General features: G+C 47.8%; 1 protein-coding gene across 1 annotated transcript; it reads left to right on the top strand.

Moving 5' to 3' along the window:
- The first annotated feature begins 60,305 nt into the window (after window positions 1-60,305).
- Window positions 60,306-105,920, top strand: LOC138452786 (waprin-Enh1-like). The gene is made up of 5 exons (XM_069605126.1): window positions 60,306-60,390; window positions 71,938-72,093; window positions 73,710-73,865; window positions 78,879-79,118; window positions 104,611-105,920. Exons 1-5 carry the CDS (start codon window positions 60,306-60,308, stop codon window positions 104,625-104,627), a joined length of 654 nt encoding a protein of 217 aa, XP_069461227.1. The 3' UTR covers window positions 104,628-105,920.
- The last annotated feature ends 38,259 nt before the right edge of the window (window positions 105,921-144,179 follow it).

The raw sequence follows: 144,179 nt of genomic DNA, 5'->3' as shown, positions 1-144,179 counted from the left end.
CACCATGGAAATGATCAGTGCAGAATGCCCAATATTGTACAGACTACAGCCAACGCTCCCTACTACTAAATCTCACAGAACACAACACATCACTGATTTTACTCCAGCACTGCTGTATGCATATATGATGCACGTGCAACAAGATGTCAGTGCACACCATGAATCATCTTTCAAATGCAACCCACACCATTAGTCCATTGCACAGGACACATAGAGGGACCTGAAATGGGGTCAATGCATCCAGGGACATGTGCATGTGGGCACAAATTACCTGCAGCCATGTGAGACTAGTACAGTTGTCCAACATGAATGTGCGAACATTTACCTTCATTCCCCTCTCATGCAGGTGATGGTGGCTATCCCTTGAAGCCGTGGCTCCTCACCCCTGTCCAAAACCCACAGAGCAGGCACGAGGAGGACTACAATCGTTCCCATACCCGTACACGTGTGGTAATTGAGCAGACCTTTGGCCTGTTGAAGGCACGATTTCGCTGCCTCAGCCGGTCGGGTGGGGCACTCCTCTACAGCCATAAGAAGGTGGCCAAGATCACCAAGGCATGTGTAATGCTGCACAATATGTGCATCCGCCGGAACGTGCCACTGCCCCCTGACATGGAACTGCTAGCACCTGATGATGATGAAGGGGAGGAGGAAGATGTGGCAGGACATCATCACGGTGCAGCTGCACAGGAGTGACGTGCTGTGCAGCAGTCAGTGATCGCACAATATTTCTGACACACAAGTCAGCAGAGGGTGACATAATGTTAGGACATAGGGCATTGGGTGTGGGGATACATGTACACTATGCACTGTGCAAGATTAAATGACACATGCGCAATGATGAATGTCCACTCTTTTTTTGTAACACAACCGGTGTATTAAAAGTAATAATATTAATGTGAATAACAAATAGAGATATGTCCTGTCAGCGCAGCGCACGGAGCGACTGGCGGAGCAGGCTGCTCTGTGTAGAGTTGCTTGTGGATGGTGTGTCCTCATGCTGTGGCTGTTGGCCGGAAGAGTGTCCTCCAAAGCATCGGCTATGCGGCCGAGCACCTCGCAGAGACGGTTTTTGTTTTCAGTGATGGACTGGCCCAGTGCCCTCAAATCCGCGCGCCACTCCTCCCTGGCCTGCCGATTGTCCTGCACAAATTCCGATATTAGGGCAGAGAGCTGGTCAGCCCGCTGTGCTCCTGCGGCTGCACAAGTGGCCCTGCCGGGGATCTGGCTGGCATGCCCAGCCTGCTCATCCTTGCCGGGACTGTTTACGGGACTGAAATGTCCCTGGGTCTGTTCTTGCCCAGACTGCTCTAGTGTGTTGGTATCTACAGTGTCACTCATGGATACCTGGGGAGATGCCGATTGTGCTGGGGTGTGTACAACATCCACTGAGTCATCCTCAATGGTGCCCCAGATGTCATCGGGGCTGTCGTCGACTGCGAGGGGGGCCGTGGCTGCCACCTCCCCAGCCACACTGGACTCCTTCGACCGTGGCGTTGGACAGGCGTCTGCAGGCAGTGCAGTGAGGGGTGGGGGTGGTGTGCCCTCCACGGGCCTTGTTGTTGCTAGTGGCATGTGTCCCTGTGTTGGCCTTCTTGCTGTGACCCGGCGCCCCCTGGCTTGGCCCATGGATGTGGAGGGACGGTTGCTGTCCTGTGCAGGGGTGGTGTCCTCCTCACTGTCATGCTCACTGCCTGTGGGGGTGAAAGAGTGGGACGGCATGAGTGATGTTTGATGTTAGATAGGCATCATACATACATTGGTACGATTGCACATCCACACAATTGTGGGTAATAGGCATTTGGGTTGGGAACGGCACGTCATTCCATACATGGGTGGTAAATGCAGCCATATGTGGGTGTCACTCATGTTGGCCAGGTACTGTGCTGTCTGACATGCTCACAATGTAGGTCATGCACGGTGTGTGCCTCATGGGATTTCCTAGTTTGTGTGGTATGTGTCATGTGCGTTACGGCCTTGCACCAGGCATCGGCATGTGTCTCACTTGCTTCGCAATATTTTACAGGGAGTGTGTGTGTGGCCGACATGGCGTCACTCTTAGGACAGACATTGGCATTCACTTTCTTCACATTTGGCTTAGTAGTGTCATGATGCCTACCTCCAAGGAGCCAGGTCCGACCCAGCAACCCCAGAGGCAGGCATCATTCCCCCCAGGGAAGTGCCAGCGGGCCCAAGCTGGGGCCCTTTGGACACAGTCCTGGCGCCTTAGGCGCCAGGCTCATGTTGGAGCCCTGTCCTGGCGCCTTAGGCGCCAGGCTCATAAAGCTGGACATGTGTTCAAGTGTTTTAATGTGCACTTACCTGATGCAGACCATGCTGCTACATCCAGGCCCTCTTGAGGCCTGAATGGAACTACTTTACCTGTGGGACTACTTTCCACCTGGGTGTGGTCGGGGAAGGATACATACCTGATCGGTGGAAGGGTACATGCCTGGAACTTCGTCCAAAGCTATTTAAACCACGCCCGATCAGCAACCCACGCTTTGCGTTGTTCTGCTCCTCGCAGCTGGACGCTCACCGTGTCAGCTCCTGCATCTGGACTTCAGCCATGCCTGTCAGCATCCTGGGTCACCTGCAAAAGGAGATAAGAAGGAATTGGAGAGAAAGAAGACCTTACCTACTAAAGCTGCATCACGGGGACATCACACCGACGATCCTGAAAGGGAAGACATTTTAAAAGCATTTTGTTTCGACCGCTGCAGCGCTGCATTTCACTCACCTTTCCTGGGCGCCTCTATCTTCAGCAGCGATCATCCGGATCCGCACCCACTTCCCAGAGCCTAGAGAGAAAAGACAAGAAAACAAGGTGAGAGAAGGAAAAGGTCAGTTTCCTTCTAAGACTTACCTGTTGGGTCATTCCCATTTCATTTCGGGTCCTGCCGCTTCCAGGCATTCCGGACCCCGGCCCCAATGGGGAAAAAAGACAAAGACATTGAATGAGCGAATGCAAAGACATTACCTGAACGCTCATTCAGAACTTACACTTCGGGTCGGCGCCATATCTCCGGCATTCCGAACCCCGGCCCCTAAGGGGAAAAAGATATAAGCATTAGCGCTTGCTGCAATAAGACAATGAACATTATTATTAAGCTTGAACTTTTGAACTTGCAACAGAACTCTTACAGCGCCTCACCTGAATAGTCAAGCTTATATTGAACTCCCATCAAACCTCAATCCAGTGAAGTAACTGGGTTTCAACGAGCCCCTGCATCAGAAGCAGGATGGAGAGCTCATCCTTCCAAACCCTAAGGTGAGACTTCACGGGGAATCGTGGAAGGGTATCGAGGAGGGTTGGAAGGGAGTGGGAGGCTTGAGCATTATTCCGTCAGTAGGTAATACTCCCTTTTCACGCACAGGGGAATATTCCTGCGAGCCAGAAAAGCCAGAGTAGAGGGGCCCTTCCTGTCCATCATCAGAGTCCTGCGCTTCACCATTGAAGAAGCATCAGAACTCGAAGCCAGACCTGCGCCTCCGTGGGAATCAGGTGAGCGTGACAGAACGCGAAGCCTACCCACAATCTCCCACCCGGGCGCTATGGAGACTTCCAAGACAGATCAGCTGGCCCAGCTTTTGGGGGAATTACGGGCAGAAGTGCACTCAGCCCGCCAGGAGACTAACGCTCTCAAAAGAGAACTGATGACCTGGCCAAAGGGTTATTGCAGACCCAGGCAGGGCACACTCCTTTACCTAATTCCGGAGGTACTTCCACATCAACGGGTTTGAATAACCCGGTACAAATCAATCTACCTGGACACATGCCTTTGGCCCCGCCTGAACGTTTTGCGGGGGATCCCAAGAAATATGCCGTCTTTATGAACCAATGTCGTTTACACTTTCTATGCAGACCCGGGGCGCTTCCCTAACGACCAGACCAACGTAGCCTTTATACTATCTTACCTCAGTGGCAGTGCTGCCGATTGGTCTATTCCATTGGTAAATCAGGATGATCCAATACTCCAGGATTTTCAGGGCTTCCAGGCCAGCATGGAAAGATTGTTTGCTCGACACTCTCAAGGACAGGCCCTTGATAACGAACTGCTATCCTTACGACAAGGTAATCAGGATCTCCTGTCCTACGTTGCCACCTTTAATAGACTGGTTGTGGAAACTGGATGGCCAGAAAACAAAAGGATCACATTGTTTCATCAAGGCCTGCGCGGAGAGCTTAAGGATGTTCAAGCTCAGATAGTAGATCCACCCCAGGTCTGCGCAGACTACATAGACTTGGTGGTTCAACTTGATCACAGACTTCAAAATAGAAAAGCAGATCGGTTCAAGTACGAAACCCGAGTACCGATCAAAACCCACGCTAACTCCAAGAGTACCGACGTATCCGAACCTATGCAAATCGGCGGTGTTAAAGGACCATTAACGCAGAAGGAACGAGAGAGAAGGCGGCAAATGCAACTTTGTCTGTATTGCGGGACTTCTGGTCACTTTCTTCGAAATTGTCCGGTTAAACCACCTAAGAAGGTGGTTGGAGCCACTGATAACGATTTATTGACACCTGATTCGGGAAACGACCTAGCCCGACAAGCGTAGGGGTCCGCTTGCCGAGCTTGAAAACAAACTCTTTGACCTCGCATTTTGTCATGCCAATGGTGCTCGTTGTCCCAAAACAGCCTCAGCAGTTGCATGCTGTAAAAGCATACATCGACAGTGGAGCTATTGGAAACTACATAGACCGTGAATTGGCTTCCAGGATTAAGCTCCCTCTCCGCCCGAAAGTAACCCAAGATGTCATTACTACAGTAGATGGAACCGAAATAGCCTCAGGACCTGTAACGCATTCCACTGTTGAAATGACACTGGTGGGTCAGGATGGACATCGGGAAGCAATCGTGTTTGATGTGATCAAGCCCCACAATTTCAAGTAATTCTTGGAATTCCTTGGTTAGAAACACATAATCCCAGAATCGACTGGCGAGCAAAGAAGATAAGTTTTCCTGATTGTGAACCAACTTGTTATCCAAGAAATCCAGTTATGGGTCTAGCCTCAGCAACTTCCACCCCTGTACAGCTACCGTCAGAATACCAAGAATTCCAAGACGTTTTTCAGAAGGAACAGGCTAACACGTTACCTCCCCATCGGTCTTATGATTGCCAAATCGATCTGGTACCCAATGCTCAACTACCTTGTAGTAGGATTTATGCTCTTACGGAACCTGAGAACCTGCATTTGCGTCAGTATTTAGATCAGTACCTAGCCAATGGTTTTATTCGCCCATCCAAGTCTCCTGTCTTCTCAGCTCTGTTCTTCGTGCCGAAAAAAGAGGGCGACCTTAGAACATGTATAGACTATCGCGCCCTAAATCAAATAACGATTAAGAATCGTTATCCTCTGCCCCTGATCCCTGAGCTTATCGACCAGGTGAAAGACGCTTGTGTGTACACCAAGTTAGATCTCCGAGGAGCTTATCACCTGGTGCGTATAAAAGAAGGCGACGAATGGAAGATTGCATTTCGCACCAAATTTGGGCTCTTCGAATATCAGGTGATGCCCTTCGGTTCGTGCAATGCACCTGCCGCCTTTCAGTACTTTATGAATGATGTTCTTCGGGAACTTATCGATGTCTGTGTCATTGTTTATATTGACGACATCCTGGTGTACTCTTCTTCAGAATCCGATCACAGAAAACATGTTAGGGCAGTTCTTGAGAAATTGCGCCAGCACAGACTATTTGCAAAGCTCGAAAAATGCGTCTTTCATACCACAGAAGTTGAGTTTCTCGGATTCATCCTGACACCTCAAGGAGTCCGAATGGACTCGCGAAAGGTGGACGCCATCCTCAAATGGCCATCTCCTAGCTCGGTGAAGGGAGTTCAGAGCATGCTCGGCTTCGCCAATTTCTATCGAAGATTCATTCCGGAATTTTCCTGAACAGTCCAACCCATCACAGCTCTCCTAAAGAAAAACAAACGCTTTGAATGGACTCTTGAGGCCGAACAAGCCTTTCAGGACCTGAAAACCAAATTCACCTCTGCACCTGTATTGAAGCACCCGCACCCAGATCTCCCTTACATTGTGGAAACCGACGCATCCAGTTCGGCCATGGGAGCTGTCTTGTCGCAAAGAGACCCAGAAACTAACCAACTACACCCTGTGGCCTTTTGGTCCAGGAAATTTTCTCCTCCTGAAATCAACTAGGCAATTACAGACAAGGAGTTACTGGCTATTAAATCTGCTTTCAAGGCTTGGCGTCACTACCTTCTCGGGGCAAGACACACCATCACTGTAATTACGGACCACAGAAATGTACAATATTTAAAGACGGCCAAAGCTCAATCTTCACGACAACTCCGATGGGCTCTATTCTTTGCGGAATTTGATTTCGTAATTACCTATCGCCCTGGCTGCAAGAATGGTAAAGCGGACGCCTTATCCCGGATTGGCATGGAAGAACCCAATTCGAGTTTAGAACCTGTGCCAATCATACCTGAACAAAGAATCTTAGGCCTAACTTCATTGCAAACTATTGAGGACATCCAAACACAAGTAAAATAACTTCTAGACTCTTCAGCCTTACTGGAATGGAGTCAAAAGGGTCCTCATTACACCGTTAAGGATGATTTACCCTACTTCCAGGAGCGGTTGTTTCTGCCAAGTAAAGAATTGCAAGAACTTGTTATTGCCCATCATCATGAATCATTAATGGAAGGACACCCTGGTATCGCTAAAACGGAGGAAAAAATCAAACGCCACTTCTGGTGGCCTTCTTGGAGAAAAGACATAAAGTCTTTTGTATTGTCTTGCGGAATTTGCGCCCAAAACAAGGGTCAAAAGATAAGGCCAGCCGGCCTACTTCAACCCTTGGATATTCCACCGGCACCATGGCACACCTTGTCAATGGACTTTATAACTGACCTGCCTCCTTGTGCTGGTTACGAAACTATCCTTGTAATTGTGGATCTATTCTCCAAAATGGCCCACTTTATCCCTTTAAAAGGTTTGCCTTCAGCTTCCACCTTGGCCAAGGAATTTCTGGAGAATATAGTTCGCATACATGGTTTTCCTTCCATATTAGTCTCGGATCGTGGAAGTCAATTTATCTCCCATTTTTGGAAGAAATGTTGTCAACTAGCACAAATAGATGTGCAGTTATCCACCAGCCACCACCCCCAGAACGACGGACAAACCGAGAGAACCAATCAGACTCTCGAGCAATATCTTCGGTGCATGTTACACCAATCCGAGTTAAATTGGAAAGACATCCTTTGGATCGCAGAATATGCATACAACAATTCAGTGCATTCTGGAACCGGACAAACTCCTTTTTATACTTTGTATGGTCACCATCCTCGGACCTCTGACCTAGATCCACCTCTGACCCTGGAAATGCCCGCAGTAAATCATCTGCATTCCACAATAACCCGAGCCTTCAAAGAAGCTGCAACTCATTTACAGCAAGCCAAGAAAAAGTATAAAGAAAATGCTGTTTTGCACCGAAGTAAGACTCCTCCTTACCAAGTAGGAGACCGGGTATGGCTAGCAACGAAACATTTACCCCTCAAGGGCCCGCGAACCTTCAATCCCAGATTCATAGGACCTTATCCCATCAAGGCTATAATCAATCCCGTGGCCTTTAAACTGGATTTACCGTCTAACATGCGTATTCATCCAGTTTTTCATGCATCACTTTTGAAGCCAGTACAACCAGGAACCCGACTGTCCAAGCCTCCAGACCCAGTTCAAATTGAAGGGGAATTAGAATTCGAAGTTAAAGACATTTTAGACTCCAAGGTGTTAAAGTCAAAAGTCTTCTATCTTGTTGACTGGAAGGGATATGGACCTCAGGAGAGATCGTGGGAGCCTAGTAACCATGTTCACGCACCTCGATTAATACAAAGGTTCCACCGGAGATTTCCGAACAAGCCAAAACCCCCGGAGGGAACAACCTTGGGAGGGGCCTTGAGGGGGGGTACTGTCATGATGCCTACCTCCAAGGAGCCAGGTCCGACCCAGCAACCCCAGAGGCAGGCATGATTCCCCCCAGGGAAGTGCCAGCGGGCCCAAGCTGGGGCCCTTTGGACACAGTCCTGGCGCCTTAGGCGCCAGGCTCATGTTGGGCCCCTGTCCTGGCGTCTTAGGCGCCAGGCTCATAAAGCTAGACATGTGTTCAAGTGTTTTAATGTGCACTTACCTGATGCAGACCATGCTGCTACATCCAGGCCCTCTTGAGGCCTGAATGGAACTACTTTACCTGTGGGACAACTTTCCACCTGGGTGTGGTCGGGGAAGGATACATACCTGATCGGTGGAAGGATACATGCCTGGAACTTCTTCCAAAGCTATTTAAACCACGCCCGATCAGCAACTCACGCTTCGCGTTGTTCTGCTCCTCGCAGCTGGACGCTCACCGTGTCAGCTCCTGCATCTGGACTTCAGCCACGCCTGTCAGCATCCTGGGTCGCCTGCAAAAGGAGATAAGAAGGAATTGGAGAGAAAGAAGACCTTACCTACTAAGGCTGCATCACGGGGACATCACACCGACGATCCTGAAAGGGAAGACATCATTTTAAAAGCATTTTGTTTCGACCGCTGCAGCGCTGCATTTCACTCACCTTTCCTGGGCGCCTCTATCTTCAGCAGCGATCATCCGGATCCGCACCCACTTCCCAGAGCCTAGAGAGAAAAGACAAGAAAACAAGGTGAGAGAAGGAAGGGAAAAAGGAAAAGCTCAGTTTCCTTCTAAGACTTACCTGTTGGGTCATTCCCATTTCATTTCGGGTCCTGCCGCTTCCAGGCATTCCGGACCCCGGCCCCAATGGGGAAAAAAGACAAAGACATTGAATGAGCGAATGCAAAGACATTACCTGAACGCTCATCCAGAACTTACACTTCGGGTCGGCGCCATATCTCCGGCATTCCGAACCCCGGCCCCTAAGGGGAAAAAGATATAAGCATTAGCGCTTGCTGCAATAAGACAATGAACATTATTATTAAGCTTGAACTTTTGAACTTGCAACAGAACTCTTACAGCGCCTCACCTGAATAGTCAAGCTTATATTGAACTCCCATCAAACCTCAATCCAGTGAAGTAACTGGGTTTCAACGCGCCCCTGCATCAGAAGCAGGATGGAGAGCTCATCCTTCCAAACCCTAAGGTGAGACTTCACGGGGAATCGTGGAAGGGTATCGAGGAGGGTTGGAAGGGAGTGGGAGGCTTGAGCATAATTCCGTCAGTAGGTAATACTCCCTTTTCACGCACAGGGGAATATTCCTGCGAGCCAGAAAAGCCAGAGTAGAGGGGCCCTTCCTGTCCATCATCAGAGTCCTGCGCTTCACCATTGAAGAAGCATCAGCACTCGAAGCCAGACCTGCGCCTCCGTGGGAATCAGGTGAGCGTGACAAGTAGTTTTTACTTTGGACACTCACCTCCATCAGCAGAAGTAGTGGCGCCACACTCCATCTCACCAACGCCTTTTATGGATTCTGGGCCTATCATGCTCGCACATGTTTCCTCCCACGGTGTGAGCTTAATTGGAGAACTCGGTCCTCCTCCGGTCTCCAAGGCCTGGGCACGGTTTGCAGAAAGAATGTTCCGCACCCTCAGCTGCAGGTCATCCCACCTTTTGTGGCAATCTTTGACCGCGCGGGGCGTGTTGCCCACTGCACTGACCTTCTGCCCGACTAGTGCCCAAATTTCCTTTTTCGGCAACACTGCCTCCCTCCTCATGTTGCCATTGAACACTATCCCTACGTGCTCATGCAGGGTGTCTACGAGCATTTGTAGTTCATCCGGGCTGAAGCGCTCCTTTTGGAGGCGGGAAGATCCCTTCTTGGGTGTTTTGGGCATTGTTGGCAGGTAGGATGTGCTTTTACGGAAGTTCACCAGAGTCCCAGGGGTCCTGTGTGGTGAGGATGGCAATGGCATGTGTTTTTAAAGATGGCCGCCGTGCTCCTTCCCGTTCCTCTGCGATGACGCTATTTCCGGTTCCGCTATTTAACGGTGACCGAAAATAGCGGTGACCGCTAATTACAGTCACTGCTATTTACGGTCACCGCTAATGCCACTTTGGACTATGGCAGTAGTGTTATCTATGGTGCGCTTCATGCCGGTAAGGGCTTTTTGGGGCCCTTTTGCAGCATGGCGCTAGGTACCTTATCGGCATGTCGCAAAGCTCGTGCCCGCGAAGTCGGAATAGTCCGCTATTAGCGGGCTGCTGCCAGCTCGGACACGCTATTTGCGCCATGCCGGTAAGGGACGGTACTTACCTCCTGGAAGAAAACCGTCTCCTCGGCCTGTGGCAATCTGGCTTCCGCCCACGGCATGGGACCGAAATGGCTCTCCTGGACTTAAAGAACCAAATGGACGATCTAAGGGACGCAGGCACACCGGCTCTACTCTTGGTCTTGGATTTATCCGCTGCCTTTGACTTGGTGGACCACAACACCTTGTGCCACCATCTAACCACCCAAGCTAACTTCTCCCCCAAAGCATGCAAATGGATTACCTCATTTCTCCAAGAGAGGGCCATGAAAGTCTTTTCTGACTCAGCATGTGCCACATCTAGCCACATCACATGTGGTGTTCCACAGGGGTCGTGCATCGCGCACATGCTCTACAACCTCTTCACGAGGCCCCTGTTCAGCATCCTTGACTCCCTGTGCATCTCGTATACCAACTATGCGGATGACACACAGGTACCCATCCCACTCACGGTTGATTACCTAGCAGATACTAAAACACTCACCACCATTTACTCCACCATCCAATCATGGATGGCAGATAACTGGCTCTGCCTCAACAGTGAAAAAACCGAACTCCTACTGATAGGGTCACCCTCCACGCTGGGTAACCTTGGTGAACAGTACGCTTCTTTCACTATTGACAATATTCCCATCATGGTCTCCAACTATGTGAAGACACTCGGAGTCTACCTGGACTCCGATCTGTCCATGGATAGACAGGTCAATGCCATCGCCTCCTCCTCAGCCTACTATTCTAAGGTCCTCAATGCAGCCAGACCCTTCCTATCACGCCAGAATTGCCTCACCATTGCCAGGGCAATAATTGGTTCAAGACTGGACTACTGTAATGCCCTACTCGTCGGGACCTCCAATAAAACCTTGCCAAACTCCAGCTAGTCCAAAACAACGCATCAAGGGCGGCCACAGGTACCGCTAGAAAAGACCACATCTCTGAAGTCAGAAGACAGGCCCACTGGCTCCCGGTTAAAGAGAGAATTGTCTTCAAAACACTCGCCCTCACCCACAAATGTCTCCATGAACTTGCTCCACCCTACCTGACCCAAAGAATCACCAAGTATACTGCCACAAGACCCTTAAGGAAGTGTTACTCCAACATGATTGTCACGCCCAAAATGCGTAAAATGCGCGCCAGTGGCTCCAGTTTTCCCACCCAGGCCGCTAACCACTGGAACGCATTGCCACCACACGTAAGAATGATTGAATCCCACCATGCTTTCCGCAAAGCCATTAAAACCAAGCTTTTTATATGAAATGTACATGATGCTAGTCTGTAACTGTAAAACGCATATCTTCCATCTCTATGCAACTATTCCTGTATCTGTGTAATTAAGAGATCTATAGTCACCTTTCCAACCTTTGAATTAAAATTCCAACACATTCTTGTAACAGCGCCTCGATGCCCCCGGGCTGAAAGTGCGCTATACAAATGCAAATAAATAAATAAACTCGGAATGAGGGCCAATGTATGATGTAACAGAACTTAAGGGACCCCATTGGATAAACTCTGGACCAGCGCAAGTTCTACTTGGCATGGTATTTGTCCTACGGTAAACCCCTATTATTTCAGTCTTTTTTGTTCCAGGGCAATGTTGGCCCTTGTGTGAAAGAAAACCTGTTTTACAATGGGAGGATAGTTCAGGGGCAACGTGCTCGCCTTGGAAGCAAGACGACATAGAGCAACACAGGTTCGATCCCCGGGTCCACGCTTAGAAACCTCTGGGTATTAAGAGCGTTATAAATGACCTATCATATCATATAATGGAACCTAATTCCTGTGTTTTTTCTGCACAGTGTTACTAATACGAACTGCAATTCCTATTTTATGAGTTCGTCCTGGCAATCTGATTTGTGATCCAGGAATTCTTGACCTCAATAAGGAAAATCAAGTACATCAAAACATCAATGTTATTTCCATCCTTGTGTCTGACAAGGTATTTATTTCTTCATGAATATGGCACAATATGTTAAAACATGTTCACAAATATACAAAAGAAATGTGGACAGTCTCACATATACATACATTCAGAATAATATTTATCAACAATTAAGATCATAACAGAGGCTGAGATAAGCTACAGGGACTAATTGTGTTTCAATCTTGTTTTTTAAGATGGCCTACTCATGGTACGTGCCTCTCCATCTAGCTAATTGTCATAAATACACCTAAATAGTTTCTAGATTCCGGGGCTAAGTATGAAATAAAGTACACTTTCCAACATTGGGACTGTGCTGCCACTTTTCCAATGTTTATAATTCAAACACTGAGGCTATACGTTTCGGCGATATGTCAATGTAACTTAGCCTTCCTCAGGACCAACAAAAGGTGGACTTTCTTTAACCGACCCCTGAGGAATAGTAGGAAGATAAGAAAAAACTATGATATGTCCCATTAGAGGTAACAAAGACACAATTCGGCATTAAGGCCTTTTGATAAAAAACATACAAACAATGTAAAAGAGAACCCTGTTACCATAAGGACTCACGAAACTGGACACATTCACCAAGAAAGGCCCACACGGTGCACACAACATAGTATTCAAATCACTGTGGAAAACTTAAAAGGTGTCCTTCACCAGGCGTCACCATGGCAAACACACCCATGCTATGCTTACCCCCACGTGGAGGGAAACTAAACACATTCTGGATCAATTCGCTTGGAGCATCTCTCTCATTTCCTGCAAGTTGGCGATAGTATGTCACATATATGCAGCCTGAATAATACATAAAATGGTTCAAAATTAAATCTAACAAGTCACTCGCTTAATCTATTCATTGTCTGCAATTCTGTATTTCAAAACTATGTTGTGTGCAAGGTGTGGGCCTTTCTTGGTGAATGTATCCAGTTCCGTGAGTCCTTATGGTAACAGGGTTCTCTGTGACATTGTTTTTATGTTTTTATCTATAGGCCTGAATGCTGGATTGTTTCTCTGTTACCTCTAATGGGACATATCTTTGTTTTTTCTTATCTTCCTACTATTCCTCACGGGTCTGTTAAAGAAAGTCCATCTTTTGTTGGTCCTGAGGAAGGCTAAGTTACATTGACATATCGCCGAAACATATAGCCCCCAGTGTGTGAACTATAAGCATTGGAAAAGTGGCAGCACAGTCCCAATGTTGGAAAGTGTGCTTTATTTCTAACGTAGACCCCGGAACCTATATACTATTTAGGTGTATTTACAACAATTAGCTAGATAGAGAGGCGCGTACCATGAGTAGGCCATCTTAAAAAACAAGATTGAAACATAATTACTCCCTGCAGGTTATCTTAGCCTCTGTTATCATCTTTATTGTTGATATATATTATTCTGAATGTTTGTATATATGAGACTGTCCACATTGCATTTGTATATTTGCAAACATGTTTTAACATATTGTGCCATATTCATGAAGAAATAATTACCTTGTCAGACACGAGGATGGAAATAACATTGATGTACTTGATTGACCTCATTGAGGTCAAGAATTCCTGGAACACAAATCAGATTGCCAGGACGAACTCATAAAATAGCAATTGCAGTTCGTATCAGTGACACTGGGCAAACAAACAGAGGAGTTAGGTTGCATTTTAAAAGACGTTTCCTGTCAGGGCACTTTACTAAGCTTTAGGCCTATATTTCCTGGGTCCTGTACAGAGCAGGGGATGGCCTATCAGTGTAATAATTGGCCTTTGTGTGCAGCGGTGTTCCTAGGTCGGGAAAAGACCCGGGGCTAAGCTGATGTCAGAACTGTTGGGACTGGGGGCTAGCTAGCCTTTTGGCTGTAGCTCCTGAGATTCTATCCGGGGCTACAACCAAAAGATCAGGGGCCATAACGCCCTTTAGCCCCCCTAGCAACGCCTCTTCTTGTGTGAATGTCACACCTCGTGATTCACTCCTATGCTAATGGCATGCAGATTGGCAGGTAGATGGTGAGCAGGCGCAAGTTGATCTTGGTCACCTGGCCTAAGTCCCGCCCAGCAGGTGCCTTCCTGGTTGCCGCTCTTTTTCCCCACTTAGCAAGCCCCGCCCACCTGGTGCCTTCCTGGTTGAGGCTCTTTTTGCCTACTTAAGGAGTCTTCCAGCCTCTTTTCCTTTGCAGAGGAGGAGCAGGTGCAAGTGGATCTTGGTCACCTGGCCCGAGCCCCGCCCACCTGGTGCCTTCCCAGTTGCTGCTCTTTTTCCCTACTTAAGGAGCCCTCCGGCCTCTTTTCCTTTGCAGAGGGGGAGCAGGTACAAGTGGATCTTAGTCACCTGGTCTAAGCCACACCCACTTGACGCCTTCCGAGTTGCCGCTCTTTTTTCCCACTTAGCAAGCCCCGCCAACCTGGTGCCTTCCTGGTTGCTGCTCTTTTTCCTACTTAAGTAGCCATCCATCCTCTTTTCCTTTGCAGATGGGGAGCAGGTGCAAGTGGATCTAGGTAACCTGGCTTAAGCACCACCCACATTCTTAGGCGTGCCTCTTCCTTCCTGCTCTTAACTCTTAGATCAAGTACATCTCTTGCCTGGGTGTCCGAAGCGAAGGGCAGACAAAGAAAAGGGCAATTGCTGTTTGGATCTGTTCGGACCAGGAGCCTCAGGGCACAATCCCCTGCTCAGACAGCAGGTAAGCATGCACCCACATGTGTTTACTCCCTCTGACCCTACAGGCCATCCCCACCTCTCTGGTCCCCCGTGATGTTCACTTGTGCCCCCCACCCCTTCTCGCACAAGGTGTTGCCTGTTTTGCTTGATTCTTCTACCCTGCTCCCCCTCCCACCCTCCAGCCTACTTCTGCAGGAGTCTGTTCTGATACATTCTGGTTTCACCATCACCGTCTTCTGGCCAATACTGGATTTGACTTTTATGGATTTCATTGACTCACAGTGCATCACCCTTTCTCATGGTGCCCCAGAATCATGCTGTTCCGATCTTCATCTTGTATCCAGGCTTGTAACATTATGTGTTACTACTGACTTCTGCAATTGTATTCACTCTCCCATCTTGCTTCTCCACTCTTTTTGACTGATTACTCTGTGTTCTCTCCTCTTCTCCCTTTCTCCCTATTCCTATCTCCTCCCCTCTTCCCTTTACTTTCTTCTATGAACTTACTCTATCAGAATTGTCCCTGGACCTAGTATGATAGTAACCTCGTCTGTCTCCTCCTCCCTCCCTTTACTTGTTCACCCCCCACCCCCAACTCCAGCAGCACTATCTGAAATGTCGTCAGGCCTAGTAGGATAGTCGCTTGTTTTGTTCCTCGCCTCCCTTTCTGCACCCCTTCCCCCTCTCCCTCACCTTTTGTTGTCTGTGGCTCTACCAGAAATGTTGTCAGGCCTAGTACGGTAGTCGCCTGTCTGTTTCCATGTCCTTCCCACTCTCCCCACCTCTTCCTTATCTATGTCTTAGCTCTTGCATTATCTGAAATGTCGTCAGGCCAAGTACGATAGTTAATTTCACATCCTTACTGTTTATTTCCTATAAGAATGTCCTTGTATTTTTCCTTGTTCCCTCGCTTGCCTTGAAGCGCTTTGAAACACATTGTGTATAGGCGCTACATAAATAAACTAAAATGTCATATCATATCATTCATGTCACAGTCACTGGCGTAGACGTGTATGGCTCCATAGCTTTCTGCATCCGTCCAAAACTGAAGGCGGAAAAACCAGCAGGGCAATGGCCCTCATTGCGAGTTTGGAGGTGTTTTTGGTGCCAATGGAATTACAGTCAACGATATTGGTAAGTGTGATATTTCCAGCTTTAATCAATTTTAAAACCTGCAAATCCGCAGGCCGCATGACCTGTACACTGAATTTGACACCGAAACTTGTGCCAAGTGACACACACCAAGTAGTCGAGAAGTTGCTAATGGCGGAACCTCTGGCTTTTCACTACTAAGATGGGCATTGGACCCTCTGAACCCTCACATGGCATGGCTGAGAGATTAATATTCCATTGATTAGTAATCAAATATGTCAGCTCTTTTCCCCCACCCCAAAATGTGTGTATTTACAGTCATATCCCTGTGGAGATGGACCAGAGTGGGATGACCCCTGTCCCTCGTACTATTGCTTCTAAGCACTGGAGTAAACTAAGAGTATATAAGAAGTGACCCAACGAACATGGGTGTTCCCTTAAAAAAATCTAAATGCATTTGCCAACCTACACTGATCCCCTGCTATTCATATCTGGCACCCGCTCTTCATTGCCTTCATCACTAGCTGACATATATTCACTATTATCTGGCTGTAAAGTGATCTATAAATAGAGAACACATTCTGATCAATAATTTTAGAAACAAAGGAAGCATTTTAATTGGCGGTCAAGGCTTTCATATAATTAGGTCTTTCTGAGTTGTTTGGAAGTTAAGTTGAACATTTACAATGATGAGATTTTAAGTAAGTAAATAAATAAATAAATACATACATACATAAAGCAGGTGTTTTTCTGACTGGTGGATCCCTAGCTTGTTTGTAATTAAATAGATTTAATTCCATGAAAGTGATAATGATTGTGAACCAAAAGTAGTGTTTGAAATTCCTGTCTTTAGGACGAAACTGTTTGGTTCGGAGGAGGTAGCAGAGAGGATCCCGGGATGAAATTCCAGGATGGCGATGGGAAGCCTTCACCTCCAAAACGATGGCATGCGGAAGCCGCGGGATCGCTTCCTGCTCTCCACTGCAGTCTGCACAGATGCTGCTATCCTGGGATGGGCTTGGACAGAGTTGGAGCAATTTCTATCAATTTTGATAGAAAGTACGTGCTATGAACACAGGACGCACATTGCACAGCTGCGGGTGAATGTGTTAGCAAGGGTCCCATGCCCCGAGGGACCTAAGTACCAATCAAGAAAATAAATACACTGCTCTGTGAAAAGGCAATCAGCACATAACAAAAAATGAGTTTATTCTTTGACACACAACCGACGCGTGTTTCGACCTCCCAGTCTTCCTCTGGGCTCTAGTGATGCACATTGGAAAACAGAGAGAAATTTTTTACCGCAATTCTAACGCACTAATGTGCTTTTTTTAAACTTTTTGCTCGGTTAGCTCCACTCACACCCAGTGGCGTCACCAGGAATCAAATTTAGGATGGGCACCAGGGGGCCAAAGACAAAAGTAGGGGGGGCACAGACAAATGTAGGGGGAGAACATGGTCACTGCTCGTCTTTGGTAGGTGGGCACAAGGGGGGGCTGAGGGTTTTACAGGGGGGCCCCGGCCCCCCTAACCTCCCCTAGCGACGCCACTGCTCACACCAAACCAGTTGGGTTCGTATTATCTTTCTTAATGTATGATTTTATTCTATGTTATTTATAACGCGATCTGAATGACACCTGGCCTAGTATGATCGTTGTCTGTCTTCCCTCTGTGCCCCCTCCCTTGCCTCGTCCCACCTTGAAACACTTGTGTATAGGTGCATTGTAAATGCCTTATCACATCATATCATATAACGCAATGAATACCCAAAGGTTTCTAAGTGCGGACCCAGGGATCGAACATGCGTTGCTCTGTGTCGTATTGCTTCCAAGGGGAGCACGTTGCCCCTGAGCTATCCTCCCGAGCTTGATCCACCTAGAGGAAGACCGTGAGGTCAAAATAAATGTCGGTTGTGTCTCCCAAGATTTTTTTTTAATATATATACTGATTGTATTTTCACAGCGCAGCGAGGTTGTGTACTTATTTTCTCTATTCTGCGATGGGGGTCTTTCCTGGGGGGAAATGTATGGTTCAGGGGCGAGTTGTAATGGGAAATGTATGGTTCAGGGGCGAGTTGTAATGGAGGATCAGGCTGTGCATGTGAGGAGCACTTAGTCGGTGTGTGAGTAGATCGGTGTGATGATTGGATGCAAGTGAAGTGGGAAGAGGGTTAGAATTTCGGAGTTTGGTCCTGTTCTGCCAGTTTATTGGCAGGCCGGAGTTCATCACCCAGGCTACGACTCCCGAGCAGCTTTCAGAAGCACGCACAAGACAGACCGGTGACAGCTACACCTGGCAAGCGACGCCATTGGATGAATGGGAACTCGAGATTGAAGGATGTGGGATTGTGGGCTAGATGGGATAATCCCAAAACATGGAAAGGAAACTGGTGATTTTCCAAAAGGTCGATCCTCCCGCTGAGGTGATCCGTTCAGGGTTCTGAATAACATTCATTCAATGGCTTCATAAATCACTATTCTTAAGGGCACCTTATATGAAGGCGTGCTGACTTTCACCATGGGCTGTCTTTTACGCAAGTGCCTGGGTGTGGTAGAAACTAATTATGTTTCCGTGACCTTGAACTTCGTAAATTGATCTTGCAGTCTAATTCTAGTCTTGATCCATGTTTGATGAAAGTTGCTTCGCCCTATTTAGCCTGTGTGAAATAGATCAGAGGGTAGGGTTCATTTAAAGTATTTCTATCTAAATGATCATGATGGTTGCAGTGTGTCACACTGCAGGGATCATTTAACACTTGAATTTGCATTGCACTCATATCACCGGAACATATGCATGGTTTAATTTCCTATACACTTGGATCTGGCCATCCATATATTTAGTTTGGAGCTACTTTCTCTATACATTAGATAATAAAATCTAGAGAGGACACCGAAGGTTGTGTTGTTATGGAGTAGAGACATGTTTCACACAAATTTGAGTGCTACTGGGGATTGAGTGCGTAGAAGGGATTGAGTGTGCAGAGGGGATTGAATGTGTAGTGGGGGTGAGTGCATTGAGGGGAGTGAGTGCATAAAACAGGTAAATGGATAATACGTGTGAGGGCTTAAAGCGGATGAGTGCCTGGAGTGAATGAATGCCTGGAGCGATCGAGCGCCCAGAGTGAGCTGACGTGTTGAATAGAGCGCATGAGTACATAAAACGAATGAGCACAGACTACATCTACGTATTGATGAGGGCAGACAAAAGTGCATGCATGGAGCAGACAAGAATGCATTCGTGGGGTAGACTGGAGTATGCAGGGCCGACTGGAGTGCGCAGGGCAGGCTGGAATGCATGAGTGCGTGAGCAGACGGGTGTGTATGGAGCAGACTAGGGTTCACGCAGTGGATAGGAGTGCATGGAATGGACTGGAGCGCATAAAATTGCGTGACGTATATAGTATGATCTGGAATGCAGAGAACGTTTGAAAAAGCATATAACCCATCATATCACACCACCAGGCTTACTCTCTCCTTTACATCACCACTCAACTAGAACACAGAGATACTATGACACCATTCGGTATAACTGTTCTCATACCAACATCCGCCGCTTATTCCACATCACTTTAAGTAAACACTGCTGGTTACACCCCCCAGCCAGGCGTTCTCCTCAGGCCTAACGCAGCCAAATCCGGTCTGGATAAATCCTGCCAGAACGAACACATACCCCTGATCTCTCAACCACCACACCTACCGCTAAGAAACAGCTGTCGCACGAATACCGCACGAGCTGCACACATACCCGGTGCTCACACGCACCTTTTGACTCTCTCTACTCTCTCGACTGATCTGAACTTCGGTTCCCAAGGGCGTTCAACCTACCAGCGCCTTCAGACCATACCAATGGTATATAAGGCGCTATATAAATGCAAAATAACATAACATAACATAACAAATCCGACGGGACACCAATGGTCACCGTGCATTGATTTCAAGCACCCTCGAAATACTGGACCCTACAAAGCCCTTGACATGCTCACAAAAGCAGCAAGACTCCAAGTGTTTCACCCCCAAACTCAAACCCATCAAAAAGGAAATCTGCAGAGTCAAAAGATCCCTGGGAGTGAATGACCTTCAAAATTCACCGCTCTGGATCTTTGGAGCAGAAACAGGAAAACCAAAATAGGCTATAATACGGATAGAAGTATTCACAAGTACAAAACCCTGATAGCATGTAACAGATCACCAACCCCTTTCCGAGAGCTTCACGACTCTGTAGCAGAACAGGTTAGCAACACAATGTGGCTAAACCGCGACCACCTACATAGGAAGTGACCATAAGCACCAACCTGTGTGATGAAACCAACACATAGATGATGCATTCTAGCACTGAGAACTTTTTCACCTTCTCAATAGATGATTTTCTAACCACGGTCGAAGGCAGTAACCCAGCAGCTTCCCCGGCTGTCCCCCGACATCTACAAAGCCATAACTCAACAACCTGAACACACATCCTCTTTCCTATGCCTCCCGGGCTTATCGGCTGAACAAGACACATTCCCTCATGCTTTCACAACAGCCTTTATCAATCCTGTCTCCAAACATCCGGCGGCGTGCCACAGTGTTATGGGGCTCTCCCAATCCTCATCAGCGTCCGCGCAGTGCATAAAGACACAGAGCCACCAATCATATCAGCCTTCCCTTTATTCCTCCTACATCGTACTAACTCGCTTCCTCCTTGGGCCTTTCCCTTCCGCCCTCTTCCCGCTTCCCTGTGTGTCCCTGTTCTTAAAGGGACTGTGCCTTTATTAGTCAAGTACAACACCTCCCCCGTGCTTAACACGGAAGTCCAGTTACATCTGTTCGATGAGTCTCACTGGCCTCTTTATTTTTCTGAGAGGTCTCCCTGGGGATTCACTGCTTTCGCCAGCCATTTCTGCTGGGGGCTCTATTTCTTCTTCTTCACTTGGGCTTTCCGCCGTGATCTCCTGTGTCTCTGGCTCTTCAAGATATAGCATCTTAAAAAATTAGGAGTTTCGGGTGATGTCTCCTGGTTCTCCAGTCGCCGTGATCATGGGTCCTTTGATGGCTGTGATGAACCGGGCCTCAGGCTGTAGCGTGTGTCTGTCTTCTTACGTTGAGTTTGTTGGACTAGGACGGTTTGCGCTACTTCTAGTTGGTGTTCCTTCGCTCTCCTCCTCTTGTCGGCCGACTGTTTGGCTCTCCTCTTCTTTTCTGCGTCTCGCTCTCTGATGGTCGCGTCTTCTTCTGGCGTGTAATTTTCCCATCGGGGAATGCATGTTCGGGGTCGGTATCTCACCAGGAGTTCGGCTGGTGGCTTTCCCGTTGCGATATGCTGAGTGTTTCGGTAGCTTCTGAGCATACTGCAGATGGCTTGTGTGTGGGGCGTCTGCTCTGCTGCCGCTTTCTGTCTGGTCAGTTTGATGGTAGCCATGAACCGTTCCACCATCCCGTTGGCTTGGGGCCAGAGTGGTGTGATCTTCTGGTGGTGGAATCCTAGGTGATCCGCAAACTTCGTGAATTCTCGTCCTTGGAATGGGGATCCGTTATCTGTCTTGACGATGTTTGGGATACCCGACTCGCTGAATAGTTCGTCTACGATGGGTGCTGTGTCCGTGAATGACGTTGAGGGTATGTGCTTGACGAATGGGAACCTTGAGTATTCGTCTATTATTACTAGCAGGTACCCCTCCTCTTCCAGGGGTCCATAGAAGTGAAGTCCATCGCAACTTTTTTGCCATGGCCTTGTTGGAAGTGTGGTTAATTGGAGGGGGTTCGGGGTTGGCCCCTTTGCTGCAAGTTGGCAGGGTCTGCAGTGCATCAGCATGTCTTCAACTATCACGTCCATGTAAGGAAACCAGAAGTAGTTTCTGAGAATTTGTTTTGTGTTGTCAATTCCCCTGTGGCCCTCGTGGGCTAGTGTCACCAGGGTCTTCCTTAGGTCCCTCTGGGCTATTAATCTGTTCTCGTGCAGTAGTATTCCTTGATCTGCGGCTATTAGTTCTTCGTGCACCTTGGCTAGCCGATCAAGCTCCTTCTTGTCAGCTTCCTCCCCTCCGCTTCCTCTTTTCTGGCGCTCTCTCCATTTGTTGGAGCGGGTGAGAGAGACGGCGGATCTGATCGTCGGGTCAGCTTTGCTCCTTTCCTCAAATGTCGCAGATGAGATTGTTGGCGGCATGGCGTTTGAGGACAGGTAGGAGATGTAGTCAGCAGCCTCATGAGCCAGGGTATTGTCCTTGTACATCGTGGGGTGCCTGGATAGGTAGTCTGCCGGGTTGGCGTCCCCCCCGGGTTTGTGGATGATGACTTAGTCATACTCTTGTAGTCTTATTCCCCAGCGCTCTATGCGGGGTGTCATCTTGGTTTTTGGGTTTCCAAATATTGAAAGGAGTGCCTGATGGTCTGTTACGAGGGTGAACTTCCGGCCGATGATAAAGTGGTGATATTACTCGCAGGCCCATACTGCAGCTAGGCTTTCCCTCTCCGCTTGAGAATAAGCTCTTTCTGTGTGTGATAGGGCGCGGCTGGCGTACACCACCACTGCATGGTGGGCGTTGTCTGTGGTGTCGGTCTGGGCAAGGATTGCCCCGAGTCCTACTGGACTGGCATCGACCGTAATGGTGGTGTGCCATTCTGGATGAAAGTATGCCAGCTGACGGTTGTTGGTGAGGCTTTCCTTTATGGCTGTGAATGCTGCTTGGCAGGGTACGTCCTAGATAAAAGGTTGGTCCTTCTTCAGGAGCGTGCGGAGTGGGTCAGTGATTGTGGCATAGTTCGGGATATAGGAAGGAGCGCAGTTCCGCCGCTGTCGTGGGGGCTTGGAGGTCAGTAATGGCCTTTATCTTATCTGGATCAGCTGTTATCCCTTTGTTGGAAAATATGTGACCGAAGAATTTGTGGCTGGTCTTGTTGATGTCACATTTGGGTTCATTTAGCGTCAATCCTGCCTCTTGGAGGATTTTACAGACAGCTACTAGGGCATTGTCGTGCTGCTCTTGGTCCTTTCCAAAGATCAGAATGTCATCACTGTAATTTAGCGCATTCATTTCACATGCTATCGTCTGATATGTCTCCTGAACAATCTCTGCAGCAGATGATATGCCAAAATTTAGCCTCTTGTATCTAAATAGTCCATCATGAGTTGCAAAGGTGGTGATAGGTCTTGAGTCCGGGTCCAGGACGAGCTGGTGGTAGCCCTGATTGAGATTTAGTTTCGAGAAGTATCTTGTCTGGTTTAGCCTGATCAGCATGTCTTCCAGGCTCAGGCCTGGGTGCCTTTCCCTCTGGATGGCGGTTTTTGGGATGCACATATCGAGACATGCGTAGGCGCCCGTTGTCTTTGGGTACTATCACTATTGGGGATACCCATGGCGTTGGTCCTTCTGCTTTCTCTATGATGTCATTAAGGAGGAGGAGCTGGATCTCCTTTGACACTTGTTCCTGGAGGTGGAAGCCCACCTTGCAGGGGTGCTGTGGTACCGGCGTAATGTTGTGGTTGATGTGTAATTTGATGGGTGAGTTTTTGAGCATTCCCACGCCCTCAAATAGTTTGGGGAACTGGTCTTTGAGGTCTCCTTTCACAAGGGATGGGCCTGTTATTGTCATGATGGTTTCGCATCTCGACGGGTGTCCCTCTATTATTTCCGATTGGTCGTAGTGTAAGTCAATCAGTGCTAGGGCACTAGCCGTTCGGTAACTGAGGAGGCAGCGACCTATGGCCGGACTCTTTATGACATGTATTGTGGAAGTCACTCTGAGGTCGCGATGCTGTAGGTCACATTGAAATTGCCCTCTGGATGTCATGGGTAGGGCCGCTCCCCATTGGAAGATGTGTGTCCTGGACTCTCGTAGGGGATATGAGAGGGCGATATCGCAGTATAGGTCTTCGTTCATGACGTTTACCGTCGCTCTCGTGTCGATGACAAATTTGTTTCTGGAGTCCCCCATTTCAATTGTTACTCTGGGAGCTGAAGTGTCTTCTAAGTCAACACTAAGGAGGCGGACGTATTCCCTGTAGTAGCCATCTTATAAGTATTGAGTGTGTTCGCTTTCCCCAATTGATATTGTGGTGGGGAGTTGGTGTATGGGTCTATGTCTTGTTCATGTGGAGGTAGGGTTTCCCTCATGTAATTTGATCCTTGTTCCGGTATTTGCATTGGGTCTCGTTGGTGGGTGTCATATAGTTCATGATCCTTTCTATCTGGTTCGATCTGGAGTCCTTCGAGGGCCCTTAGAGTGTTCGGGCGGTGGTAGGCGTTCATGGGGAATGTTGCATTTCTGTCCGCAGGGCGTTGTTGTTCCGTGTGTGGCTCTGTCGTGTGGTTGGCAGACCGTTGGCGTGTTGAATTTCCTTCTGGGAGTTGTTCCTTGCACATCACTTGAAAGTGGTTTTCCATGCCGCATCTCAGGCAACGTTGGCCGATGGCAGGGCACGGACCTCTGTGTGGGTACTCAAACCCACATCGGTAGCATTGGCGGTCACCCTGTGTTCATTGAGGTGGGTACCTTGGGTTTGTTCTGTTTTGTGTGGGTGGGTACCGGGCATAGGGGTTCATGGCTGCGATTATCTCGCTCTTCAGATTTTCGATAGCTGCGACCTGGATATCCACTCTTTCGTAAACTCTGACCAAGTCCAGTACTTCTTTTAGGGACAGGGGCTTTTTTAGTAGGTGTTTCCTGAACATTGAGGATAAGCACCCTTCAATTATGCGTAGCCTGATGGCTTTGTCATCGTTAAAGTTGGCGAAGTCACACTTCATTATCTTTCTTTGAAGGCGGATGACAAATTCTCCTATCGATTCATGGGGAAGTTGACCACATTGATTGAAAGTGTACCTCTCATAGTCATGATTGGGTGAGATGACAATTTTTTCATTTATGGCTTGTAGGAGTTTCGCATTCATGGTGCGGTCCTGTAGGGGAATCGTGCTTATGATGTTTTTAATTTCTCTCCCTGCCACGTTGGCGAAGATGCTGAGTATGTTGGGTGATTCTTGTGTGCCAATGGCACCTACGAAGTCCGCGAATTCTTCTACCCACTCTTTCCATCGCTGACCCTGGTTGTGATGTGGGTTCAGTGTGAACGGTGCGGGTCGTCTCAATAAGCTGGCGTTAGAGGAGGGTGCTCCTGGTATTGGTGGTTGGGCATTGACGGCCGCCGCATCCGGAGCTGACATGATGGTGCTGCTGTGTGTAGTGAAGTTTCTCAGGCGTCACGTGGGTACCGGGCTTGACTGTTTTCTGAGGCACTGTGGTTACTTGTATCGTGTGCCAGTATGTGTCCTTTCCTTCTGGGTACTCTGTACCTGCTGGTTAGGTGGAGTAGAGCCAGCCGTGTGATTTTCATTGGCTTGGGTTTGTGTGCACCTACTGCTGCTGGACCCTTGTGTTCTGTCTGTATTTGACTGACACGCTTTAGTCCTCTTTTTCCTCTTTTCCTCTGTGTGAGAGGCGCGGGGTTACTGCAACTGAGTTATGCGTTTCACGGCCGGTAATTAATTGTCACTCGTGGGGAGACACAGGGTTTCCCTTCAATCATACTTTTTGGGTTTGGAGTTTAAGGTCACTTTGAGGGGAGACGCGGGGTTTCCCATGATCGTGGCTCCTTTCACTCCCAGCCCCCTTCAGAGCTCCTTACTTGAAATGCCGAGATTGCAGCGGTCTGTTGATTTCCATTGTCTTCTGCGGGTGGGCGGGATGGAGCAGCTGGGCAGCCGGGCCTGCAGCGCAGTGACGGGCGTCGCAGACGCGGTCTTCTTCTGTCTTTCCTGGCGGCTCCTCCATTGCTGGTTCTCCCTTCCAGGGGCACACGGGCCGCACGATCGATGTCGGGCACACGGGCCCGCGAGGTGGACCACTTTGGTCGTCGTTCTGTTGCAGGGCACACGGGCCTCTGTTCAATGTCGGGGCACGCGGGCCCACCTGAACTGCTGGGCACACGGGCCCCCCGGCAGGGCACACGGGCCTCTGCTCAATATTAGGGCACTCGGGCCCACCTGAACTGCTGGGCACACAGGCCCTCCGGGTCAATATTTGGGCACACGGGCCCAGCTGAACTGCTGGGCGCATGGGCCCTCTGGCAGGGCACACGGGCCTCTGCTCAACCTCAGGGCACACAGGCCCACTTGAACTGCTGGGCTCATGGTGCATAAAGACACGCAGCCACCAATCATATCAACCTTCCCTTTATTCCTCCTACATCGTACTAACTCGCTTCCTCCTTGTCCCCTCCCCTTCCGCCCTCTTCCCGCTTCCCTGTGTGTCCCTGTTCTTAAAGGGGCTGGGCCTTTATTAGTCACATACAATACATAGCGTGCTAGAAACTAATCTCCAACACACAAAAACACGTGGAAATAATCAAACTCCTTCATGAGTCCCATCAGGGGTTTTGACCAACGAGAGGGGAGAACCTGCCCTCTCCTTTATATGCGACACGCTTTAAAACAACACGGACGCTAACTCATCAAGCACACTCAGGCGAGTGGACGTCTCTGCCACATTCTATACTCCTAGCCAGGAACGTCTCCTAAACGGACTGGTGGATGTAGGATTAACATGGAAGTCCCACACGCTGGACCACGTTCTTCCTCACCAACATGACCCACACATCACTCATGGCCCCTTTCAAGTCGTGTCCCCACGCTCTCACTGAGCCCCTCGCCTCTCTTAGAACGTATTAATAACTTAGGCTGCACATCCTTAAACTGTGCACATTATTCCCAAACCAGCCACAAGCCCCCAACCCCATATGACCAAAGCAAAGTCTTAGCTCATGCCTCACGCATGCCGACACATACATGATCAGCCCAAGCTCAGGGGCATCGTGCTCGCCTTGGAAGCAAGACGATGCAGAGCAACACAGGTTCGATCCCCGGGTCTGCGCTTAGAAACCTCGGGTATTAAGCGCGTTATAAACAACCCATTACAATTACAATTGTAACCAAAGCAGAAATTCGATCAGCATTGACTGTGGGCAAAGACGTGGGAACATGACAGCATACGGTAATGGCCAGAAACCTTACTTCAGGACAGCATGATCACATTGAAAGAAGTTGCCTTTTCCATCTCCAAACAATCCCTAGCAATATGCCTTAGGGTGGGGGAGGGGGCCTGGTAATCAGCCCCTCCACACAGAGGAATAGATAGCTATTAGCTCCCCAGCATGATACGGGGAGCTAATATTTCTCTCTATACATATAAATTGAGAATTGTTCTTCAAGTTAAAAAAAAAACAAAACAAAATGGCTGCCAGGGAGAAGGGAACTACACATTGGGGCTCTTTATGAGTATGACGGTGTAGTAAAGAATGGCAGTAACGGTGCAGTAATTCTGTTACCGCTGCATTATCGCACCGCTGCATTATCGCACCGCTGCATTACAAGTTCAGTGGTCAAGTAGAGGTTTCACCTCAATCAAAAAGCTGGTGATAAATCCACCTCTTTCCCGCTCTAAATCGTCAGAATTACCACAGGCAGAATTACCACCGGTGGTAATTCTGCCAAAATCCCCATGGAGTCCTATGCCCTCCAGTAAATGGGGGACTAACATCGCCTACCAACACTTGTAATCTGGCTGTATATTGGATATAGCAAGTTGTGGTAACTGTAATTCCGTTTGGTGGTATTCCGGTGGATTTACTGCCAGAATACTAATGAGGCTCATAGTTCCTTCCCCCTCTCCATGATGGTCATTGATGCAAAGGGGAAAGGGCCAGACAGTAGGAGCGGCAGAGAGCAGGCAACGGGCGAGGCAGCCGCCGGTAAGCGGGGCATGGGATAATGTGGTGCAGGGATTGGGTGAGGGGAAAGGGGAAATGGCGAGCGGGTGAAGTGGGCTTAAAGTGAGTGAAGACTTTTACCCAAGGGAGGAAAGATATGGGCCTACCGCTTATGCGGAAGGTCAAAAGGTGGGCGATACCATGGGTCAAACCCGCCTTCTGAACAAGCTGATTGACAGGGAGCCGCCATTATGCCACCCCTCCTCCCCCAGGTGCTAATTGACATTTCAGCTCAGAGCCATGACAATAAGTGCTCTAGAACCCCAAGAATAGATCATGCGATCCGTTCATTTCTAGGGCACCCTGCTGCCTCTTGAACAGACTACGACGAGTCCAAAATGAACCCAACCCCCCAGCCCTGACCACGCTCTACTGGCTCCTGATCAAATGGAGCATTTAATTCAAAACCCTATACATCGATCATTGCGCCTTCCCAAGCTGGCGACCAACGTTACAAAGTCTGTTATCTGACCCTGCAGGCACTTCACATAGCTCAGCTGTTTACAATTCAAATACATCATTTAAATCATATCAAGATGCATTCACCCTTTACACAATGTGTAGAGCAAACTTCCCCCCACACCCAGTGGATTAACTTTGCTGAAAATATTGGGGGGACATGGCATCTGAAGAAAAGGTACCCCAGCCAAATGAATGTGGACAAAATAGTGTGCCATGAAAGTTGGGGGGGGGACAAAGACCCCTGTACCCCCTCCTAAAATTACACTCATTCCCACACCTCTATCTTCTCCAATGAATCAGATCCATACTCCCTTTGTGTTAAAATTGCAAGAGTTAGGCTACCCTAGTCATAATAGAGTGGTCGGTGCTGGATTTTTAACCCCTTAAGTGCCAGGTTATTATGCAAGTCTATGCAAAAAGGACGAGCATACTCGCCCTTGGGACAAGGTGCTGGGTTGGTCCCACTAAGGGAGACATTTGGTAAAAAGTTTAGATTGCATGCCGGGGACTATCATAATTAGCACCGATGTGCTGTTGGGTGCTCGCCCAGGACGGAGGGGGAAGGGAAAGCAGCACCTTGGAAAGGCATGGAAATGGGGCAGGCATTAAATAGAGGCATAACAGCATCACACCTCTCTTTTAGGCCTCCATTTCAAGCACTGCCCCTTTGAAAATGACGCCCTAAATGTGGTCCCATATGGGTGTGCCGCTGCCACATTAAAAAATCGAAAGATGGGCTGCTTGGGGGGGGGGACATTTCACATCTCTTGATGGCCATGTCGAGAGCGATCTGATTTATGTAGGAAAATGTGTTAATTGTAGGGTTTTTTCCTACACTAAAAGAGAACGGAGTGTGTTAGTGGTGGTCAACAGAAACTTAATTGGGTTTTAAAATAAGAACCAAACTAATTTAAGTTGCAATCATGAGCACTGATTTCGTCCTCTTTGAAGTGATGGAGTCTGATTTGGATATGCCCAGGTCTGATCTTGTGACCCGCAGGATGTAACAGGGTACGCTAGACCCAGTGAGCTCTCATCCTGGCTTCATATGTTGGGACTCTTGGCACGGATTCCCCGATGTTGCTGAGAGATGTCTTAATACTGCTGGATCTGTCAGCGGCGTTCACCATCCTCGACCACAACATATTGCTTGAGAGTTTATACAATTCTCAAATCCATGGCACTGTGCTCAACTGGATCAAATCCATTTTAGATGATCGCACCCAACAGACACATTTCGGGCCTTTCTTCCCTCAACCTCACCCTTTGAAATGTGGCGTCCCTCAAGGCTCCTCTTTATCACCTCTCCCCTTTAATCTATATCTTTGTCCACTAATGCTAGTCCTACACCATTCTGGTGTTGTGTTATAACTACGCTGATGACATACAGATTTTGGTGGACCTTAAAGAGTGTGATGACAATCTTTCAGGTAAGATCAGAGGCTGCCTTCTCGTTGTCAAGTTCTGGATAGATTCAAACCCTTATAAACAGGAATATTGGTCATAAATGCAAAACCCAATGCCTGGACACAATCTTGCTGGCCTTCTACCTTTGGACAATGCTGTATCCCAAGCACAGAGGTCACGAAACCTAGGCATTGTCCTTGATGCCAAGTTTTTTGATTGATTGATATTTTATTTCTATCGCGCTCGTACACAAGTGTTTCAGAGTGCGACAAGGCAAGGGAGGGGAACAGGGGAGAACAAACCAGCGATCTTACTAGGCCCAGTGACATTAAGAACGCGCAAGTGCATGGGAGAGGGGGAGGGGAAAGTGCATGGAAGGGGGGAGAGGTGGAAAGTGCGAAGCAGAGGAGAAACAGATAAATAACAATAAATAAATAATAAAGGCAACAAACAGTGGTAATGCAGCCAGCAATTTGCAAGTGCTAGGTTTAAGGCAGCAGACAGGGTAGGTCTGATAAGTGCAGGAAGAAAAAGGGGGGGCTGTATGGGTACAGATACAGACCCCAGTGCAAGGGGTGGCCCGGAGGCAGTGCGGGAGGGTGACAGGATGCGCAGGTACCTGGGCCCAAAAGAGAGAGGGTGGCCAGGTGCACGGTGCCAAGAGAGAACAGATCAGCATGGGAGAGTGGGAGCGAAGGCAGAAGAAAAGAGGAAGGTCTTGAGGTGCTTCTGGAGACGGAGATGGTTCTCCTCAAGTTTTAAAGTGGCAGGGAGGCTGTTCCAGAGGGAGGCCCCAGCCGAAGCAAGAGATCTACCCCCAGCTCGTTTCTTAGAAAAACGACTGACCCTGAGTGAGTTGGAGGTAGAGGAGCGAAGAGCTCGAGAGGGGAGGTATTTGCGGAGGGATAGCTGAAGGTATTTTGGACCCAGGCCCCAGAAAGACTTGTGGACAATGCAGAGGGTTTTGAATTTCATCCTTGCATCCACTGGGAGCCAGTGAAGAAATTTCAGAGCTGGAGAGATACGATCCCAGGGCTTGAGGCCAAGGACAAGTCTCGCAGTCCTGTTCTGGATTAGTTGGAGAGGGCGGAGAGTAGAGGCAGGTAAATTTAGAAAGAGGCTGTTACAATAGTCCAAGCTAGAGAGAACCAGAGCTTCAAATACCATGAGCTTCTGGGGGAAGGAGAGGAAAGGCAGAGTACCTCTGAGGAGGTGCAGTCGGAAATTTGACTTTTTAGAGACCTCAGAGATGTGGGCGGAGAAGGAAAGGGTGGAGTCAAAGATGACCCGAGGTTGTTAGCCTCGCAGGTGGGGGTAGGAGGAGGGCCAAGGGAGGTCGGCCAGAGAGTGAGGGGAAAGGATGGTGAAGGTGTGCCGATGAAGAGGATCTCCGTCTTGCTGGCATTCAGACAAAGATCATTGGCGGCACACCAGTCCTGAATGGCAGTTAGGCAATCAGAGATGAGAGAGGGAGAGAAGGTGGCAGAGGGCAGCCTGAAAATGAGTTGAGTGTCATCAGCGTAGCACTGGAAATTTGAGCAGAAAATGGCTAAGCAGAGGGCGAGAGATGCCAGGTATTGGTTGAAAACCCAGGGCGAGAGGTTAGACCCCTGGGGAACACCACAGGTAGAGAGGAAGATAGATGAAAGGAAGGACCCAAGTTGGACCTGGGAGGGTCGATCGGAGAGGAAAGAGGTCAGCCAGGCCAGAGCCTGATCAGTGATACCCAGGTTTTCACGGAGACGGTTGAGCAGGATGGTATGGTTGACCGTGTCGAAGGCAGAAGAGAGATCCAGGAGGATGAGGAAAGAGGGAATGTTGGAGTCAAGGTTGGTGAGCAGATCTTCACGGATGTTTAGGAGAGCAGTTTCCGTGCTTCTGGCAGCTCTGAAGCTAGACTGGTGGTCATGGAGACAGCCAACAGAATTGGAATGAAGGTTAAGCTGAGAGATGGCCAACTTTTCCAGGAGTTTGCCAATAAAGGGAGTAATGAAAATTGGGCGATAGTTAGCTGGACAAGAAGGATCAGCTTTGGGTTTCTTGAAAAGAGGATGCACAAAGGAGTGCTTCAGAGGGGAGGAGAAGGATCCAGATGCAAAGGAGTGGTTGCAAAAATTAGCAAGGGCGAGAGCGAGGGTGTCAATGTGGTCCTTGATGGTTTTAGAGGAACAGGGATGAACCTGTTTTGAAGAGGCTTTCATAGATCGGACTTGTCTAGCAACCTCGTCAGGGGTGAATAGAGGAAAGGACGAGAAGGATGGTGGGAGGGTGGCTAAAGGAGGGTCAGCAAGCACAGATGGAGAGGGAAGAGGAGGAGTGTGGATGGAGAGGGTGGACAGGATGTCCTGGGTTTTTTAAATGAAGTGAGAGGCAAGGGCATTGCAAAGAGCCTGGGAGGCAACAGGAGAGGTAGAGACTGCAGCAGGGTCGGCCAGCTCCTTGCAGATTTTAAAGAGTTTGGCCGAGTTGTTAGATGCCGCAGAGACACAAGCTTGAATTTGGACTCTCTTCTTGGTGAGGACAGAGAGTCGGTATTGCCTTTGTAGCAGGCGACAGGCAAGTTTGTCAGAGGATGAACAGGAAGTCCCCCATTTCCTCTCAGCTGCCCTACACTTACGTTTAAGTGCAGCTAGGTCAGAGTCATACCAGGAATTGCACTTGGCCCTGGACTTCACTAACTTTGGAGTTAACGCTGAATACCCAAGTGGCAGCAGATACAAAGACCTGTTACTTTATGATTAAGAAAATAAAAAATACTTCTCCCTTATCTAGCCTCCCCTCACCGGGTGCTGGTAATGAACTCTTTCGTTTCTTTCTGTTTGGATTTTCACTATGGCATTTACCTAGGTCTCCCAAATCACATGATCTCTAGGTTGTAGAGAGTCCACAATACCGCAGCAAGGCTCCTAAGGACATACAGGAAACATGAATATATAACTTCAGCCCTTAGTTCGTTACAGTGGCTCCCGGTGAAGAACCAGACCATTTTTATTGTTATTTTTAACATTTTTATTGTTTTGTTTATAGAGCTCAGCAATCCTTAGGACGTTATCCCGGCACTATTTGGGCGATGAACTGTAAACTGCTACTAGTGCTGACAATGATAGTCCTGTTGAAAGTTAAAACAAAATGTCTTCAGTTTTTTTCGACAAGATGGATTGCTAGACTCTCTTTTTTTTAGATCAGGGGGATCCAGATTGCACGGAACAAGAAAGTACGTCCACCCGAGGTTTCCTTCCAGGAGTGGTCATCTTTCTGTCCAAACTCGATCTTTAAGATCTCAAGAAAGTATGTGAGCTCAGCTTCAAGAAAAGGGGAAACGTTTAAAAAGCAGGCACATTCTTTTAAAATGTATGCTGAAGTTGAAAGGCGCCTGGATGCGTCATGAGAATCTACAAGCTATCGAGACACAAAGCATGGTGATTTGTAATGCTTCTCCAAAGCGAAAATTGATTGGGAATGAAAAGCCAATATTACAATCACAGATGAAGATAGAGGTTTAGGTCTATTTGATCGAAACAAATGGACCTTTTTTTCGATTTGACCAAATTTATTGTTTTGTTTTTTTGTTCGAAAATGCAGGGGGCGACATCCTGCTACCCTCCCACTTCCCCCCACCTTAACCTATTCCATTACCCCACCCCATATCTATATTTAATTAAAATTGACCGAAATTCCCAAAGAATTCAAACAAAAAAGTTTGGTCAATTCAGAAAAGGTCAATTGAGCCTCATCAAATATGCTAATACCAAGATAGAGGAGCTTAAGACATCCATCCCCGTGGTAGGCAGACAATAAGTAATAGGATCTTGCCCCAACAGACTCTCTATTAGATATTAAAGCATTTTTTCATTTTCATTTCTTAGTTACACTGTAGAGAAACAATAAGGGCAACAACAGCGCTTTGTACTTGTCTGTAAAAGAATTTGGTTTCCATGACTGTTCAGGTAAGCACATGTAACTAAGCAATGTGCAGTCTTTGCATCCATAAGGTGTTAGCAGTAGCAGTCCTCTCTAAATCAGTCACAGGTTGCATCAATTCAAGCAGCTCTGAGAACTGATTCCCGACTTCCTAGGAAATCTCCTGCCGGTGGGTTCCTCTGCAAGCAGTGTCGTCATATGTGAGTACCACCTTTCCACTGATTGACATCAGTTCTTTCAGGCAGCATTAGGCTGTGCTTAATCCAGATGCTTGCCATGGGTCACCCGCTGTACGCTGGCCACTTCATTAAGTACTATCATCTCCTTGGAAAGAGAAATGTCAAGGTTGGTGGTCAGCGAGACCCTCTCTTGTTTCTCTCTTCACCATCTTCTAAGTTTAGAGAAATCTACTAACCTATGGAGCAGGCCAGCGTTTGGTTGGTCACTTGACCCGCAAATGCTATCAGTACTTGGCCTTAGTGGGAGTTTTTTCTTTGGAGACCAGTAAGATCGCAGCAGGCTTTTTTTATAGCATGTTCAGGCTTATTTTACAGATCTCACTGAGGGTGCATTTCTTTCTTTCATCTGCGATTGTAATATTGATTTTTAATTGCCAATCAATTTTCGCTTTTGAAAAGCATTGAAAGAGTGTAGAAGCTGCCATGCCATGGGCCCCCGTGCCCAGGAAGCTTTTGCTGCTTGAATGGGTGTCACAATTCAGATCCTGTGTGTTAGGTTATCCAGAATTGTTAGAAGGAGATTGTTTAAAAGGCCTCCTGTAATTTAAGGGAGCTGTGTAAAGGTTTCCGTTCTGTGCTCAGATTGTGCCATGTCAGTCGGCCCCTTGTCCCAGTGTGAATGTTTACGTAGGACTTAGATGAGAACATGCTACCTTCCTTTGTGGATATGAGGCCGCTGTGTTGCTTAGATTGCAATGTCATGTTGCTCAGATCCTTTTGGCCATGTGACCAAAATGCCTCTCTTCCCCAGGGCTTACAGTCTGCCTCTCGTTCCGTAGGTTTACTATCTGTCTTTATTCTCTGGGATTTACAATCTGCTTCTTCTCTTCAGCAATCTTCCACTCAACTTCAGCTCTAACAATCTGCCTCTCTACGCTCTCCACCATAACCTGTAATAAGCCTTCTCTTCATCAATCTTACACTCCACAGACAATCTGCCTCCCTTCCACAGATCCACTCCACTTCAGGTCTTACATTATGCTGAAAGAATTTGAAAGATGGCAGATCAACCTCGGAAAATGTGTGAGGCTAGTCGGCACACAATTTCCTATGCTCACTGCACAACAAACACATAGATCCATGTACTCTGGGTGGGCACAGCATCCCAAGAGGAGGAGGGTAAAACCTTCCTCCGGCCATCGGCCAGCCTAATTAACTACCAAAGGCTCCATGGATCTGCCCTGCTCATTGTCAGTCCTGCTGGTGGCAGCGTACACTGATGAGAGTTAATTGAAGCAGGCCTGCGAGGGGCCTGGTCGTAGAGCTGAGAAAGGGCAGGAAACCCCAACACCTTTTCATATGCGTCTGTGTCCACCTGAAGTCAGCTCCCGCCCCTCAGTATCAAAGGCAGTGAAGTGTCATGTCTGGTACATGTGTTTACAGTAGGCAGCCCCCGAGGGGGAACCCTTTGAGAGGGTAGGAGTATGTGATTTGATGGAGACAGAAAGTGTGTTCTTGCCACTACTTCAAGGGAAAACTGCCTTTAATCAGGAACCACAGAGAGGTCCATTAACCAGAGATACCCTCTGATCCACAACAGGCAGAAAGATGGGTGGGACTTAGCAGTACATGTCCTCACCCCGTTACCTTTCCTGTTGCAAAGCACTCTGGTTATGACCTCACACATAACAGAAGTTTGTTAGTGGGGACAAAGAATTGGCTCATTAAGGTAGGCGTAGCTTACAGCAATTACTGGGGCTCATTTGGCTTTAAAAGAGGGTCGAGCCCCTCTTTTAGCAGATCATCTGAAGACTTTGCAGGAAGTAACAAAAGGACTAATTTCAACCCTGGCTAAAGGTACAGTCTGCCTTCCAGCTTCCGTCAAGTGAAGGAAGGCCAGGATTTCCAAAAGGGAAACACGACTCCTCCCCTAAACATCTCCCAAGGAACAGAGGGAGATTCTGAATCCAGAACACTTTCTAGCAGCACTAGAACCAGTACCGAGCCAACACACAGCATGCCCTGCTAGGCTCTGCAAGGAAGCTTCCTAGGTGGGAAGTGCCAGAGTCTCTGAACCGAAAGAAGGGCAAGGCTGTTGGCTGCAACTCTCCTCAGATTTGGGCTGTTCGCCATAAAGGACAACACTAAGAAGCTAGGAGGAGTGCATCGACAAGCATCAGCCAGCGTCCATCTTAAAGGACATTTTTTCGAGACTGGGGAGCCCTTCGAACTGCTACCGACTGCACCACTGACTGTCAAACTGCAGTCGCTAATGTCGTACGAGACACCTCGACCAGTATTTCAGACCCGCCAACCTTCACTGAGATAATGATTCCTGACCCCGAGCCCCTGTGTAGGCCGGACAGCAGCGTCCGTCCAGCCTCGCTCATCGAACTGCCTGCTGCCTGGTACCCGCAGCTGTCTCCCATCTTGAACTCTGTTGCAGAAGCTGCAAAGCACCCTGAAACTGACTCGACCCTGTCGAGAACCAAGAAATTCTACAAGCATAAAGTATATTGTGGTTCTGTCCCCCTGATCTTTCTCCGAAAACCGGTAGTGACATTGTATGACCCATTACTCTTTTTGTGCTGAAACCAAGTATCCTTGAACTATTGCGATTAATTACTTTACCGACTACCCTCCTGTAAGTATCCAGAGTGCATCCCCTTTCCGTTCTTGCAACTGTCTGTCCTCTGTGTTCCTTTACAGGGTGGGTTGTATTTTGTAGTGTGCTCGAACTGTCTATTGAATAATAATAAAGTAGATATTTGTATACAACCTTGACTGGTCAGTCCCTTTTATCATTGGATGATAATTGTATTTTTGCTGTGTTACAACTAACCAATGATCCACGACCTTTCGGATATATGCCTGTCGTTCCATCCACGTTACCAAAATTGGACAAGGAAGTTTAGAATTGATTTGTGTTTCCAATCTGTTTGGATCCCTTCTGGTGTACTAGAGGTGTGGGGCTGATTGATGTTTCGGAAACCGATATTCATCCCTGGCTCACTGGTGCCCCGGAAGTTGATTTGTCACAATGCCTCTTCTCTTCGGCAGTCTTCCTCGCCACTCCCAGTCTTACAATCCCCCTCTCGTCACCGGGACTTGCACTATGCCTCTTTTCCTTAGAATGCCCCCTTCTTTCCCAGGCTTACAATCTGCCTCTTCTCTTCAGCAGACTTCCATTCCTCTTCAACATGCTTCCTCTCTTATGTAATCTTCTTCTCCTCTCAAACACCACAATACCAAAGTCTCCTTCTCTGTTATCCAGGAAGCTGGCCTTTATATAGCGCTGAGGCTATACAGCTCAGGTCCGAAAGTCTGGAAGGAGTCACGTGACCTGCATGCACTTGCTCAATGACAGGGACGCTTTGTAGTTTCAATTCTCCACATGAAGTCTTCAAAGAGGCTTGCCGCCATCTTGAATCCCGTTGGTGTGAGGGCTGATGGGCTGGAGCTATCACTCTCTCTCGATCTCTGTGGCTGGGAGGTTTCCTCCCCATGGAGTCTGTTTTGGGTTTCTGATCTGCGTGCTGCTAGAACACTTGCCATCTCTGGGGAATGAATTGGCTACTCTCTGTGGCCAGCGGTTTGGTGTGTTTGCTGTGCTGATCCTTTCAATGTGCAGACATGCCAACATTCCATTCACCTGGGCGGGAGATATCACCCGAGAAATCGGGAGGTGCACATTTTCCCATAGGGAGGCATTGGAGCTAGAAGTATTTAAGGCGGGAGAACGTGAAAAATAGCAATATTTTTTCACGAAATGTTGGGAGTCTCCACCTAAATCGGGGGGGTTGGCATGTATGAATGTGTGACGGTGGAGAGTGGGTTTAAAAAATATGTTTCTGGTCGGGTGTGATATTGGAGATTGTCTCTTTGATTCGAATGAAGGGAGGGGCTGCAGAAGTGCCTCTCCTCACCGGGCCTTCATCCGTGTGGGAGACATGAGAGACACAGGCCTCATTACGAGGTAGGAGGTAGCCACGGTGCTATCAGCGCCATGGCTACCCCCTTACAGCATTACGGGTCCGGGTTCCCGGAATATGGATTTACCGGGTCATTCCGACCTTGGAGGACCCGGTAAATCCCCATTCCAGGAACCATTCCCCATTCCCATTCGAGCCCCCATAGGGATCAATGGGAATGGAGATGGAGCTAATAACGAACCTGCTAATAGCGGGCCCGTTATTAGCTCTGAAGTCCCTTAACGGGTCCCTTCCATAACGCCTGGTAAAACCAGGCATTGAGGAAGGGACCCGCTACAGGACCTCGGAATAGGGTGGTAAGGGATTACCAGCACAGGTGTCCTTACCGGTGCCGGTAGTCCCTTACCGCCCACCTCGTAATGAGGCCCACAGTCTCTCTTTAGTGTCGGAAAGTAGGGGAGCTCTCTCTGGATATCCTCTGGCTACCTGGTTGACAGCTGCACCTCCTTCGCCACTCTGGTGCCTAAATGGGAGAGGGGCATGGAGATGATCCTGTGGGTTCCTGAGGTCGTTATCCTGGTCCTACTGACCCTGAATGAGTAATTGCAATTCCCTGATCCTTGCCTGGGTCTCTGGCTGCCAGAGAAGGGCATCTTGGATGTTGTAGTCCCTCTCAGGTTAGTTTGTCAGCAAGGTTCAGGCTAGCTATTACCGGAACATGTTTTCTAGGACCCTTCATGGCTTAGATTACATGATTGGGGTTTTCAGGCATAGTTGAGCCCCTCAGGAATGTGCAACTGCACTCTCTGGATGCACTTCTGATTTTGGACTCTGCGAAAGGGAAGAATTTCAGGGGACATCGATCTTCCCCATTTTATCTATAACTCGTACCTGGGTAAGTTGGCTTTGAGAGCAGATCTCCAGATTCCGATCCACATTTTCGTCTGTAATCGCGGAGGATTCTGTGAGAGACGTCATTCTTACATTTAGGGTTTTCGATAATACATCGCGGATCCTGCCCTGGGATATAGTTTTCAGTCTTATAGCTGGCTCTACGTCACACTTCACAGTACGTCCAGCGGCATCTTGCTACCTAACGCGGTTTGCATTTTTAAAATCTCACACATACTTGCGTGGGGATGATGTAAGTCAGGTACTCGGCTTTCTGTCCACTAAGAGAATTCTGACTTCGAGAAGGAGTTGATTAAGTAATTGGGGTTTGTCATTTTGATTGACAGTAGGCTGGTACTAGACACAAGGAAGATGGCGTCCCGGGTTGTGGGCATTGGCCTACTTCTGTAAATGGAACTATACATTTTCTGAGAGTTGGGATCCTTTTCATGGGCAGTTGATCCATAATTGCTCACATTTCACTTAGGAGATGTTTTGTTGGTTCAGGTGGAGAATACGCAAGAGCGGCTTCACTGGATGATCGTGGCGATGAGGACTGTAAGGCTGAGAAGAGCAACCTTATATCAGTGTTTGTGATGGCCATGATTTCTCCCTTTTCAATATTCTTGCAAGCTCTGGTGGGAGTTGTAGGGTACAATATGTGAAGAGCCACAGATTGCCCGTCCCTACTGGGTTACTAAGACAGAGACCTCAGACAGAGATAGGTTCCTTGTATTTACTATGCAGTAGTATTGACTACATACTGGCACCCCTAGATCTGATGACGCAATCAAACCTAAATCTGTTACCATCAGAAAAACAAGAGCGAACTTCTTGCCGTTTAGCCTCTGACAGAGTGCAGGGGACAGGAGTGCCCCAAAGTTGGGACCCTATTGTTGTTGCTTACAGAACGTCTTACCAAGGAATAGTTTGAAGAGATAAAGACAAACAGTTGCAAAGTGGAAGAAAATCGCGCAACCCCAAAAACCTACAAATCCCAAAACGTAAACCATCAATTCCAACCTCTGTCAATCCTGACCTATGTCAATCCCAACCTCTGCCAATCGCAAACTCTGCCAATCCCAACCTCTGTCAATTCCAGCCCCCATTGAAAGTTGTGCTCAGTGATTGAGTGGAATCCGAGGCCTTATCACACTTCCGTTCTTAGCCTCTTTAAAATTCCAAAGCTAAAAGTCCTCAGCCATCTGACATCCCTTCTGAGGAATTCTCAACATTTCATTTTGTTATATGCTCCTTCCATATGTTAGACGGAGAATCCACATTACAGGCTTTTCAAGAATATGGGACTCAAAGCATACTCATATTGTTATATTATACTATGGGTATTTCTTGAAAACATAGGTAGAGCTCATAGCCATATATTAGATGGGTAGATCGAGGAACTGTCCTAAGAACACAGCATTTATCAATCCCTGTTATATCATTTAGGCATTTATTGTAGTAGGGAATAGTTAGCTGGCCACTTTGGACTGACCTTACACAGCAACTGAGACCACTTAGTGACTTCCTGAAATTCAGAAAAGCTCCCATGACACTCGCTCCTACCTTGAATCACTTATGTTCAATCTCCAGGGATGACATTTGGGGGTTGCTATGGGTCGCAGCTGTGACCACAGCTGTCTCAGCTGCGACCCCTGCTGTCTCCCTTGGGAACACTGGGATTTTTTTTTTTATTGAAATAAAAAATAAAAATAAAAAACTGTCTGCGGGTAGCCCTCGGCCCCTTTACCGCCCTCTCGCTGATGCTCCCTTTGCAAAACAGAGGTATAGCATAATGGCAGAGTTTGGTATGCAGTGTTAGGTCGGGTGCCGTGCCTGGCCTATTTGCCTGGGTGCTGAAAATTGCACTAACACTCGGGCCACTGCCTGTAGTTTCAATTTATTTCCCAGGGGCTGGACCCACCCAAGCTCAGACTTTCGAGAGCTTCAGCCGACACGGGCATATTCGGGTAGGCAGGCACAGGGCACATTTGCTATAATGTAAGCATGGCCGAGTCACCAGCAAATCGTGAGGACAGCCCAGTCAGAGGGAGCAGGTGAAGTGCTGGTGGGTGCTGATGGGGAGCGTGCGTGAGCCATGTGTGAGACGAAGGAGGCTAGTGTGTATGCGGGGTGAGATGAGTCAGACTGTGTGACTCCACTGTGTGATTGTCACCATCCGTGAGATGAGCGACTCACTGAGCGTGGCTGAGTTGAGTAGTAGTGCAGTGCACTCACTGGTTAAGGTAGTAGGGAGGTAGGTAGGCGCGTTGCCGCAATATACCCCACACACAATAGACCAAGAGGAATTTCAGCAGACCCTCCTGAGGGAACATAGAGGACTGATATTGTGAGCCACATGTATAGTCATGCTTGCCATGCAGCGCTGCCGTAGTGCCGCTACTTCATAAAGAGCACCAGTATGTGTATATACAATATCCACCTCCTAAGAGAAAAGGCATGGTTTCATGTTTAGTTGAGCTAGATTCGACAGAGTGTGACTTAGTTCTGCCAGGGAAGAAGGGTGGGGAGATATCAGTCAACCACAAGCCTGAGACAAGCTGGCCGAGAATAAGTAAGTGGCAATATTTTCATTTTGCAACCTCCCACATGGCCAATATTGTGGTTGTTCTTGTGCTCCATCTGTAAGGGTACCCCGAAAAATCTAATCCAGAGGCTCCACTCCAGGTGCTTCAGTACAAAATTGCTAAGATTGTTAACAATGCACTTTACATACCCCATGTTACCCAAATCTGGTGCCACCTTCACTGGCTCCCATTACCAGCTAGAATTAAATTTAAGGTTTCCACTGTTGTCTCCAAATGTGTACAAGGTATCGCCCTCCCCAACTGGCTGGCCTGAATAATGTGGCATAAACCATCTACATAATACATCTGCGTCCATCAATGGCGATGCCTACTATTCCACCAATGTTTAAAATGCAGTCAGCACGGTGATGCCAGAGGTCAAGAACTGATATTGCTGGAGGTTGTTTATTTCTCTCCGAGAATGCAATACAAAGAAAACAGAGCTAGGCTACTATCTTCCAAATGGAATGAAGCATATTTTCATGATGGACTGAGGTACACAATACCACTTGGCAGAAACGCACATTGACACAAACAGTGAGCTTTGCCCTTTGCAATTTCTGTATTCTGTGCCTTCTGATCGCATCGGACCTTCTCCTTGCCCCTTTCCGAGATTAAAGCAGCAGTCACCTCCACCATTTTGTATGGCAAAAATCATCAAGAATCTTTTTTCTAGCACATCTAAGTGTTTATTTAGGGAAGTCTTTTAACTTATACCAAGAAAGACTGAGATTTTCTTGGACAACAGGAAGATCCCCTCCAGACTATCTGTGCTGTAGAATTGTGTTAAATTGCGACAGTGCAGGAGATTTGTTGGAGACTCCCGCGAGTTGCAGGAGAATTGGTTGGCAGCTCTGCTGTCAGCAGGTGGTAAAGCCAGGTGAGACCGGGCCTCCTAGTCTGGAATCAACTTCTGTATTCTGTTTGGGCAGAGGCTAAGTTTACAGGCTGTAAAAAGCTTTTAAAAACTGTTGTGTTCTGGGCATATATTGATCTCAGTTTTTCTCACTATATTGATTGGTCATACACTGTTTTCCGTGCCAGCAGCAGCAGTTTGTCACCGGTCGGTTGACAGTGCTTTGTTGCCTTATGGTTCTTGGCGCTATACATACTGAAATTAATGCTACATATGGTGATCCATTCTTGTATGAAATGTATATCATATTACCGTGATATCATAACCATATTTTTCTTAGTGTGCTAGAACAATGCTTTGTGATGCCACTTCCTGTTTTGTCAGGGGGTGAAAGGTTGTGTGGCATCAGTTCCTGTGGTGTAACTGGTTGGGCGGGGTCAAATTACATCACTTCCTGTGATGTCATCAGCGGTCAAGGGTTGTGTGGTATCACTTCCTCTACCCCTGGCATTTTGGTGAAATGACGTCCCTGTCTGTCTCACTTTCTGGGATTTGCTTATTATGTTTTCTACTCTGTGCATCAATCTTTCTGAAGAACACATGTTGCGATTGCATTCATGTTTACTGTCTCCTTTACCCACCTTGTGTCCCTTCTACTCTATTTTCACTCCCTCTCCCTCAACCCCATTCCCTGCTCTCTGAAACCAGCAATATTGCATGGGCATGCATGCCACTTAGGGGTAGCTAGGGATACCAGCTGCAGCTCCTGGCAAACTCTGTAAAACCCCTGGCGCTGCCTCTTTGGCCCCATGTCTACTATCCCTCACACCCTATTGGCCTTGAAATCACCACTTTGTTTTGTGCCCTCTCTGTGTACCGCCCAGTCAGTTTTCCAGAATGATGGCTGCTTGTACATTGGGAGCCAACACTGTAATTCTTGAAGCATGGCAGCTATGTCTATTATCATAAGAAAACTAAAACCTGTCCACAACAGCACTTTGCTGTGGCAACTTCAGAATTGTTATTCTAAAGGAGCTGTGCACATTTCTCCTATTGTGTGTGTGTGTCTGGGTGCACGCGCATGGCATCTTTGTGTTTGCAGTGTCATGTTTTATGTCTTGTGTGTGCTAAGTTACTGTAAACTGTACTTCCATGTACTTTTGTACATTTAGTAAATAACTTTTTTATACAGTAGTTGAAAGGGAATGGCAATAGCTCAGTTAAGAAAGCCACAATAAAAACACACACACAGAATTACGGATGCAGGTGTCAGAATGACACTCAAAGCATCTTTGGAAAGACAAATTAAACAGGTGCTGAATATAGGAGTCAGGACATCAATAGTGAAAGAGACCTTAAATGAATGCAATGCATTCTGGTTGCAGGAGTCAATACTCCTTAAGCATCATGAGAAACAGAGACTGAAAAACTGCAAAGTGTGATGGATGCCAGAGTCGGAGGGCCTCAGCTTCTTCGGAAAGAGAGTCTAGGATTACAATTCATGCTGGCTACAGGAGATCAAACCTCTCAAACATATTCTGAAACAGACTTTCAATACCTTACAATGCTTGATCGAACTACAACAGTCTCTAGAGGAGACTCTGAGGGCAACAACACCAGCCTCACTAAGAGCTGAATCCTCTTTCTGGGCCTTCCGCAACAGTCTGAAAACTCGACTCTTCACACAAGAGCAACACAACTAACCACAACCTCCTGTCTTCTCCTGGCATCTCCATGCTGATGCTACTCGCCTACCCGTACTGCCAATGTACACCCTTATAGGTATGCACTGTTACCTTCTGTACCATGAAATTTCCCCGCAACTGATTATGGATATGCCTTTACTCTGTATGTACCTTTCTAAAGAATTTCAGCGCCTAGATGCCTCAGGGTTAGGTGCGCTTTACAAACGCCAAAATAAATAAATAAACACATACATACATGCTGGACACAGAAGTCAAAACTCATAAAGTGTTTGTACAAAAGCGACATTGGAGAAGTCCAACTTGTCGTGGCGTTAGGATTCAGCCGTCCCAAAGGCTGATGAGACATGAGGAACCAACGATCAAAGCGTAGTGAGTGGCTCGGAGCAGGTGATCATCCAAACCAGAGAGATTTGGAGAGCATGTACGTGTCAAGTGAAGACAAAATCTAAAGATTCCCACAGAACAGCTTCCTTCCCTTTCTGCTGAGAGTGAGTTATCCTAGATGCATGCAACCCTAGTCATGTTCACCCCTTAACCAAAAAAGGGCGAGTAACCATGTAATTATCAAAAATACACATTTTAATATTTATCAAAAACACTTTACACATTACAATATATTTCTCTAAAACAACACAACAATATGTTTAAAACACACGCCGGAACTCATATCGGTGTGTGTACATATTCTACAAATGGCAAACAAGCAAACATTTCAAATTCGTTTTTTGTGCCTAACTGGAGGGCGTGTCTCTATTTAACCCTCTAGTGTTATTAATGATACCCTTCTTGATTCATACGGGAAAAAGAAACTGTGCCAACACTTAAAGAATGTGTTTCTAGAACCAACCTGAATCTCAAAAATCAACACATGAATAAATCCCCATTGTATATCCTGACGGTGCTGTCATCAGGGCACTTAATTTATGTTATATACTGGTTCTCACGTATATCTTCATGTGCCAATTGCCATAGTTTCAATGTGGGATTCTTTAGATTTTGTGTTCCATGATCCTCACCCACACAGCCCCTAAAAAGAGGATCTTTTCAGCTCATGGTAGTTGATCGTGTCAAGTGAAGACCAGTGGCATTTGGACCATGAAGATGCACGGGCCAGCCCTGACAATCTCACCTCCAAGTATAACAAACATTGGCAACAGCTTGGGCTTTTGTGTGGGCGTGGGAAAGGTACTTGCCAGGCACTGCCATAGTGGTATTAACTGGCCACTGATGGCATCAGGTGCAAAATAGCGCGGCTACCTGGGCATATAAACTGTTGGCCTTACCAATGCTTGTTTTTAACAGGACTTCAATGAAGGACACACCTAGTGCTTATAAATCGAGGTGCTGAAGGCAGATCTGGTTTAGATATTTGTATTACACCCGTGGCATGTGTACAGCACCGATTAAGTAAGTAATTAACCCTCAGAAGTCTGCTTTGAAAAAACACTGGCAGGCACTTAGAGTGCAAAGTTCGATGGTAAGACCTGATTAAAGCAAGCTGAAAGAGTCCACATGAGCATGAGGAGGAGTTTTGGGCAGGGTGGGGGGGCGTACGGAGGAAGGGCATGGATCGGGTAGGAATTGCCATAGGGATTAGCATGTCCAATGGCAGCCAATGAGTAGGCAACAATCAAACAGCATCTACAAGCTTTGTGTCCCTCCTCATATGCCGTATCTCCCTTTCTGTAGTCTAATGCAATAGTTTCGACTCATAGGTGGCTCTAATAGACCAAACTAAAAATAAGGTTCCAGCTGATAAAGACTTCATTATGTGAAGTCTGTCCCAAATACGGAAGCTGACAAATGCATCAAGAAACTGGGGAGTGTGCTGCAGGCCGGAGCCGGGGCACGGCTATGCGAGAGCGGGGCTTCCCATCACGCACCCGCAGAAGCAGCCCAGATCCTCCTTGCACAGGGAGACACCCGGCAGCTGTACCGGACTGAAAGATCTCGCGGACCCAGACCAGAGGCGGGAGTAGCGGGGCCTGGTCATTGGCAGTGGAGAGGCAACGTGGCGGTGGGGAGGCAGCGTGGCGCTGGAGAGGCTGAGACCAGTGAGAAAGGCGCTGGCCTCCCACTAGACTACTGAGAGCACCCGGGAGGTGCATAGGCCCTTTAATAGACCCTTCCACACGTCGATGTAAGGGGCCCCTGCCCCACCATAGAGGGTGCACAGGTTGTTCACCCCCGGTCCCCGTTTCTGATCACTGGTGTAGTCCGGAAAGTGGTGGCAGGTACCGGGAGCAGCCCGGTGGAGACTTTGGAGAAAGACCCTAACCTGCCGGAGCAGGGCCCGGTGCAGTGGGCTGAAGGAAGGGTGGGGCGGTCTTTCTCCTGGCAGACAAGGACATTTCCAGAAGCCCCAGCTACAATAGCAGTCAGGAGAGCCGACTTATGAATTTCCCGGGGGGGGGGGGGAACAGGAAGTGACATCACTGGCAGTTATATGACCGCTAATTTGCATGTAGTCGTCAACTTGGTGCAACGGCGCGCAAGGGGGTGGAGGCGCGCGCATCGCAGAACAGTGGACACATTGGCTAGCATGTACTACATATACTAAAGTCAAGTAAGAAGGAGATTTAAGCCTTCGAGTTCCATTCCAGTAGACCATCACGGCCCCTACTTCACCCCTCTATAATCATCCAGGTTGTAGTAGCCCTCAAAAGGCAGAGCAACACAATTATGATGGGTGAACGAAATGCCGTCCCATCCTGTGAGTGTGTCAAACGTCAGAGCAAAGACTGTGCATGTGCCTCCTACCTTGGAGCACAATCTCACTAATTTGGTGCAAATCTCGCAAGTGGGAGCACGGGAATCCTCTGCGTGTTGTGGGCGGCAGATCCCGGATCACAGGCTCACTTCTTCAGTGTGAAACTCTGGCCAAGGCTCTTTAGGCAAGCATTCAGGATGGGTCTCACACCTATAAACAGTGTGATATATTGAGTGGGCACCTCACTCCTTGGAGCATAGTATCAACCGTTGCTGGTAATCTCACAACTGAATGTACAGTTTCACTCTTGGTCCTCTCAGTGACCCCATGTATATGAATGGAGTCAGTCTCCCATCTGGGAAGACAATTATATTTCTGTTAAAACACTCTGAATTGTCACTCCAGTTTTCTCGATCTATAGATCCATACCATATTCATTCAATGTGTGTGCAGGGGTGATAACTTGTGTCTGAGAGAGCTCATTCTTTCATTCAGGAGAGATAAAGGGGTAAGTAATTCCATCCCTTAAAATATATGAGCTCTTGTATAACCACAACAGTGTTGAGTTATTCTGATGATGACAGACTTGCTCAATAGTTCTGGTTCTGTATCATTAAATGTACTTCAGATCTTTAGAGTATCGGAAGGATAGCTCAGGGGCAACGTACTCGCCTTGGAAGCAAGATGACACAGAGCAACACAGGTTCGCTCCCTCTGTCCGCGCAACACAGGTTCGCTCCCTCGGTCCACGCAACACAGGTTTGCTCCCTCGGTCCACGCAACACAGGTTTGCTCCCTCGGCCCGCGCTAACACATGTTCGCTTCCTCAGTCCACGCAACACAGGTTTGCTCCCTCAGTCCGCGCTTAGAAACATCTGGGTAGTACACACATTATAAATAACCAATAAAAATAAAAAGAAATACATCTGTTGAGAAGTGCTGGGGCCTTGTCAATAAGAGTGTAGCAGCTCCACTGAGAGGGCTGATGTTGTGCCATCAAAAGTATAGCAGCCCCACTAAGATGAACTAGCATTGCCTCAACAAAAGCATAGTATTATCACTGAGAAGATTCAACAAGTATAGAAGCCCTGTTACAGCAGTACTATCCCATCAAGAGTATAGCGAGCTAACTGAGGATTACCAGCATTGCCCCATTTCAAATATGGCTGCTCTACTAGAAAGTGCTGGCTCATACGCCTCCGCTCCCCGCCCATAGCATACACCCTCACCACGTGCACACTCAGAGACATGCAAACAGTCTCATTTGCCCTCTCCCTGCCCCTGTTCCCTGCCCCCTCCCTCGCTTTGCATCTGTACCTCCATTTCTAAAAATCCTTCTGGGTTGGGTGTACCTCTACATCTGTTCACCCCTCTTGGCAACAGGGGTGTACAGATGTACAAATACACCTAACCCAAAACGATTATTAGAAATTGAGGGACAGACTTGATTTGCATCTGTGCCTCCATTTCTAAAAATCCTTCTGGGTTGGGTGTACCTCTACATGTGTGCACCACTCTTGTAAAGAGGGGTGCACAGATGTACAAATACACCCAACCCAAAACGATTATTAGAAATTGAGGGGCAGACTTGCTTTGCACCTGTTCCTCCATTTCTAAAAATCCTTCTGGGTTGGGTGTACCTCTACATCTGTTCACCGACAGATGTAAAAATACACCAAACCCAAAACGATTTTCAGAAATTGAGGGACAGACTTGTTTTGCGTCTGTGCCTCCATTTCTAAAAATCGTTTGGGGTTGGGTGTACCTCTACATCTGTGCACCCCTCTTACCAACAGGGGTGTACAGATGTACAAATACACCTAACCCAAAACGATTATTAGAAATTGAGGGACAGACTTGATTTGCATCTGTGCCTCCATTTCTAAAAATCCTTCTGGGTTGGGTGTACCTCTACATGTGTGCACCACTCTTGTAAAGAGGGGTGCATAGATGTACAAATACACCCAACCCAAAACGATTATTAGAAATTGAGGGGGCAGACTTGCTTTGCACCTGTGCCTCCATTTCTAAAAATCCTTCTGGGTTGGGTGTACCTCTACATCTGTTCACCCACAGATGTAAAAATACACCAAACCGAAAACGATTTTTAGAAATTGAGGGACAGACTTGTTTTGCATCTGTGCCTCCATTTCTAAAAATCATTTTGGGTTGGGTGTACCTCTACATCTGTGCACCCCTCTTACCAACAGGGGTGTACAGATGTACAAATACACCTAACCCAAAACGATTATTAGAAATTGAGGGACAGACTTGATTTGCATCTGTGCCTCCATTTCTAAAAATCCTTCTGGGTTGGGTGTACCTCTACATGTGTGCACCACTCTTGTAAAGAGGGGTGCATAGATGTACAAATACACCCAACCCAAAACGATTATTAGAAATTGAGGGGGCAGACTTGCTTTGCACCTGTGCCTCCATTTCTAAAAATCCTTCTGGGTTGGGTGTACCTCTACATCTGTTCACCCACAGATGTAAAAATACACCAAACCGAAAACGATTTTTAGAAATTGAGGGACAGACTTGTTTTGCATCTGTGCCTCCATTTCTAAAAATCGTTTGGGGTTGGGTGTACCTCTACATCTGTGCACCCCTCTTACCAACAGGGGTGTACAGATGTACAAATACACCTAACCCAAAACGATTATTAGAAATTGAGGGACAGACTTGATTTGCATCTGTGCCTCCATTTCTAAAAATCCTTCTGGGTTGGGTGTACCTCTACATGTGTGCACCACTCTTGTAAAGAGGGGTGCATAGATGTACAAATACACCCAACCCAAAACGATTATTAGAAATTGAGGGGGCAGACTTGCTTTGCACCTGTGCCTCCATTTCTAAAAATCCTTCTGGGTTGGGTGTACCTCTACATCTGTTCACCCACAGATGTAAAAATACACCAAACCGAAAACGATTTTTAGAAATTGAGGGACAGACTTGTTTTGCATCTGTGCCTCCATTTCTAAAAATCATTTTGGGTTGGGTGTACCTCTACATCTGTGCACCCCTCTTGCCATCCATACTGCGTCTCTTTTTTCCAGCGGGGGGGCTGGGAGGGGCGGACCCCGCAGCCCCCCGTACTGGGCGCCCCTGATAGCAATGCACTTGCTGGTAGGAGTACTTGTGTACGGAAAGTGGAAGCGCACTAATGCCCCGGGCATCTGCCCTCTGGGTGGCGGGCCTGGAAGGAGTGGTGGAGTTGAGCAGGGTTCACCGCCAGCACTGGGAATAGACCCCCGTGCCTTCGACTCCTCAGTATAAGGGAATTACCTGCATTAAAGGGAGGGGCACGCATAACGAAGGGATGTGTTTAAACAGACTGATTTGCCCATAAGATGCCAGGAGGAGAGAGAAGTGCCCAGAACAACGGTACAGCATAGTGACACCCCCCCAATGGTTGCAGACACTGGGTCAGGAGAGAGAAACAGCAAACCTGGACTCCAATAGGGATCCGGCTGCAGAGAGTGTACGGATGGAGAGGGTCCCTGCCATGAACCCCTTGCTGGTGAGTCCCACTCCTGCTGGATCTGGGGACTAGGGAGTGGCGGGCACATTCTGTGGTCCCTCAAAACAATCCTCATTCAGATTGTCTCACCCAGCACCCGCAAAGAAGTGAGGTGCCACCCCATCGCACAGACTAGTTTGTTTATAGGTCCCCAGTGGACCTTCTTTGCATCTCTGTCCGCCCAACACTTTGGTGATTAGGATTTTGGGCACTGGCCAGAGATTTGGGGGATGGGTGTTAGTGGTGAGGGGCTGCTTTTTTTCGTAGCCTTTATCTGTGATATGGAAGTGGTCTCTTCAGAAATTCTGTTACTTGAAAGGGCTCCAGCGGGTCACCAAAGACATCTCTCTGATAATGGCAGGAAGCACAGAGGACTCCACGCCCACAAAGAAAGACATTGGAGCGCTGCTCAAGGAAATTTGTGGGAAATGATCAGAGATTGGATAAACTAGACAAGAGAGTGGATACGATAAACGGCAGGACATAAGGCCTGGAGGCTAACGAGAGAGTGGACACCCTGGAGACACAAATGGACATGAGGCTGTCTGAGTTGGAGAGGCGTGAAGAGGAAATGACCCTCAAGATGGACAATTTTGTAAACCGGGAGAGGAGAAATAGGAGAGATTCTTTGGCTTTGGCCCGAGAACGATGGTGAGACGGAGAGGAACATTGTTAAAGTGTCCATGATGTGGTCAAGTTACTGTTTGATGACGTTGCAACCAACAAAGCTACGATTGACAGGGCGCACAGAGCCGGGGGGGCACCAGGGGTCCATGGTCTATCCATGTTCGGATAGAAGCGTCTTTCGCATATATTAATGCCATGATCACAATATTCCAAGATCCCTGCACATTCACACTCGCAAATTGTAGACTGTGTGCGCTTGTTACACAGTGGCTCAAAGGGAAAGGGGTGAAATAACGCTAGGGGTACCCCTTTTCAGAGGCTTTTGAATATGAGGCATACAAATACAAACTGGCAAACTAGTGACTGAGGAGAACATCAGGAGGGTCACAGGTGAGCTAATGGACCCAGCGAGTGACCATGAGAAAGCCCCCGAGGCCAGCAATAGTGAGGCATCGAGGAGAGGGAAGTTGAGAGACAGGAGACGAATCCAAGGAACTAGGAAATTCACCCCTTCCCCCGCCCCGTCTGGGCAAAAAGGGCAATGTCGCATAGGGTCTGGAATATTCCCCTGTGATGGGGTATCGTTTGACACTTTCGGTGATATGATAGGGGCTGGTGGAGTTGTGGTGTGTTGGTATTGGGATTAACATTAAGCGGGTCGGGGGATCTCCTCGGATGGTTGGAATAAAAACACAAGCTGTTTGTTGAGGACCCCATAGTAGTGGTAGGCGACTTTAATATGGTCCTTAACACGACCAGGGACAAAAAGGGGGTAGGGACATCAGGGAAGGTGCTGACAAAAGAAGGAGATTCAAAGAGATTTTAGCAAATAAACAGGGACTTGCGTATTACAGATTCCCTGACCCCGCCGGCCTATGATGACCCACCCAACCTTTACGTACTACTCCGAGGTCCATGATTCGTATTCAAGGATAGACTATATCCTGGTAGGTGTTAGAATGAGGAGCCATGTCCATGGGTCTAGGTGGAGCCTGTCCCATGGTCAGACCATGACTTACTTCTCGTAGAGGTGAGTGATGGGTGGGGCCTGACGCAGAAAGGACTCTAGAAGTGCAATGACGGGGACTCCCAAAGTCTTCTTACAGAGATGAAAGAGTATTTGGAATGTAACGATAACAGGGAAGTTGACCCACAAATGTTTTTCGAAGGTTTCAAGGCAACAATTCGGGAGGTGCTAATCTGTATTGGGTCCCAAAAGAAAAAGGAGAGACTATAGCAGGAAGACGACCTGAGGGTGAACATCGAGGCGATCCAGCCAGGGAGGGCCTCCAGTAGATATTTGACCCCTAGCCTGGCGAATAAACTTAAAGAATATATATGACTCAGTTTAAGGATCATATGCTCCATGCTACAGAGATGAAATTGTTGTTCCTTAAAAAGAAATATTATAAACAGGGGAACAAGGCCGATAAGATTCTAGCCTGGAGATTGAGAGAGTGTCCGAAAAATAGGATGGTGCAGTCTATCAGATTGGCCGGAGGCACTATACACAACGATACTGAGAACATAGGAGCGGAGTTCAAGACATATTATGAAATATTACATGAGTCCGAATATGGTGGGAATGGATTGTATATAAACAGCTATCTGGACTCGTTACCCATTGCAGGGATATCGGGGGAAAAGGCCTCCCTGCTGGACATGCCGATAATGGAGGAGGAAGTGATAAAAATGCTCATGTAGATGAAGGGGGTACGGCACCAGTGGAGGACGGCTTCTTGATTAGATTTGATAAAACATACTGCTCTGCCCTCACCCCATTCTTGGTGAAGGCGTTTAACACTGTTTTGGAAGGAGGAGACCTTCCTGATACAATGATGGGCACCATAATAGTTGTCATCCCCATTGAAGGGAAAAACCCCACACTGTGCTCTTTTTACCGTTCGATTTCTGTATTAAACACAGCCTGAAAATGTTGGCAAAGGGTCTGGGGAACAGACTTCAAGATATTCCCCCAACATTAGTCCATGGCGACTAAGGTGGGATTTGTTAGAGGGATGCAGGGGTCATATGATATCCGAAAATCGATCGATCTAAGGCATTTCACACAGGAGTCTGGTCTCCCTCGATTCTGAGAAGGCCTTTGACAGGGTGGAGTGGTGGTACATGGCCCAGCTCCTGGAAAAGATGGGACTGGGGGAGAACTTCAGAAGGTGGGTGGCAGCTCTTTGCAGAGCCTCGATAGCGCACGTTCAGGTTACCAGTGGTTTATCCACTCCATTCTGCTTGACTAGAGTTATGAGGCATGGGTGCCCCCTGTCCCCGCTGATGTATGCACTCACGCTGGAGCCTTTAGCAATTATGATTCGGGAACACCAGAGGATCAAGGCGATACAACAAGGGGAACTGGAATTCAAGCTGTCCCTATTTGCAGATGAAATCTTGGGGTATTTGGGTGGGGGGGGGGGTCATAATTCCCTTGCAGCGCTATTATTGCTCATTAAAATATTCAGGCCATTTTCGGGGATGAAGATCAACACAACAAAATTGTGTATTATGCCGATACGCACCCTGGGTTCCGGCCTAAAAAATAGGAGGCAGGTAGTGGATATGAAGGTAGAAAAGCCATTGACCAAATACCTCGACTATACCAGTCTTAAGGTTTGGATAGAATTTAGTCTTCGTAGATGGGGCCAACTCATACTTTCTTGATTTGGCGGGATGACACCTGAAGAAATGTATATTTCTACCTCGTCTTCCATATTTATTCATGGTGCTACCTACATGAACTCTGGGCGGCGATGGGCAGGTTCCTGCGTCAATATAAATGTCTGAGGATCAAGGGTTCTAATCTCACCCTCCCGAGGGATTATGCAGGCTTAGTTTTTCCCCGATTTCTAACAGTATTACAAAGCACCCCAATTCTTCTTGAACATATGAGGGAGGACCTGGGAATTTATTGGACATACCTGGACGACATGGATACACATCCAACCATGGTAAGAGATTTGTTGTGTGTCCATGATTCAAAGACATAACCAGCCGCCTTAGAGAGCACCACATTTAGGGGCCGTTGTGGTCCTTGTGGATACAGTGTAAGCTTAACGACAGTCTATCCTTATAGCCCTCACCCATGACATCAGTGTGGGAGACCCCCATTAACTTTTCTTGACTGGGCTTCTGGGGTGCCCAACAATGGTTGGACAGGGGTCTGGAAATGGTGGGGAAACTGTTTAAAGAGGAGGCGTTTCTGGATTATGAGTCGGGTTGGTGAGGTCCTGGGTCACGACAAGATGTCTGTGTTTCAGTATTTACACCTCAAAGGCCTCTTCAAGGATCACAAATGGGGGAATAAGTTGAAACGCCCGCTAACCCCCTTTGAGAAGACCATGGATGCTTCGGAAGTTAGAAAGGGGATCCTTTCTAGGCTCTATAGACTTTTGAGGGCAGCAGATGTGATGTGGAGACAACATTTCAAAAAGTACGGGGAGGATTTGGGACCAGAGGAGAATTCCGAGGAATGGTGGAAGAACATATTTCAAATAATGTTTCATGGGAACCTGTTTAAGGCAGCAATGGAGCATATCATTAAGATGTTCCACGGATGGCACCGTGACCCATTAAAACTCTCCACAATGTTTTGCGGGCAGCTCCCCACTTTGCCCATGGCAGTGTGGGCAGGTGGGCTCCCTTGCCCGTATGTGGTGGCATTGCCCGGAAATACAGATTTACTGGGGGGAACTTGTGACTTGGATTGCAGAGGTGACGTTGAATGCCTTGCACTTGACCCCCTTCAAATGCTATTGGGGGTCCCTCCTGTAGATAAAGACGTGGATAGGTACCCCAGAATGTGGGAGGCTATGTTCAGGGCTGGAAGGGTAACTGTGGCTCGGAGATGGGAGGGAGTGGTTAACAAAACCCGGGGAAATGGTTAGGATGGAGAAACTCACAGCTATGGGGAACGATTACTGAGTTCCTTTGGAGAGGACTGGTCGCCTGGCAATGGTGAAATGTGGTGTTGGGATGTTCATTTGGTATTGCCGGGAACACCTATGCTGGGCTTCGGAAGGTTCTCTCTTCGAGGAGGTCTAACAGAAGTGGAGCGTATGGTGGGGCTGACATCTGGTGACATCCTGCCCGAGCAGAGGAGGGTAATGCAAGGAGGAGGTACTAGACGTGCATGAGTGACGTGGAAATCTGTGGTTAGTGGGGGAACCTAAAGCCGCGGTGGAGGAGCTCTGGAACAATATCTATATATACCCTATGGGCCCTATACTCGGATAAACGTTATTAGGATCACTTGCATCAGTTTGGAGGGCGGGCGGAGGAGCTCTGGAACAAAGCTGTTGCAATTAAGGTGTTATGGAAATATGTTTCTTTCTTTATGCAAAAAAATGTAAGTTAAAAAAAAAAGAAACTGGGGAGGGATCACAATTTGAATTGCAGATATGCACCAATCATACATAATGGCAGGCGTCAGTAGAAGTTAAATGGTCTGGACACTTTTGGCTCCTGGAAAGGAACCACCTAGCCTGTAATCCTCACTTGCAGGTAATTACAGCCTGGGATCCACCTCCTCCCCAATAGTGGAAACACCTAAGACTATCCCCAGTTCATCTTAATGCCCGCGGTGTGCTGTCATTCCTCCACTCTTTGCATAGGTTTCATAATGAGGCCCCATGTGTCAGGAAAAGATAACAATCTCGCTGATCTATAGGTCAAAGCATTAGCATAGGGGTTCCAACCTCCTGACAAAGGCTGTTTGTTTGTTTGTAACGCGTGCCAGACCCAGAGGTATAAGGGCGCGGAGACATGGATATTCTAAGCTTACATGTTACAGAATATGTCACAGGCTGTGGTACTTTGCAAGACTGTATTGACATGTCCTCTCAAGACCTGTTCCAAGGCCGGGTCTTGCTGACTAAAAACGCTTGAACGTGTGCGAGGCTTTGGTTCCTATTGGGGCATCGCACAGCAAATCAAGCAGCGAGTGACCGCAGAGTTTACTCCACCCCGTGTAAGTCCACAAGGTCCAGATTGGATTTGATCATATCATGTATGATAGGTGTGGTTCCCAGAGGTCTGTGATATGATATGATATGTTATTTATAACACGCTTAATACCCAGAGGTTTCTAAGCGCAGACCCGGGGATCGAACCTGTGTTGCTCCGTGTCGTCTTGCTTCTAAGCCGAGCACATTGCCGCTGAGCTATCCTCCTGATCTGTGGATCAGTGGACTAATGCATCCCCTACAAGGATCTGCCTTTGATCTCAAGGTCACAGTTTCGAATCCTGGCAGGGCGACAGACGGTCATCGTTTCCAAGTCGCATAATTTAGTTGATTAATAATGAGCATCTGTTATCTGGCAAAAAGATGACCTGCAAGTTTACCTGTCGTGTTTTGTATGTCCCCGAACAAGGGGGATTCACCACACTCTGTGAATAGTAGAAAACCCCTTTTTGGTTTTGGTGAATTTTTGTGGCGCAAGCCAGAAATTTGCCGAAACCATTGTTACAGAAAAGAGAGAGGGGGAAATGGGGCTCTGGACTGGCAATATCTGGTCGGCATAGCAACCAGCAATGCCATGGCTAGAAATGGCCAATTCACTGAAATGTCTTCTTCCAAACTCTTCTGCCGTACTACCCAATGAGGAGTCCCCTAACAAGATTTGCTCCAATCAACAACTTGTAAGAAGCAAGTCAGGCAGGCTTTCTAATTCCCAGCTGCATAGTGATTTGTCTTATTTGGGCAATGTGGGCTATTTCGTGTACAAATGGGCTATTTTGGTGGCAATTTTTCTATTATTCCCTCTCTACTAGAAGCCCGCCCACCCCATGCCCACTCTCTCTAACCCCATCCCCACTCTCTCTGCCCTCACCCACCGGACTCCCTCTCTCTCTACCCCCACCGATCCCAACCCCATTACATGAGCTGGTTGGGTTATGTTTGGGCTATTTTGGGCTGCATTTGAAAGATCCTCACAAGACTGGTTTCTTATTCATGTTTCCTGCCCCCAACCAACTACCACCACTCAGTCACTCATCCCCCCACACTCTCCACTCCCACCCACTCAGCCACCCCACTACCCACTTTCTCTACAACCACCCACCCTACCCTGACTCTCTCTACCTTTACCCACCCACCCTAGCCCCATAATCTCAAATGCCAAACCCCTACCCACTCTACCCCACTCTCTCTGCCCCAGCCACCCAACCCAACTATCTCTACCCCATCCCATACTACTCCCACTCTCTCTACCACTAAACTCCCACCCTACCCCCACTCTCTCTACCCCAACTCACCTACCATATCCCAACCACCCAACCCCACCCCCACTTGCTCTACGCCAACCTAACCGTCTCCCACATGCCCTACCCCTACCCTCTTTACCCCCATTCTCTTCACCCCCAAACAACCACCCAAGCACCACTCACCCACCCTACCCCGACTGTCTCTATCCCCACTCTCTCTCCCCCACCCACCCAAACTACCCCTACTCTCTCTGACACCTAACCCCACTCTCTCTACCCCACCCAACCTACCCCACTCACCCGCACTGCCATATGCCTCCCACCTACCACATGGCCACTCTCTCTACCTCCACCACACAGCCTTAGCCCTTTCTGTGCCCTGACACCCTATAAACCCAATCGATCCAGCCAGACCCCACTCTCTCTGCCCCCACTCTCTCTACTTCAACCAACCCCCACTCTGTCTACCCCCACACTCTCTGCTCCTACCCATCCCCCACTCTCTCTACAGACCTCCATCTCTAACTCCACCCACCCTACTCCAATCCACCCACTCTACCCACACTCTCTCTACCCCCACTCACAATACCCCTCACTCTCTACCCCTGCACACTCACCCTACGCCCACTCTCTCTACCCCCACCCAAATACCCCCATTCTCTCCACCCCAGTCCACCCTCACAACCCCCACTCTCTCCAACCCCACCCACCCTACTCCCACACTCTCTTCCCCCACCCGCACACACCTTACCTCCACTCTTTCTGCCCCCACCCACCGACTCCCACTCTCTCCACCTCACCCTCCCTATCCCCACTCACGCACCCTACCCCACTATCCCTACTCCCACCAACCCTGCCCCACCCAAATCTCTCTACAAATTACCCAATTCTCTCTACCTCTACCTCACCCATCCTACCAACTCTCACTACCTCACCAACCCAACCTACTCTCACCTTCTCCCTATCCTCCCCACCAACCCACCCTACTCTCACCCTCTTTCTACCCCCATCCACCTCCTATCTCTCTATCCCATCCACCCACACTACCCCCACTCTCTCTACCATACCGCACTCTATTTACTGCCACCCACCCTACCCTCACTCTCTCTAACTGCACCCACCATACCTCTACTTTCTACCCCCACCCACACTATCCCCACTCTTTATACCCCGCCACCTCCTACTCTCTCTACCACACCCACCCTACTCCCACTCACCCACCCTACCCCAACTCACCCATCCTACCCCAGCTCTGTTTACCCCTTCATACCCACCCTATCCCCACTCTCTCTATCGACACCCACCCACCGTACTGACTCTCTCTACGGACACCCACCCAACCCTGCTATCGCTACTCTAAAACCCAAATCTCTGTACGCCCATATGCACATCCACCTTACCCAATTCCCTCTACCCCATTCAGCAACCCTATCAACTCTCTCTATCCCCACCCAGCCTTCAAACCCCATCCACTATATCAACTCTACCACTCTACCAACTCCCTCCACTCCAACCCACCTTACCAACTCTCTCTACTCTCTCAGAAAATGAATAACGTTGTACCATTGATTTTGTGCTCACATTGCAAATACATATGCCGAATTACAGGTTTATATGAACTCAATGATTTATGGTTGATTTTATGAAATAGAGACTGATAATGTAAAAGTTTGTAAAAAACTAAAACATTCAATACAAAATAAAAATACACTCTGTACACCCACTCCCTATTCACCCCCACCAACCAACCCTACACGCTCTCTCTCTCGTCCCATCAACCCCACTCTCCTCACTCTACCCCATCCACCTGTCACATGCCCTAAGTCCACCCTCTCTATCCCCACCCATCCTACCACCTCTCTCTATTCAACCCTACCACCTCCCTCTTTACCCCACTACGCACCGACCCCCCTGTCTCAATTGGCCCACCCAGCCTACACCCTGTATTTCCCCTACCTACTCTATCCCACTCTAGCCCCTCTATTCCCCCACCCACCTTACAGCTCCCACTCTCCACTCCCATCCTTCCTCTCACACGTTTGCTTTATTTCTTACCCTCTCACGCTTATATTTCCTCTTGCTCATCATCGATGGTACCCTCTATCAATGGCTTCCTCCCGTGCTATATTCCCCTTCTCGTTCTATTGCTCATCATCGATGGCACCCTCTATCAATGGCTTCCTCCCGTGCTATATTCCCCTTCTCGTTCTATTGCTCATCATCGATGGCACCCTCTATCAATGGCTTCCTCCCTTGCTCTATTCCCCTTCTCATTCTATTGCTCATCATCGATGGCACCCTCTATCAATGGCTTCCTCCCTTGCTCTATTCCCCTTCTCATTCTATTGCTCATCATCAATGGCACCCTCTATCAATGGCTTCCTCCCTTACTCTATTCCCCTTCTCATTCTCTTGCACACCTGCACCCCTTATCACATCCCCTTTGAAACTGGTGCCTATGAATGCAAAATGCAAAGAACATCAGTAAACGCCAAAACAGTTGGCATTGCCAATGTTTGTTTTGTTTTGGTTGGGAGATGGGTTCTGTCCATATTGAGCATGCCCAATCTGCCGTAAACAAATGCAAAAGAGGTGTGTCTATTTCCGGTCTGTTCACATGAGTTAATTTCTGGAGGAGGGGACCGGCGGGCCAATAGTTTATGCCGGAGAATATATGCCCCTTCACACGAGCATGCAACGAACACAAAGACAATAAGCCCACGCCTCCAGGTTGAACCAAACTTTGGGCTCCAGTACGAGTTTATAGGTGAATCATACCAGGGAACTATAGGATAAGCCAGCGCTCCAATTATACATACACATAATTAGAAATTCATATCCATTTCAATGCAATATCCATGCATTTACATAGGGGCAAACAGCAGGAAGGCTCCCCACCAGGAAAGGATGAATAACAAACTTTATATTGTAAAGTTGATTTATATCAGCTGTATCAATAAAAAAAAGAATAACAAACTCGTGATAAAGTATGTGTACGGCAAAACTTTAATTCATCTTCCAATCAAAAGTCCAAATCAGCATTCATTGATTCTATCAAATATATTATTATTATTCTGCTAACCCCACTCTCCAACGGATATGCGGTGTCTGTAGGTTACAATTCTAATTGTAGTTCAAGAGAAATACTGTCTTCATAATCACATGCAACTAGCCTTGCCAACACGTGTTTCAGAATATTGTTACGAAAAGAAATCTTCTTCAGGGCCTTGAAAATGAAGACTGTTTTATTTTTTTTTTGGGAGAAATATAATCATCACATAGCAAAAACAGACACAAAAAAAGAAGACAAGAAAGAGAAGTGACAGTGAATATGAGTTTGGCAGTAAATTGGCAGTAAATCCCTGATGATGAGTTTTGCTTAGTCACAGTTTCCTGAAATGGGGCGCTGTGGGATAGGAAGCGGTCTTTAACAAACAGGCTGTGATTAGACAGGTGGAGCCTCACCAATCTAATTGCATATGATAATGTTAATTGTTCCATTAAACTGATGATGCAGCTGGCCACTTGGGTGGCTCCACACGGGTTTTGGCCGGAGCCCAGTCTCTGTCTGTTTGCGTCAGTCCCTCCCGCCTTTCCAGGTGTATTCACCTATAAAGCCCGGGCACAGGGGCAGCGGTAAACCAGAGCTCGGGTTCAAGGCCACCATGAAGACCACACTCGCCCTCCTGCTTCTTGTTGGACTCCTTGCTCTCTCCGCTGTCCCTCCATCGGAGGCGGATGACATCTCAGGTGAGTCCATCCTGCTGGGGTTTCTCCTAATGACCAGCCCCCGGCTGCAGGGTTCCTCTGCAGGGGGTAAAGTGTTGTCTTTGAGTTAAGATCTCCTGGTGTCAATCAGCAGGTTCCTGAGCTTGCAACTTCTCACTGGTGATGCCCAATGAAGCCGACACATGCCTTGGGTTGCTCGTTGTCTTCTGCGAAAGGGATGCGACATAGCACTTCAGGCAGCGCTGGCCCTTTCAGGGAGGGACCTAGCCTGAATACCATATGTTTTGTTCCCCGTCTGTAATGGCATAGCAGGCTGGAAAACAAGGGGCTGAAGGGTTGTCCAGAGCAATGCCATTGGTTATGGTTGATTCCAAACTTTTCATCCACCAGTCTTCAGTGTTGCATATCTGCAGTGAGGCAAGTCTGTGTATCTCGCGCTGGATACGCATTGTGGGTAGGACGCAGTGGCGTAGGCGGGGTAGGACCTGAGCATGCAAGGTCCACCCAAAACCTGTAAACCCCCGCTAAGCAGCACTGTGGGGGCATTTGCAGATGTTAATGTCACTGAGGTGGGCCCAACTGCGTTAGCTTCAGGCCCCACTGGTTAGTCCATCCTGGCTACGTCTCTGATGGGCTGTCTGAGATATGGTAACGTGAGTCAAGTACTTCCGTGAGTTGGCCTTACATATTAGAACTTGCACCGGAAGAACAGTGCAAGACTGAGTGTGTGATGAGTGTGTCAGTATTATGAGTCTGGTTTGTGCAGGAGCTCCTGGCTGTCAGAGTTAGGGTGTTTCCTCACTGGGCAGTTACAGGCTAATGGTTTCTGCTTGACGTGGCGGCACCATCACCTGAGCTTGACAGGAGGCGGAGCTCTGTGGCAAAGGGGCGGAGGGAGGAGCATACTTTATTGTGATTGGTGGAAAGATTTACACCAGGCCTAAATGAAAAGCGTGTTCCCTATGTTACTTACAATCCTCGTCGTAATCACCGAAACATGGCCAAAATGTTGTTAGGGTGCCTTGGTTCACAGACCCACAGGACCTTTTTCAGGACACTGATTGGCTAACTCTCATTTGTGCAGTGTGTGTGTGTGTGCATTTTAGTAATGTGCATCCAAATAGCCTAGTTGGAAAATAGCCAATCCGATTTGTTTGGTGCTCAGGAACAGTTTGTAAATGGACATCATTGTGAAAGGTGGGTCGTTAGGGTCATTTGGAGAGCGCACAAACAAAACTTCAAAAGATGCATAGCGCAAAAAACAATATCTGCTATTTCATTGGTTTGCAGAACTGGTTCATTGTCCAGCGAAAGAACTCCCTTGTTCCACCTCTCTGTCTGTCTAAACACTCACGGGGACGTATGGGGCTGAAGGCTGATCGCACCTGATTGAACTTGTGGACCCGGTTCGATCCCTCATACTGGGTGTGCAGGGATATTGGTACCCATTATGGCCACTGAATATAAATAATGTCTTCTTATGAGGCCATAGGTGCCACTTCCTCTAGCCATTGGTCTAAACAGAGGCAGGTGGACTTTCCCTAGTACTCCTAGTTTGCCCGTCACAGGTGACCCACCTGCATCGCGGCATAGTGATGTGGCCTAGGACTGGTCAATGGCGCAAAACAAGCCTTGACTTTTTGGGGCACTTTCGACTCCAGAGGTACATCCGCACTGTCCAAATCAGGGACCTGGAATCGTGCCAGGGTCTGCACAGCCATGTAAAAGAAATAACGTACCCCGCCAGAAATGTGTATTACCCCGCTTGCCTGCCATGTGTGTGTAGCTTCACGGAGGAGCAATTGCAGTTGTGCAGGAGTTTCAAGCAGGTGCATCATGTTGTGGGCTCAGTGGATGCACTCAGGGGGTCCAAAGTGACCCCTTCTCCTACAGCTGGTCCGAGAAGGAGAGCTGAAGTTCCCTTTTCTCCTAAAGGTGGAGCAACTTTGGAAACAGGATCTTGTTAGCCAATATCAATGGGATTCACAAAGCAAGCTGAAATTCGACCTTTACCATCAACCCATTTGCCCAATTTTACTATGTGTGTACACTTGAAATTATTTAAGCTGCCAGATAGGTCAGGAATGCTACATCCACTCTCAGGGTTATTCCAAAAGTTTAGTTGAGTTTGGGTGAGATCACCATTTTTCCGATGTACACTCCGGACGGAGGTAATTTCTCCCATCTGTCAAGTTCCTCTATTAAAGTCCTCTTTGGTGCATGTATATTGTCTGGGACAGTATCTTTCAGGGTCTCCTTGGCTTTAAACCTCATGTTCTTGAGAACCGTTCATCACACGTCAAGATCTATAATCCACTATCTCGGCCCTAGACTTGGTCTTCTTCGCCATTCTTGGTCCTGGTAATTGACTCTGGTGATTGACACTACTTCACCATTCTTGGTCCTGGTAATTGACACTGGTGATTGACACTACTTTGCCATTCTTGGTCCTGGTAATTGATACTGGTGATTGACACTGCTTCGCCATTCTAGGTCCTGGTGATTTACACTGCTTCCCCATTCAGCGAGTGTATTCTGCAGATTAGAAACATGTCTACAACTGTCACTGATCAGTTCTCTGGCATTGGATAGGGTAAGCAGGATGTTGTCCATCTAGCAGATGGTCTTTGCATTCGTGAATGCTGTGGTAATACTCATGATGTCCATGATATCAGCAAATCAAAAGAGGTGATGGCTGTAAGGTTTAGAATGAATCTTAACCTCTGGCATTGCTCTGGTCAACCCTCCAGACCATCGTTCATCACCTGCCAAGACATTACAGAAGGGGAAAGACAATATGCAAATCAGGCTTGATCCCACCCCAAAAGGGTCAGTCCATCCTGAACTGCTAGGTCACATCCCTTATGCGCGAGACCACAAGCATCCCCAGACATGTTTCTGACTCATTGGGCGTCATTAGTGAGGTTTAGCTTGGGTCTCTAGGCCCAGCAGACACAGGACCCAGGCCTAAACATGTCTGAATTGCTTGTGTTTCTGCGCAGCAGGGACCTGCCCTAGCTTTTTGGGCTGGGCTGTTCCCATTGGTGGCACAACCTGACTGATTTGCATATGGCTGGTCCTCTTTTGCAATGATGCAGATGGGCTAAAAAATGGTGGTGTGGAAGGATGCCAATAGCAGTGCCAGTGGTTCAGATTTATTGACAACCTTTACCCATCACTTTATTTGGCTATAGTTTGTCTCCCTGTGTGAGAGGGGGTATGCCCAGACGTGGGTCCCTTGCTCTGTGAGCCAAGCTGCACCTCAGTGATGAGGCCGAACAAGGCCGAAATATGTCTGGGTTGCTTGTGTTTCTGTGCAGAGGGGACCTGTCCTAACCATTTGAGATGGGCTGCTCCCAGTGGTGGCAGTACCTGACTGATTTGCATATGCCTGGACCCCTTTTGCAATAGCGCAGATGGGCTACAAAAAATGGTGTGGAAGGATGCCAATAGCAATGCCAGTGGTTCAGATTTATTCAAAACCTTCTACCCGTCACTTTTTTGGTTATTGATGTCCCTGATGCCTTGCGGGAGGGTGTCCAGGACCTGTAGGAACACAGGATGGGCTGGCTGACCTTCCTGCCTAGTTTCTGTCGAAATCAAGAAGGGGCCGAAAATATGTCCACTGCAACTTACCCTAGTACACTTTATGAACAAAGCCACACTTTGTTAACAACAGGGTCTGCAAGAACCAATCCCGTCAGTACCTTCAGTAAGTACCCCCACTCAACTATGTCAAAGGCCACTTAGTGATTTTGCACCCCAACAATTCCCTCTCCTTCCACTGTGTTGGAAGTCATCTGGCTGAGAACTGGAGCTCAGAGTGCAGGGCTTTCCATAAATAAATCACAGTTTTCCTGCGCAGACCTTCCATCAACCCGGCGAAGCTCTTGGATCAAACATAACGTCAGTTTAGTTGTGCAGTTCCACTCTGTCGAAGTATTCCTCAATACTCACGTGTAGCAACAAATCCTTTCATGAAATTCTCTCATCGATACAGTGCAGGATTTTGCAGTCGGCTCATTGTAGCAGAAACTGTGCTTTCCATAGTGCGCTCAAAGGCAGCTACAGCCCTTTGTTGAATGTTGTCTAAGCGCTACAATTCAACGTCTAGGCCTATTGAGCAAAAGGGCCCAGAGTTCCTTACAGTGACTTCACAGTCAAATTTCTTCTGCAGTTCCAGACTCCCCCTGTTTCAAATTCAAATTCAGCAGCTGAACAAACCATAGTTATGTGGCACAGTGATTCAGAAACATCTTTAGCCATGCAAAATCAACAGCATTTGCCTTTCATAAAATGAACTCACACAAAAAACCAAGACAGGATATTTTTTTCTAATAGTGTTTTTGAAAGCGTTAAAAGTTGTGCATTCTTTAAACTCCAAGAACCAACACATTTGTTTTCCCTGGAACATGCAGTACCGGAATGCGACATTTCACCTTTAGTTGTTAGTTATTTTCCATCAGGTTATAAAGTGCAGTGGTGTAGTGTTCGGCCTACAAACCTGAAGACTCTGGTTCGATTCCCGAGGTCGGCCTTAACCAACAAATTCAAGGATGTCTTTCAATGTTTTTCATTTTAGCTGGGGGGGACTGAGTCCACCCTCTGGAAAAAGTGGGTGGACTCTGTCGACCGTCCTTTAACGTGAGTTCCTCCACGAGACAGCAAGCATCTGCTTGTATTTCCATTGTCAACTTGTCAATCAAGCCAATGAGCGCCTCAGTAAAGGGTGGACTGAGGTTTCAGGTGAGAGCACCCTGATCTCTCTGAAAGGCATTGGGCCTCATTACAACCCAGGCGGTAAGTTCCCTACTTTACCACCATGGTGTAAACTCTGTTTACACCATGGTGGATGGCGGATTTACCGCCCCATTCCAAGGTGAGTGGGGCGGTAAATCCCCATTTCCCATTTACCCTTCCCCATTCCCATTTTTGCCCCATAGGGCATAATGGAAGTGGGGAAGGCGCTAATTACGGCACCGTAAATTACAGTGCCGTAATTAGCACCAAGGCGGGTTAGCGCCTTGCATTTTAACGGCTGCTAAAAGCAGGCGTTAAAATGGTAATCAGGGTTAACGGCGCCGACGGCGCCGTTAAACCCTTAACGCCTGGGTTGTAATGAGGCTCATTGTCTATATTTCGGCGTTCCAGACACCTTAAACCCAATGTTCACATGGAAACCCTCTGTAATTTGAAGAATCGTCCTTCTGCACAGCTGGTGCCAGCTGATATCTACAGAGCCAACCCCTCCTAGCTGACACCAGGAGTGACTGGTACACTCCTAGATCTTCTTGGGTCTGGCATCATCACCCTTGGCTGATCAGGAGCAGATTTGTCTTTGTGCCAAGTATGAACGGATGTTATTTTGGTGAGGGTTCATAGTTATTTGCTACCTTTATGATGTCCCTGGGCAGCCAATTCTCATGACAGAAGGCTTGTGATATTTACAACATCAATCGTAGACCTGTTGTATCAGCAATACCAAGTACCTACCACTTTTTCAGACAGCTAAGGCATCTGGCATTTGTAAATACGAACCACACAACGATTTACATTTTGACAAAGAAGCAGAAATAATACAAAAAGCAGAAGGTCAGATCTTTGTGGAAGCTAATTCCTTGTCCATAAATCCTGCAAAGACAAAGGCTAGGCAGTTCACATGCGCTCGTAAAAAGACTGCATATAGGTGGCACGTACAGTCGGATGAAATTGATAGAATCGATTCTTTCGTTTATCTGGGTTTCAGGATGAACGCTAAAGCTTCGGCCTCATCTATCTGCGAATGACTATCTATGAAGGCAGTCAAACTGGCAACCCAATTGCAGAGGGTAAACTCAAAGTTTGGTAAATTTTCACTTCTCCCATACCGCAGATTGTATGAGGGCAAAGTTGTCCCAAAGCTACTCAAAGGCATTGAGATCTACAATCCGGCAGTAATTGACTACTTGCCTAAATTAGATCTGGAGAAAGGTACTATCCTTACCATCTTCTACTCCTCACTCTATTATCCGGTATGAATTGGGGACCTTCTCTTTGAAAGCCAGAGCATTCCGGCAATATCTGTCACCATATTTGAAGATGCTGGATTCCCCACCTCATTCCCTGGTGACTGATCTAGGGATAGCCTGTCAAATGGGTGGTTCTCGAGCATTGTGGGAAATAAAGGCAATTGCACTGGCGTGCTTGTCAGAGACAGGGGTGTACTGTTGAGGAATTAGTAGGGAAGAACCAAGACAAAGTGAAAAAAGCATTGTTTGTCGGGGACTGAAGAAATACGGTGACCAAATTCCACGCATAACCCTCGGTGAGCCATTTAAGGGAGGAGCATAAAAAAGGGTGTTCTGGCACCGCATCTGTCGATTTATTAGAGCAAAACAACACTGTCTACCTTCATGAGCTTTCGATTAAATATATTGAGCACAAAGGAGACATTGTTAAGATATGGGCTGGTCACGGAAAGTGCTGCCTTTTCTAGATATTGCAGAGAGGAGACGACAAGAGAAAACGTAAAGCATATAATTAATAACTTGTGTGGCACTAAAATCGCTAAGAACCAGAGCATTCTTTAGAAAAAATAACCTCTTTAACGAACACACAGGTTGTACAATGGATCAAATAGGGATATAGTGGGCCTCATTACAATGTTTCTGGTTCGGAAACAAGGGTGCCGGTAAGCTCACTGCCACCCTTGTTTCCAGACTGGCATATTACAGGTCTGCCTGCCGGAGCCGCTGTTCCCGACAAGTCTGACCCTAACGGGCACAGTGGCCACGGTACGCAAACTTGTCACGGGAGCACCAGCACCGTTCCTAGGGGAATGGGGATTAACAAAGGTACCAGCACCTGACTTCTCGGCCGCCGGACTTGTAATAGCCCGGTGGTAGTCGGAAGTCAGGCGACGGTAAATTATCACGGACCCGTAATGAGTCCCATTGTCCATCAGGGAGAACAGCCTCAACAGTAAATGCATCAGTGTCATTCTTTTGCTCATTAACGCCTGCTTTGGATGCTTAGTGGACTGTTAATGTACTTTTTATTTTTCTTGGGTCAATTTTATATAGAATTGAAAACTGTACAGTTTCAATTACTTTTATGTATCCTAATTATTATTCATGAAAATGTATTCACGTGTATTGTTAAAGGTTGAATTCATTTTTAACCAATAAAACAAAAAACAAAAAAAGAAGGTCAGATCACAGAGCCATTGGGAGACTACAGTCGGAGAGGTGTGAACCTCGGAGGAGTAAAAGAAAGGGAGATTAGAAAGATGAAGCGGATAGAGAACGAGAGAAGAAAGGGAACGAATGCACTGATCAGAAAGAGCCAAAGGAAGGCGATGATTTGCTGATAGAGGAAAGCGCTGCCAGCGAAGGAGAGGATAAACTAAAGGCCGACAGCAAGAGACTGCAACCTTTGGCTAACCAAATGTTTTAGTCAGCAACACAGACAATGGACAGGAATTAGGGGAGTTCTGGCTTAGAGCACGGAGGCTGAGCAGAGCGATCAAGATGGGGCAGACAAATAGGCGAGTCGCAGACAAACACAGTGAATAGAGGCATTGACAATGGAAGGAGTGGGAGGAGCAAGACAGAAGCACGTGAGAAGGGGGGATAAAGAAGAGATCCGCAGAAATAGAAATAGAAAGGAAAGAAAGATGCAGAAAAGTGGATCCGGAAGTAGTACAAAGCTTAACCGGGTGGCCTGCTGGAGCAGCATGCGGCAGGCTTCTGGGCCAATGTCGGACACTTGTTGGAATGCACTTAGTAGCTGGGAGTTTTTATAAATGTTACTACCACAGTGTGCTATAAAAAACCACCACCTGCCACATATGTTTTGAAAGGATATATGGTTCTGCCATAAGTATTGTGTAGCACTACGCTGGGAGGCAACGGAGTGCTGTGCACACCACCCCATTTGTCGTGAAAGGTTATGAAAAGAGTTTTTTTACATGTGGGCCACTTTATTTCTGGGGTGTCACAGTCCATTTTTCATATTGTACAACTATCTGCTGTGGAGGAAAAGGAAGTTCTCGGATGGTTAGACATACATGCTAACATGTTTACATGTATGTCTGCTTTTTAGCATTTATTCAAGACACTTATGTGATCTTTTGCCTGTCCTGGGGGTACAGTTTGCCAACTACACAGACGATACCCAGAGCGTACTGAAGCTATCTGGCTCATATGCTGATGACTCAGAGCAAATAAATAACATTTTCTTGGCCAAACAAGCATGGATGGCTCTGAACTCCTTAGCGTTTAAATATTTCTAAAACTGAGCTACTCATTCTAGGCACTCAACAAAAACAAAAAAAACTTGAATCTAATTATGGGTTCCTAGTCATTGCATCGAATTCATCATCGACATACCATTCCATCTAAAAAAAATGCATCGAAAAAAATTGCACCGAATGCATTTTTTAAAAGATTTTTTTTAATGGGGGGGTCCCTTACCAACCCCTCCTTTTTTAACCTTTAAAACCCTTTATAAGTAAACTAAACCCTTTACCTTTAAAAAAAAAATGCATTTGATTCTTTTTTTTGATGCAATTTTTCCGATGGTAAGGCATACGATGGTATTGCATTCGATGCAATGACCAGATACACTAAGGCCCTCATTCTGACTCAGGCGTTAAGGGGTTTACGGCGCCGTAAACGGCGCCGACCCTTAACGCCTGATTACAAGGTTCCCTTTGCGGGATGGCTTTTAACGGCTGCTTTTTTGCAGCCGTTAAAATCCATGCCGCAAAGGGACCTTGGCGATAATTTGGCGATGATTTGTCATACCTGTAACTTTCTGTCAAGATATGCGCCCGGTTGCCTTTGGGCCTGGTCTGCGCTATATAAATAAATAAAATAAATTAAATAAATAAATTACGGCACCGTAATTTACGGTGCCGTAATTATCGCCTTTCCCCATTCCCATTATGCCCTATGGGGCGAAAATGGGAATGGGGAAGGGTAAAATGGGAAATGGGGATTTACCGCCCCACTCACCTTGGAATGGGGCGGTAAATCCGCCAACCACCATGGCGTAAACATAGTTTACGCCATGGTGGTAAGGGTACGACCCAGGCGGTAACTTACCGCCTGGGTCGTAATGAGGGCCTAAGTATGAGAGTTTTACTATAGCAGACCATGTTATCCCAGTCTCTAAATCGGTTAAGACTCTGGGAGTTCTTTTGAGCCCCGGTTATGTTTTACCAGGCAGGGTAGCCATCTTAAATCTTCCTGCTATTATTACGTCCAGCTATTATGGCAGATTCGTCCTCATTTGTGTGAGACAAACCGAGCAATGATTGCTGCTGGTCTCATAAACTCTAAGCTGGACTACTGTAATAGTCTGTTGCTAGGGACCTCGCAGACCAACCTGAAAAACTGCACGCGGCTCAGAACGGTGCTGTACGCGCTGTTTGTGGTTTGAAGCGTCAAGCGCATGTTACTGAAGCCCGGAGGAGACGACATCGGCTTCCAGTTCGACAGAGGATTTAGTTTAAGGGCCTAGTTATGGGTTTCAAGTGCCTCTATGACGAGGCACCATCATAATTGACAGCTAGAATAAACAATAACCCAACGTGACCTAGGATCTAATAACATCATCAGACCCAGCCAACCACGAATCACTCTCAAGAAAATGGGTGCAGCCATTTTTAACTCCTGGGCCCCGACACCGAGGAATGCACTCCCCGGGTTCCTTGCTGACAGTGACTGGACTGCGCTCTTCAAAAAACACTTGAAGACTTTCCTTTATGATGAAGAACTTGGGTAAACTACTGGAGTTCCTTTCGGTCTTATGGACATTCTCCATATCTTGTCTTACATGTTTTTTCGTTACCATTTTAGTGGAATGAAAGTAGGCTAAAGTATTGTTATCGGTTGAAAGCCTGCCCTCACTTTACTGTTTTGTATCTGTCTGAGGATCTCCTGGCTTTGCTTGCACTTAAGTATCTGTTGCAAAGATTCCTGGATTGTGCTTTCCTCTTTGTATCTGCAGATTTTGCTTGCTGTTTTCTCTCAGTTTCAAACCTCAACTGACGAATAATGCTGTTATGGTTCTGTTTTAACCCCTTTTTGCATAGACTTGCATAATAGCCTGGCAGTTAGTTAAAGATCCCATGTCTTTCCTTCCTGTACACATCTGTTGTCAATAACCCTGTCTTTGCTTGCTTTCATGTATATATTGTAAAGCTCCTCTGACTTTGATCACTGCTATATACCTGTTGTACGGATTTCCTGACTTTAAGGTCCTCATTACAAGGTTGGCGGTATCTCTGCGATAAATCTGCAGTGATACCACTAAACGCAATTACCTTTACTGCCACTTGTTCTGATGGATTTACCGCCAGATTACAAGTGGTGGTCGGTGTTAGTCCCCATTAATTGGAGTCCACAGGACTCCATGGGGGATTTCGGCAGCGTTACCGCCGGCAGTAATTCTGCCAAAATTACAGTTTTTTCGGCCAAAAGGTGGCAGATTTACCTCCAGTTCTTAGCTGTATTGGTTTGCTTGCTGTATTCACCTGATGCTTTCTGTATGCATCTGTTGCTTGCTGTATATATATGTTGCTTGCTGTAGGCACCTGTTGCTTGCTGCATGTATCTGTTGCTTGCTGCATGCATCTGTTGCTTGCTGTATGCATCTGTTGCTTGCTGCATGCATCTGTTGCTTGCCGTTGCTTGCTGTATGCATCTGCTGCTTGCTGCATGCATCTGTTGCTTGCTGCATGTATCTGTTGCGTGCTGTATGCATCTGTTGCTTGCTGCGTGTATCTGTTGCTTGCTGTATGCATCTGTTGCTTGCTGCATGCATCTGTTGCTTGCTGTCGCTTGCTGTATGCATCTGTTGCTTGCTGCATTTATCTGTTGCTTGCTGTATGCATATGTCGCTTGCTGTATGCATATGTCGCTTGCTGTATTGGTATTGCTTTGCTTGCTGCATGCATCTGTTGCTTACTGCATGCATCTGTTGCTTGCTGTATGCATCTGTTGCTTGCTGTATTGGTATTGCTTTGCTTGCTTTATGCATCTGTTGCTTGTTGTATTGGTATTGCTTTGCTTGCTGCATGCATCTGTTGCTTGCTGTATGCATATGTCGCTTGCTGTATTGGTATTGCTTTGCTTGCTGCATGCATCTGTTGCTTACTGCATGCATCTGTTGCTTGCTGTATGCATCTGTTGCTTGCTGTATTGGTATTGCTTTGCTTGCTTTATGCATCTGTTGCTTGTTGTATTGGTATTGCTTTGCTTGCTGTATGTACCTGTTGCTTGCTGCATGCATCTGTTGCTTGCTGTTGCTTGCTGTATGCGTCTGTTGCTTGCTGTATTGGTATTGCTTTGCTTGCTGTATGCATTTGTTGCTTGCTGTATGTACCTGTTGCTTGCTGCATGCATCTGTTGCTTGCTGTTGCTTGCTGTATGCGTCTGATGCTTGCTGTATTGGTATTGCTTTGCTTGCTGCATGCATCTGTTGCTTGCTGTTGTGCGTCTGTTGTACAGCTCCCCAATGCTTCCTTATGATTGTTTAACGATCCTCTAGATTTCCGTTCATCGCTGTTATCTGCTTTTGCAGATCACCGTGGTACATGCCCACGTTTTTATGGTGGTCCAGAAAACTGCTATAAAAAGGAGATCAAATGCCGTGGTGACTACGAATGTAAGCGTGACGAGAAGTGCTGCGACGCTTCTAAATGCTTAAGGAAATGTATGCCGGCAGAGCGACCAGCAGGTAGGTGGCCAGCTTTACAGTGCGCATGCGCCCGCTTGGGCAGTTCCCTTCATATACTACAGTCTCCTGCACCTAACCTCACGCGCAGAGCCCTATGCTGGTTTAGCTGGGGAACTAGCAGCAGGGAACAGGAGGGGGAAAGGATGGGGAGAAGGCTGGACCCAATAAAATGATTTATCATGTCGGTGATGAGGGATTTCACTAGGGGGACGTGGAACTCCAGCCGGTGCAGTTAGGATGGGGAATGTTTGCTGGGGTAATAAGGGGCGGCACCAAGACGATATAGAACATGTTCAAGGTAAGTTCACAAGACATGTCAATGCTAGAATCTCCCGTGTCGCGGTTATGCAGAGAAACCATTTATTTCTCAACCTTGATGTCTGTTAATCCTACAGACTTTCTCTTACTTACACTAAGACGTGTGTGTAACACATTCTTGCTCTTTCACACCGAATGCATAAAATGCATCTGTTCTAACATGCAATCCATTCTTTTGATGAGCATGTAATGTAATGAAACAGACAGGCCCCTAGACACAAGATGACATGTTCAGGCATGTTAGCACATGTTGAGAATGTGTTTGCTTTATAACTTTGATATTGGTGATGGTCTCCTTTGATTACATGTCTGTGGTACCTCTATACAAGTGCCCATCTCCCAATCTATCCATGAATAACGTTACACGGTAAACTCAGGTTACAGCTCGCCAGGAAGTAGGCAATTACTTCTACACATGAGACAGTGCCCATCCCCCAATCTATCCATGAATAACGTTACACAGTGAGCTCAGTTTACAGCTCGTCAGGAAAGAGGCGATTACCTCTACACATGAGAAGTAATTGTTGCTTGCTGCATGTATCTGTCGCTTTCTGTATGCATCTGTTGCTTGCTGCATGCATTTGTTGATTGCTGTATGCATCGGCTGCTTGCTGCATGCATCTGTTGCTTCCTGCATGTATCTGCTGCTTACTGTATGCATCTGTTGCTTGCTGCATGCATCTGTTGCTTGCTGTTGCTTGCTGTATGCATCTGTTGCTTGCTTCATGTATCTGTCGCTTGCTGTATGCATCTGTTGCTTGCTCTATTGGTATTGCTTTGCTTGCTGTATGCATCTGTTGCTTGCTGTATGCATCTGTTGCTTGCTGTATTGGTATTGCTTTGCTTGCTTTATGCATCTTTTGCTTGCTGTATGCATCTGTCCTTGCTGTATGTACCTGTTGCTTGCTGCATGCATCTGTTGCTTGCTGTATGCATTTGTTGCTTGCTGTATTGGTATTGCTTTGCTTGCTGCATGCATCTGTTGCTTGCTGCATGCATCTGTTGCTTGCTGTATGCATATGTTGCTTGCTGTATTGGTATTGCTTTGCTTGCTGCATGCATCTGTTGCTTGCTGTTGCTTGCTGTATGCATCCGTTGCTTGCTGCATGCATCTGTTGCTTGCTGTATGCATCTGTTGCTTGCTGCATGCATCTGTTGCTTGCTGCATGCATCTGTTGCTTGCTGCATGCATCTGTTGCTTGCTGTTGCGCGTCTGTTGCACAGCTCCCCAATGCCTCCTTGTGATTGTTTAAGGAATCCTCTAGATTTCCGTTCATCGCTGTTATCTTCTCTTGCAGATCACCGTGGTACCTGCCCACGTTTTTATGGTGGTCCAGAAAACTGCTATAAAAAGGAGATCAAATGCCGTGGTGACTACGAATGTGAGCGTGACGAGAAGTGCTGCGACGCTTCTAAATGCTTAAGGAAATGTATGCCGGCAGAGCGACCAGGAGGTAGGTGGCCAGCTTTACAGTGCGCATGCGCCCGCTTGGGCAGTTCCCTTCATATACTACAGTCTCCTGCACCTAACCTCACGCGCAGAGCCCTATGCTGGTTTAGCTGGGGAACTAGCAGCAGGGAACAGGAGGGGGAAAGTGCAGTTAGGATGGGGAATGTTTGCTGGGGTAATAAGGGGCGGCACCAAGACGATATAGAACATGTTCAAGGTAAGTTCACAAGAGATGTCAATGCTAGAATCTCCCGTGTCGCGGTTATGCAGAGAAATCATGGAATCATTTTAAAACCATTTATTTCTCAACCTTGATGTCTGTTAATACTACAGACTTTCTCTTACTTACACTAAGACGTGTGTGTAACACATTCTTGCTCTTTCACACCGAATGCATAAAATGCATCTGTTCTAACATGCAATCCATTCTTTTGATGAGCATGTAATGTAATGAAACAGACAGGCCCCTAGACACAAGATGACATGTTCAGGCATGTTAGCACATGTTGAGAATCTGTTCTCTTTATAACTTTGATATTGGTGATGGTCTCCTTTGATTACATGTCTGTGGTACCTCTGTACAAGTGCCCATCCCCCAATCCACCCATGAATAACGTTACACAGTAAGCTCGGGTTACAGCTCGCCAGGAAAGAGGCGATTACCTCTACAAATGAGACAGTGCCCATCCCCCAATCTATCCATGAATAATGTTACATGGTAAACTCAGGTTACAGCTCGCCAGGAAGTAGGCGATTACCTCTACACATGAGACGGTGCCCATCCACCAATCTACCCATGAATAATGTTACACAGTAAGCTAGGGTTACAGCTCGCCAGGAAAGAGGCGATTACCTCTACATATGAGACAGTGCCCATCCCCCAATCTATCCATGAATAATGTTACATGGTAAACTCAGGTTACAGCTCGCTAGGAAGTAGGCGATTACCTCTACACATGAGACAGTGCCCATCCCCCAATCTACCCATGAATAATGTTACACAGTAAGCTCAGTTTACAACTCGTCCGGAAGGAGGCGATTACCTCTACACATGAGACAGTGCCCATCCCCCAATCTACCCATGAATAATGTTACACAGTAAGCTCAGTTTACAACTCGTCCGGAAGGAGGCGATTACCTCTACAAATGAGACAGTGCCCATCCCCCAATCTATCCATGAATAATGTTACATGGTAAACTCAGGTTACAGCTCGCCAGGAAGTAGGCGATTACCTCTACACATGAGACGGTGCCCATCCACCAATCTACCCATGAATAATGTTACACAGTAAGCTAGGGTTACAGCTCGCCAGGAAAGAGGCGATTACCTCTACATATGAGACAGTGCCCATCCCCCAATCTATCCATGAATAATGTTACATGGTAAACTCAGGTTACAGCTCGCTAGGAAGTAGGCGATTACCTCTACACATGAGACAGTGCCCATCCCCCAATCTACCCATGAATAATGTTACACAGTAAGCTCAGTTTACAACTCGTCCGGAAGGAGGCGATTACCTCTACACATGAGACAGTGCCCATCCCCCAATCTACCCATGAATAACGTTACACGGTAAACTCAGGTTACAGCTCGCCAGGAAGGAGGCGATTACCTCTACACATGAGACGGTGCCCATCCCCCAATCTATCCATGAATAATGTTACACGGTAAACTCAGGTTACAGCTCGCCAGGAAAGAGGCGATTACCTCTACAAATGAGACAGTGCCCATCCCCCAATCTATCCATGAATAATGTTACATGGTAAACTCAGGTTACAGCTCGCCAGGAAGGAGGTGATTACCTCTACACATGAGACGGTGCCCATCCCCCAATCTACCCATGAATAATGTTACACGGTAAACTCGGGTTACAGCTCGCCAGGAAAGAGGCGATATGGGTGTAGTAACTTCCCAGAAAAAGGGTTATTTTCTTTTAGGTTATATTAGAGTATAATCATCATTATTTTCTGCCATATACTTACATAGAGTGGTATTTTGGGGTTAAAGCGTCACCAGAAAGAATGTTTTTCTTGCGTGGTACTCTGACAGTCTGCCTAGCAGTCCCTGTAGAAAAGAAACACCCATGGAATGAAATGTATGATGAAAACAGAGTTCAACCTCTGCCCTCTTTCGGTGCAGTGTAACCAGGTCAACACTGCATCTGTGACATTGAATATGTTTCTACATTTCTGCTGTCTGATCCGCCATCATGGACCGCAAACAAGACATCAAGGCCTCCAACAGTGCACAGGAAGCCGAACGCACGTGACAACCTCTCCCCTTCCCCAATACACAAGACAGACCAATGGTCACTGCATGTGAAACCAAGCTCACCTGCCTTGAACTTCCAAAAGACCAAGCACGGCACAGGGAAGTGGCTATCAGAGCATATGGATAGGGAAGTGGCTATCAGAGCAAACAGGGCACACTAACCAGGGGAGTTGCTAGGTCTGGAAAAGACCCGGGGCTAAGCTGATGTCGGAACTGTTGGGACTGGGGGCTAGCTAGCCTTTTGGCTGTAGCTCCTGAGATTCTATCAGGGGCTACAACCAAAAGATCAGGGGCTATAGCCCCCTTAGCCCCCCCTAGCAACGCCCCTGACACTAACACAGGATAATGATGAGATGGGTGGCCGAGACATGATGCAGCCAGACAAGGAGATAGCAATGGAACTGTTCAGTTCAGATAATAGAAAGGGAGCCTTCATTAAAGTGGCAATGGGACCACCCTCCAGAGTGTCTGGCTCTCTGAGGAGCTACTTCCAACTATTGCGGAGAGTTGGCCATCCAGGGAAGATGCAGCAGGGCATGGTAGAACTTGCAGAGTTCCAAAAAAAGGGTACTGACCAACTTCATGTAGATTGGAGGCAATAATGCTGGCCAGAGGCCCAATGTTTGCAACAACGCTATTCCGAGAGGTGGCTTCAGCACAGTGGATCATTATTTCATGGTATCTGGTGAATCTATCGATGGACTTTCTTTCCATCGAGGGATTTGCATCGGAAAAATATGCATCAAATGCGTTTTTAAAGGGTAAAGGGTTACGTTTTTTGGGGGCTTTTAATGGGTAAAAAATAGGGGCTTGGAGGGGACCCAGACCCCCAGTAAAAAAATGCATTCAATGCACATTTTTTCAATGCCACATTTTCGATGGAAAGGACCTTCAATGGAAAATATTCGATGCAAAGACCATAAACCTTATTTCACTCTGAACACCACATTTGAAAAGAACTGTAAGGTTAGGAGTGGATGAGAATATGTAGCGTTTTTAGATCTGGGAAAAGCCTTCGACTCTGTGGATGAAAATATCCTTTGGAATAAAGTAAATTCTATCGGAGCCCCGAAGGGACTCCTAAAATTGGTACAATTTTGCGAAAACGATACGACGGCGTCGCTTTCCCTACCAAGGAATGGACAAGACACGTCGACCTTCCATGATAATGGAGGAGTTTTGTTTGTTTTGTTTGTTGTTTGAAGGAAGGAAGGAAGGAAGGAAGGAAGGAAGGAAGGAAGGAAGGAAGGAAAGACACAGGCAGAGAGGAGAGGGGATGGGGAAGAGAGAATAGAGGCAAGGGAAGTAGAACAGAAGCAGAGAGAAGAGGGGATAAGTAGGTATAATTGACTGTGGCCTAGAGGATAGGGGTAGACAGGGAAGGAAGGAAACACACGGGCAAGGGAAGAGAGAATGTGGAAGACAGGCAAAGAGAGGAGGTATGAAGTACGAGGACAGGCAGCTATGAAAGAGGCAGGAAGGAAGGCATCAGAGAAGATCAGGAGAGCAACATGGTGCAGACAGAAGAGAATGTGGAAGAAAGGGAAGTAGCGAAAACAAAAGAAGAGGAGGAGAGAAGAAATGTAGAGAGAAAGCAAGCCGAGTGAGAGCAGAGGCGAGGGAGATAGAAGAGAGCAAAGCGACAAAGGGAAATGACAAAAAACAAAGCAGAGACAAGGAAGAGAACACATGCGGATAGAAGAGAGGTGCAGGCAAATGGCGCAGAGAAGCAAGAAAGAGAGAAAGAAGGCGGGGGGGGGGGGGAAGAGTGAAAGAGACCCGAGCTGGGAGGATGAGATGGGAGCGACTGAGGCTGGATACATTCAGAACTGTCCTCGCATCCAGGCAATGCCCGAGGGAGAATTGGGGGTTCACAGAGCAATTTCCTATCGAGGTTGGCACTCCTGACCGGATGATCTGATATCATGCACTGTATTTTAAGTAGCCGATTAAATGTTAATGAGCAGGGGTAGACTGGCCTATGGGGAACTCTGGAGATTTCCCGGTGGGCATCTGCACCCTGGACAGGGGTGGACTGGCCTATGGGGAACTCTGGAGATTTCCCGGTGGGCCTCTGCACCATGGGCAAGGGTGGACTGGCCTATGGGGAACTCTGGAGATTTCCCGGTAGGCCTCTGCACCCTGGACAGGGGTGGACTGGCCTATGGGGAACTCTGGAGATTTCCTGGTGGGCCTCTGCACCCTGGGCCTCCGTGTGATATTTCCAAATTTTCTCATAAAGCATTGGGCTTGCTGAAAATGCGTCATATGGGGGCCACTTTGAACCTCATTTCCAGGGCCTCTTTTGGTCCCAAGTAATTAATTCCAGGGCCTCTTTTGGTCCCAAGTAATTAATTCTAGGGCCTCTTTTGGTCCCAAGTAATTAATTCCAGGGCCTCTTTTAGTTCCCAGTCCACCCCTGTTAATGAGACCGATTTTACACATATCTATGCATTGTGTGTGTAGATCAATTGCTGTGTCCCACCATATATTCTCAGTGATTGTATTGGTACATGGAGTGCATAAGGGTGAATTGTAACTCATTGACAGTTCATAATAAAGTAACAGCAACACCCACACTATTGGAAATGAATACACATTTTGACTTGCAGGCAACCACTGTAGTTCCTTTCTCGGGACCTGCTTAATCCTCGAGGGAAGGAGCACCCCCCCCCCCCCACCTCCTCAAGTAGAACCAGGGATGGTCTAGGATTCAGCTGCTCTCTCCTCTTTTGACTTTTGCAGATTACGACGATCACCATGGTCACGATCACCACGACGATCACAACGATCACCACGACGATCACAACGATCACCACGACGATCACAACGAGCACCATGATCACGGCGATGACTGCCCCCGCCTTCACCCGGAAAACTGCTATAGAATGAAGGTCAAATGCAGGGACAGCAAAGGGTGTCCTCGTGAGATGATCTGCTGCAATCTTCCCAACTGCATTAGAGACTGTGTGAGGAGGGACACAGGTAGGCAACTGGCACTCTCTGACCATTCCCCTTTGCAAGGCGCTATAAGACAGGCCAACTGTGCGCCGAGTTCCCATACAACAGGTGGATCTAAATAAGGTTCACTGCAGGCGAGCCTGGAGTGGGGAACAGATAGATAGCCCAGGATGACACAGAGCGTCTGCTACATGAGTCAGGACCCAGTGTCCATGGTGCAGGAAATGAGACAGGACAGATGAGGAGTGAGAGATGCTTTCTGGCAGACATACTAAGAGAAGGCAGTAGGCTGATGTGGACAGTGAGCTGGTTTCAGGGTCATGGCGTGGGTCATGGCGTGCTCTTGGCGCACATACTAAGAGAAGGCAGTAGGCTGATGTGGAAAGTGAGCTGGTTTCAGGGTCATGGCGTGGGTCATGGCGTGCTCTTGGCGCACATAATAAGAGAAGGCAGTAGGCTGATGTGGAAAGTGAGCTGGTTTCAGGGTCATGGCGTGGGTCATGGCGTGCTCTTGGCGCACATACTAAGAGAAGGCAGTAGGCTGATGTGGAAAGTGAGCTGGTTTCAGGGTCATGGCGTGGGTCATGGCGTGCGCTTGGCGCACATACTAAGAGAAGGCAGTAGGCTGATGTGGACAGTGAGCTGGTTTCAGTAGCCTGGCGTGCGCTTGGCGCGCATACTAAGAGAAGGCAGTAGGCTGATGTGGAAAGTGAGCTGGTTTCAGTAGCCCGGCGTGCGCTTGGCGCGCATACTAAGAGAAGGCAGTAGGCTGATGTGGAAAGTGAGCTGGTTTCAGTAGCCTGGCGTGCGCTTGGCGCACATACTAAGAGAAAGCAGTAGGCTGATGTGGAAAGTGAGCTGTTTCAGGGTCATGGCGTGCGCTTGGCGCACATACTAAGAGAAGGCAGTAGGCTGATGTGGAAAGTGAGTTGGTTTCAGGGTCATGGCGTAAGCTTGGCACACATACTAAGAGAAGGCAGTAGGCTGATGTGGAAAGTGAGCTGGTTTCAGGGTCATGGCGTGGGTCATGGCGTGCTCTTGGCGCACATAATAAGAGAAGGCAGTAGGCTGATGTGGAAAGTGAGCTGGTTTCAATAGCCTGGCGTGCGCTTGGCGCGCATACTAAGAGAAGGCAGTAGGCTGATGTGGAAAGTGATCTGGTTTCAGGGTCATGGCGTGCGCTTGGCGCACATACTAAGAGAAGGCAGTAGGCTGATGTGGAAAGTGAGCTGGTTTCAGGGTCATGGCGTGGGTCATGGCGTGCGCTTGGCGCGCATACTAAGAGAAGGCAGTAGGCTGATGTGGAAAGTGAGCTGGTTTCAGGGTCATGGCGTGGGTCATGGCGTGCGCTTGGCGCGCATACTAAGAGAAGGCAGTAGGCTGATGTGGAAAGTGAGCAGGTTTCAGGGTCATGGCGTGCGCTTGGCGCACATACTAAGAGAAGGCAGTAGGCTGATGTGGAAAGTGAGTTGGTTTCAGGGTCATGGCGTGCGCTTGGCGCACATACTAAGAGAAGGCAGTAGGCTGATGTAGACAGTGAGCTGGTTTCAGGGTCATGGCATGCGCTTGGCGCACATACTAAGAGAAGGCAGTAGGCTGATGTGGAAAGTGAGTTGGTTTCAGGGTCATGGCGTGCGTTTGGCGCACATACTAAGAGAAGGCAGTAGGCTGATGTGGACAGTGAGCTGGTTTCAGGGTCATGGCATGCGCTTGGCGCACATACTAAGAGAAGACAGTAGGCTGATGTGGACAGTGAGCTGGTTTCAGGGTCATGGCGTGCGCTTGGCGCCCATACTAAGAGAAGGCAGTAGGCTGATGTGGAAAGTGAGCTGGTTTCAGTAGCCTGGCGTGCGCTTGGCGCACATACTAAGAGAAGGCAGTAGGCTGATGTGGAAAGTGAGCTGGTTTCAGGGTCATGGCGTGGGTCATGGCGTGCTCTTGGCGCACATAATAAGAGAAGGCAGTAGGCTGATGTGGAAAGTGAGCTGGTTTCAGTAGCCTGGCGTGCGCTTGGCGCGCATACTAAGAGAAGGCAGTAGGCTGATGTGGAAAGTGAGCTGGTTTCAGGGTCATGGCGTGCGCATGGCGCACATACTAAGAGAAGGCAGTAGGCTGATGTGGAAAGTGAGTTGGTTTCAGGGTCATGGCGTGCGCTTGGCGCACATACTAAGAGAAGGCAGTAGGCTGATGTGGACAGTGAGCTGGTTTCAGGGTCATGGCATGCGCTTGGCACACATACTAAGAGAAGACAGTAGGCTGATGTGGAAAGTGAGTTGGTTTCAGGGTCATGGCGTGCGCTTGGCGCACATACTAAGAGAAGGCAGTAGGCTGATGTAGACAGTGAGCTGGTTTCAGGGTCATGGCGTGCGCTTGGCACACATACTAAGAGAAGACAGTAGGCTGATGTGGAAAGTGAGTTGGTTTCAGGGTCATGGCGTGCGCTTGGCGCACATACTAAGAGAAGGCAGTAGGCTGATGTGGAAAGTGAGCTGGTTTCAGGGTCATGGCGTGGGTCATGGCGTGCTCTTGGCGCACATAATAAGAGAAGGCAGTAGGCTGATGTGGAAAGTGAGCTGGTTTCAGTAGCCTGGCGTGCGCTTGGCGCGCATACTAAGAGAAGGCAGTAGGCTGATGTGGAAAGTGAGCTGGTTTCAGGGTCATGGCGTGCGCATGGCGCACATACTAAGAGAAGGCAGTAGGCTGATGTGGAAAGTGAGTTGGTTTCAGGGTCATGGCGTGCGCTTGGCGCACATACTAAGAGAAGGCAGTAGGCTGATGTGGACAGTGAGCTGGTTTCAGGGTCATGGCGTGCGCTTGGCACACATACTAAGAGAAGACAGTAGGCTGATGTGGAAAGTGAGTTGGTTTCAGGGTCATGGCGTGCGCTTGGCGCACATACTAAGAGAAGGCAGTAGGCTGATGTAGACAGTGAGCTGGTTTCAGGGTCATGGCGTGCGCTTGGCACACATACTAAGAGAAGACAGTAGGCTGATGTGGAAAGTGAGTTGGTTTCAGGGTCATGGCGTGCGCTTGGCGCACATACTAAGAGAAGGCAGTAGGCTGATGTAGACAGTGAGCTGGTTTCAGGGTCATGGCGTGCGCTTGGCGCACATACTAAGAGAAGGCAGTAGGCTGATGTGGAAAGTGAGTTGGTTTCAGGGTCATGGCGTGCGCTTGGCGCACATACTAAGAGAAGGCAGTAGGCTGATGTGGACAGTGAGCTGGTTTCAGGGTCACGGCATGCGCTTGGCGCACATACTAAGAGAAGACAGTAGGCTGATGTGGACAGTGAGCTGGTTTCAGGGTCATGGCGTGCGCTTGGCGCCCATACTAACAGAAGGCAGTAGGCTGATGTGGAAAGTGAGCTGGTTTCAGTAGCCTGGCGTGCGCTTGGCGCACATACTAAGAGAAGGCAGTAGGCTGATGTGGAAAGTGAGCTGGTTTCAGGGTCATGGCGTGGGTCATGGCGTGCTCTTGGCGCACATACTAAGAGAAGGCAGTAGGCTGATGTGGACATTGAGCTGGTTTCAGGGTCACGGGATGCGCTTGGCGCACATACTAAGAGAAGACAGTAGGCTGATGTGGACAGTGAGCTGGTTTCAGGGTCATGGCGTGCGCTTGGCGCCCATACTAAGAGAAGGCAGTAGGCTGATGTGGAAAGTGAGCTGGTTTCAGTAGCCTGGCGTGCGCTTGGCGCACACACTAAGAGAAGGCAGTAGGCTGATGTGGAAAGTGAGCTGGTTTCAGGGTCATGGCGTGGGTCATGGTGTGCTCTTGGCGCACATAATAAGAGAAGGCAGTAGGCTGATGTGGAAAGTGAGCTGGTTTCAGTAGCCTGGTGTGCGCTTGGCGCGCATACTAAGAGAAGGCAGTAGGCTGATGTGGAAAGTGAGCTGGTTTCAGGGTCATGGCGTGCGCTTGGCGCACATACTAAGAGAAGGCAGTAGGCTGATGTGGAAAGTGAGCTGGTTTCAGGGTCATGGCGTGCGCTTGGCGCACATACTAAGAGAAGGCAGTAGGCTGATGTGGACAGTGAGCTGGTTTCAGGGTCATGGCGTGCGCTTGGCACACATACTAAGAGAAGACAGTAGGCTGATGTGGAAAGTGAGTTGGTTTCAGGGTCATGGCGTGCGCTTGGCGCACATACTAAGAGAAGGCAGTAGGCTGATGTAGACAGTGAGCTGGTTTCAGGGTCATGGAGTGCGCTTGGCGCACATACTAAGAGAAGGCAGTAGGCTGATGTGGAAAGTGAGTTGGTTTCAGGGTCATGGCGTGCGCTTGGTGCACATACTAAGAGAAGGCAGTAGGCTGATGTGGACAGTGAGCTGGTTTCAGGGTCACGGCGTGCGCTTGGCGCACATACTAAGAGAAGACAGTAGGCTGATGTGGACAGTGAGCTGGTTTCAGGGTCATGGCGTGCGCTTGGCACCCATACTAAATGAAGGCAGTAGGCTGATGTGGAAAGTGAGCTGGTTTCAGTAGCCTGGCGTGCGCTTGGCGCACATACTAAGAGAAGGCAGTAGGCTGATGTGGAAAGTGAGCTGGTTTCAGGGTCATGGCATGCTCTTGGCGCACATAATAAGAGAAGGCAGTAGGCTGATGTGGAAAGTGAGCTGGTTTCAGTAGCCTGGCGTGTGCTTGGCACGCATACTAAGAGAAGGCAGTAGGCTGATGTGGAAAGTGAGCTGGTTTCAGCAGCCTGGCGTGCGCTTGGCGCGCATACTAAGAGAAGGCAGTAGGCTGATGTGGAAAGTGAGCTGGTTTCAGTAGCCTGGCGTGCGCTTGGCGCACATACTAAGAGAAGGCAGTAGGCTGATGTGGAAAGTGAGCTGGTTTCAGGGTCACGGCGTGCGCTTGGCGCACATACTAAGAGAAGGCAGTAGGCTGATGTGGAAAGTGAGTTGGTTTCAGGGTCATGGCGTGCGCTTGGCGCACATACTAAGAGAAGGCAGTAGGCTGATGTGGACAGTGAGCTGGTTTCAGGGTCACGGCATGCGCTTGGCGCACATACTAAGAGAAGACAGTAGGCTGATGTGGACAGTGAGCTGGTTTCAGGGTCACGGCGTGCGCTTGGCGCACATACTAAGAGAAGGCAGTAGGCTGATGTGGAAAGTGAGCTGGTTTCAGTAGCCTGGCGTGCGCTTGGCGCACATACTAAGAGAAGGCAGTAGGCTGATGTGGAAAGTGAGCTGGTTTCAGGGTCATGGCGTGGGTCATGGCGTGCTCTTGGCGCACATAATAAGAGAAGGCAGTAGGCTGATGTGGAAAGTGAGCTGGTTTCAGTAGCCTGGCGTGCGCTTGGCGCGCATACTAAGAGAAGGCAGTAGGCTGATGTGGAAACTGAGCTGGTTTCAGGGTCATGGCGTGCGCTTGGCGCACATAGCAAGAGAAGGCAGTAGGCGGATGTGGAAAGTGAGCTGGTCTCAGGGCCAATGGCATACGCTTGGCGCACATACTAAGAGAAGGCAGTAGACTGATGTGGAAAGTGAGCCGGTTTTAGTAGCCTCGCGTGCGCTTGGCGCACATACTAAGAGAAGGCAGTAGGCTGATGTGGAAAGTCAGCTGGTTTCAGGGTCATGGCGTGCGCTTGGCGCACATACTAAGAGAAGGCAGTAGGCTGATGTGGAAACTGAGCTGGTTTCAGTAGCCTGGCGTGTGCTTGGCGCACATACTAAGAGAAGGCAGTAGGCTGATGTGGAAAGTGAGCTGGTTTCAACAGCACAGCGTGCAGTTATGGTACATGGTTTCAGGAGCACGGCATGCAGTTGTGATACATACTAAGGGATGGCAGTAAGCCGATGTGGAAACTGAGCTGGTTTGGGTGGCATGGTGAACACCTGTTGTATATCCTTAGGGATGGCCTTGCTGATGTGGAAATTGAACTGGATTCTGTAGCCTGATGTCCACTCGTCGTACATGCTGAGGGATGGCAGTAGGCTCATGTGGGAAGGCAGCTGGTTTCCGTAGCAAGGTGTACACGGGGCACATTTGCGAAGGGTTGGTATTAGTTTGCATTAGTCTGATGGGGAAACAGAGCTGGATGCAGTTGGGTGGTGTACATATGGAGAATGTTCTAATGTATGGAGGGGGAAGTTGCTAGTCCCAGTATGATGGTGAGCAACCTCAGTAAGCAATAACAATGAACGGCACTAGGCTGATGGGGGAGGTCGCTGGTCCCAGTAGGGTGGTGAGCAACCTCCGTAAGCAATAACAATGAACGGCACTAGGCTGATGGTGGGGGTCACTGGTCCCAGTAGGATGGTGAGCAACCTCAGTAAGCAATAACAATGAACGGCACTGGGCTGATGGGGGGGTCACTGGTCCCAGTAGGGTGGTGAGCAACCTCAGTAAGCAATAACAATGAACAGCACTGGGCTGATGGGGGGGTCACTGGTCCCAGTTGGATGGTGAGCAACCTCAGTAAGCAATAACAATGAACAGCACTGGGCTGATGGGGGGGTCACTGGTCCCAGTTGGATGGTGAGCAACCTCAGTAAGCAATAACAATGAACGGGACTAGGCTGATGGTGGAGGTCGCTGGTCCCAGTAGGATGGCGAGCAACCTCAGTAAGCAATAACAATGAAGGGCACTAGGATGACGGTGGGAGGCCGGTGGACCCAGTAGGAGGGTGAGCAACCTCTGGTAAGCAATAACAACGAACTGCCCTGGGCTAAAGTGGTATTAGCAATACCAACGTCTTTGAAGGCGCATATGGAGGTCTTTGGTACCTGAGCCTCTTCCTAAATTTCCTCAGCTTTTCTTAAGGCCTCTGAATTCTCGATCTCTCTTCCTACATGTATTCGGACTGCAACTTTTCCAAACCAGTCTAAAACCTCACACTGCAGGGAGCCAACTTATGAATTTGCTGGGGATACCCAGATGTCAAGGAAGTGACATCACTCGAAATGACATCACTGGAAGTGACATCACTGGCAGGGACACTGTCGGAAATAACGTCATCACATTTTCACTCAATCAGCTGCTTGGGAGCAGAATAGTTAGCAGAACACAATCACAATTTTCTTGCACTGCATTTCAGTCAGACAGTGTTTTCAAAACAAGGTTACAAGGCCCAAGGTTTCGCAAATCCTAGGCCTGGCTCAGTTTAAAACACATAAATCACTCTGGCGCTGACTGGGCGCAAGTGGGATGAGACCAGGGGGGCACGGGTGCCAACCTTTTATTTCCCCTAGCGGGGGCGGCATAAATTCCCTTGCCTTGAATATAAAAAAGGAAGCAAATTAATCTCAGGTGCCCGACCCTTTCCCAGATCGAAACGGTGCATTTCATAGCACATTTGTTAAATGGAATTGGGGGGAAAAGCCCAAGATTCTACAGACAGCACTGACCGCATACATCTGAGGCCCATGGGCATGTTGTGCCCTACAAGAAATCAAATAAATAAATAAATCTAGACAACAGTTCCCTTTGCAGCTTTCAGGTTTGCACGTGTCAGTCAACATTCATAGAACTCAGGCTTTGATTCCCTGATACTGTATCACGCTGAAAATCACATATAATACTTTTGGCTTTAAAGTCACATACATGACGCTGTTCATGTATGCCTTTAAAGACAACAGTATTTTATTTCCAGCAAAACTGGCGCTGCACACACATGAACATCACTTGTACGGCCAGGATCTGAACATTGTTACACATCTGTGGGGGCCAAAGTGAGGTTCCTATCCCCATTGCTAAAGAGGTATGAGGGCAGTTACCTCTTTGGCCCCCATTCACTCAGCAGCTAGACTGTGGGGAGTCAAAGTGCAAAGTAGATTAGAAATCCAGTAGGAATCTGGGGCTGGCAATTAGTGTTAAGGGATTGTTTTTATCTGGAAACAAGTTGTTAACAATGCACAATAAATCTTCCAATTTAAGACAAAACAATCCTTCCTTGTATAAGAATACAAAATAAAGCCAGTAAGACTGAGCAGCTGGTAATTGGTATTGTAAGAAGATTCAATTCAACACTACAGCTAAGTCAATGCCTAGTCTGGGATACTGAATGGAAACCCTTATTGATATATCTTTATGTCCAGTTCATGAGTTCTGGATGACTACCCCTATATAACACCCCTCTCTTAGAATCCCCCTGACCCCACTGAGCCAAGAAGTAGTTCTGTTTTGCAAGTTTAAAAGGTTTATTTGAGAAATAAGACAAAATATAGATACCACGCTTTTATAATAAATTAATAATCGATATCACCCTTATAAATATAATGTTAATCAACAATGGGTAATCTGACACTAGCACACTTCTTTATAATCAATGAGGAGTAAGTATAGGATGGATCAAGTAGCAAAAATACTTTTATGATTTCAAGGGAAAAGCAATGAGGAATAAAATGCAGTACAGAAATACTTGAGATGATTTTAGCAAAAGATAATATAATCACTTTTTCTCTGGCAATTCACCCCCCTCCCCTACGCAATGTAAGACATGGAAGTAGATGGAAAGAGGAGCACACAGTTCTCAGGAATGCAATCAAATACAATACGAAATTCAGTTCCCCCCCAGCAAGCTTAGAGAAAACCGGTATGAGTTTTAAAACACAGGCCCAAGCGCTTTGAATGTGTTGGCAATGAAGTGAGAAATATGCTGAAAATGCTTTTAATTTCCTTTAGGAGGTTCAGGGTGAGTGAGAGATACTTGGAATGAGTTCAGGCTCACTTTAGCAATGATTCAGAGATGGTGATTAAGAGGCAAACAAATTTTTAGCAAGGAAAGAAATGACTGCTGATGGTTACACGTGGCTGGATTTTTAACCAAATTGCAAATCTCGGTAAAATTTGCGAGTGCGTGAATCGTGATTACGGCAAAAGTATAAGGAGTAGCAAGATTCTAAGCTTTCAGAGGAAAGTTAAATTTCGTTCCTATCCCAAACGGTTCCAGAGATACGGACGATTAAATAAAGGTAGTTTTTCGGATTTAAAGTAAACTCAAAATGACAAGTGACAGCTATGCAGCTGCAGAATTGACAAGTGACAGTGGTGCAGCTTTACAAATGACAGATGACACGATTTCTAGGAGGCTGTTCTACTTAGGTTAAAATTGTTTGGATTAGATTATTTTAACTAAGAGATTGGTTCTGCACAGTTCTGCTAGGTACTCACAATATAAATTTGAATAGGCCTCGCCACGGATCTGGTCAGGTTTTGGACTGGACTCCGGTTCTGGTCTCGGCACTGCACAGTGATCTGGGTCAGCTCTCTGGTTCTGCTCACAGCGGTCTGGGTCACTCTGGATCTCTGGTCTGGTCTGTCCGGATACAGCGGTCTCTGCACGGCTCCTGGATCTCTGCACTGGTCCTGGCAAAAGTTCTTGGGAAGGGATTCAAGCAACTTGCCCGGCTGTGAGTAGCTTGCAATGATTTGAGGCCTGCTGCAGAGAACTCAGCTTGTGGTTTTAGGCCTCTGATTTAGGTTCTAAAGTATAAGTTCTAGGTTCTGGAGTATGTAGCTGGAGTCAGTCTGGAACTGGTATCTTCTGGATGTTGTGTGGTCCGGCAAAACGCTCCGCAGCAACTGGATTTGAATGTCTCTACCTGTCCCAGCAGTCTCTTTTTATGTGTTTTGAAAATGGGTGTGTGCCTGGGCCTAGCTAAGCCTGCCCCTCTCTACTTGTCATTGGCCCAATTCTCCCCTCTCCCATGATTGGGGGAAGGAAATGTGAGTCAGAGTGATGCTGTAGGTTTTATGGGTCAGAGGATCCTCCCCTGGTCAGTTTGCCCACAAATCTATATTTGATTCAAATACATCCTTCCCAGATATACAATTTGTTGAAATTACATGTGCACATTATATATTCCTTATGGTCCATGCTTGTCCGCCTCTGATCTTCCTGGGGGCTTGCATTAAAAAATGACAACATTTTGCGCTTTTTAACTGGTTTTGCAATATCGGACATTTACCCAAATTTACACACACGTGCGCAAGGAGAATGTACATTAATTGATGAAGTGTCAGATTTTTAACATGCAGACATTTGGAGTGAGACCCTATTTTCCGCTAGAAACCCCCCAGAATACACCACGGGGTCCTAACGCATCTCAAAATGTTCACAGAAAAATCACAAAAATAATGATATTACTTATATAATTCTGACAAGTCTGCACTTTGAGTTATCTATCTTTTTAAAATTATGCCCTGGTCAAAAAGGGGTGTGGCTTCCCACATCACATGGTGAAATAACTGGTTTATCCACTTCCTCCAAGCTCAGCTGCTAGCAGAGGCACTGCCCCTCCCAGTTTCCCCTAAGAGGAAGCCACTTTACGGCCCCCCAATATAACATTTGCCTGAGTCCAGGACAGGCCTTTGTTCAACTCCCTGTAGTCCCCAACTGCTCCACCCCTAATCTAATCAACAGGGCCATGTGACCTCAGGATGCAACCAGGCCTGGCAGCCAGGCCTGGGAACACAGCTGTTGATCCAGTATCAACTCCTGTCGGGGGTAGTTGTCAGGCAGAATTCAGTTTCATTAAGCCAGGTTTCAGCTAAATGTCACTTTTTGTTCCCAGTTTTTTACATTCAAATCAAACTGACAATTTTTACATATACATTAAATAATGACTTCCTTCAAGTCATTTCAGAATATAGTTTTACATTGTATCCACCTCTTAGCAAGTCTTTCCTTGGTCTGGTTTTGTTTCATTTGTTCAGTTTTACACAAAAGTCTGGTGGTTTTAAAACACCGGCTTTCTGATAGTGGTGAGTACTGGTAATGCAACCATTTTTGGGATTAAGAAAATGAATTCCCCAAAAGAAGGTTGTATCTTTGGAGTGGCCTCGTGCCAACTGCGCAGTTCTCCTATTCTGGCGTGAATGTGGGCGGCGATAGCTCATCCCCACATCCACCCAGTCTATTGATTTAGTTTGTTCTGGGATAGAATAATGGGCGGCGACAGCTCATCCCCACATCTACCCAGTCTATTGATTCAACATGGGTCAAAACCCATGACAAATCCCCCCGCCCGACTGCGCTTTGATTCAAGTCGAGGGGAAGTCGGGTGCAAAGGAGGTTTTGAGCCCTTGCGCTGGTATGTCCCCATTATCTTCTTCCAATCCTGCAGGTGGCACAGTTCAGCATCTTTTCCTCCCTCCAGTCGATCAATCAGTTCTCCTTGCTGGTCCTGATGGGAGGATTGGGCGGTACCCTGGGCCCCTTAGGTCTCTGCTCCCGGTCTCCGGATCGTCCTCCTTGGCCAGTCTCCAGGTTTTCTTTCTCCTAGGACGACAAAGGAAAAGCGGCAATACCTATTCGTAGACATTTTTCCACCACTATTAATGGTGTGGCAGACATATACATTTTATACTTTAACATACCTAACATTTTACTTTTGAGATACAAGTTATCATTCAAAGACAGTGGCTTACAAGAGTATACATTTTAGAGACTATATATGAGATATTTTAGGGTTGGAACTGAATTAATCTGGAGCGGTCCCCTCTGGTATTGCAGAGGACTCCTCCAGTTGCTGCAGAGTGTGCCTGGGATGGCAACACTTTAGCTGATTTATATGTACCCACTTGTCTTCCCCCTCTGCCAAACCGCCTTTGGGGATGCGGATCTCGTAGGCCACAGGGGAGATCTTGTCTATAATCTCAAAGGGTCCCTTCCATGTAGGCAAACATTTTCTCTGTTTTGCCTGGTTTCTTTGGAAGTTGTATAAATAGACCTGGTCCCCCACCTGATATTCCTTCCTGGAAGTTTTCAGGTCATAGTGGGTCTTCATACTCTCAGCTGATCTTTCTAGATTCCGCTGAGCATAGGCAAAAGCATGTTGAAGGTGTTTCCTTAAATTCTCCACATACTCATGAGTTGTGGAGGCATTTATCAGTGTCTGCTCTTGGGTCCTGTAGAGCAAATGCTGGGGAAGCACCATCTTGCGCCCGGTCATCAACTCAAATAGTGACATTTTGGTTGCAGATGAAGGGGTAGATCTGATGGCCATTAGGACCAGAGGTAATCGGATATCCCAACTTGGCCCAGAATCTGCCACAAACCTTTTTAAGATGCTCACAATGGTTCGGTTATATCTCTCCACTGCTCCAGAAGAAGCTGGCCGGTAAGCAATATGTAGCTTTCTTTTGACCCCCAGTATCTCCCACATCTTTGTCATTACTTCACTGGTGAAGTGGCTACCCCTGTCTGACTCAATCCTTTGAGGTAGACCAAAACGGGAAAAGATGTGGTTAATCATCAGGGCAGCTGCTGTTTCTGCCTTGCAGTTTGGGGCTGGGAGACATTCCACCCACTTGGTAAACAAGCATGTAACGGTCAACATGTACTTGTTTCCTCTAGATGAGCGAATCACAGGGCCTACAAAGTCGATTTGCAAATCTGACCATGGCAGTGTCATCCCCCTCTTTTGGAGAGGCGCACGGTGTGTGAGGGATGATGGCTGAAATTGTGCACACACAAGACAACCCTTCAAATATTGGTTGAGGTCCTGGCCCATGTGTGGCCAGTATGCAACCTCTCTTAAGATTTCCAGTGTTGTGTGTAACCCCCTATGAAGTGCGGTGGCCGCATTATGGGCGTGACTTAACATCAGGCTTCGGAATGAGGTAGGAACCACCCACTGATCATGGCCAGCTTGGGATTTCCTTACCAACAAACCATCTTGGATTCGGAACATTTTTGGACATTTCATCAACACTCTTAGGTCCTCTTTCCCAATGTAATCGGTATCCGTCAGGGGAAAGTTCTCAGGATCCTCAAGGTGTTGGTAAAACTTACCAATAATTGGATCCCCCTTCTGAGCTGTAATCAAATCAAATCAGCATCAGGGGTCTCCTTACTCCATTGTGCAGTTGAAAGATCATTGTGAGCATTTGTCTGGGACCTAGTGATAGCAGCGACCTGGATTTCCCCCAACACAGACTCTATTTCTATTAGATCCCCTTGGATGGCCCCGGTTTTGGCCAGCTGATCAGCTAAGCCATTTCCAGTTTTGTCTGGTCCCTCTACTTTGGAATGACCCTTGATCTTTTTCCAGTAGATGGTCATCCCATTCGATGGGACCAGATCATCAATGTTTTGGATTAACTTCCCATGTTTCAAGGGTTTGTTATTAACACATAACATGCCTCTGGTTTTCCAATTAACCAGGTGCTCCACGAACCCGTTCCGTACATAATCCGAATCTGTGATTATGACCAGTTCGTGGAGTTGATGTTGGACAGCAGTGAGGATGGCCTGATTCACAGTGATCAATTCTGCCACCTGACTACTTCGGGGACCAATTTTGTATCCAGCGGAGGGTTCTGGGAACTCCTTCACCCATGCATTCCCTACGCCAGCCACTAGTTCTTTCTCCCCTTTGTTGTTGTCAACATGGTAAGAGCATCCATCCACATAGACAGTGGGCATTCCCTCACACTTGTCTTCTTCAAAGACTTTGTGTGGGGAATTAAGGTATGCCTCCATGTTGTCCTTGATTTTTAGACTTTCGTCCTCTAGACAGTTTTCTCTGGCACAATGACCTTGCGCGAGGGGACTCTTCTTGTTTTGGCCATATCTGACCTCCACAGGAAAGCCTTGCATTGACAGAATCCAGGAAGTAATTCGGGAATTACTCACATTTCCAGCCCGGATTCTGTCACTTTGGAGATATTGCAGAGGCTGGTGTGGAGTCTTCACTATGATGTGTTCCCCCTGGATAAACGGGCGGTAATTCTTCAATGCCCACACCGTTGCCAGGAGTGCCTTCTCACAATCGTTGAATTTTTCCTCCACAGAGGATAAAGTTTTGCTCGCATAGGAGATTACTTTATTGACCTTGTCATGCTTTTGGTATAATACTGCCGTCAAGCATGTATTAGAGAACCCCATCTCCAGGAAGAACTCCTTGTTTCTGACAGGGTAAGCTAGGCAAGGCGCTTGTGAGAGGCTTCTTTTGAGTTGTTTTACCGCCTCGGATTGTTCTGGACCCCATTCCCACTTGACCCCCCCCTTCAAGAGATTAATCAGGGGTCTAGTGATCTCTGCGTAGCCTTCAATGAACTTTCTGCTGTAATTAGTCAGTCCAAGGAGGCTCCTTAGTTCCCGCAGAGTTGTGGGGTCTTTCAGTTTCTGGAGTGCTTCCACTTTCTTTTCTTGGGGACAGAGACCCTGAGGAGTAATCACATGCCCCAAGAAATTAACACTGGTTCTACACCACTGTGCTTTCTGAAAGGAAAGTTTTGCTCCGGCGGCCCTCAACTGTGTCAGAACATAACGGATCTCCGCTATGTGTTCCTCCACAGATGAACTTTTGATGAGGATATCATCTACATAAGCCAGGTTACCCCTCGCACCCAGGTCGGGCATGGCCTTATCTAGGAAAATGTTGAATTCATTGCCGGAGTTGAGGTATCCGAAGGGAGTTTGGGTCCATGTGTACTGCTGGCCCCCAAAGGTAAAAGCCAGTTTGTATTGGTCCTCCCTACTGACAGGCATGGTCCAGTATCCATTGGTCAGGTCTATTGCTGTGAATACCTGTGACCCCTGAATCTGGGCCAGCCCTTGGTCAATGTAGGGCAGAGGCCATCGGGAAGTATGGACCCATTTGTTGAGCTCCCTAAGGTCGGCGCAGAGTCTCCACTGGCCGTTTGGCTTCAATATTCACAGCACTGGATTATTGAAAGTGCTGTGGACTGGACGGATTATTCCCCGGGACTCAAGGTTCTTAATTATTTCAGTAAGGGACTCCATGGATGCGAGAGGCAAGCGATATTGCTTCACAAACACTGGAGTCATTCCAGGGTCCGTGGCAATTGTTGTGGTGTGGATGTCGGTGCGACCACAGTCATATGAGTCTACCGCAAAGAGATCTTGGAAATCCAAGAAAACTTGTTTCAACTTTTGCTTCTGTTCCAGAGTCACACAGGCATCAGCTAGGTTGACTCTCTCTTCCACCATCTGCCTGAAGCCTGGAAAGACTTCTGGTCTGGCTATCTCAGCGGCCTCCTCCAGCTGGGTGGAGAAGTCCCTGGTCAGAGTGCTGATTTGGACTGGAGGCTTCAGGTGGGAAAGGCAGCCCTCATGGACCTGGAAAATCACCTCATCCCTCCTGAAGTCACAAGTCACATCTTCCTTACCATAGGGGCAGGAAGTGTACACCAGGAAGTTCCCCCCATGCCGGGTAAAAATCCTGTCTGGTGTTGTATTGTCATCACTGTCACTGTCAAAACAGTCCTTGGGGATTGGTCCTAACAGTTAATTTCCTAAATCGATGGAAACATTTCGGTCATCAACCGCCATTCCAATAATGGTGCCTGCGGCTAGAGTAATACTCTTTAAGTCGCTGTTATCCACCTCTATTAGAATGGTGTCATGCTCTATGTTGACTAATGGAGTTGGGTTTACCCCCAACCCTTGCTGTTGGAGAGAAGCGTTTAGATGTATGTAAGCATCAGGGTTTTTCAAATGTTGTCCTCTTATAACCTTCGCTTCCAGGGAGAATTGTCGGGTCCTTTCTGGGATGGTGACTTCCTCTTTGATCTGAATTTCAACTGCATAAGGTAGAAATTGAGCTGACCTAAATGCTTTTTCTGGATCATCAAAGCCCATGGGATTATCCGCTAATCGGGACCAAGCTTTGAAGTTTATTAGGTCCAAACTAATGGAAAAGCGATTGAGAATGTCAGTGCCTAAGTAAAGGGCGGCAGTGACGTCTCGCACGGACCCAACAATTATGGACTATGCTCTTGTTGCCAATGGAGATTTTGAGCATACACCTGCTTGGCAGGAGATGTTTGGAATTAGGTGCTTCCAGGTCCATTTCCCATTTGTCTATCAGTTTGAATGTGGGAATGGCTGGATCTTTTGGGAGTTGGCGGAACATGGCTTCGCTGATGAAGCTCTTACCGTTCTTCACACACACTCGAGCGAGAACAGAGTCCTTCCCATCATTTAACTGGACAGGGATGAACAACTGCTCTCCAATTTGCTGAATATCAGCCAGGCTCTGAGCTGATTTCACATCTTTCTGGACTATAGGAGTGGGAGTTTCTGATTGTGGATTAGTAAAGAATTTCAGGGTGTTTCCTTCCAGTGTGGAATACCACCTTAAACTGGAAGGAAGGTTGATTTTCAGAAATAGAGAGGACCCCCCATCACCAGTCTGTTGTACCCTGCCCCTGTACTTGTACCGGGGCATAGTATCTTCCCTCCTTCTCCTCAAGGGGGCACAGATAATGCACATTTTTGGACAACTGGTGGGCTAACTTTCTGGTTTTGGACATTGCTAGAGAAGAGATTTGGGCAGAATTCTGTGGAGAGTCTTGGGAATCTGAAAGAAAAAGTTGGCAACTGGAGATCAGAGCCATTGTGGGTTCCCCTGGTTCCGGTTCTGGGCCGCCCCCCCCTTTTTGGAGGCAGTCACCAGGATGGGTTTGAACCAGGGGATTTCGGTATTGTGGGTTCTGGGATGAGATGATGGGCGGCGGTAGCTCAGTCTCCATATCTCCCCAGTCTGGATTGGAATCCCTTGGGACCCATTTTTCCTTGGGAGGAGTTCCCCCATCTCTGAAGGAGAAGATCCTTTTCCCAGGATCTTCTGAGGAACCCTCTCCCTCAAATTGGAAGACCTGTACCTCCTCCACAAAGTGGGTCTGTTTGGGTCCTTTGTTTCTCCTACCTCCTCTCTGCTCCTTGGGTGGCAGACTTTCAGGGGCAGGAGATTTTGTTTCCAGTTCCTGGTTTTCCAGGGGCTGTTTACAAGTTGGGAAGGAAGCTTCCTCCAAGGCTTTACACCCCCCTTCCCCTTGTGCCTCATCTCTGGGAACCGGTGGGTTATCGGGGTGCTGCCCCCATCATTGTTCTGGAGCACCAGATCCAGAGTTTGGGGCATTCTGCGGTGGCATGCTCATCTGAGGGTTCTGTTGAGCCCTCAGTATGTGTCCCAGATCTCGTGCCATATTTTGGACCTGGCGCTCAAGTTGTGAAACCCGCTCAGGCTGATACGGGGCTCTATTTTCTCCCCTGGGCTGATCCCGGGAAGGGTAGCTATCCCTTCTCTGGTAGTACCCCTGGTTGGGAAGATTTTGGTACCCCTCCACCCTTGGCCTCCCCTCTCCCGGATTAGGTTGTCTGGGCTCAGGGAATTGGGGAAAGAAGGATGGATGATTTTGGGGCTGGAAATTGGGTGGATACCTGGGGAAAAAGTTCTGCCCAGGATTTGGAGAATTTCTGCCCTCCTGTGGGAAGTTGGGAGGGAAGTTCCCTGGGTTAGGTGCTTGGCTGGATCCCCCCCCCCTTGGGCTGGTGGAGTCCACACATAACCCAGGATTGGTCTGTTTCCCTTGTAGCGGGGTTTTACATAGTCAGGGGGGCGGGGGACCCCATTTGTGGGACTACCTCCTTGACTCCCTGTCTGTGACTGGCCCAAGGGCCTTCTGGGCTGTGAATTATTTTGTGCAGGCAGGTTTTTAGGCCCCCCCATCTCCAAATCTAAAACGGGGGCAATCTTTACCTCTGCCACCTTGGCAGCAGCAGGGGTGCTGTTGGTTTTGGGGTTTTTCGGCACATTATTTTTATTTTCGATGGGCTTCTGCACCTCATAGATCCGGGTAGCCTGTTCAATGACCCAGTCTAAAGATCTTTTCTCATGAAAATCTCTCACGAGCTGGGTCATTATGTATTTGGGTAAGGCATGGAAAAACGTATTGATAAATTCTCTGCTATCCATGTGCACCCTTCTGGTGGTCTGCGCAAAAGCACGCTTTAATTCTTGCACAAACTCTTGTGGGGCCTGATCCTCCCCACATTGCAAATTGTAGGCTGCCTTGCGAGCCTCTTGAGGATTTCTGTGAACAGAAAAATGTTTCAAGATGGCCGCCTTATAGGTGGACCATCTTAAATGATTTTGGTCCTCCAGCCCCGCAAAGAAACTGAGTATTCTGGGGAGAATGTCCATTTGACGTACTGGATGCAGCTACTGATGTCCTTCAAATGGAAAGTCTCCATCATTTGCTCATAGAGCTCCAAGTGTTCCCAAACGGAATACTTGGTGTTCTTATGATAAGGAGTGATGACACTCCTGATTGCCTTTATTTGCTTCAATGGGTCCTTACGCAAGGCCCTTTTTGCCTTATTGGCCTTTTTGGTTCGGGTTACCCTGGTCCATTCATCCTCTGACTCAGAGGCACTGCTCCCAGGGGTTCCTGTCTGATCTTCCAGGTTTTCCCGGATTCTGCGAGCCTGGGAATGGCTGGCAGAATGTGGGGACCTGGTCTCCTGTGACCTGCGCCGTTCAGAGGAGTCTTCAGATTCCTCCTTGCTGCCAGGATTTGATGGGTACCCCCCCCCCACTGACCTAACTGGGCAGAAGTTTTCAGGATGCCCTTAACGGGCCTACTCTCCTGGGGTTCCCCACTAAATTGCACTGTGCTTGGGTGCCCATACCCGGATGCCCGCCCCTCCATTCCTGGGAAGTACTGGCCTATGAGCCCCATACTTCTGGTTGGATAGTAATCTGCCATCCCTGTGGCCCGGTGCTCATGTGCGCCAGGGGACATGGGGTTGGCAGAGTCCAGGGACTGAGAGATATGAAGGCCTCTGGTACTAGGGATCCTGAGGTTATGCTCAGGAGTCTCCCTTTCCCAGCGAACCTGGTCTCTATCCGCCCCTGCTCCCTGTTGCAATGCAAGAGCCTGCGCTTTCAGTTCCTCAGTTAAGGCCTTACTAGACTCTATCAGTCTCTCCTGCATCGCTACCTGTTGCTGGAGCCTATCATTGTGCTGACAGAGAGCCTCATTTTCTCTCTGTGCCTCCTGATTGGTCCTGGAGTACTGGGCCAGTCTCTGCTGCAGGAGGGTTACCTCCTGAGCTGTGTCCCTATTGGCCTGCTCCTTTCTTGCCAGAGCATCCTCCACCCTTCCTGGTGTGCTCTAACAAGTACTGGTGTTCTTTTTGGAGGTCGCACAGTCCTTGGAGGGCCAGGTGATTTTCTTCCATTTTCCTTTTTAAGTGGCAGACTTCCTGGCCTAAGGTATCCCTTTCCTGACTAAGAGTCTGCATCTGTGCCGCCAGGTCGTCCCTTTGCCTTTGGAAGGCACCAGCTTTCTGGTGTTCTTCATCAAACTCTGCCTGGGTATCCAGGTCTTTCAAAATCAATTTATTGCTTTCCTCTTTCTGTCTAGTTGGATTTGCAGGGTGGCTACCTGCTCTGTGCATGCCCTGTTGAAATTGATCTGTTGCTCCAGCTTTTTCTGGCTCTGCAGTAAGGAATCCAGACTGTCTTGGTGCTCCTTCTGCAAAGCCAGAATTCTGGTATCCTGGTCCGTCTTTTCCTGTTGCAGGATATCCATATCCTTCTTTATTTTAATGATGTACTGTCTACTCTCATTTTCGGACTCCTGGCTTCTGTGCAACCTCTGCTCAGAAGAGTCTAGATCAGATTGGGCCTTCTGTAATGCCATCAGCTGCCTACTCGCCAGATCTTGGCCTTCAGCACATTTGTCCTGCATGGCTCCCATATGTAAATATAAATATGCTGCTACCCTGGAAATCTTGTTGTGCTCATCCTTGGCCTTAGGGGCCATATATAGTTCACTCAGGGCCACATGTAAGGGTCCCTGGTCTCTCCATTATCTGACCTTGTTTCAGTGATCTGGGGTGCGATTGCCTGCAACCAGACCGTCTGGTCCTGATGAGCCCACTCACCTCTCACAAATAGCTTATGTAAGAAGTGCTCTCTGGCTATTTTCATATCTACCAAGGTCGTCATTCTGGAATTTGAGTTCCTTCCTGACTTACAGAAGTTTGTATTTTATTTTTGCAAAACAGACCTTTCCCTTAGAGCGTCCTTTTGAGGAGTGCTTTACCACGTAACACAGCGTGGTGATCCGACCGGATGTATGTCTCTTGTCAGTTAGCACACTGTATTAATCTGCACAAGTGATAGATCTAATCCGGAATCCCCGGCTACGAGCCCCCAATTTGTAAGAAGATTCAATTGAACACTACAGCTAAGTCAATGCCTAGTCTGGGATACTGAATGGAAACCCTTATTGATATATCTTTATGTCCAGTTCATGAGTTCTGGATGACTACCCCTATATAACACCCCTCTCTTAGAATGCCCCTGACCCCACTGAGCCAAGAAGTAGTTCTGTTTTACAAGTTTAAAAGGTTTATTTGAGAAATAAGACAAAATATAGATACCATGCTTTTATAATAAATTAATAATCGATATCGCCCTTATAAATATAATGTTAATCAACAGTGGGTAATCTGACACTAGCACACTTCTTTATAATCAGTGAGGAGTTAGTATAGGATAGATCAAGTAGCAAAAATACTTTTATGATTTCAAGGGAAAAGCAATGAGGAATAAAATGCAGCACAGAAATACTTGAGATGATTTTAGCAAAAGATAATATAATCACTTTTTCTCTGGCAATTCACCCCCCTCCCCTATGCAATGTAAGACATGGAAGTAGATGGAAAGAGGAGCACACAGTTCTCAGGAATGCAATCAAATACAATACGAAATTCAGTTCCCCCCCAGCAAGCTTAGAGAAAACCGGTATGAGTTTTAAAACACAGGCCCAAGCGCTTTGAATGTGTTGGCAATGAAGTGAGAAATATGCTGAAAATGCTTTTAATTCCCTTTAGGAGGTTCAGGGTGAGTGAGAGATACTTGGGATGAGTTCAGGCTCACTTTAGCAATGATTCAGAGATGGTGATTAAGAGGCAAACAAATTTTTAGCAAGGAAAGAAATGACTGCTGATGGTTACACGTGGCTGGATTTTTAACCAAATCGCAAATCGCGGTAAAATTTGCGAGTGCGTGAATTGTGATTATGGCAAAAGTATAAGGAGTAGCAAGATTCTAAGCTTTCAGAGGAAAGTTAAATTTCGTTCCTATCCCAAACGGTTCCAGAGATACGGACGATTAAATAAAGGTAGTTTTTCGGATTTAAAGTAAACTCAAAATGACAAGTGACAGCTATGCAGCTGAAGAATTGACAAGTGACAGTGGTGCAGCTTTACAAATGACAGATGACACGATTTCTAGGAGGCTGTTCTACTTAGGTTAAAATAGTTTGGATTAGATTATTTTAACTAAGAGATTGGTTCTGCACAGTTCTGCTAGGTACTCACAATATAAATTTGAATAGGCCTCGCCGCGGATCTGGTCAGGTTTTGGACTGGACTCCGGTTCTGGTCTCGGCACTGCACAGTGATCTGGGTCAGCTCTCTGGTTCTGCTCACAGCGGTCTGGGTCACTCTGGATCTCCTGGATCTCTGCACTGGTCCTGTCAAAAGTTCTTGGCAAGGGATTCAAGCAGCTCGCCCGGCTGTGAGCAGCTTGCAATGATTTGAGGCCTGCTGCAGAGAACTCAGCTTGTGGTTTTAGGCCTCTGATTTAGGTTCTAAAGTATAAGTTCTAGGTTCTGGAGTATGTAGCTGGAGTCAGTCTGGAACTGGTATCTTCTGGATGTTGTGTGGTCCGGCAAAACGCTCCGCAGCAACTGGATTCGAATGTCTCTACCTGTCCCAGCAGTCTCTTTTTATGTGTTTTGAAAATGGGTGTGTGCCTGGGCCTAGCTAAGCCTGCCCCTCTCTACTTGTCATTAGCCCAATTTTCCCCTCTCCCATGATTGGGGGAAGGAAATGTGAGTCAGAGTGATGCTGTAGGTTTTATGGGTCAGAGGATCCTCCCCTGGTCAGTTTGCCCACAAATCTATATTTGATTCAAATACATCCTTCCCAGATATACAATTGGTTGAAATTACATGTGCACATTATATATTCCTTATGGTCCATGCTTGTCCGCCTCTGATCTTCCTGGGGGCTTGCATTAAAAAATGACAACATTTTGCGCTTTTTAACTGGTTTTGCAATATCGGACATTTACCCAAATTTACACACATGTGCGCAAGGAGTATGGACATTAATTGATGAAGTGTCAGATTTTTAACATGCAGACATTTGGAGTGAGACCCTATTTTCCGCTAGCAACCCCCCAGAATACACCACAGGGTCCTAACGCATCTCAAAATGTTCACAGAAAAATCACAAAAATAATGATATTACTTATATAATTCTGACAAGTCCGCACTTTGAGTTATCTTTCTTTTTAAAATTATGCCCTGGTCAATAAGGGGTGTGGCGTCCCACATCACAGGGTGAAATAACTGGTTTATCAACTTCCTCCAAGCTCAGCTGCTAGCAGAGGCACTGCCCCTCCCAGTTTCCCCTAAGAGGAAGCCACTTTACGGCCCCCCAATATAACATTTGCCTGAGTCCAGGACAGGCCTTTGTTCAACTCCCTGTAGTCCCCAGCTGCTCCACCCCTAATCTAATCAACAGGGCCATGTGACCTCAGGATGCAGCCAGGCCTGGCAGCCAGGCCTGGGAACACAGCTGATGATCCAGTATCAACTCCTGTCGGGGGTAGTTGTCAGGCAGAATTCAGTTTCATTAAGCCAGGTTTCAGCTAAATGTCACTTTTTGTTCCCAGTTTTCTACATTCAAATCAAACTGACAATTTTTACATATACATTAAATAATTACTTCCTTCAAGTCATTTCAGAATATAGTTTTACATTGTATCCACCTCTTAGCAAGTCTTTCCTTGGTCTGGTTTTGTTTCATTTGTTCAGTTTTACACAAAAGTCTGGTGGTTTTAAAACACCGGCTTTCTGATAGTGGTGAGTACTGGTAATGCAACCATTTTTGGGATTAAGAAAATGAATTCCCCTCTTTGGAGTGGTCTCGTGCCAACTGCGCAGTTCTCCTATTCTGGTGTGAATGTGGGCGGCGATAGCTCATCCCCACATCCACCCAGTCTATTGATTTAGTTTGTTCTGGGAAAGAATAATGGGTGGCGACAGCTCATCCCCACATCTACCCAGTCTATTGATTCAACATGGGTCAAAACCCATGACAGTATTACTTAATTGTTTTACCAGGGAAACAAGTCAATAACAATCCACGATAAATCCTCCAGTTTTAGTCAAAACAATCCCCGCTTGAAATAAATCCAAAATAAAGGCCAAAGAAAGCCCGAAAAAATACAAAACTTGAAAACAAGGCAGAAGTAATCCTAAAACAATCCAAAAAGTGGGTTTCTTTGTTGCTAGTGGGCACGAAATTAGTGTGGTGGTGGGTGAAAGAACCAGAAACAGAATGATGGAGAGATAAAGAAAAGAAAAATGTGGGTGTGGGGAGAACGAGAGGGAAGTGCCGGAAGGGCTGGGGTAAAAATAACCCTCATGAGGAAAAAGGGGATATTACCGGCGCCCTGTGAAGTGACTACTTACCTCTCCTCTGTGCGCTGCGAATGCACCAGCCACTGGCTGCTCTGCTGCCTCTCGGCTGCTCCCAGGAGTCCAGGCTGGGCTGGCTCCTCATAGGCTGGGCTGCTGTGCTTGGCGAGGTGCTATGGCGTGGGCCCGGCCTGGCTGGAGGAGGAGCCGCACATTACCCGGGTAAGCCCCCGCTTTTCATGGTCTTTCACAAAAAATGATCTGTTTCGTTAGATCTCTGTTAGATCCGGTTTCATGAGCCATTCTTGATGTTGCTGCTGCTTCACTGCCTCTAAGCCCCCCTTTCCAGGCCTTAGCACCCACGGGAGGCAGTATAGACACGCAGCAGAACAGGGTGGCCCAGGAGGAGCCACCACCAGCAGGCAGCCAGTGGCACCCACTTCCCTAGGGGCCAGAGAGACACAGTAAAGGGCCCACAAGTGAGGGTCGTCCATACTGCTTCTCTTCTTTCTGGGCCCCCGGCCGGGTAGGGGCCTCAGCACTAAATGGTTCTTCCCCGGTGGGTGCCCGGGCCCCAGAGTACCAGTGTACACGACACCCCTGGTACACAGCACATTCAATTGGCAAAAGCCACCAATAAATTTCGAGAGGATAGCACAGGGGCAACGTGCTCACCTTGGAAGCAGGACAATACTGAGCAACACAGGTTCGATCCCCAGGTCTGCGCTCAGAAACCTCTGGGTATTAAGCGAATTATAAATAACCAATTAAATAAATAAATCAAAATTATACAATGAGATGAAAATGAAACAGACATTTTCAGAAGAAAGCTTGATGGCATTTACAGCACTTAACATGCAGGAAGAGGATGTGGAGGGCCTCATGATGACATTTGGGGAGCAATCGTAGTGAGCAGAATTTTGGGGGGAATAATGATGGGGAGCGTAATGTTGGTGGATATCCATGGTAAAGCTTCACCGTGAAGGGAATTGGGGGTAAATCTACCAAGAGCAAGTAGTTGGTGCTATTATTGTGGTGTGAGCAAATGCAGAACGAGCAGATATGCTGTGAACATGCATGGGACAGTCTTGGCGAGCAACATGTGTGTGATGTGGCATAGGAGTGAAAATGAGGCAACTTTCTGATGATGCATCAGAAAAAGCCAACATTAATTAAGATCAGTCAACACTGACAATGCTTAGAACTGAGTCCTGCATAAAGGATGGCTTCATATGATTCGTTTTGGCTTGGCTTGTACGCAGAGGACACTCGACCCAAACATATTATTTATTTTATTTCGTTTTTTTAATTCCTAAGGCGCACAAACAGCCCGAGGGCATTGAGGCGCTGTTACAAGAAGACGGCTTAGATACAAGGAGCGTACATATATTTTAGATATAAAAACATTACTTACAGTAAGGTATTGACACATGGTCCTTTACATGGCATATTGAGTACGATAGCTAAACAGTTGGCGGGTTCAGGCAAATAGAGTGTTGACAGCTTTGCGGAAAACTATGTGGGATGTTTCTGCTCTCAGGTGGGGTGGGAGGGAGCTTCATTGCATGGCAGCGATGGAAGCTATTGCACTGGGGTACAGCTAGGATGGAGATGGAGAGGGTATAAGGGTGCACACATCTTGAGGGTGTAGTTTGGTTATTTATCCAGCCATTGTCTACCCATGGCCATGCAAATCCATAGGGCCATTCCCACACACTAACGGCCCCTCGCCACAAAACACACCCTCCTGCGATATCTCTGAGGTAGCTCGATCAAACAGTAACATCCAACGTTGTCCTTCCAGCGTTATTTTTAATTAGTCTGCTAAGAGGTATTGCCTTAGTTGAAGTTTTAAGTGTGCTACTTAGGCACTGGATTTCTATCTGTTCCTCTTAAAATCACGCATTGACAAAGCCAACAGTTTCAGCCTGTGTATCTGTATTAGATGGGCATTTTCCAGGCACTGCTGTTGCCATTCTGTGGCTAGGTGGCACCATTGTGGAGGTGCCTGGCAAGTGCCTATCCCATGGCTACACAAATGTCAAACCTTTTGGCTTTGCCAATGCTTGGTAATCAAGAGATGGGTTAGGAAAATCCGCCATGAGATCAAATGTGCTTCAGTTCAGTTATTTGCTGTTTTTTGTTGTCATACACTCTCTCGATATGTGAAGCCCTCCAATGGAAGCTGGCATACGTGAACCAATCATGGTCCGCTGCCAATGAACAGCTTTAGATTCAGGTCATTAATAAGTCTTATCTGCACGCAGTGACTCATTGGAAACTTAACTCTCTCCGTTCTTTATTTTGTCACAGGAGGATACCACCATTGATCTCCTGTAAGGCCGAATGAAGCCAAAGGTGGACTCCTGGGCCAAGACCGATCAAGATCCCCTCCCCCAATCCCTGCTGCAACCGTGGATGAAAATTACTCATGGCAACCTTGGCATATATGTACTTTTTTTTTCATTGTATCATCAGATTATGGAATCACCCCTGCTCTATGGACCAGAACTCATATTGGATTATCACGTGGTTGGCTATGATGACGCCTCTGTATCAGAGGCGTAGACAGGGTAGGGCCTGAGCAGGCAAGGCCCCCCAAAATCTGTAAATGCCCACTCCTCACCGCTGTGTGGGCATTTACAGCTGTTAATGTCATTGGTGGGTCCAACTACATTAGCTTCAGGCCCCACTTGTTAGACAATTCTGGCTATGCTTCTGTTCCGTATGTGTGCGTATGTAGAAGCATTTATAGAGGGTGACGCTAGAGCGCAAGCAGCGCAGCAGCACAGCAGCGCAGCACTCTATTAGCGGAGTAAGGAGGCGAGACAGTAGGGCTTCAATTTGATACTGGCTGCTATGACTGCACTTGAGCTGTGACTGGAAACATTTTCAAAACAGAGCAACTTTTGCTTTGATTGCCATGTCAGACTCTTGCTAAGAAACCCCCTTCCCAAGTAGTCTCTGAGGCACAATCGGTTAATGCATGAGGCTGTTCATTTAAAGTTTGGGGGTTCGAGCCAACGAGTTCTTGTACATTTGGTAACAGTGCTTATTTGGAATAGAATTGCTTGTCAAGGTGCAAGATGTGACGTTTCCTGCTTGTAGTTAGCCTCCCTCCCCACCCAAAACTGAGACAGGCTTTTAAATTAAAAAATTCTCTAGACAGGCGGACAGAGGGCCCATTTCTTGGGCAATCATGTCAAAAGGGGCGTCTGGTCCCCTTGAAGAAACATGATATTGCATTGGGGAGGGTGGCAGGCATCCGGGAGTTAACGAGGGAGTGTCTGAAGTGGGGGGCCATTCTATTTGTGAGCTGTAAATTTGAAGAGGGCATTGGAAATATGAGCCCTAAACCTACCCATTGCTTACTGGAGGTGTTAGTGCGTGGGCGCGTTCACGCGCTTTCCGCCTCTCCCGTGCCTCCTTTGTTTCCTGGCTCTGGGGTATCTTGCAGCTGTGACTTGCTCGTTACTACATAGGTTAGGCAAAGGCAGCGTACAACACATATTACTAAAATAATAAATGCAATCAATTCTTTGTATTTTCTGCATTACCTTCATACAGAAGAAAGGTTCTTAAGTGTTTCTTCCCTTTTAAAATAAAACAACAGCTTTGCTTAATATGACTATTGCCTTTCATTCATCATAACTCTTACATCATTTTGAAAAATATGCACGAAAGGAACTGTTAAACTATCTTGTCCGTATCTCACAATGTTTGGTGCCAGCGGCACATTTGGGAAGGCACCATTAGTGCCATAGGGTGCGGCAATAATGCCACTTAACCACCTGCAATACAAATTAAGGTTTCCCAGTGAAACCAGGTGTGGGGATTGGCATTGATTTAAATGTTCGTAACCCTGAGTACCTTCATGGGCCTAATATGAAAGCAGTTCAGCCAAAATCCGATAGTGGCCAGAAGAAGTGGAAGATCCTCTGTGACCTTTGACCTGCCAGAACCTGTGCCCAGCTGGGCTCAGTTCTGATTCTGGCATAAAAGTAAAAGAGGCGAAAAGTGACCTGTATTGCTCCTGTGCTTCTACATTGCTACCAAGGGGCAAGATAAAAGGTTATGCAGCGGTGATTTTTGTGTGTGTGCGCGTGTGTTTGTGCGTGTGTTGGTGCATGTGCACATGTGGGTGTTTGAGTGAGTGTGTGCGTGTGCACGCGTGTGTGTGTATGGGAGTATAGAGGGGCAAGACAATGGCAGGGGGAGGGGCAGAAGAAGAGGGAGAACCCACATGACAAGGAGGGGCTGCATAAACGTATACAATCATGGCAATCAATTTAGCTCAGTCAAACTGATAATAAAGGATGTAGGTGAAGGAACACAGCAGGGCAAAGGCGCATGTTAATACAGGCTGATTTTACAGTAAAGGCAGAGAGGTGAACTGCAGGAGGTGGAGCAATACTCAGCAAATCATGAAGGGAAAATTCAATCACGAAATCACAAAGCAAAATTGGTTGCTTTAAGATATCTTTGGGACGCATAGGATCAGGGGAGCATAACGAGTCTCTAGGGCCCAGGGTAAGGGCCAGTGTTCAGGGGTTCACTCTGTTACTCTCTCAAGCAGGCTTCTTGCCTCTTCTCTTTGCGACCTAAGATCTAGATTTGGTCTCGAGTCCTTAGTGTGGTGATTGGCTCGGGGGTTAGAAGGCAGCCAATTTAAAGAAGCTTCCATCAGCCCCATCAGGGCTCTGAGGACATCTTGCAGTCTTGATACAGGCTTACATTCTCCTGGGTGAAAGGCTGAGCAACAGAAAGGCACTAGTAATGCCCTTGCACCCTAGAACAGTAGGGGTCTAACCACGCATTCCTTTAAGGATTGGGGCGCTCTTCTGCTCAGCACAAGCAAGGGAACTTTTCCAAAGTCACCTGCAAGTGGATACCCTCTTCGTGTTAAGAGGGGCGTCCTGGGGGCCAGTTGTTTAATGGCAGCTGGGATCTGCCTCTTCCAGCAAGAAGTCTATGTTTACCTAAGAGGCCTAATAATCCCTCTGGAAACACACCTTCAACTCTATGCAGGGGGCATTCGGTCAGTGAACAGGAATTCATCATGGCGGCGGGAAATAACTCCACATATTACAAAATCCTGGCAGAGAATTGATGTCTTTGGACCCTCTACACCAGCCAGGCATTACCACTCAAGATGGCAGGATGCCTCCTGTCTGTGCAATGGGCCCCTCTACCTTAGCCCCCCAATCACCTGTCGACTGTACATCAAACAGCATCTGCAGTAATGATCCTCATGTTGCCCACCCACCCCCTGCTGACAGGTTTCATGTGAGATTTACATGGCCCAGCCATTCACATTAACCAAGTCCCTCTGCATTGGGGGCAGCAGGGGGAGCAGTTGCCTTCTCACTTGGAGCATCGAAGGGTTTCCAAGGTGCAAGTCTAACAAGAGGCCAAAACATCCAGCATGTGCATCTGTCTTGGGATCAGCCAATGAGAGGAGAGCAAAATATCCAGCATGCGCATCTGTCTTGGGATCAGCCAATGAGAGGAGGGCAACACATCCAGCATGCGCATCTGTCTTGGGATCAGCCAATGAGAGGAGGGCAACACATCTAGCATGTGCATCTGTCTTGGGGTCAGCCAATGAGAGGAGGGCAACACATCCAGCATGTGCATCTGTCTTGGGATCAGCCAATGAGAGGAGGGCAACACATCCAGCATGTGCATCTGTCTTGGGATCAGCCAATGAGAGGAGGGCAACACATCCAGCATGTGCATCTGTCTTGGGATCAGCCAATGAGAGGAGAGCAAAATATCCCGCATGCGCATCTGTCTTGGGATCAGCCAATGAGAGGAGGGCAACACATCCAGCATGCGCATCTGTCTTGGGATCAGCCAATGAGAGGAGGGCAACACATCAAGCATGTGCATCTGTCTTGGGGTCAGCCAATGAGAGGAGGGCAACACATCCAGCATGTGCATCTGTCTTGGGATCAGCCAATGAGAGGAGGGCAACACATCCAACATGTGCATCTGTATTGGGATCAGCCAATGAGAGGAGTGCAAAATATGCAGATATGATATATAACATAGCACATTGAAGCTTATCTGTACCTTCAATTCTCACCATAGTACGGTTCACATCTTTGATGTAGTCCTGCTTTGTCTGCACTTGAATCCAGCCTCCAGTTGATTGGACGCCAGGAATCTTCCACCAGGTGTGAGGCCGAGGGAAAAAGCCAAACTGACACATGTCCCTTTACCTCCTCTCACTTTGTACACATGCCTTATTAGAGTGAGAGGGGCCAGTACACACCTGTATCATGTCAGGCTGCTCGCCTCGAGCCTGCAGGCTTCTGATAGGAGGTCATAGGAACAGTGTCTTCAGCTTTTCATTTGCACATATGAAGTTGCATGTAACTTGTGTTCTGAACAGTGGCCAACACACACCTTTCAGTCGCCTGAATTTTGTTTCCACAGTGTACAGCAGAACCATTCATGTATCCACTACATTAATGGCAGCATTAAGTATTCACTAATCCTGACACCGGCTCAAGTGTAATCACTGGCCTTGTGTTTTAGCATCTGAGCACATGTTGAAAGTGGGTCTGTTTTGCACAGCACACTTTCCCTGCAGAGAATCCATCTGCAGTTTGCATTGTGAACATCAGAAAAGCTCATCACAGCACTCAATCGGATTCGCTGAAAAAACCCCGGCTGGTAGTGGTCATTAGCAATGCAGTATTTTTTTATTCAAAATTATTTTTATTGACATTTTGAATACATACAAAATATATAGACATAAAAAAACTGGTTTTGTGATCTATTGGAATATAAATCTACTATTGACGGAAACCGAATCCTCATCAAAATCCTTGGCGTTTACCTGGATTCTGACCTTAACCTTTCGCGACAAGTGAACTCGATCGCCTCATCAGCAGCCTACACAGTCAAACTGCTACATGCCAACAGACCCTTCCTCTTCACTCCCAAGTGCCTCTCCATTGCAAGAGCCATCACAGGAGCCAAGCTCGACTAGTGCAATGGCTTATTTACCAGTAATTCCGAGCGCAACCTGAACAAACTTCAGACAATTCAGAACAATGCTCTCTGAGCGGCCATTGCTCTCTCCAAATCTGGCCACATCTCGCAATCCAGGAGAGATGCACACTGGCTGTTCATCCAAGAAAGGATTACATTCAAAACACTGTGCTTGGTCCAACAATGACTCTCCAACACAGCTCCGACCTACCTCTCACGCTGCGTTGAGAAATACTCCCGCGCCAGACCTCTTAGATATGCAAACTCTCACTTACTCAAGATCCCCAACTTCAAAAGCCTCCCAGTGGAGGGTTAAGAGCATCCCGGTCGTGGCCGCCACACTTTGGAACAATCTTCCCCAGCACTCAGAAAAAAGAACGGCCTACCAGACCTTCCGCCGAAACCTAAAGACCTGGCTTTTCAACTAACTCTGCTCCTCCTAAGACTCATCACTCTTCCTAAAGCATGTCCCCCACCCACTCCCCCTTCTTTTTTCCCCCAATGTAACTAGCGCCTAGATACCCAAGGGTTTTGTGCGCTGTAATAAATGGAAGAATAAATAAATAAAAATGTCAGAATCAATTATAGAACTAAATAGGAGCAATGCACAAACACAATCAGACACAATCAGAATGGCCACCGTTCATATCAGAGAAGAAACCGATGCTGCATAATCATTAAATACAGGACAAGGCAAAAAGGCCAGTCTAAGTAAGTGCCCACTGCAAACATTGCAGGGCACTAATTCCACACATTGGAGGATTCATGACCAATTGATTAAGCATTTTAAGTTTTAAGCTATAAGTATGTAAACACCTCTTTTTATGTCAACACCTTTTTTTATGTCAACACCTCTTTTGATAAAGATTACCCCCCCCCCCCCTCTCTCCTCCCCCACGTATGGACAGAAATAACATTATCAGATTTCCAGGTATACATTACAGTTTTAATTGCAGTGCACAATGACACATCTAAAAATGTATTGTGACAGGAGGTTAGTGAGGGATAAGTATTTGCAGATATAAGAATGACGCATGCAAATTACACATTTCCTTGGATTGGGAGAATAGCAGCAACCATTTTCCATGCATCTTTCCAAAATTGAAAATGACTGGACAATCAAATAACGTGTGTTTTGGGGTTCCTGAACTGCAGGTGCAAGGCCAACAAGAAGCAGCGAAAATCAGTTTCCTTGTGTGCAGTTTGAGAAGGCGTCCATAAGGCATCATGTGAAATAAGGACATTAGTCTGAGAGAGAGAAGTGGCGCCAATGGACTTAATATTTGCATTCCAGGTGCTACTCCAAAAGAGCTCTACACCTGCGTCTAAATCATCAATCCATAAACTGTGTAATGAATCTGGGAATTGAAACATATCATCTTTAAGGATTGTGGGGTGCACTTAAAGGCCCCAAACAGAAGTCCCTTTCACATGAATGGCAGGTATTTCAAACACTGAAACAAAAACGGCCTGGACTTTGTTGTTGCTTCCTGTAATTACCAACGGATAAGCAGCACTTTAATTTACAAGATCCCTGTCACGTGGAAAACAGGATTTTTAAACATCGGAAATAAAAACGGCCTGCACGTGTGTGCAAATAAAAACGGTTTTAAAAAGTAAAAGTAGTTAAAAAATCACTTCTCACAGAAAAATGTCAGGAAAACAAAACATGATGTGCGGGTTGACCAAAAGCAATGTATATTATGTTTCAGCTACAAAACTCCAGTGACATTGTGTCTTCATTGAAAATGTCAGCCCAAGACAGTCCCTTTTGCTAGCTGTGGGTAGTACTTCACAAAGATATCTCCCACTTTCAGCCTGGATGTCACATCTCCCATCTAATGACCAACCACATTAAAATGTCCTGCTAAAGGTGCTGAAATTCAGTGTTCTCCAGACCTGCTGGCTCTGAAAGCATTGACTTCAAGAAAAAGTTACCCTTGGCTGGAGTATGACTAATATGTGTAAAAATAGGGGCACCCACTTCAAAGAGAAAGCTTCCAACACAAAGGAGACTGATAAAAAAAAAACTCTGGGCACAGGTTGACCCAGTGAAAACAAACGGCCGGAAGGCAGGAGTCAGGGCCATTTGTCCCACATGAGGATTCACAATTAATTTAAAAGGCCTATTATCATTTAGGCCTTTTTCTCAGCCATCATAAGGTGGATGGATTTCATATATGTTCCATTTTGTATGTAATTTTCAGGACATTTTGGGGATATACAATCCATCTACCTGTGACTCTGGGAACTGTAATGGCCAGTTAAACTAGGTTTCTGGCTGATCTGAACATGCTCCAAATGGGAGAGTTGGTGAGCGGTTGGAACATGAAATTAGGGATATGCTTAATAACTTACATATTCAAAACTGTTGTGCTTTTTATGGAAACGGCAGAAAGGTGCCACACAGCCGTACTATATGGTACGGATTTGGTGGTCGGTTTATCTAATTCTGCATGATTAGCTGGATCCGAAAATATGTTTAGTATGGCAGTTGCTAATAAAGTTATGAAGTTGTGATACATAACTAGTTTTTGCCAAAACACTGAAAGGAGAACAAAGGGCGATTACAAATGGGAATTGCCACATGTTGCCCCAGACACCTAAACCAATCCTGACTTGGAGGCTGGGTTTGGGAGGAGTGGGAAGGGTAGCTGTCCAATCCTAGTGGCAGGGATTAGTGCAGGGTACTTCCACAAGACTGTAAAATTGGTTGTGTCATCGCTGCTATATAAGAGGGACTGCACTAGGACAGAGAAAGAGAGAGGAACACACAGAAAAAGAAAACACAAAGACAGAACAGAGAGAGAAAGACAGACAGACAAGAGACAGATCACCAGGAAGGCTGCTGAAACTTTCCATCCGACAGCTGTAAGGAGACACCAGAGGAGATTGCTGAGAGTGTATCTGGGTGGAGCTGTCTATTTCTAGGAAGGCCTCAAAGCTGACTGGGCCCTATGGTGGAGAGCGGGAGGCCATCTTTGAGAGTGGAGTGACCAGACCCCTGGCCTATCTTTCCAGAGTGTCCTGAGAGACAGCTGGTAAACAGAGGCTTGCTATGTAAGTAAAACTGAGCCCCGGAAAACCTAAAGGTGGGGGAATCTGCTTGCCTTGAATCCTTTCCCTTTATAGTGGGTGGTGGGGACAAAACCGTGTAGCTCCTTAGCCTGTTTAACCAAAAATATAAATGTGATTAATTCCCCATTTGGATGAAAACGTCGGGGTGAATTTCATTAAAATTCTAAATTAACAAAGCTCACTTCACAGTGTGTGATGAAAACTATAGCCTATACATTAATTTGGTAATCCTTGTTGTCCAGCTGACCCCGACTTCATTAAGGAAGAGGGGAGTCTTTGTTCTTAAATCAGTCCAACCTTTTTATCCAGCTTCCTCAACACATGCCTTTCATTAAGTGGGGTCTGAAAGCCAAAATTCCCCAAAGCATTCCAATTTTTCTGTCTGACTTCCCAACATAAACCAAAGCAAGGGGGGGGGATTGAAAAACAAATGGATAAATTACCCTGTGTTTATTTTAAACCAAACGTGTGGGGGCGAAATTATAATTGCCATATGCATTTTTACCAATCTTGAAATCCTACTGCTCCCCTTTTAGCCCTGCAGGAAAATCAAAATTGCACAACATTACATTACAAGTGCCTTTGTTATTGATCAGTGAAATTATTTCGTTAAGTTAAATTTGCAGAAAGTGAGGAAATGTGACTGTGTTCTTTTTAACTCACTTTTGTGATGTATTTATGCTGAGAGAAGTTGATTGTGTTGTGCCACGGATAAAGTGGTGTTCTGACATTTACGTGCTAATTTCTATTATTTTTAATTTACATAAATACCAATATATTTCCGTACAACTCCCTGGTTCTTGGCTCATTGTTAACTATGCGGAGAGGGATCCAAGGGGCATGATATGGGTCTGAGATAGGGTTAAACAAGAATCTGTTAAACAGTTTGTTGTATAACCACTTGAGTGGGGAGGGAAGGACCTCCCCGTGTTGACGGTGGCTTCTCAATAAACCGTTACAGTATACTATAAGCAGGGGTGCCGCCAAGGGGTGGCCAAGGGGGGCCACGACCCCCCTTATGCAAATGCTGACCCCCCTCATCAGCCACCCTGCGAAAAAGCAAAAAAAAAGCACTGAACTGTGCATGGACAATAACATGCACAGTTCAGTGTGAAAAAAAAGTATATATTCTTTGCTTTTTTGCGGTGGCCTGGGCGGCATAGAGCCACGTATGATGGTGGCCCCCCATTGGGGACTGAACGCACATGCTCAGTCAGTGGAGCCCTTGCACCCAGAAATAAACACAGCCTCAGCCTGGAAGCGCGCATTTCTGCTTTGGCTCGCGCTTCCAGCCAGGGTGTGTTTATATCCGGGTAACGTTATACCAGAGACATCAACACCTGTAATACAGCTTGTGCTACTAATGTAAAGAGTAGCAATTGGGCTTCAGCTTGGAATACTCCTTGGCTGCATGACTACATTGTGGTGAGTGCCAGCTTTCTAAGTTACCTTCAAGAACAAGTGGTGCCAGGTTCTCACAACGGGTCTTAGCACTGGAGTTATCTTTGCCTGATCGTATCCTGTTCTAACCAAGGTGACATTTCATATATCTAGTCCATGGCATTATCGCGCGTATCAGGGTGTGAGGTCTAATGCATCAACATTTCTGGGAGTCTCATCCAGTCTGTTAAACTCAGCAGAATACATTTTCAAAAGACATCTTGCTGTTCTATTGCTTAAGCAACTTTTTGATTGCGACCAGGAACACGCCAGGGGTACCAATCTAAAATATGTTTAAGTTTCATTTTGGTAGGTGGTTTAGTATTGGCAAATATTGGTCTTTATAGTCAACAAGTTGCTTTGCAAACTCCTTTTTAATGTGTTTATCTGTTCTGTGATAAGTCAATAGAGATAGTGACTAGTCAATTTGTCAGTCCTGAGGCTGAGACTTGGCATTTCTATAAATCCCACAATCCCAGTGCATTCCCAGTTTGCACAACGTCAGTAGTCTCATGGATTTTCAGTTTGAGAATCACAGTACAATCTCAGTGTATTGCGAAGATAGACAGAGCAATCACAGTTTTTATAATAATGGTATGACAATCCCAGTATACAACCAGTATGGCATTAAAAACATAGGCACAGTTTGAAAAATCCTGGTACATTCCCAGTTTGACATTCCAATGTTCTACAATGCTGGCATATGTCCAGTCTGCCCAATCCTAGTATATTCCCAATATGCTTCCTTTTTGCCAGTCGTGGTATTTGTAAAATACCAGTCCATTTCTAACATGCACAATTCCAGATTACACTCAGGTTTCGAAAACCTAGTTTGACAGTCCGAGTAAACATAAATTTTGACAACTATCATTGAAAATCAAGAATTTTCCGTGTTGACAATCTCAGTAAAATATGCAACATGCCGGTACAGTCAAAATGTGACCATCAATTAATACTCTCAGTTTGCCTAACAGCTGTACATTCACATTTTGTACAATCTCACAATATTCCCTGTTTGATTAACCTAGTACATTCACTCCTTGCTCAACCCCCTCAGCTTCAGGAAAGAACTAAAAAGTTTACTTTTTTGCAAGGCCTACCACACCTGATCCTGCGCTTCAGGACATCAGGCCCTTCTGGACCTCCACCCGAGGGACCGCCTCCTCTCAGCACTTCTTCCAAAGATGGCAGCTTCAAATGCTTGCTGCCACTCTTACTGAAACTCAGCACTTCCAAACCACCACAGGACGTGTAGCCCCGTTCTGATTGAGCCCTCCTCATGTCATCCTCGGCTCGGCTGCATGTAGGTTGTTGTGCGCAAAAGGCTTTTAGGAACAATTGGGCAGTGTCTGGCCAGTGGTTTACGTCATCGGTGCACCATCGCCAGAGGTAGAGGTTTTATTTTGTTTTTGAATTGAAAATAGTGTTTCTGATATGCATTTTACTTAATTCATGTGTACAGTTCTTTCCATTTTGGCAGAGCTGTCATGATTTGGATATCTTTTGGTCTGGTAGCAAGTGCTTGCTTATGGCAACGTATTCTAAAGGCACTTCCATGGTGCCGCCAAGTATCAAAGACTGGTGATACTCCTTGAAATGTCCTTTTCTGTGAAGTCCCTTCTGTTGATGCAATCCATATTCACATTTGGAGGTTTGCATGAATTTTGCCATAGAGCGCCTGGACAGAGCTCTAATAGATCAGTTCCCTGCATCTGTAATGATTCTGCAATTTTAATTTTTTTGTTATGTGTTAAAATGCCATCTGTCACTTATGTTACCAAAAAAGTAGATTGGGACAGGTGTGGGCGGATTCGGGGTGCGAATGAGATTGCATTTGGGGGGAAAGTAGCAGGACTTTTATAGTTGCTCGCCCCCTCACTATTGCAATGCTGGATACTCCCCTTATTAGCAACATAGAACATTCTCTTGCCTCATCCATGTTCACCATGTTCACTCGAGCTTTCGGTTTGGGTTGCTTCCTCCCTGAATAATATGATCGAGACACTTTAACAAACTGTCCTCTCCTGCTATATTTCCAACACACCCCTTTTAGTGCTGAACAATCTGTGTCCGACACCATGTGACCTATGATTTCATACAGGAAACAAGCACATTTGAAGGTTTTATTGATGAGAAGGCAAACCTATGGATAATTTCGGGTGCTGGGAGGATTCAAAGATCCATGAATATAGCTAATTTGCTAGAGATTTGGGTTCATCACCAAGTACGAGGAGTCTTGGTTGTCTTAGTCATTTAATGTTTTGTTATTGTTGTAAAAAACCCAACATCAGCACAATTAAAAAACATTACGTTGGACAGAAATTGCCCGTTTTGTTCAACATAGGTAAGTGCACACAGCCGACGTGCGTTTCGACCTAAGTCTTTTTCAGGGCCAATGGAGTAGCGATAAGGCTCTGGGTAGAGCTGATGGGTGGTCCTCCCGAGTCAGGGCGCCACTGGGGCTGGATAGCCAATTCTGGTGCCGAGTCGGCGTGTCAGCGCCAAGACAATTCGGTTCTATATTCATGGATCTTTGAATCCTCCCAGCGCCTGAAATTATCCATAGGTTTGCCTTCTCATCAATTCAATCAGCCTTGGGAACCCCGGAGTTGGTCCCCAGACAAACCAGGAGTAAGGCTGCGGGCCAACATACTCTTACCTCAAAAACAAGGTGCCCTAGGGCTAGGCAACAGAGGGGGCAAGAGAGTTACCCCAGGGCTAGGGAACAAAGTTGGCAAGAGTGATACCCCAGGGCTAGGCAACAGAGGGGGCAAGAGAGATACCCCAGGGCTAGGCAACAGAGGGGGCAAGATAGATACCCCAGGGCTAGGCAACAGAAGGGGCAAGAGAGATACCCCAGGGCTAGGCAACAAAGGGGGCAAAAGAGCTACCCCAGGGCTATGCAAGAAAGGGAGCAAGAGAGATACCCCAGGGCTAGGCAACAAAGGGGGTAAGAGCAATGTAGGATGTGCGTGCGGGCACCAACACTTCCAGTAACCAATGGTTATGTCAGGGTTCATATAGCAAGCGCACAAAAAGCACAAAGACCACCTCATTGACCCCTGAACACCTGCCACCCACCCCAATGTATGACACCATTTTATTCCACCACATGGACAGCTCTATGCTGCTAGCGAAAGCTCACTATAAACCCTGCTACACGCATGCGCGTGTGGATGCTACGCTATAGCCAGCCACATGATGACCCATGATGAATCCTGGCGATTTCATAAATTGACGACACAATGAAAAGAAAGGTCCGAGTATCCCAAGATTTCCATTGCCTCCAGGGTTTCAGCGGAGAGTGGGGGAGGGGATTGCCCCGTGTGATATGCCTCCAGGGTTGCAGCGGAGAGTGGGGAAGGGGATTGCCCCATGTGATATGCCTCCAGGGTTACAGCGGAAGAGTGGGGGAGGGGATTGCCTGCTGTGATACGCCTCCAGGGTTGCAGCAGAGAGTGAGGGAGGGGATTGCCCTCTGTGATACGCCTCCAGGGTTGCAGCGGAGAGTGAGGGAGGGGATTGCCCGCTGTGATACACCTCCAGGATTGCAGAAGAGAGTGGGGGAGGGGATTGCCTGCTGTGATACACCTCCAGGGTTGCAGCGGAGAGTGGGGGAGGGGATTGCCCACTGTGATACGCCTCCAGGGTTGCAGCGGAGAGTGAGGGAGGGGATTGCCCACTGTGATACACCTCCAGGGTTGCAGCAGAGAGTGGGGGAGGGGATTGCCCGCTGTGATACGCCTCCTGGGTTGCAGCGGAGATTGGGGGAGGGGATTTCCCACTGTGATACGCCTCCAGGCTTGCAGCGGAGAGTGGGGGAGGGGATTGCGATCTGTCTGGCCCCACGGCTCCACTTTTGCTTCCTTAGGCCTTGCAATAAATCATAAATGATGGTGGCTTCCTGTGACAAAATGAACAGAGAGAGAGGAAGTTTACAATGAGTTAATGCGTGCAGATAACACTTATTAATGACCTAAATATTAAACTGTTCAAAGATAGCAGACCACGATTGCACACCAGACTCCAAACAGGGCTTTATACATCAAGAGGGTAAACAGGGTTCAAAAATAGAAGCAAAACAAATCTATTAAGGGACTACTTACTGTGGCTGCATGCTTTCTAAGAATCCATAATGTTGACATACTGGGGCCGATTCATGGAACAAACGTGCGCCGAAAATCCCAGCGCAAGGAGGCGCAGGCGTGAGAAAGCAAGTGCACGCGCACGTGTGCGATTCAAGGAAGGCGCTGCGCTACTTTCCCACTGATTGTGCACCAAATCCGTGCATGGCGCACGCGGGCACACACGTCATCAAACGGCGTGCGCTTCGCGCACAGCAAAAGCGCACATAGCGCAGCGCACACAACAAAAGTGGGCAGAACAGTGGCCGTAACACGCGGAATGGGGAACAACGCGTGAAAAAGAAGGCGTAACTGGGGAAGTACTGCAGGGAACTACATGGTACGCCCACACGCATGCGAACAACCCGTATTCATGGATTCGAATACCGGAAACCTGCGCACGCCAATAGACGCACACAGGCGTCAACACGTCCGCCACACGAAGGCAGGCGGAAGCGTCCCTGCACACAGCATAAAAGTGCGCGCAAACAACAAACACGTATATACAGCTACGATGAATGCTCCATTTGTCTCAGCACTGATCGTGGGACACCGCAGGAGGAGGAAAATAGCCAGGTCACGCATTTTTTCACCACGGACAAGCCTTTTTGGGATGCCTGACGACCAGGTCTATTGCAGGTATATGTTTCCACCCCATATCATCCTAGACCTGGTCAGGGAGTGGGAAGATGACCTAACATCCCCCACCCTCTGCTCCCAAGCATTGAGCCCCTTGAGGAAGGTGCTCAATGTCCTGCATTTTTTGGCCACTGGGTCTTTTCAGCGGACTACTGCCATAGTGGGTGGAGTCTCACAGGCCACGCAGTCACGCTGCCTACACCAGGTATTGGCAATCATGACAGCGCGCCCCTCAGTCCGCAGGCACATATACATGCCCAGAACACCTGCAGAAAGGCGGGCCGTTGTCCAGGACTTTTACAGGGCGGCACACTTCCCAAAGTGCTTGGTGTCATAGATTGCACCCATGTGGCCCTACGTCCACCTAGGGCCACTGAGCACATCTACCGAAACCGCAAGCACTGGCATTCCATCAACATACAGGTGGTATGCGATGCAAAGGGAATCATCACCTCTGTCTATGCAAACTACCCTGGCTCAACCCATGACAGTTTCATATACAGAATGTCCGCCCTGAGCCGGGCTCTGGAAGCTGGGAAGCATGGCGACACATGGCTCCTAGGTGAGTACAAATGCCCGTGCACATGCATGCATGTCACACACACACAAATACACAAATCCCAATAATCACAACCATTATCACCTCTCCAGGGGACAGTGCCTACCCTCTGAGCAACCACATGATGACGCCAATCCGGAACCCCACCACACCACCCCAGGTAAGATACAACGCGGCCCATATTGCAACCAGGGCCATAGTGGAGCGCACATTCAGAGTGCTCAAGTCAAGCTTCCGCTCCCTTGACTGCTCTGGCGGGCAGCTACTCTATGCACCCCCAGTAGTGTGCAGGATCATTGTGGCAGCATGTGTCCTGCACAATGTTGCAACACGGCAGGGCATACCGGTGGACATGGTGGTGCCCCCACATCCCCAACCACAGGCACAGGCGCTGCCCATGGGAGGGGATAGGGCACGTGGCGAGGAAGCCCGGTCCCAGCTTGTAGCCAGATTTTTCACCTAAACTCCCAACCCAGCGGAGTGCACACATGCCTGGCACATACCAGGTGACAATCGATGATGACCAAGAGACAGTCAACTGTCACAACCTTAATCAAGTGACCATCACTGTCGTCTACACATCACATGTGAACATTCACCATGTGTATACCCCAGCATGTCAAACCACAACTATCCCCTCACACCTGAAAGGTAAACACAGCACATGAACAGGCATTGATGAGCAGAATACATCATGTACATACTAAAGCACAATTACAATTTCAGGGTGCCCATCACACTGCAGGGCAAGGCAACTATCAACAACAAAACACCCCCCTCCCTCACAAATCACCACGACCCACTGAACAACTGCATCTGGGTTATTCATCCGACATCCTTGAATTCCACCTGGCCACAGGATCACCCTTCCCCTTTGTCACCATCTCCCACCTTGTGTGTAAAAAATTGCCAGCACCCTCAGAGTCCATCTTGATTTGCAAAAGCACAAAATCCAAGAGAACTCAAAGCAGGACAACACAGAAGCCAAGCAAATACCCTGCAGGCAGTAAAAAAACCAGAACAGCCTCCAGTAGATGACTTGAAGTAGCAGTACGCCACAAAGGCCAAGTACTACCACAATGATGTTAACAACCAAGGTAGCACAGTAAAACAATGTCACAACAGGATCTGAACCATGTGTGGTACATAGAATGATGCAACACGAACAGATGTCTACTGTCACAGCTCCCATGTACAGGCGCAGGAGTGGCACAAAACAACCACCCCCACCGTGGTCTGGGTGCCTGCAAGGTCTAACTCACACAGGCCTCTGAGACCCTGGTGGGGAAGGAGGGTCAGGGATATGCAGTCGGCACAGGCATTGGCATACTGGATAACCGGAATGAGGGGCAGGAGAGGGGAGTAGGATTGACACGGGAAAGTAGGGAATGCACCAAAATGTAGTACACACATTTACACATACACAAATAGACCAAACTTGTTCACATGCACATAGCAGCAAATTACTCAAATGGAAGTCAAAGAGAAACTTATCTCTGGGGTGAGTGCTGGCCTCCTGCCTGCGCACTCTCCGGTCCGGTAACAGGAGCAGTTCAATGCTGCAAAGAGAGCCACAGTTAATAATCTGTGCGTGCCCAAAACACACAAACACACCACCAAATATGCCCCAAAGTAACACAATACTCTATAAACAGACAATCTTGTGTGGATGCTTCATACCCATACGTAACACCCCTGTGATGGTTCATACACAGTCAATGCATTAAGTCAGGCAACGGTGGGTGCGTGGCAAATGGAACACCAATGTGTCACGATTCACACAACATGCAATGTTCCCTGTGTAAGCAGACAGACGCATATAGCAAGGTCTGACTTCAGAACAAGTCCTGTACCACCATGACCAAAATAAAGTAGCCAGTGCATGTATCAAATTCTACTTGGAAATGAAATGCACTGCACCCGAGTCTGTCCCTTGCTGTCTGTCCCTGTGAGCTGCTTCATTCCATGTATTGCAAGGCTACATGGCTAATACAAGTGCCTCAATGGACCATGGTGGAACGGAGGGTATGTGCCACTGCCCATGCAGGTGCCCCAGACAACTTTCCCATCAACTAGCCATCAGTCCACCAACACATCTGAGCTGTATTGTGTGCTTCAACACCAATATTTGTCCAAGCTCACTGTCAGTGCTGCTACTAAGCATGCATGTTCAACTGCCCAGGTGGAAGGTTTGCTGTGTTGTGACCCCCCTATGCTGCTCACCTTGCCTGGAGTCCCTTGAAACACGTCATTGTTTATTGGATGTATGATCGCAATCCCTGTGCCTCTGCTTGCACACAAATCCGCATGTCGGCACCACCAAACGTGTCCACATTCCAGACGTCCAATGGCCCATGTCTGCTGGAAAAGGTGGTCTTGAGGCTCATCTCCCTGCAGAAAGTCCAAGAAACACATGATTAATGCTTAATATTCATCTGTGTGTGTCTCTTCAGGCATTACATGAGTGGACCATGTCAGAGATGTACATCAGAAATTACACCATCAGTCCGTCTTTCACAGCAACAGTGTGGAACACACTATCTACGGCATGATTTTCAACAAGCACATGTTCATTAAAGATAAGAAACATACTACACAATGCATAGCAATTAATGTACACATGAATCATGAAACACCCCATCTAGCAAAAGAAGAACAGTGGTCAATTACACCCCAATCATCCCCACAGATATGACAGTCCATTGCCCTTGTGTAATAGGCTGTTACACCAAACCATCCTTGCGAGCCCATGGATAAGGGAAGCAGGAGTGGCATATGTGAGTCAAGGACCCCAAGCAGCAAACACATACACAACACAAGCTTGAAGGGCCCAGCTGGAACAGACAGTGGATGCTTTCAAAAGCCACAAAGCACCACACCGTCACATGAAAGCACAATAGACTAGCAATTTTAAACTATATTAACTAATTACACTAACTATGAAAAACCTACTTTACCTATTTAAACTAACTATCAAACAGAAACTTAACTAACTAAACTAAAATAAAAATAAAAAATGGCCACATACGACCCTGGGGGGAGGCACCCAGGAGAGGGGAGGTACAGGGTGATGCTCAACACCCACATGCGATGATGCTGAGGAAAACAAAAAATAAATTCCATGGGCTCAACGTCTGCACAGCCCGACCTATGTGGGAGATAGATTGTCGTCCGAGTCTGGCTCTTCCTGGAAAGGAGGACTTGGCACAGAAGCATGACCATGCTTAGCCGCAGCTTGCCCCTTGTCGGCAGCAGGTCTGCCGGATGGGTGAGCCTGGTTCTGTGTGGCGATGACATGTAGGTCTGCATGCAGAACCTCCCGTGATACAAGTGCTTCCCCTAGCAAGGTAGCACGTGTAAAACAGAGTTCCTCCTGCAAGGCCTGACTGGACAACCGCTGCACCTCCCGGCAAGCATGTAGCTCAGCCGAGATGGTACGCTCAAGCTGTGCAAACCTCTCCTCTGCCCGCTCCCTCTGGGACATCAGAAGGACACCCAGAGTGGATCTGAGGGAAGCATGCTCCTCCCTCAGGGCCTACATGTGTGCCTCTGCGTGAGCAGCAATTGCTTGACGCAGAGACGACATTTCAGCCTGGCGTGCCCTGTCTGAGGCCGCCATGCCCAGCCTGAGCGAGCGGGCCGTGGACCGTGCCGCCTGCTGCTGGAGAAGCACCTGCCTAGCAGGGGGGAGCACAGATTGGGTCACACGCTCCATGCTCTCAGCGATGTTCTCCATTGCTGCCCCCTGCCGTTCAGAATTGGCAGTCATGTCTTGCTCCCACTCAGTATACTGTGGTTGCGCTCGGCGACCACGTTGCTGGGCTTGACCCCTGCGGGACCTAAGGACCGTGTGTCCTCGTTGTGTTGGCACCGCCCGCGGCTGCACGACTACATGCCCCTGTCGACGTGATGTCCCAGGCACATCAGTGACTGGTGTGGAGGGTGACCCTGCATCCCGATCCACCAGGGGCAGAGGTTCCAAGACTGTCTGACCCCTCAGTGCAGGTGTCGCGGACAGAGGAGTGTCCACATCAGAATCACTCACCCCTGACATATGGACCTGACATGGTCGTCAGAGTGTTCTTCAGGGCTGGACTCATAGGCAGCCAGAGACAAGATGGACTGTAGCACTTGGGGGTTTTCGTGGCCTACCACCCCACTACCCCCACTTGTGCTGGGTTGATGTAGTGATAACAACCCTGTGCCTGGCATGACAACACTATCCTCCGGCTCCATTGCGTCATCATCTGAAAAACAGAGAGAAAAAAGGTCACTACACATGTTAGAAGCACACAACACACACACACCGACCACAAACACATCAGGCAGATATGTGACACACAAAATAGAACCTGGCATGCATGCTGGGTCAACTAGGAATTGCTTCTGTGATCAGACCTGTTGAAAGGCGGCAGTCTACATTGAAGTGGGTCTATGCAGTGCAGCAAATATGTATGTTACTCACTACCTACATGTACACGGACTCCATGGTGTGTGTCAGAAAATGTGAAGGCAGTGCAAGGTCAACTTCAGGCATCACATGCAATGTGCATTCAATGGGTAGCATATCTACAAGCAAAGCACCCCTCCCCTAAATGCAAAAGCAGGGATGCCTAGCATGGTATCAAAAGGCTGACCATAGACCTGTGTATTGACAGACAGTGTTGACTAGCATCAACAGCATCATGTGAGTCAAGTGACAACACAGCAAATGATGATGGGAAAATAAGCAGGACACATGATGAAACCTCCGGAGTCCACCCACGTGTGAAGAAGACACTACACCAGTTGGACAGAGTCATTGGCCAATAAATAGGCTGAGGCCTGTGACCCTCACAGATTGTCAGACCCTAAACATGTGTGCAACGCAGTACTGAGCCACAGTTGACATGGGAAGGCAGATGAAATGCCATGCAATTTGGGTCATCATGGACTTGTCTAACAGTGATCATCCAGTCATGGACACATATGGGCATGCGTGGAATGCACATGGAGCATGAATGGGCACTCATGTCCCTGCAAGGCATTTGACCTCTGCACAGTCCAAGTGAGACAACCTGCATCAAGTACTAAGGATGTACCACAATGGATATGTCTGGCAGATTGGCCGCTGGGTGTTAGAATGTACATAGGAGGCATGACCAGGGAAGTAACCAACGGCAATATTGTAGCAGACCAGTGCTAAGATGGAATTGGGGTGCAGAGCAGGGGGTTAAGGGGCAAGGGAGCATGCCTACATTGGCTACCCCCTTGCAGGCAGAGGACGCATGCACGTCAGTCATGCTATGCATAGTTCCTGGGCTGAGAGGAAGCTCACCCCACGCTACATGCAGAAGTGCCAGTGAGCTGGAACATGGGCCAGAGGGGCATACTGGTAACCAGCATGTGACCACGGTGCAAAAGTGGTGATGTGGACAGTCCCCGTCTGCTCCACATGTCCACCATCCAGCAGAATAGACATGCATCAGGGAAGCATTGCATTACTCACACATCATAACCATGTACACGTGACATGTAGTGGCATTCATGCACAACACATCACACAAGTAAAACACACACGTCCTCCACAAACACGCATCAACACTCACCGGACTGGGCATCAAAGTCCGGCATCTCTCCCACTCCTTCGGACGATTCAGATGGTATGAACTCCGCAACGAGTGACTCATGTGGAGTAAGGTCTTCCTCCTCCGGTGCAGGCCCACCGCCAGTCACCAGAGTCAAGTTGTAATTTGAGGCACGCTTAGCCTTAGCGCTGCATTTGAGGTCATTCCAACGCTTTTTGCACTCTTACGCCGTGTGACCTCATGGCCGAATGCACTCACATGTTCCGCAACTTGCTTCCAGTGGGTATCACGGTGGGCAGCCGTAGTCTGACAATTAGCACCCACTAGCATGTCACGGCTGTGTTTCTGCACGTAGCCCACGAGGAAGTCCAGTTCCTGGTTGCAGAAAGGCTTCTTCCTCGACGTGCAGAAGGTCGTGGCTGTGTGTGGGGTCCCAGCCTGTGCTGCAGGTGCAACCTTCCTCCTCTTGGATTGTGGCGCAGACCCTGGCTGGCTGATGCCGCCCTGATCAGTATGGCCAGTGGGACTGGTGGAATGAGCCAAGGGAGTGGCAGGTGGAGGGACGACCAAAGGGCTGACTTGTGTCAGTGGCAGCTGGGTGCCCTCTAATGGACCCTGCGCATCAACATCCGCTGTGGCAGGGTGATTGACCGCAACTGTCCTGGTTGGCAGACTCACAACCGGGGTGTTGTTGGCTGCATCTGCCCCTGCACTTGCCAACATCCAGCTGTTCGGGGCAGCAGATGACATTACTGCCCCAGGGACACGTGTCTTGGTCAGGGCAGCCCTGCGTGCCCCTACGGTTTCCCTCCGGTCCTGTTGGAAATCTTCCAAGGGCTCTTCAAACATCAACGCAGGCTGCGCTGGCAGACCCTGAGCCTGGGTGGTGGTGTCCACAGCTGCACCTGCAGCTACCACTACCCTTGCGCCTGTGGCAGTCGATGAAACGGACTACCGGGTCACACGGGCGCCAGTGCCAGATGCAGAAGCTGCATTTCCCGGAACCACAGGGGTGGTGGCATGACTGCACCAACACATGGCACAACATCATGCTCAAGTGGCGCACCCCTGCCTCTTCCCCCTCTGCGGCCACCCTGGGAACCCTGGAGTCCCCCGACTTCCTGGTCACCCCGGCCACATCCCTGACCATGCCCACCACGAGGAGTACGCCCAGCTGAGGCGCCCCTCACCTTTGGTGGCCTCCCAACCATGGCACAGATGGAGTAGTGCCAATGGGAGGTGTACACCACAATTGACTTGGGCAATTGGGGTGAAGGGGGTTGGATGCAAGATGTTAACAGCCCCCCTGCACCTGCAAGGCTGTATGTGACCCCGGTGATGTAGTGACGGGTCACGCTACGCTCAGGCACCCCAAAATTGCAGTAAAACTGTTCACGCAACCCTGCAGCCTATGTGCGTGGAATCAACCTCCCGCAGTACGCAGTGGCACCCAGTAACACGACAAACGCGTATGTTTGGGCCACGCAGGCTACTATGACCTTGAAAACGGGTGCGATACACAGGGGCACCCGCAGTGGGAAAAATAACATGCGCGACTCACCGTCTGACTAGAGTGATAATGAAAAACACGAGTAGCCAATACCCCCGCCAAAAGAAGAGATACGTCCTCGATCGCTCTGAAGATGTGATGGCATGCGAAACACCACGAAGCAGCTACACACGTCGGTCTCCACGAAAGGCACGTACAGCGAACTGCTAGCCCCGCTCACCTTTAACCCGTGCTGAGGGAAACGCCTGCGCGCGTCACGTCACTTACGCGCGTAGGACCTTTCCTCGGATTACATGCATTCACACGCGGACGTGCAGTTTTTTCTCGCGCGCTGAACCACTATGCCCACGTCAAGAGGGAAACGCTTACGCGCTAAGGGCCTTTGGTCCAATGAAAATGCGTACGTGTGCTGATGCGCTTACGCGCTAAGGGCCTTTCCTCCAATTACACGCTGATGTGCAATTTTTTCACGTGCCAAATCACTCCGTATCAAGCTGGCCACGCGAAAACACACGGAAGACCACGTTCCTGCCCAGAAGGCCTGAATTACTTACCCCTAGAGCCCCAAGCACGCTCCCACCTGCAATCTGCTGCTGCCTGACTGCTTGCTGCCCACGTGCCCTGCCATTTGCTGCCTGCACGTCAGCCAAGGGTGCAGTTGCTGTGACCACCCCTGCTGGAACCGAAGACTCCTGACTGGGATTCCATCACTCCACAGCCCAGCCCCAAGACCCAGTTGCCCACCCACTCCTGCCTCTGGGGTTGCCATGTCCAGCACAACACCATCTGGCAGCACTGGCAACCCCCAGCCAGAGAGGCAGAGGGCCACCAGCTTCAGTGGCAGGGAAGTTGGTGTCCTGGTGGAGCAAGTCCTGGGGCAGTATGATGCCCTCTTTTGAAGTTTGCGTGCCGACAATGAAGGATGGACCAGGATCTGGATGGACATTGTGACTGCCATCAACGCGGAGGGGGTGGCAGTCCGCGACTTACATCATGTCAAGAAGCACTGGGACGAATTCAGGCTTAGGACCCTCAACAAGGCCTGGCGCCTCGCGAAGGCAGCGGATGCCGAGGGGCGCCGGGGCCAGCTGTCAGACCACCAAATGAGGGTCCTGGAACACATATGCCCAGCGCTCTACGTCCAGATCCTTGAGAGGCAGACCCGTCTGGAGTCGAGCGGTAAGTGTACATGCAGGGTGATTGGACATTGTGCGTGTCGTGGTGTGCCAGTAGTGTGCAGGTTGCACATGTGTTTTTGTAGGGCCATGTAGGGATGTGTATGAACATGGGCGTGAGGCTGCCACACGTGTGTCCTCTCAGGTGTGAGACACATTGATGGTGTATGTGTTGGTAAGCATGCTGGACAAATGCAGGTGTGGGAGCACACGTTTGAATTTCTGTGTATGTACATTGGCATGGTTGTGGCATGGATGGCGGATCCTAATGTATGTATCTGCACTGTGTACATATGCATGTGTGTGTATTTGACAAGTGTGCAACTGTGATGCAACATGGATGCATGTGACACTGATATGTAGAAGGCTGAATGGCAGATCTGACATGTATGGCGATCTCGTCACTGCAACAGTTGAAGGAGATGTAGACATGCATGTAAGTGTGGTGGTGTGTGTGCATATCTACTGCACTCCCTGTGTTTCATGTGATGTCTGGCTCACCTTTGGATGCTCATGCTGTTGTATGTGTATGGATGGTGCTGGCTGTTGTGATATGGCTGTGGAATTGCTCATGTTATGTTATGTTATGTTATTTTGCATTTATATAGTGCCTTATATACCATTGGTATGGTCTGAAGGCGCTGGTAGGTTGAACGCCCTTGGGAACCGAAGTTCGGGTCAGTAGAGAGAGTAGAGAGAGTCCAAAAAGTGCGTGTGCGCACCAGGTATGTGTGCAGCTGGTGCGGACTTCATGTGGTAGCTGCTTCTTAGCGGTAGGTGTGGTGGTTGAGAGATCAGGAGTATGTGTTCGCTCTGGCCTGAATTATCCAGACCGAGTGTGGCTGCGTTAGGCCTGAGGAGAATGCCAGGTTGGGGGGTGTGAAACCAGCAATGTTTACTTAGAGTGATGGGGAGTGAGCGGGAGATGTTGATATGAGAACAGTTATACCGAAGGGTGTCATAGTATATCTGTGTTCTAGTTGAGTGGTGGTGTAAAGGAGAGAGTAAGCATGGGGTGTGGTATGATGTATGCTCTTTCAAATGTTCCCTGCATTCCAAAGCATATTATGTACGTCACGCAATTCTGTGCGGACAAGTCCGTTCTATGCATTTCTGTTCATTTCAGGCGTTCAAGATTGTCCTACACATTAATTTCTGCTCGACATACTCACGCACTCTGGTTCACCTTGCGTGCTCTAGTCTATCCTTCATTCTCCAGTGTGCCCCACGCATGCTCTCATGTGTTTCATACGCATGCACTCCTGTCCTTCTCGCGCATGCACTCCAGTCTACCCCGCGCATGTACTCCTGTCTGCCTACGCACTCATCCGCTCTGTATACTTGTCCGCTCTGTATACACATCCGTTCTGTATGCTCATCTGCTCAGTACGCTCATCTGATCTACACACTCATCTGGTCTACACACTCATCCGGTCTACACACTAATCCGCTCAACATACTATTCATCCGCTCTACGTACTCATCCATTCAGCATACTCCTCCGTTCAGCATATTCATCGGCTCTACAAATCCATCTGCTCCATGCGTTCACCAGGTACACTTCTAAATTTAATTTTCCTCAGAGAGTGTGAGTTGAAATGACATGTGTGTTGGGGTTTGTGATGCCATGTCTGAAGTTTGACACTGCCACTCATGTGCAACTGTCATGTGTGTATCAGTCCATTGTACAGTGCCCTGATGCCTGGTTCCTATCTCTCCCTGTCTGCAGCGTCAACTGATGAAGAGGGCAGAGAGGGTGCTGTGGAGCACAGAGGCAGGGATCGCACCTCCAGCCGGAGACGCAAGGCCCGGCTCCCCTCCCAGGTTGTCATCTCGTCAGGGAGTGAGGAGTCCGGTGCCGCGTCCCAGGCCGTAGCTGCTGAGGGTAGGTCCAAGAGGAGGAGGTCGGAGTTGGACTCCTCGGCAGCAGAAGGGGCAGCTGAGACCCCACAGGGTCCGACGGAGGAAGATGGCACGGAGTCATCCAGGTTGGTGGGGGTTTGGTGGAGGAGGAGGCCGTGCAAGGGACAGACACGGGGTCTGGAGGTGGGGATTCCACTGGTGCTAGTGGTGCAGTGCAGGGGCAGGAACAGGAGGCAGCACAGGCCACCACGGAGGTGCCTGTGTGGGTAATCCTGTCCCCGATCCTGTGACTGCATCATCCTGCACCAGCAGGGATGCCTACATCCAGACTCGTTCTCCCTGCGGATGTGGCTATCCGGGACCGGGTTGAGCCTGTCCTGAGTGGGATGGCGTTGCGTCAACGGGGCATGCAAGGTGACCAGCAGTGTTTTTGTGAGGACACTGCATGTCATCTCGAATGCCTTGTTGACAGTGTTGACCTGCTGGGACTGGTCACCAGGGCCAGATTCCTCCGTTTGCTGGACCTTGTTCCAACCCCCTCCTTACCTGAACCCCCTAAGCGCCAGTCGTCCTCCATGCCATCTTCCCACCCATGTATCACCTGGGTACCCTGTGGAGCTGCCTCTGACCCTGCGGCCAGGCTGGTGGAGGACACATCCCTGCCACAGTCGGGAGTCGGACTTCCAGCAGGGGTGGCCACCTCAACAACTGCACCCCAGCCGGAGGAGGATGTGCAGACAGCAGGAGCCAGGGCACAGGCAGAGGCGCAGCAGCAGCAGCAGCAACAAGGTGGGAGCCATGATGGTTCGGGGCCTTCAACATCGGAGGGGCAGGCATCGGCCAGAGGGCAGGAGGACCCAGGACTGGAAGTGTCTTCCCTGTGGCAGCGGTTAGGCCATGCTATAGATGCATAGCGGCAGCGGGCAGAAGAGGCATGGCTCACAATGGTCAGGGCGGAAGAACTCCATGCGTAGGGCTCTGAGGCGGGCCGAGTGCCTTGAGGCAATTCGCAGGGACCTGGAGGTCCACATGTCATCGTCCCTGCAAAGCGTCGGGGCCATGGAAGAGGACTGCCTCCAGGACATCGAGCAGGAGTTCGATGATGCCCTGGCCCGGGAAATCGGGAAGTGAGCCGTCGGACTAGCCCGCTGCCATTGTAAATAGTTTTTAGAGTTAAGTTTCTTTTTCCTTTTCCTTTTATTTGTGGTCAATGGACAATGCCACACACATTTGTATATAGTTTTATTTCTATGTAGTTTCTTAGGGAGGTTTCATTTGTTTGGTTGGGCTCATGGACCCTTTACATAGTTGGACAATGGATTGATTTGATTAATTTTTTGGATTTTGCACATGGATTCATGGATTTTTCTTTTGGACAATGGATTGTGAATAGTTTGATCATGGATTAATTAGAATATTTTTTTTCATTATGAACATGAAGCAATGGATTTATTTTTTTTACCTTTCCTTTGGATTTGCGTTGGTGGAGGGAGAGTTTGGACTGTTTTTCTTTCAAATTTTTTTGGATTGGTTATAATTTTCATTCACTCATCTTTCGCACATGCTTTTCATTTCATGTTTGCTATTTTTGTATGATTTCATTTCATTTATTTATTTTTGTACATAATAGATATTCATATTTTATTTCCATGTGTGGGATGCGCTCATTGGGTTGATGCATGTGAAAATGTGTGTTTACACAATCAATGCCAACCAGTGTATCTGTGTGACGGACATGTGCTGATGTACATAGTTGACTTTTGGTTTGTGTCTTGAGATAGGCATGTCAGTGTGGGGTGGATTGGGAAATCATTGCGTCTCAAGAATGGGGTGGCGTGATGCGGTTTTTTGGTGTAGAAGTGTCCCATGATTGTGCTTCTTTATTTTGTGTAGGGGGGACATGAGTGGGGGCCTGCTGGCAGGTGCCTGTCACTGCTGGGGGTGGGGATGCAGGGGGACATGAGTGGGACATGAGTGGGGGCCTGCTGGCAGGTACCCCTCGCTGCTGGGGGGTAGGGGTGCAGGGGGACATGAGTGGGGGCCTGCTGGCAGGTGCCCCTCACTGCCGGGAGGTGGGGGTGCAGAGGGACATGAGTGGGGGCCTGCTGGCAGGTGTCTGTCACTGCTGGGGGGTGGGGGAGCAGGGGGACATGAGTGGGGCATGAGTGGGGGCCTGCTGGCAGGTGCTCCTCACTGCTGGGGGTGGGGGTGCAGGGGGACATGAGTGGGGGCCTGCTGGCAGGTGCCCCTCACTGCTGGGGGGTGGGCGTGCAGGGGGACATGAGTAGGACATGAGTGGGGGCCTGCTTGCAGGTGACCCTCACTGCTGGGGGGTGGGGGTGCAGGTAGACATGAGTTGGTGATCACTAGTGGAAGGTGACATGTGTGCTGGCTGGGGGGCATGCCCAGGGGTCCAGGGTAGTCCCCTGTGTTGTGGGTTGCCTGCAGGGGCCGTGGATGGGGTGGAGGGCACAACTGGGAGGACCCACACTGCCAATTCACGTGTGGGACTCCCCGTGCACCCCACTAGATACACATACCCGCTCTGACAGCAAAATCGCGTGTGAAACTTCCTGCGAACCCCAGTAATACACGTACCCAACTCGCACAGGCCCTTTCGCGTGTGAAACTTCCCGCGAACCCCAGTAATACACGTATGCCATTCGCACAGGGCCAATCGCGTGTGAAACTTCCCGCGAATCCCAGTAATACACGTACCCCACTCGCACAGGGCCAATCGCGTGTGAAACTTCCCGCGAACCCCAGTAATACACGTACCCCACTCGCACAGGCCCTTTCGCGTGTGAAACTTCCCGCGAATCCCAGTAATACACATACCCCACTCGCACAGGCCCTTTCGCATGTGAAACTTCCCGCGAACCCCAGTAATACACGTACCCCACTCGCACAGGCCCTTTCGTGTGTGAAACTTCCCACGAATCCCAGTAATACACGTACCCCACTCGCACAAGGCCAATCACGTGTGAAACTTCCCGCGAACCCCAGTGATACACGTTCCCCACTCTCACAGGGCCTATCGCGTGTGAAACTTCCCGTGAACCCCAGTAATACACATACCCCACTCGCACAGGCCCTTTCGAGTGTGAAACTTCCCGCGAACCCCAGTAATACACGTACCCCATTCGCACAGGGCCTATCGCATGTGAAACTTCCTGCGAACCCCAGTAATACACGTACCCCACTCGCACAGGGTCAATCGCGTGTGAAAGTTCCTGTGAACCCCAGTAATACATGTACCCCACTCGCACAGGGCCAATCACGTGTGAAACTTCCCGCAAACCCCAGTAATACACGTACCCCACTCGCACAGGGCCTATCGCGTGTGAAACTTCCCGTGAACCCCAGTAATACACATACCCCACTCGCACAGGCCCTTTCGAGTGTGAAACTTCCCGCGAACCCCAGTAATACACGTACCCCATTCGCACAGGGCCTATCGCATGTGAAACTTCCTGCGAACCCCAGTAATACACGTACCCCACTCGCACAGGGTCAATCGCGTGTGAAAGTTCCTGTGAACCCCAGTAATACATGTACCCCACTCGCACAGGGCCAATCACGTGTGAAACTTCCCGCAAACCCCAGTAATACACGTACCCCACTCGCACAGGGCCAATCGCGTGTGAAACTTCCCGCAAACCCCAGTAATACACGTACTCCACTCGCACAGGGCCTATCGCGTGTGAAACTTTCCGCGAACCCCAGTAATACATGTACCCCACTCGCACAGGGCCTATTGCGTGTGAAACTTCCTGCGAACCCCAGTAATACATGTACCCCACTCGCACAGGCCCTTTCGCGTGTGAAACTTCCCACGAACCCCAGTAATACACATACCCCACTCACACAGGGCCTATCACGTGAGAAACTTCCCACGAACCCCAGTAATACACGTACCCCACTCGCACAGGGCCAATCGCGTGTGAAACTTCCCGCGAACCCCAGTAATACATGTACCCCACTTGCACAGGGCCAATCGCATGTGAAACTTCCCGTGAACCCCAGTAATACACATACCCCACTCGCACAGGGCCAATCGCGTGTGAAACTTCCTGCGCACCCCAGTAATAAACGTTACCCACTTGCCATGTGCTGTGTGGCGGCCATGTATACTGGTACAGGGTTAGCGCAGCCCTTTGTACTGGATTGGGGATTTTGATGGCTTTTCCCTGCGCGAGGGGCGTTCTTGGGGGTGTAACTGGCGCTGCTGCAGGGTCGCTGCACCACTGTGTGCCACGGCTGGTTTTGGTAGCTAAAATCCATGAATACGCTGTGCACGGAAATGGATTTTAGTGCACGCGGCTGGTGCAGAGATTCGCACGCGCACACTGTGCACCAGCCGCGTGCGCCACTTGGGTGCTAAATTCTATGAATTACCCCAACTGATTCCAGACACATTTTATCTGGATTTGCTAACCCATCTGTTTATTAACAAGCATTGGCAAGGACCCATGTTTTGGCTTCAGTGGAGGTATCAGAGAGGCACTGCCCAATGGCACAACCTGGAAATAACACAGCAGAAGCTGCAAAAATGGTGGGACTACCCGGGCATAAGGTGGCAGTGCCTGGCAAATTCCTATCCAATACCTATGCATAGGAGAAAACTGTTGGCGTAGGCAATGCTTGTTTTTAACAGGACATCCGTGCAAGCAAACACCATTAATCGAATGGCTAAAGGCACAATAGTTTGCAACATTTATGTTACACCAGAAGCACATTTACATCTACAATTAGGCGTTTAAACTCTAACAGACAGCTTGCAAATAACACTGGCAGGCCGAAGCTTGATGTTACTGTTTGAGGGAGTTAACTCAAAGAGATGTCAGGCGGATGTGTTTGGGATGGGCGAGGGGGCTTTTAGTGGGTGGCAATGGCCATAGGGATGTGCATGGTCATGAGCAGTAAATGAGTGGGCAAATTACCAAACTACACCCACAAGCTGTATGTTCCTCCTTCTATCTCTACCTCCAGTGCAATAGTTTGGGCTTATAGGTGGCGCATTAGCACCACCTAATAACCAAAACGAATACTATGGATCCGCATGATTTAAACAGTGCTAAATACTGGATTGTGGTTTATTTCTACGCTTTTCCAGTGTTGACTGATGAAGCAGAGATACTTCTTAGCATGCAATGGATTTTCCTGACGTATGATGGAGGCGCCTGATCTTCCCCATTATGACTCTTATACTCCATCACGCGCACCTTTTGCTCGCCAAGATGGTCCCGTGAATATCCACAGAATATCTGCTCGCTTTGCCTTTACTCACAGTTTCACTCACTGTGGATAATACTGACAATTCTGCTCTTGGTAGATTTCCCCACAATTCCCTACACCGTGACTCTTATATCCAACACTTTTCATCCTGAACATCCACCAAAATAATGTTCACCAAAACTACTCCACCAAAATTCCACTTCCTACGATTGCTCCATAAATTTCAGCTCATGGTGAATTCCCCACACAGCTCCTTCCCGAGTCTGACTGCCAGGAAGGCTCTGTCAGTGTCATTTCTGCTTCATTTCATCGCATTGTATCAAGGACTAGAAGCAAAGAAGTCCTGCTAAAAGCATGTCCTTACCAACTTCCTGCTTTCACAGGTGTGCAGGAAGGGAAACAGGCAAGCAGTGAGGTGGAAAGATGAAGCCAGAGTACAAGAAGGAAGAGAGGCCCAGAAGTACAACGGCATTAAGAAAAGCCAAGGAAAAGTAAGAAAAGCTCATATCCCAAACAATTCAATAATGTCTACCTTTACCATCTCTTTGCAAGCTCTACCACCCATCTCTGATGTACAGCCTCCAAAGATGGTGGTATTGCTACTACCACTTCAGCCTAGTGCCGTTCAGTGGTATTGCTTCCTGGAAGGTTGGCATCATGGAAGGAGACACAGTCAACAGATTCTAAGTTGAACAATGCTTTTTTTTAAAGTAAACATCTGGGTAGATAAAGGCCTAACTTACCCTATATATGGAGGGATTTCCCTACCTAAAGAAACTAAGGAATGTCTGTGTCAATGTGTTCAACTTAAAAGTCTGTCTGTGTCAAAATCCTATACTTGCCCTCAAAACTAATACAAACACTGAGCTGGAATATCAACCAAAAACCTAAATAGTGATTCCCACATAAAGTTTTGATCTGATTCCAGCTCTGGCTTATTTCTTCTGCCTCCTTTCAGGAATGTTCATAAGCTCCTAATAAAGTTCAATTTGTCTATCTTCAAACACCAAACAGAAATACACTTTCGTTGCCCTTCCCCAAGTCAACACAGTTCCAGCATAACTCAGTACCAAGACACGTAGGGTTCCCTTCCCCAAGTTTAGTGTCCCATGTAAAGGAAGTACCTTAAATACAATTGTGGGAAAACAGTTTCAGGATGCCAAAAGCCAAGAGCACCCTTACCCAAGTTTATTGTTAATTCTTAAACAGTATGAAGCTTTGATCTTTCAACTCACCCTTCACAACTCAGAACGCCTTTCCCCAAGTCTGGAGCCATTTGGTTTTCTACTTTCACCACAGCTTGCTTCCTTAGTTAGCATAAGAAAGTTCTCTGGTCAATGCTTAGTTTCAGACCACAGACCCACCCACCACAGTTCACACAACCAGGAATGTATTTGTTGCTTTTCCTTTGCTTCTCGGTGCACCAGGCTACTGAAACCAGCTCAGTTTCCTCACTGTCCTAGTGCCTTCACTTATTAGGAATAACAAGTATGCACCGTCCTACTGAAACTAGCTCAATTTCCTCTTTGGCGGAGTGCATCCACTTATTATGAATGACAGGTGTGCACTGTCCTACTGAATCCAGCTCAGTTTGCTCACTGTCCTAGTGCCATCACTTCTTAGGAATGCCAAGTGTGCAACGTCCTACTGAAACTAGCTCAATTCCCTCACTGTCCTAGTGCCATCACTAATTAGGAATGGCAAGTGTGTTCCAGGCTGCTGACACCAGCTTGGTTTCCTCACTGTCCTAGTGCCTTCACTTATTAGGAATAACAAGTATGCACCGTCCTACTGAAACTAAATCAGGTCCCTCACTGTCCTAGTGCCATCACTAATTAGGAATGGCAAGTGTGCTCCAGGCTGGTGACACCAGCTCAGGTTCCTCACTGTCCTAGTGCCATCACTTCTTAGGAATGCCAAGTGTGCAATGCCCTACTGAAACTAGCTCAGTTCCCTCACTGTCCTAGTGCCATCACTAATTAGGAATGGCAAGTGTGCTCCAGGCTGCTGACACCAGCTTGGTTTCCTCACTGTCCTAGTATCATTACTTATTAGGACTGGCAATTGACTACTGTGTGCCCTATGCGCCATCTGTGGCCTATCTAGAGAAATGGAACTAGCCTACCTGTATTAATTGCACTAGTGACTAATTGCCCTGTGTGCCCTACAGAGTTAAACAGATTTAGCCTATTTGTATTAACTGCACGAGTGACTACTGTGTGCCCTATCTAGACAAAGAGCATCTTTTTTTAAGAAACGATCCAGTGGCCTGAAGTCTAACCTAGTGTAAGGCATCATCCTAGATATAGTACATCATGCACACTATAATCGATTGTCTTAGTGCCATTGTAGGTCTACTGCTTATCACCTACTTATCATGTCTTGTTAGCCACCCAACAGCTAAAGAACCAGCCCCACTAAAACTGGCAAACAGACCACTAGACAATCCAGGTAATATGGATCACCCTGCACTGATTTTAACGAGCCTAACGCAAAGTAATCCTTGTAGCCTAGCCTGTAGAAACCTAAGACTCAGATCGAGACTAACTAGACTTTTTGAACCTGTTGCAAGATCCCAACACACAGTCTACAGAAAAAACAATAATCAGAAGGACAATATCAACACCCACAATACTACGAGGTTGAGATCCCTTATTTCTAAAACAAAACCTATTTGCACTCATACAACCGTAATGGCCCTGCTTCTCAAAGCAGCGTTAATAAAAGACCGGATCCCTGACTGCTCACGCCACTGATATCTCTGACCTCATAATGGCTGACAACATGAACTTTCTTGCTATTACAGAATCCTGGCTGCATGAAGCAGCAAGACCCCTACTCTCATTAGCAATCCCTGACGGCTATACCATATTGAGACAGGATGGGGACAAGACGCATGGTAGAGGCATTGCCATCATCGCAAAATCCCACCTAGCTATGAGAATCACACCTCCCCTAGTGACCGACTCATGTAAAGTGCTGATAGTTAAACTTCCCCTATCTAACTCCCAGACCCTCACAATCCACCTTATCTAACCCTGTGCCTATTGGAACATTCAAAGAGTACATCAACACCTTACTTTCTTACAAACTAAAAATCTCTTCTCAACTACTTCTCCTTGGGGACTTCAACCTAGGTTTCAACAATCCTCTAGACAAACATGCAACATCCATCGCCAGCACCGTTGCCAAACTTGGCTTCACCCAAAAAATCACTGCACCTACACACACGAAAGGAGAATCCTTGATTGGGTGGCGGACTATAACTGCACTGCCAACATCACAACTATCTCTCCACAACTATGGACGGACCATTTCCTTCAGTCCTTTGAACTTTCCAGCTCCAGACAACACCCCCTAGCCTCCATGACTGCATAGCCATGCCTAACTAGGAACAAAAAGAATATCACAGTGGATAAAGTGATCCCTGCCAGCCTATCCACCCTCAACCAGTTGCCCGATCATTTAGATCCAGAAACACTTGTTGAGGAGTCGAATAACATTATGTTAACTACACTCGACAACATTGCCCCTATGAAACGTAGGCCGACCTTACTCAAAGCTCACTTAAACAAATGGTTTTCCCCCAATTAAAGGATCTACGACAACTGAAGCGTAGTTGCGAAAATGCGTGGAGATTACTCCCTTCAGATGACAGTAGAACAAAATTAATGGAAATTTCATCTCAGTACAAAAGGAAATCTACCTGGCCAAGTGTAACTCATACAATGAGCGCATATCCAATGCCAATTCTAGCATGAGGGAACTGTTTACCATCCTTAAGGAATTAGAGTCCCCTATCCCTATTCCCGACACCTGCACCAAAGATAAACTTGGTGTTCAGATATTCAACAGGCACTCTCCAACAAAGTAATAACCCTACAAAACAAAATAGCCACAAAAAAAGCTACTCTTAATGATTTACCTCAGCCCAGCAACAATACCCCCACCCCGACTGCAAAGGAATATGAGGCTATAGCCCGCTTCAAGTTCACCAAAACCACCATTCTGGAGGTAGAGAAAGTCATCTTCTCACTCAAGCCGTCCAATTGCCAGAGCGACCTCTGCCCAGCCCAGCTCATAAAAGATGCTGCAAAAGATCTTTCCCCGTTTGTTTCCAAACTCATCAATGCTTCTTTTGCATCTGGATCCCCGTCCCATCGAACCTCAAACAATCTTGGGTGCTGCCATTGCTTAAAAAGCAAACCCTTGACCCTCTCATACCCACAAATTACCATCCTATCACGACAGTCCCATTTCTCTTCAAAATTTTGAACAAGATTGTCTACAATCAAACAAAAAAATTCCTAGAACTCCACAAGCTCTTAGGAGCACGACAATCAGGATTCCATCCTCAACACGGGACTGAGACTGCCATTATTGATCTGAAGGCTCAAATTGATGAGCTACGAGACAAAGGGAAAACAGCCCTGCTCCTACTGCTCGACCTCTCAGCTGCATTCGACCTTGTAAACCACAAGGTCCTATGCAGCCACCTAAACTAAGCCGCCCACTATTCCAAAGAGGTGATAACTTGGGTCGAGTCCTTCCAAAGTGACTGGACCATGGTGGTGTTTTCCCCCAACTGCTGCAGCAGACCCAATCCCTATCATCTGTGTCATGCTGCAGGGTTTCTGTGTCTCCCCTGCCCTATACAACATATTTACTAAGCCCCTTTTTGATGATCTGGACCTTCTGAGTATCACCTACACTAACTATGCAGATGATACTCAGATTCTCCTCCCACTTTCTGGGGATTACAACAAGGATTTGGCCTTGGTAAATAGAGTGTATCTCATCATCCAGGTATGGATGGCAACTCATGGTCTATGCCTGAATGATGAGAAAACCCAGCTCATCATCCTAAGCACCCACCACAACCTAAAAAAATTAGGCCAAGACTACTCCTCATTCATAATCGATGGTAACCTTATTAAGGTGGCCAAGGAGGTAAAGACACTTGGCTTCCACCTTGACGTCACCCTTTCCTTCTCCAAACAGGTGAAGTCTATGGCCTCAGCCACAGCCTACACCTGAAAGCTCATCAGAACAGGCAAACTCTTTCTTTCGGACGACAACTGCATTATCCTGGCTTGAGGCCTGATCCTATCTAGGCTTGATTACTGTAATGCTTTATACATCGGTGCTAACCAATCTACCATCTAGAGGATTCAAATCCTCCAAGACAATGCCTTAAGAGCGGCTCTCAACGTACCCAAAAGAGCTCATATATCTGTAATAAGGTACCAAAAAAAAAATTGGCTTTCTACCCAAAATAAAATCCACCTAAAGGTTGCATCCCTTACACCCAAAGCCTTGAATAATGCAGCCACCAGTTGTCTCACGGACAGATTCCAGAGAAGAATCTCCACTAGACCTTCGAGAACCATCAATACTAACTGCCTCATCACACCAAGATTCAAGCTGTCTAAGGCTGGGGGCGGCAGATTCCTAGCTAGAGCGGCACAACTCTGGAATTCCTTGCCACAGTTTATAAGAGAAGAGAAGCCCTACCCCAAATTCAGATCTAACTACATAACTGGCTGAGGTCCTCGGATATTTAGCCTTGTACAAGTGAATATTAGATCCCCTTCGACACCTTGTCTGTATATAATTATGTAGCCACCTATCTATCAGCTATGTGTTCACGTATGTATCTACTAATTTGTCCAAATATTGCCATTTATATATACCTTCTCTTGTCATACTGTGTAACCCTGCTTAACTTGTGTAACCCTGGATATATACCTTTTCTTGTCACACTATGTAACCATGTTTAACTCTGTGTAACTGTGTGTAACTTAAGCCTCCCATATCCTTGACTGCTGCGCCCTGATACCCCTTGGTCTGGTGCGCATTATAAATGAATAAACAAACAACAAACAAGCAAACAAACAAACAAGTGGGCACCAAGCTACTGAAAGCAACTGAGTTTCCTCAATGTCCTACTGCCATCACTTATTAGGAATGGCAAGTGTGCACCAGGCTGCTGACACCAGCTCAGGTTCCTCGCTGTCCTAGTGACTTATTAGGAGTGGAAGTGTGCACCATTGTTAGGACAGTTTTTCTGAAGTCCAAAGAACTTTGAAAAACCATTCTACTGAGGCAGTACAAGACTCCACACTTAGTATAAGGCTGTACCACCTGAGTTCAGGGTAGCGTAGACAGAGCAGCCAGGCTTATCTTAGGAGGGAGAGAGGGCAGTAGACACAGTACAAGTGAAATTGTAATCCAAATGATCCAAAGAAACACTAAAACACTATGGGGGTCATTACAAGTCGGGCGGTAAGGGATACCGGGCACCGGTAAGGAGACCGGTGCCGGTAATCCCTTAACGCCCGATTCCGAGGTCCCTTAGAGGGAACCGTAAAGGATGTGTGGTTGGACCACACGTTCTTTACAGGACCGGTTAAGGGACCTTGGAGCTAATAACGGGCCCGCACTTAGCAGGTCCGTTATTAGCGCCTTCCCCCTTCCCTTTGAGCCCTATAGGGGCTCAAATGGGAATGGGGAATGGCTTCAGGAATGGGGACTTACCGGGTCCGCCTAGGGCAGAATGTCCCGGTAAGTCCCCCCTCCACCAGACCGGATCCGGACCGATTCTGGAGGCAGCCATGGCGCTAATAGCGCCATGGCTGCCTCCAAACTCGGAATGAGGCCCTATGTATTGTAAAAATAAAGGATTTATTTAAATACAGGTAGGCCCAGATAAATCTAGGGGTAAGTAAGTACTAAAACATTATAAGAAATCACAGTATAAAAACACAACACTATACTTGAAAGCAGACAGACCCAAGTATAAACCTTATTTGGAACACCTAACAGTAGTTCTATGGAAGTCAAAACCTTGTTATCTACATTTTGTATAGGTCAAGCCTATTCTTTGGGAGTAAAAAGCCAATGGTTACTTTCAGATTACATTCAGTAATACAAGGGCAGTAGGCCCTTCCAGTTGTACAGTGACTCTTGGAACAAATCACATAAACAGTCAACTGGAAAATATACTTTTGATGAATAGTGAAACACTTATCCTAGGTGCAGTAAAAACCTATAACTACTTTTGTCATAACACACAGTTATACCAGGTGAGTAAAACCAATATAGATGATTTTGAAATCAGAGAAGCCCAGATTGAGGTAAGCAATAACTCTGGTAAATTATTTTGGATGGCACACAGCTAACACAAGTTAAGTAAAACCCACATACTTTTACTTCACAATGAAGGGGAAAGTAAAACCCAATGTCACACTACTGAATAGTTATTCTAGGTAGGCAACAACCTAATGTAGACCTATTAAGGACAGGCTAGCAGCAAGTCAGGGGAAGCAAGACCCAGTTGGGGGACACTCATACAGTTATCCTAACAGGACTAACCTGGTGATACCAACAGTTGGAGGACACTCATACAATTACCCTACAGGAATAATCTGGTGAAACCAACACATTACTTTTGTAAAGAGGCACAACCTAATCACAGCAGAGTAAAATACCTTCACATCTACTTTCTATTAGACTGGCAAAACAGTGGCTAAGGAACAAAAGATGTTAACCATACTTTTAAGAATAGTGCATCACACATTTAAGATCAGTAAGAACTTTTGTAACTGTTCATTCTTAGAATTACAGTTACCGACCAACTCTTTACAAGTAAGTAAAACACTTGATTTCTTTTCTAGGCAGAAGTCCCAATCCCTTCAAAGTCTTTCCCTTATTCTTGGAGCATGAGTGTTCTCAGTGGCAGAAGGGGCAGGGGTCACTAGGACTAGTGACCAACAGGCAGAGTTAGAATACGTTCTTTAGTAGCAAAAGTCAGAGTTCCTTAGGAACACTGGGCAAACAGGTGAGTACTTTACTTTTAGAGTTAAAAGAGGGTCCAGGGGCTTCACAGAAGACACCCCAGCAGGATTCTAGCAGTGGGATTGGGTGCACTGGACGAGGGACCTCCCAATCACAGAAAACACCCCAGGACTACACAGAAATCCCAAAAGGCTTAAGGTAAGTATATACCCAAGCCAACACAGTACCTCAGCAATGAAGAAGATATTGCAGGAGGAGAACTTCAGGGACTACAGCCAAATATCCGGTCAGTGGAATCCTTGTCCTGGAGAATGAACACAAGACCTCAGAAGGGACTTTGCAGCAGGGATCGATGAAGAAGGCTCTAGGCAAGATTTCCCTCACGGCTGAATGCGGTTCTGCGGATTCGGTGCCTTTTCAAGGAGCACAGAAGAAGACAGAAAATCACGATTGAATTCTCATTGTTACAAAGCTCCAGCACTGTTGTGAGGGGACTTTTCAGACTCGATTCGTGTCTCTGGAGAGGTACCAAGATGCCCACGAAGTTTCAGCAAGATTTGGAATTCCTAAGACTGTGCATCGCACAGTGGCTGGAGGTCCCAGGGTATTGGGGTTTTGCAAGAACGCAAGGTTGCAGCAACCCGTGGATGGCTCAAAATGCAGGTCCTCTTGAGTCCAGTGGGTCTCACCAGGCTCTGGGTTCGGGTCGTCATTTTCAGAGTCTGCAGGTCGATTGGAAGGAAGGGCTGTAGCAGGCTCTGGTTACACAGCAGGCTCTCCGGTCGCTGGAAATCGTCTCTGTCACTTTTCCTCTGTCATCCTCTTTGGTGTTATATTCCAGTGGTCGACATGACTTCAGCTTCCAGGTTTCCAATATTTATTAGGAACTACAGCACAACCTCTGCATTCTCTCCATGCATTTTACAAGAAAGGTGCCTCTGGTTGTCCAATCAGGACAGCCAGCCCCCCCACTGGGATTTGTCCCAGTTGAAGCAAGGCGTAAGACAAAGGAGGGGGAAGTTTTGGAGTCCTCCCCCGCTTCCTGTGCTTACAGACTGACTGGAGCCTGGGCGGGGTGTCCAGGCGACTGCCGCCAAAATCACACAAAGGAATTTCCCACCCTGGATGTTAGGGGAAGGAACAAGAAATGACAAGAAACACTAAAATGGCAGAAAAAGAAGACAGGGGCCATTTTGGTAAAATGAGCACCCTTAGGTGCCTTTACTGACGCAGAGATCACAGCCCATGGCAAAGGTGCAGGAAATTAGTAAAATGTATCACTGCCCTAGAATAGCAAAGAGTTCTGTGGTTGAACCAGGAAAGGAAGATTTACCAGCTCTGTGGAAATCTTACCTAACAATCATCCTACTGAAAGCAGCTGAGTTTGCTCACTGTCCTAGTGCGTTCACTTATTAGGAATGGCAAGCGTGCACCAGGCTGCTGACAACAGCTCAGTTTCCTCACTGTCCTAGTGCCATCACTTATCAGGAATGGCAAGTGTGCACCAGGCTGCTGACACCAGCTCAGGTTCCTCGCTGTCCTAGTGCCTTCACTTATCAGGAATGCCAAGTGTGCACCATCCTGACACCAGCTCAGGTTCCTCACTGTCCTAGTGCCTTCACTTATCAGGAATGGCAAGTGTGCACCAGGCTGCTGACACCAGCTCAGGTTCCTCACTGTCCTAGTGCCTTCACTTATTAGGAATGGCAAGTGTGCACCAGGCTGCTGACACCAGCTTAGGTTCCTCACTGTCCGGTTCCTCACTGTCCTAGTGCCTTCACTTATCGGGAATGGCAAGTGTGCACCAGGCTGCTGACACTAGCTCAGGTTCCTCACTGTCCTAGTGCCATCACTTATCAGGAATGGCAAGTGTGCACCAGGCTGCTGACA

The sequence above is a fragment of the Ambystoma mexicanum genome, chromosome 4p (assembly GCF_040938575.1).
Source record: "Ambystoma mexicanum isolate Mex_15411 chromosome 4p, UKY_AmexF1_1, whole genome shotgun sequence".
Lineage (NCBI taxonomy): Eukaryota > Metazoa > Chordata > Amphibia > Caudata > Ambystomatidae > Ambystoma > Ambystoma mexicanum.
This window is presented reverse-complemented; position numbering and strand designations above follow the sequence as displayed.

Coding starts and splice junctions, on each gene's coding strand:
- LOC138452786 (XM_069605126.1), top strand. CDS start 60,306: ATGAAGACCACACTCGCCCTCCTGCTTCTTGTTGGACTCCTTGCTCTC. Junction 60,391..71,937: donor GGAGGCGGATGACATCTCAG/GTGAGTCCATCC, acceptor CTGCTTTTGCAG/ATCACCGTGGTACATGCCCA. Junction 72,094..73,709: donor GCCGGCAGAGCGACCAGCAG/GTAGGTGGCCAG, acceptor CTTCTCTTGCAG/ATCACCGTGGTACCTGCCCA.